The sequence below is a fragment of the Gobius niger genome (genome assembly GCF_951799975.1).
Source record: "Gobius niger genome assembly, chromosome: 8".
Taxonomy (NCBI): Eukaryota; Metazoa; Chordata; class Actinopteri; order Gobiiformes; family Gobiidae; genus Gobius; species Gobius niger.
Genome location: NC_136859.1, coordinates 12,312,900 through 12,434,795, shown reverse-complemented (window position 1 = coordinate 12,434,795; position 121,896 = coordinate 12,312,900). Strand labels below are relative to the sequence as shown.

The following is a 121,896-nucleotide window of genomic DNA, read 5'->3' as shown; positions in this document are numbered from 1 at the left end:
GTGGCCGATGTGATTCTTGGGATAGCCAATCTGGTTCTTGGGCTGGACGATCGGGTTCTTGGGGTGGTCAGTCTAGTTCTTAGGGTGGCCAATCTGATTCTTGGAGTGGCCGATCGGATTCCTGGGCTCGCGGACCTGGTTCGTGGGGTGGCCAACCTCATTCTTGGGGTGGACGATCTGGTTCTTGTAGTGGCCAATTTGCTTGCTTCTTGGCTGTGGAAGATCAGATTCTTGGGGGTAGCCTGTGCCACCACTGGCACATGATGGTGTCCCTTCTCTGAGAGTTAGTGTATTTCGAGTATCCCGGTTATCAGCTGGTTACATATGCTCAGAGAAACATGAACACCACATATCTGTGTACATAAGGAAAGAGAGTCTGCTGGATACTGTGAGAGCATCCCTGTGAGAGTGTCCTGTTTTCTCACAACCTGGATGCTGGCCGCGTATTGAAATCAGGATACTGTGCTTATACGGACACAGACAAAAAGGAACCCTGAAAACAACAGAGATATTCAAGCACACGTAAACTCAACAAAGTCCTACTTATATACAGAATCTCTTTTTCTCACACAGACAGGGGAGTAGCACTCAAAAACCACACACACAGGCCTCACATTAATCAGAACTGGGATGGCAGCCTTTAGCCAGGACAATACTATGTTTTATGTTTATACAACAAACCATTTAGTAAAGGGCCATTGTCCCAAATGTGTCTGTTCATATACAGAACAGCACAAAATCACTGTATTAAAGCCTCTTATGCTTCATTATCATCATCAGGCTTTTTGTTGTATTTTCAGACACACCATCTCACTTGCTGTACATCGTTGGTGTGCAGAATGTAATCAGAGCCCAGTCGCATGTACAGATGAGAAGTAATTGTATGTAATCTTCAAATCTTGCGTCTGAACCCTGTCTGCCTTTGTCTTGCCCTTGGCAGGTCTTGACCTAAATTTCAGCCGCCGAGGGACGTCTGCACCTCAGCTTATCACAACATGAGTGCGCAACGAAACCGATCCACCTTGGCTCAGCGCTGCACCCCATCGAGCGCCATGGAATCATTGGGGAGGGTGAAGAAGTCCCTGCAGAAGCCCGTGAGGAAGCTAACGGGCTGTGTGCTGGGGCAGAAGGAGAAGAGGCTCTGCTCCGGACACAGGTGGGGAGTTTTGTCAGAGTAAGAGTGTCATTCATTCAAAATAAAATCCTCCCCAACCAAGAGGGAAAAGGTTTTTTAATAAATTTACCTTAAAATTAGGAAAAAAACAAGGCTTTGCTTTGCTTCATATTGTTACCAACATCTGAGATTTTGTTATGTAGGTTAATTCATAGAGGGAGGAGCAACACAAGTACACACTGGACTTATTATGTAATGACTGAGTCTTATTTAAATGCTGCCCATCTTTGGCTTTGGACACAGAGCGGCGAGAGGCAGAGGACCAGGATCCCAGGGGAGGAAGGTTCCACTCCCACCCAAAGACTCAGCGGCCGCGTGCTCCTACCAGGCCGACCTTGACAAGGAGAGGTAAAACGCACAGTGAATCTGACCCACATATTAACCAGAGCACTCTGAAGTCGACAACAAGACAGTACCAACAAGACAAGGCAGCACTGGATATGACCTAACAATTAGCAATAAAATATGTCCTAATTGTTCCCTGAAGATATTTGGAGGGTTAAAACATGACACCTGTTCCTGTAGATCACAGACTTGTTTAATGAATTGAGTGCAGTTTGACAGGTGGGTTTGTTTTTGTGCAGGAAACTGCGGGAAGCAATGAACGCACAGAAGAACGCAGAGCGAGCTGCCATGAGAGCACACTTCAGGAGGAAATACCAGCTGTCTGAGGTGGGCCTTTCCCTGTTCTCCTGAGAGTACCTCTGATAAGATTATTTTGGGGGGGAAACCTTGAGGGATTATCAGCGGGTACGTTGAAATGTTTCAGATCAGCTGTAGTATTAATTTTTAGCTTTATTTTGAACACACAACATTGTGTTTTGCAGTTAAGAGTAGATTTAATTGATTCCTACTAAATAATCTGCAACACACTTGAGGTAGAAATGAATTGTAGAAGGCCTAAAATTTAGGTGTAGATTTAAAATTTTAATATAAATTGAGTATCAAAGTGCATGATGAAATAGACATGATCTGAAAACATTCTGAATCAAATGTATCAATGCTGTTGGTCCAAAGCTGACATGCTTGTGCCGTGAATAGGACCCTCAGGACTCGTCCCACCTGCGTTCTGTCCGGGGGAAGGTGGTGCTCCCCTGTGAGCTGTCCAAGATCATTTACCCTGAAGCTCAGACCAAGGATGAGGGCTTCAACCTGCTCAGCGCCTTCCAAGGACTCAACTTCGGACCAGATGTGTTCTCAGCCAAGAGTCGGAACGGCACAGACGTCTGCAAAGTCATGTGACGCTATCACTCATGTCTGTGCTATTCAGAGGCAAGAACAAAGACTGCACGAGCTATGTACAGATTTTATGAATGTGCAAATGTTGATTATTATGCAAATGCTATGATTGTGCTGCTAAGGTCAGTGGGTTTATTGTAGTGAAACTGCCTTTCATGTCATGGTAATTGATGACCCTCCAAACACTGCCAGTAATGAGCGTGAAAGAAGATTTCTCTTACAAGTCTTTTAATTTTCTAAGCTCTGTAATTATGTGTTACTGTACGTACCCCCCCCCCCCCCCCCCCTCTCTCTCTCTCTCTCTCTCTCTCTCTCTCTCTCTCTCTCTCTCTCTCTCTCTCTATATATATATATATATATATATATATATATATATATATATATATATGTATATATATATATATATATATATATATATATATATATATATATATACACACACACATATATACGCTGTCTAATATTTATTCTGTATATTCACAATCATTGCTTGGACTTCTGCCAATATGTCAAAGTCTTTTTCAATGACATTTATAGCTCCATGTGTCAGCACTGAGGACAATATAATAAAACCTTTCATGTCATCCTTGGTGTTGTGTGTTTTGGCTCAGAGCAACATGTGGTGTCTGTTGTGTTTCTCTTGAACTCTTGACTTTGGATCTGTAAATCGTTGGCTCTATCAGTTTAACCCACGATAGGGCAGATTCAAGGATGTGAGGAAAGGAGAGAGGGGTAGTGTGAGAGCGTCCTGATCAGAAACTGTCCCAGACCTGAGACCATGAGGAGCATGAGGGGAGCTCAGGCCTGCAGACAGGTGCTCTGCACAGGCTTCACTCAGAGAGGCCTTAGTTTGGCAGTCACCAGAGCTGTGGAGACAGGGACAGTGGAGCAGACACCAGGTAAGGAGAGTGTGGGGCAGAAGAAGAGGAACGGACACATACGCAACTTTGAGGAGATCCCTCACACGGGGCGCAATGGCTGGGTCAATATGCTTAAGTACTGGAGAGAGGATCGATTCAGAAACCTGCACAAGCACATGGAGAAGACCTTCCAGGAGCTGGGGCCCATCTACAGGTAACCACACTGGGTTTGGATGAATATTCAAATTCACAGACTGTGTTCTTGTACAGGGAGCGCCTGGGCACTCAGAACTCCATCAACATCATGCTGCCAGCTGACATTAGTGAGCTTTTCCGCTCGGAGGGAATGCACCCAGAGAGAATGACCCTTGAGGCCTGGGCCACGCACCGCGAGGCCCGAAAACTCTGCAAAGGAATCTTCCTCAAGTCAGTAGCAAACTGTACTAAACTAAAAAAAAAATGCTATTGTGGGTGTGCTGCACCTGATTTAACATTTAAAAAGGATTTACTTTACAGTTATAGGGCCAAAAATCGAATATATAAACAAGAAATGCTGCAAAAGGAAAAAAAATCACAAATGACTCTCGCTACTTGTTTTGTATGTGAGCAAATGGTAATGGTAAATGGTCTCAACGTATATAGCGCTTTTCTACCTTCATTAGGCACTCAAAGCACTTTATAGCTAGAAACCACTCACCCATTCACACAGACACTAGAGACAAGATGGGTGAGGTGTCTTGCCCAAGGACACAACGGCGAATGTGCACCTGCAGGAGCCAGGATTCGAACCCCTGACCTTCCGTTCATGAGACGAACCGCTCTACCACCTGTCCCACTGTCATGCTCAGTTAAATGACTCCCATACTGTGTAAATGCATGTTAAAATAGACATTGAAATCTCCATAAATTACAAAAGCTTTTAAATCTACTTCCAGCCTGTTTTAACCTGTCTTAAGGTTAAAGGTGAAGACTACTTTATTGTCCCAGTCGGGAAATCTATTCTCATCGCAATCCAAAGGCCGAGGTTAATGCAACTGTCTTCTAGAAATGGCGAGGAGTGGCGAGCTGACCGCCTGCTACTTAACAAGGAGGTGATGATGACTGCGGCCGTCAGACGTTTCTTGCCGCTGCTCAATGAAGTGGCCAAAGACTTCTGTGAAATGGTGTCGGGGCGAGTGGAGCGCAAGGGGAGATTTGACGGGGGCAAGCGCAGCCTCACCATGGACCCCAGCCAAGACCTGTTTCGCTTTGCCCTGGAAGGTCAGAGATAACATCGTTTTGTCTGAACGTTCACCTAATTGTTAATTTCTGTGACTAAAAACTAGGCTGCTTAGAAACAGACCCCCATACAGTGCTCTTGGTGGTGTAGATTATAAGAACAACCTTCTACAAGTTGATATTCAGTGCATGTCCTGGTGTAAGATGTGACGTCAAAGCTCTATTCAGTCTGCAGAAACAGTGTTATAAAGCGGCATCAATAGTCTCCCTTAGTGATGCTGCACTTTTCTTTCAGCCGAGCCTCACCTTTGAAGAACCGCGGCTCATTTCACCCGGGTAAACCTGTCATTACCATTTTTGTAGGCGTCGAGGGTCAAGGAGAACAGGCAGCATTTAAAATAGACACAACAAACACCATCAAAGCAGCTGCATTCTGTCAGCAGCTCTGTATGTGCGTCTGCACCACAGCACTCGCACAAGTGTCAATACTTGAGCACATGTGTGAGTGTGAGAGTGACTTTAAGCCATGCTCCTAATGAACAGCAGCACACGGGTGAAGGAGGGGCAGACAGACAGGAATCTCATTCCAGTCAGACCTATGTTGTCAATGTGTTACAAGGATTAGGAGAGAGATGCTTCTAAATCAGGAATGTGTGCATGAATGCATTGTGAAACCAAACATATGTTACATACATACAGAAGGTCACAAACTGGATGTGTTAAGGGCATTTCTCCTTTATGTTCTCTCCTTGAAAAGTACCCGCCTCCTCTCACATCTCTCTCTCTCACCCCTCCACAACAGCCAGTTGTCATGTCCTCTACGGAGAACGCATTGGCCTCTTCTCATCGTCTCCCTCCATGGAGTCTCTGAAGTTTATTTCGGCTGTAGAGAGAATGCTGTCCACCACTCTCCCTCTCCTCTTCCTGCCCTCTCGCCTGCTCCTCCTCATTGGCGCTCCCCAGTGGAATCAACACGCCATGGCATGGGACCACATCTTTAGCCATGGTAGCTCTATCATCCTGACAATATCTGCAGAGAAAGCATCACTCTCTGACAGTGTCATGTTGTTGCTTGTAGCTGAAAGTAGGATCCAGAAGGGTTACCAGCGCCTGTCCTCTGCCAAGGCTGAGGGGGTGTCCGATGGGGGGCAATACCCGGGAGTTTTGAGTCAACTTCTCCACAAAGGACAGCTATCTTTGGACCTCATCAAAGCCAATTTGACTGAGCTGATGGCTGGAGGCGTGGACACAGTATGTTTGTGTGTCATCATCCCGCCCTCATGTTCTACCTAAATGTCTTTTTGCCTTTGTCCCAGACTGCAGTGCCTCTGCAGTTTGCTCTCTTTGAACTGGGGAGAAACCCCGCCGTGCAGGAGAAGGTGAGGCTGCAGGTGAAGGACTCATGGGCCAAAGCAGAGGGAGATCCTCAGAGAGCCCTTCAGGGGGCGCCACTCCTTAAAGGCACCATCAAAGAGATCCTCAGGTACAAACGCACTGTGGCGAGTGATCAGTTTCCTCAAAACAATGGAAAACATAGATGAAACTGTAATCACTGATTTTGTATAGCAAGTTTGTCTATTTATGGGTGGCACATTTTGAATCGTTGATTGTTATGGAAACGGTCGTAATTTTACATATATTGAAACCCGATGATATGTTGGATGTTCTTCTATAATGTTATTTTAATTTCAAATGGATGGCAGTAGTCAATATTTCTCTATAGACAATTATAGTATATGTTTGCTTGATAATCCACACATTTTTGTTAATTTTTGTCAGAGAACAGGTTTGCAAATTTGCTGTAGTAACCACATGGCTTTAAGTCCATTCATTAGACCATAACCACAATTGTGTGATGGAATATGTCTACCAATTTCAATTAATGTTATGATGTTGTATTAATGCTAAATAAAGAGCAATTTGTAACCATTTATAATAGGAAATAGATATATTAAGTGCATTAACAATAGGTCTGTGTAATCTAACTCTAGCCATTGACTCAAAGTAAGACACTGGCCATAACAGCTCTATTATGAGGAAGAAAAACATGCTCCTGCAGATCGATAAAAGTCTGCGGCGACGGCAGCTGCTTGAGCCTGTTTCCATCACTGGGAACGGAGCATGAAACCACAGGCCAAATGACTATTGATCACTATCAGTACATATACAGTAATGTGTTGGGAGATGAGGGTGAGAGGTGCCACTCTGTGACTGAGGCATGAAGGTGGTTTTCTTATAACAGATAGATTTGTACTTTGATCCCAGCTTCAACTATCGTGTACTATTCCTGACTTCTTGTTTGCATGATTAGCAACACGTGTTTGTCAGATAGCCACAGGGCAGCTGTGGCTTCAGATATAGCTAGTGGCCACTGAGTGTGAGGAATGAATTAATAATAATGATACTGATGATGATGGACATTATGATTATTAATTTTGTTGATGTTTTCCGGTTAGGTTGTATCCAGTGGGGATCACAGTGCAGCGTTATCCAATCAAAGACATCGTACTCCAGAACTACCACATACCTGCAGGAGTGAGTACACGACTGCCACATTCACCATTGCTTCAAGCTTTTACTATATCTGTGACTGAGGTGGGGAGTATTCAAGTATGGTTATTACTTGAATAATCGTACTTTAAGGAATAGTTACTAGGGCTAGTAAGCTACTCACTCACTCACTCACTCACTCACTCACTCACTCACTCACTCACTCACTCACTCACTCACTCACTCACTCACTCACTCACTCACTCACTCACTCACTCACTCACTCACTCACTCACTCACTCACTCACTCACTCACTCACTCACTCACTCACTCACTCAGGCTTCCTGGTGTTTCCAAACGGTCTCCCATCCAGGCCCTGCCCTGCTGAGCTTCAGGCGTTTGCTATAATCTCCTCTGCGTTGTCTCTTTGTACCTCAGACCGCGGTCCAGGCCTGCTTGTACCCGATGGGGCGGAGTCCGGAGGTGTTCCCTGACCCCTTGCGTTTCGATCCGACGCGATGGCTGAGCAGCCGAGAGGACGCGCCTGGGGAGAGGAAAGGTGGAGTGGCAGAGGGCACGGAGGCAGCGGGGTTTCGATTTCTGGCGTTTGGGTTCGGGTCAAGGCAGTGTGTTGGCAGGAGGATCGCAGAAAACGAGATGCAGCTGCTCCTGATGCACGTAAGAGAGATGAGAATAGAAACGTACTTGTAATAAATGTTGTAGTAATTTGTTCTTATCACAGAAACAGTAAAAAACAACTTCCACTTCAGTAGATTATTGCAATTGTTCAATATTCAATACACAATATTGTACATATTACAACATATTATATATACATATGTATTTAAGTATTTTTTCTTATGTAATTGCTACTTCAAACAGAGTAAAGCAAACTAAGTTTTGCTGAAAAATGTATGCTAAAAGAATTTTCAAGAGAACTGTTTTCGAGAGTTATGAGGACTTTTGTGTTTTTGTCTAGATCTTGCTGAATTTCCGCGTGAGCGTTCCTTCCTCAGAGGATGTGGAAACCACATACACGCTGATCCTTCAGCCGCGTGTCCCTCCCAGAATCACCTTTCACAAACTTTGAACATACTGTGCATTATTTTACAGAACTCACACAGAAGAGGTATTTTTATAATATACAATGATAAACTAATGAACAATTGTAAATGAATTGTATTAACTGTAATTGTAAGAATAAACCTTGTTATGTCACAGAGTGGGGAAATTGCATTATTTCAAACAGCCAGAACAACATCAAGAAGCAAAAAAATTATATTTATTATTATATATACAGTGGGAACCAGATGTTTACATACACTATATAAAAAAACACATATGCATTTTTTTTGTCACTGTCTGACATGAAACCAGCATTAACTTTTACCTTTCTTAGGTCAATTACAATTTATTTCTATTTGCTAAATGCCAGAATAATGAGAGATAGAATTTTCTATACGTTTTTATATGACTTTGTAAAAAATAATAATAATAATGGTTTACATACATTGCATTAATATTTAGTAGCATTGCCTTTAAAGTGTCTAACTTGGGTCAAACATTTTGTATTTCCTTCCACAAGCTTCTCACAATAGTTGGCAGGAGTTTTGGTCCATTCCTCCAAACAGAACTGCTGTAACTGAGACAAATGTGACGGCCACCTTGGTGCACATGCCTTTCAGATCTGCCCATACAGTTTCACCTGGACTGAGATCTGGACTTTTGATGACCACTTCAAAACATTGACACATTGTGCTTTGGGAATTGTCCATTGTAAGACCCATCTGCGCCCACTTTTTAATACATTTGCACCTAAACAAGCATCCTTATCAGAAATATATAATCTTGGAATACGAGTTAAGAGAATAACTGTGTAAAAATAAGTGAAATAATATAAGTACAGTACAATCTTTGCAAGAAAAAATAAATAAATTGTGATGTGATTCTGTGCACATTGTGGTATAGCACGTGTTCATTGCTTTACATGCAGTGCCCTTTTTCAAATAAATATATAATTGAAAGACAATATGATCAAATGCAAAGCCAATACCATGACTGTTTCCGTGCACAAGATGGCACTAATCAAAGCCATGTTGAAGTCTGCCCTGGACCCTCCCCTCTGTCTGTCTGGGCACTCGCCAAGATTTCAACTGGTGAGTCTCACTGCCTCGCAAATATTTTATTATGTTTTATAGCCAATGATTGAGCATGCATTGTTTAACAGCCGCAGCAGTAATACTAATAATGAAGTAGTTGTAGTAGTGGAATGTGTAACAAGTTTTGCTTTGACTTTTCGATCAGAGACGTCACACTGTTTTTTTGATTTGTTTTGTTTGCCTTTAGCTAAAAAAAAGTGGTTCACCTCAGAATATTATAACATAATTCACGTAATAATCTGTACATTGCTTTTGTTGGACATATTTTTCTTTAGCAAATTGGTGACTGTAGTTTTACTGTAAAGTATGAGCCACCTATAGGATCTTGATCTTTGCACTGTAATGGATGATAATTGAAACACATGCCATAGGGGCTTACAGCACATTTTCTCGACTGGTCCCGGGGTCGAAGTCCGTTTGTTCTTTGGCTAAACATTTACACCCTCTATCTGTGTCACTCTGAGCTCACGCGTGATCGTAATTTAATCTAATGTAACTATGTGGTCACTAATAACGGGCCTCACAGTGTGGCAAGTCATAAACTGTGTGAGCATAATCAGGTAAACGTTTCAGTGCGTTGCTAAGAGGCACACACACAACTCTGAAGAGGATTTATACAAGTAGTTCATATAAAGTAATGATACAAAACAGAAAGTAAAATAAAGCCTCAAACTACTATTGGTGAAATTATAATAAGATTATACAACCAAAGCAATGTTTGTGTGCTATAATATCATTATTATATTATATGTTTTACCGTCTAAGTGCCATCAGGCCTAGATCAAGATCAAATCAGAACTAAACTTAAAGTGATAGTCTGTAAGTTGTCTTTGGACAGGCGCTATAACACTTTATACAATGCATCTGGTTCATCCAATGTACAGTAATTGCTATGTCCATGAAATTAAATAAATTGAATTGTTTCATAAAGTCTAAAGATTGTGTATAATTGACCGCCTGGTCGTGTAGTAGATTCAGGGTTTCTACAGACAGAAGCAAGTCAGATTTAAAGGTGCATTATGCAACTTTTTATGGGGATAATTTGACCTTTCAGTGACCCAGCAGCTGTTTGTGAAGCAACAATTTTAAAGAAGCAATGTTGCGCAGTTATCTTTATCTGAATCTTTAAGCTAATGTGACATAACATAGGGAAAAACTATGGGAAAAAGTTTTTCCCACTTGGAAAATCCAAATGAACGCTCGCTCATCTGGGGCAAACGATTGGGAAACGAAACGAGTTTCCCGACTTCTGCACCTGACTGTGGACATTTTTTTCTTTTATCGTCTAATGTGAGATTTTTGGTTTAACATTGACACTTTTTTGAGTTTTGTGTGACTGTCGTCCTCGGAGTAACAAAACTGTGAGGGAAATGCCTGACATCAATGCAAGCAAAAAGTACATTTACGTGATTTTTTAAAAACTCACAAACTACTGTTTAGCTTTTGAGATGCTAACTAGCGCTAACCAGTGATAAAAAACAGTTCACCCACTTTCCCAGATAAAAAACTATCTATGTCACTTCCTGTCCAATAAGGAAGTGAAGCTATAAACATCACAAAAATGGTCAAACTAAAGAAAGATGGGTATTTTTCTTTTTTTTAGTGAAATCCTAAATATAATTGAGTTAACTGTGTTTTATCAATTGTGTCATATGCACTTTAATGCTTTGTAATGCCATTTTTTAAAAACCTGAAAATAATACTATGTTGTGATGCCACAAATGCAGAAAACAATCTGCAAATATTTAATTCCTGAAGACTGTCAAACATTTCCTCAGACCACAGCTAAATATGTTTTAGACCATAGTTTTGGTATTTTTGATTAACTTATACAGTAAAGAAATGTTGAACTGTCTCTCCTCATTTTGCAAACGAGGAGTGAGAGAGTTTAGGGGCTTATTTTGTAATCTTACAGAATATCACTTTAAAGGCTTAACTACAAAAAGATGATTTAAATAATCTCTAATTACAATAGTAAGTAAGTCAGTAAGGTCTAAAATTGCAGATGACCCTGAGTCCATCTCAACAAGTCCATTTACATAGACCTCTGCACATATACTTTGCAGAGTTTCCCAACCTGGGGGACGGGGACTTATTTCAGATTGAGAAAAGAAGGCGAAACTGAGAAGTCTTTCAATTATTTTCAAAGGGAAGTTAAATCTAATTATGTTGTTCAGTAGGATGTTTGAAATTGAGTGTATTATAGTTTTCCTTTTGAAGAGAAACATTCTACAATACTGAACGATCTCTATTTAATGGGTCACTTTGTAGAAATATTTACAGGATCCTCGAGGAGGTAAATGAGTCTGTGAGATTGTGTGGTTTAATATTGTACATTGCAATGTTTGCACAAATATTGTTGTGTCATGTAAAAGCAGAGCATGAGTTCACTTATGTCAAGGGTGTGTTCATGTGTGATATGAAGCTCACAGATTGCCTCATACTGTGTATTTCCTGGAACTTTATGGCATGAGCAGAGGTTCATGGAGCAGGCAAACATTTAGGAAGAGTACCTTTATCTCTAAAGTAAGTAAAAAAGTATTTGGGGGAGGGAGGAACAGTTGGTGGCCATAATAGCTACAAGGAAACTGTGTGATTCAGATGTTTGCTTTTGAAATAATGTAATCTAACAGATACAAACAAATCAATAGAGCTGAAGAAGGAATTTCCAAAAGAGTAGTGAGGGGGAAAAGTGTGTCTTGAGGCAAAAGTAACGAGTTCAAACAGTTTTACAAGTAGTTTGTTTCTAGACGTGGGTAGTACTCAGTTATATTTACTCAAGTGCATGTACTTAAAGGGACTATACAGAGTTTAAAAATGTCAGAATTATGTATTTTCCTCCCCCAACATGTTCCAACAATGTCCTAATGTGTAGAATGAGCTCAGACCTGTTCACCACAACTGCCTCTAAAATCCTGCACTGTCACTCACAAAAGGGGTTAATTCGGGGCCGAATTGCCGCCATGCACGAGCTTAATATAGAAGGTACAGTTACACGTATGACCTGAGGTGGCAGTAGTGAGTATAAGATGGCAAACTTGCATCTAGCCCCTTTAAGTCACTTTTTGAAACTTTTGCAAGTAGTTTTTTCATACATGATTTTTATTACTACATAACATTAAAATGAAGTATCTGTATCTCACGCCACTTAGTAAATCTAATTGACAAATCTTCATTTTGACACATCAAAAAGTGTTTTGTTACTTAACTCTTCATAATGATTTATTTTTAAAGGTTTTGATTCTCATGATTTACTGAAACGCTTTTCACACTTCTACACCAAAACAGTTACTCATTACTCACACTCAAGCAAAACTTTCTCCAAGTACTTTTTTACTTACTTGAGTAAATATTGGGTCAGTACTTTTTACTTCTACTTGAGGGGAATTATCTTAAATTAACACTACTCGTACTTGATTATATGTTTTGGCTACTCTACCCACCTCTGTTTGTTACGAGGCTGAAATTGCTCTTCTCTCTTTGCCAGAACCTCCTACTAAAATAAAATAAATCAACAAAAACTTTGTAACCTCAGTGGGACTCTTTCGTAGAATTATTCACCGTAAGTAAACAAATGCTCAACGAGGGCAAGAGTACTCGCCAAAAGATAGCAGCAAAAAAGACTTTCCTCTGAAGCAAAGTATATATTTCAGATGAATGTGAATAATTATTACGACATATATCTACTGGAGGCTGGACAGGGGGAGGTGAGCAGAGCGAAGGTGCAGTGAAACTAAAACTGATTCACTGAGTGTGAGCCTCACAGTGCAACAGGTGAATGACCCGACCACACGCGGGACAGGGGAGCATAGGCCGGCGTGGGGACACTTCTATTTAAAACTTACAGTAACAAAGAAAGCAAGCTCTCTGAAGCAATGGACCCCAAATTGGAATCCCTCAAACAATCGGGTAAGTGGCTTGTTCCTTTTGTATCGCTGAATGAAGTGCCTTATCACACCGGCGCATGATGGGGAATAGCCTGAGATGATTTCATTGATTTATCTGGCTGGAACAAAAGATCATTCAAACAGAGGAGGACAAGAATAGAGCTTTGTGCGCCACTAATTAGCTGAGGTTTAATCCAGGGCTGGCGAGCTCTGAGTGTGGAGTCACGCTGGCCTTCTGAGTTCGTGAGGGTTGTTCATATCACCTGGGTGTTATCTCTGCAGCCCTCTTTTATAACCTCTGCTACTAAGTGCACTTTTACTACGCAGGGGTCAAGCAGGCTCATTCTGAAGAGGCAATAGCTTAATAGTAAGGTGTGGAGTTTTTAAGAATTCAATGATTTCAGTGACATTTTATCGGTCACAGCCCTTCTAACATGTCATCATCGTCAAACTGTGATTTAAGACATCATTTTGCATCAGAGCGCAAACCAAATCACCTACCTTTCATATGGGATCTCGATACAACCATCTGGGCTCTGGGCAGGCAAGGAAAAGCAGGGTCAGATCAATGATTTGTGGCAGCCACATCTGGAAAACCAAGAGAGCAGATGAATGTTAGTAACAAAATATGAAAACAATGAAACATCCTGTTAATTATTTCTGATTGTGGTTTCATTCTAACCAATACACTGTTCGTTTTACTTCACATAAGACTATTTTTGATTTTCAGTAAGTGATCATATATATATGAATTAATATATATATATATATATATATATATATATATATATATTAATTCATGCAGTCTTTATATTTGAAGAGTTTAGTGGAGCTAGGGTAGTGCTGCATGTCTATGGTAACTAGTAGCCCATCCATCCATTTTCTTCTGCTTTATCCGGGGCCGGGTCGCGGGGGCAGCAGTCTCAGCAGAGATGCCCAGACTTCCCGATCCACACACACCTCCTCAATCTGTTCTGGGGGACCCCGAGGCGACACCAGGCCAGCTCGGAGACATAGTTCCACCAGCGTGCCCTGGGCTTTTATGGACAAAGACGCTTTACATTGCACTATTCGTTCACTCCATACTCGATGGTGGTAAGCTACTTTTGTAGCCACAGCTGCCCTGGGGTAGACTGACGGAAACAAGGCAACCAGTCTGTGCCATCGGCCCCTCCGACCACCACCAACCACTCACTCACTACATTCGCTAGGCTTCCTGGTGTATCCCAATCGTTCTCCCATCCAAGTCCTGCCAGGCCCTTCCCTGCTTAGCTTCCCAGGTCTGACGGGATTGGGCATAGCAATGGCGGTATGTAGGCTACTAGTTACCATAGACATGCGCTAGCCTAGCACTAGCCTAGCACCAAAAAAAAATGAGGCCCTATGTCAAAAATCCTGAAATATCCCTTTAAGTTAAACCTCTTAACCCCCACCTGAACCGAGTGCTTTGTCTCCTGTTCAGCTTTACCCACATCTAAAAACTTCTTGACTGGAGTGCAACAGTGTAATGCCGCATTTGAAAGCTATGACTTACAGAACTGATCCGAACATTTTTGTTATATTGTTGCTAGTTTTTTGTCGCTCTTTTGTGTCTTTTTGTTGTTGTTGGCATTCATCCTCGTTGAATCCAATATAATGGCTTTTTAGGCTTTCATTTTAGCACAATTCATTGACTTCTAATGCTTTTAAATGCCCATGGAAACCCTGTTGATACCATGAGCAAGTTCTTTAAAAAAAATAGGAAACAAAACGCACAGCTCGTGCCAACCAGCCTTCTTCCAGACACGGACTCATTTGGACTTTCTAATCCTGACATTTTGCAACAGTGGGTCAGTGACCTCATGGCGACCTCATGGCTGTTATTTATAGTAGCACCTGCCTGTACCTGTGTGGTCTGTGTCTGTGGAGCACAATGAGGTGTGAGAAGCCACTCAGAGGAACACGTAATGATCTGTGCAGCGGAGCAGCACAACTGGGTCACAGCCAGAGAATCTGACTCCCCAGAGAGAGTGAGCTGTTAATTCAGGCACAAAACATTACATCTTTGCATGTCACTTTCGGAGTTCCAACTGGCACGAGGACCGGGGTGTAGACTTTACTGGCAAATACATGGGAGAGGATGCAGAAAAATATTCAAGTACTCGTAAATAATAATACCTACAAGCGTCGCAAAGTGGTGCACAGGCATTTTTCTTTTTCAGTGCAGGGAAGCAACTGACCCAGAAGTTTAAGGATCCATCCGAGCTCCCTGACAGTGTCCTTGAGCAACACACTTAACCCAGACTTCCCACCATTGTCTCTGTGGATGACTTTATTCTTTGCTTCACTTTATTTGTTTATTTTTCGAGGACAGGGCTCATTAATGAACAGCACAGTTGTGTAAATACGGCAGATTTATCCATAGGTAACTTTTCATTCATAGTCCTCATCTGTGTTGATGGTAACGTATTACAAAAGTAACAAAAATATATTACTTTTTTCAGTAACTAAGGACTTTATCGGGGCTAGACGCAAGTTGGCCATTTTATACTCACTACTGCCACCTCAGGTCATACGTGTAACGGCAGCTTCTATATAAAGCTTGTGCATGACGGCACTTCGGACCCAAAGTAACAACTTTTTGAGTGACAGTGCAGGATTTTAGAAGCAGTTAGGACATTAGGACATGGCTGGAACATGTAGGGGGATGAAAATACTTAATTTTAATATTTTTAAACTCTGTATAGTCCCTTTAACTAAGGACTTACACAAAATACAGGAAAAATTAGTCGATTCAAGTGCATTTAAAGAAAAAATACCAAACTCCCTCCAAATAAAATACAGCATGGTAAATCAAGTTGGACACTGGTGTAAAAGATCTGCAGTCTGTAGTTACAGTATGTCCTCAAAACAAAACTCAAGAGCATGGGGAAAGCGAAGGAAAAGAAAATCTTTGACTGCACTTTTGCTAAGTGGTATTATTACTATTTTCAGTTCATATTTTGCCAAAAGTAACTCGAAGTAGCTACATTTTGGAAAAAGTAATATGTAATACCAACATATTACAATTTTAAAGCTGTAATCACTAATACAGAATATATTACAATTTGTAAGTAACACGTTTAGGACAAAAACAATTATTCAAAAATACAAAAATGGCCATAGAATACATTATTTGCACCCACCCCAGCAAGTTTTGATCAATGAAAATTTTGTTTTTTTAATGCTGTGCCCAGTGGAGGCAAGTTTGTGTCGTGAAGGGCTGATTTTTTTTCATTGCCAAAACACCAATGGCCAAAACTAAGCCCATAGTAAAGCACCTTTTTTCAACAGATATTAGTGTTGTGCATGACAGATGGCCCAATGGGGTGTTTTGCTGGGAAATGTGAAAATATTGACAGTTTTTCCACATTTTATCGCATATTTGGTCTCAATCCGTCAATCAATCAATCAAGCTTTACAACAAAAAAAGTTGAACAAAGTGCTGTACATTATAAAAATACAATTTGAAAAAGGCATCATATATAATTAAAAACAGATCATTATCACATTTGCAACAAGCGCAACAGAACTATGTGTCAAATGCAGTTATAAACATATTTCTGCCGAAGGTTTTATGCTAGCGGCCCGGATTTGGCCCATGGGCCTGACGTTGCCTAACCCTGATCTGATATGAGAACAAGTATCATTTACTTTGAACTTTTAGGCATCGGGAGTATGACTAGAATCTGGTGAATGATTCATGTTAATAATTAAGCAATGACAAGTCCATCCATTTCTATAACATTTGGAAACCAACCATAATTTCCAATCGCCATGAGACAAAAACAAGGGCAGTTTAGATAAACATTTGTTCTCACGAGGCGCAGTTCCATATCAAACTATACTCTCAGACTCTGTGGCCTCTGCAGTTCACCTCCCCGCTGCTTTGTTTCGTGCACTCCGCTCTGTTGTGCTTTCACGTCTGACCTTGTCTCACTCTCTCTCGCCTCTGCTCCGACACTGGGCTTTTTACTCTCCTCTGCCTCTCTTGTGGCGGCACAAATTGGAGGGGCTTAACTGGCTGTGACATCTCTTAAAATGGATGGCATTGTAGCGGCTCAAAGCACTCAGCCAGGTGCCGCGCTCTTGCAGGCTTTTAGGGGAAGCCAGAGTTCATTTCTATGCAGAGGTAATGAGAGCTTCTGCGGGACGGCTCACGTGGAAACCTGTGTGTTGTAAATTGATTCAGTCCACGCACCAGGTTAAATTCCAAGTGGGACCTTTCTGTGAGGAGCTAACTGTCCCTCCTCAGGGTGCTCCAGTTTCCCCTACCGCCAAAACGTGTATAAACGGGTCTCCTCTGGGGCCAGGCCTCTCCTGAAAATGAGATTCTGGATCTCAGTGGGACTTTCTTGGTGAAATAAAAGGCTAAGACAATAATCCCTGTGGCAGACGTTATGTGCAACCCCTGACGTGCTGCTCCCTCCCACACTGTCTTTTCCAAATCACTTGCTGCTATTTATATCCAGGTTCTTCCGTTTAGCTCAAGAAAAAAGTGTTGATAATTAGAACCTGACACATCTGCCTGTGTGAGGTTTGGTGCTAAGTAACAGCTGGTCTGAAGTTGAAATGTCTGACTGTGTTTCTGTGTTTCTCCTCAGCCCGTATTCGGCGCTACTCAGACGTCATGGCGCTGCCGGACTCTTTCATCCAACGCCAGCAGCTGGACGCCAGTATGGCCGACACCTTCCTGGAGCATCTCTGCCTCCTTGACATCGACCAGGAGCCGATTATAGCGCGCAACACTAACATCATCTGCACTATAGGTGAGGGAGCAGGGCACGAAAGAGCAGAAATCTTTGAATTACAAAACAAATATGACAAGAAAACCCAACAAGCCTAATCTGTCGTGGAAATATAACATATACTGATTCTCGTTTTCTACTCTCATAATCTCATTATGACCATTGACATAATAAATAATAGACTTCATCTCCTCACTCCTCCCCGTTTGCCATAATGACCACGTTTGAGAGAGAATCTATGGCGGATTTACAGACTCCTCCTACCCTGCTGTGATGGAGCATGTTCCTAAAAAGGGCATAAGGGCGGGATCTTCACTGTAGACTCGGCTCTCGCGTGACGTGTAGTTCGGTCGTAGCCGCACCTACGCCATTAGCGCTCATGCTAACGCCCTGTCAATCAAAGTCCGGCCCTCCTTAGTATACAAGATTATCACAGGACAAAATCTAGCTATAGAAAGTTCCAAAAAATTTGAAACCAGGCTTTACAGTTGCTGAAAACGTATGTAAAGTGCAAGGCTTTCTGCACAAATCGGCACAGTGGTACAGTGATTAGCGTTGGTGCTTCCCACCTGGACGGGACCTTCTGTGTAGAGTGTGCATGTTCTCTTCAGGCCTGCGTAGGTTTCCTCCATGTACCCCACTAAAACATGTACAACAGTGTTAGAGGTTAACATTAAATCACTATTTATCATACTGGGTCAAGCTGTACACTTGCACTATCTCTGCCATAGTCTTGACTGTGGTGTTCAGGCGCCCACTCTCAGCCACTGAATGTTTGCTTGAGTATCAGTATGACGCTCAGAGAGGGTATTTATCCCTTTTCCGTGGAAGCATAGACAGACTTGAATGGTAGGACAAGCGCAATGTCTCGAATTCATGTCTCCGGGTCCCGCACCGATGGTAAACAAACAACCCCTGTATAAGACATCCAGACTGCTGCCTATTTTTCATCTATCCTCTCGAACACCATTGTTATTTCTCTAACAAACAGGCCAGAAGGAATCTAGTGTGTGAGTAAGTGAGTGGTGGTCGGAGGGGCCGATGGCACAGCCTCGCCTCCGTCAGTCTCCACCCCAAGGGGCAGCTGTGGCTACAATACCACCGTCGAGGATGGAGTGAATGAATGATGACTACAGTGTGACACTTTCAGAAACTTGGTAACACAGGCTTGTAAACGGCAAGCCATTATTATTATCATTGATTTCTTTTCTGAGTTTTGTGGCGTTAAAATACAATAGTTCGGCATTAAAAAGCATTACATTTGTCTTGCTTCTGCCTGTAAAAACCCTGTAGAGGCATGGAGGGTGACATGTCTTGCCCAAGGACATACACAGGATTTGGGATCGAACAGTTACCGGTCAGAGAGTTTGTATCGGCAGCATCACAGAAGGCTGGAGGCAGTAGTTTGGAGTTTGTTCTGAGTTTGATATCAGAGAACGGCAGCCTGCAGAGTTGTGAGCCACTGCAGTCTACACGGAGTCAGGCCTGGAAAAAACAAACACAGAGGGGGCTGATTTTAACATTAGCTCACATTATCTGGCTCCAAGAAAAACCTGAAGTGGCAGTAGTGAGTAAAAAAAATGACCAACTTGCATCTAGTCCCTTTAAGCTCAACAACTTTTGGTAACACTTTATTTTACAGTACCCTTGATACATTGTACCTAACTAAATTTAGTACGATGTAACAATGTGTAATAACTTGTACCTATGGGTTAGATACACAATGGAACAATATATATTTGTAGTTTGTAGGTACATGATGTAATAAGACAATTCTAACCCTAACCTTGTGTCCTATTACATTATGTACCTACAAAGTACTACAAAGTTATTCCATTGTGCATCTAACCCATAGGTACAAGTTATTACACATTGTTGCAGAGCACATTACGTTGTACTAAATTTAGCTAGGTAAAATGTATCAAGGTAATGTAAAATAAAGTGATACTCAACACTTTTTGAGGGACAGTGCAGGATATTTTAGAGGCAGTTGTGGTGAACAGGTCTGAGCTCATTCATTGCTGGAACATGTTGGGGGAGGAAAATACTTAGTTTTAACATTTTTAAACTCTGTATAGTCCCTTTAGCCTCTTAACCCCCACCTGAACCGAGCACATTTTCTCCAGTTTGGCTTTACCCAAATTTAAAAGCTTCTTGCTATTTGGAGGCTTTTTTCCAAATAGCAGCAAAAACAAGGCTGAAAACGTACAAAAATGCAACACAAAATTGATAAAAGAGCGACGAAAACGCAACAAAAGAGCGACAAAAACGCAACAAAAGAGCGACAAAAACGTGGCAAAAATATCGCAAAACCAACACAAAAAAAGCAATGGAAAAATAACAATGAAAAGTCAACAAAAACACAAGAAAAAAGCTGCAAATCATGGCAAAAACGTGACGATCACTTTTGTAGGCCTTAGCTTTCAAATGTGCTCTCCAGTCGAGAAGCTTTTAGATTTGGGTAAAGCACTTGGTTAAGGTCGTGGGTTATGAGGTTAAGGCGATCCAACAAAATATGAGAGCATGTGCTGACTTTTTTCTTGTCTGGCAGTATAATATGAATCTTCCACTGATATTCATTTCTTGTCACTTTCTTTCAGGTCCCGCGTCTCGATCGATCCCCAAACTGCAGGAGATGGTGAAAGCGGGCATGAACATCGCTCGGCTAAACTTCTCCCACGGCTCACACGAGGTGGGTGCAGTCTGCGTTTTTGTGCAAGCCTCTAGGTGCTCCGTGCCGCATTGATCTTCTGTCTGTCTGCCTCTGCTGTCTCACAGTACCACGGCGAAACCATCAAGAACATCCGAGAGGCCGTGGACACCATCACCTCTGACCCGCTGTACTATCGACCCGTGGCCATCGCGCTGGATACCAAAGGTCCAGAGATACGCACCGGATTAGTCAAAGGGGTAAACGCCATATGCCTCATCATCTCAGCAGAACTAATTGAGCCGTCACATGAAGTCAAGTGGAGCAGCCCCCGCTGACAGAGGGAAAAACTCAATGTCAGATAGAATTTGTTTCTCTCATCATTATATGGATGAGTTCGCTCTGTTCAAGGTACACTGATAGTTGAGGGATGCAGTCAGTAAATAAAGCTTTCCCTGATATACAAGACGAGGAAAATACAAGGTACAATAAAGTATGTGTGTGATGGATAGTATTAAAGGGATATTTCAGGATTTTTGAAATAGGGACACATTTCCTAGTTGTCCAGAGTGTTGTTGATTTCTGGAGATATATATATATTTTTTAATTCATGCAGTCCTTGTATTTGAAGAGTTTAGTGATGCTAGGCTAGTGCATGTCTATGGTAACTAGTAGCCTGCATTAAAAACAGTCTGACACGAGCACAGTGCACCTGATCACTTATAACACCAGACTATCGATATAAATGTCTGTGTTGACTGAATAATTTTGCATTTAGAATAACTTATATTTGAGCAGCATCAGCTTCCTGGTTGTAAGCTACGCAGCGGCGGAGTGATCTGCTCGGTTACAGGATCTACAGTAGTTTGTTTACCTGCGGCCCGCGTTACAACATGTGGAATTCACAAAGGAGCTTTATACAAATCAGATATGGTAACGTTTGGGGGACTACCCCATGATTTTGAAGAGGTTTTTTAATTCAGGCTACTAGTTACCATAGACATGCGCTAGCCTAGCACTAGCCTTGCACCACTAAGCTCTTCAAATATAAGGACTGCATGAATTTCATTCCTTGGACTGGGCTTAATCCCACAGGGGTTCCGAAACTTTTCAGGCTGTGACCCCCAACAGACAAACAACTCAGGAATCTCCACTGGAAAATGTAATTAGCATTTTTAAGCATTTCAGTTCCAAAACATTTAAAATTGTGTTAGTTATTGTTTAATTGGATACTATATGTGGCTTGATTTCACAACAATATACTGTTTTCAATCAAGAAGTAAATTAAAACCGACAACATCGAGCCATTTGTAGCTGCTCCGTTGTGCACATCATGCTCCACCAAATGAACGACTCACACACCCACAAAATCTCCACTCTACTTAATTCCATCTGCTTTTGAGCCACAGTGTGTTGCTGCTCGTGTGTTGTGCAGAAAGTGGAGGAGGAGGTGGAGCTGAAGAAGGGCGACCGAGTGCGTGTGGTGACCGCGGAGAGTGAGAAAGACAAGACGGACGGCTCAGTGATCTGGGTGGACTATCCCAGTCTGCCCAAAGTCCTGGACAAGAACGGCATCATCTACATCGACGACGGCCTGATCGGACTCAAAGTGCAGGAGATAGGTACAGGGCGGCACAGACAATCACTATTAACAAATCGAAATGATCTCTAAGTATATAAATGATGCAATACCTTAAACATATATACAGTATGTCTGGTTTAGAATGTGCACTGTGGATTAAGTGCATAGCCACATTTCCAACACTCCGCTGTGGGTGATGTGTATAGCCAGTAGTTCCTTCTGACAGATGTCCAAACACAACAAATTAAAAGCTAAATTCATTAAAATGTTGACGCTGTGTCACATGTGCAGTCGGGGTCATTTAGACAGAAGTTTATGTAAATTTGCCAATTAGCTACTTGAATTTCTTTTGTTTTGTTTGCACTGTTTGTCCCCCAGTTTGAAGCATCACACACTGCTTTGCACATTCGTTCCAAAACAACTCCACACTACACGTTTGCTTTTGTGGGGGCAGAAAGCAGCGGTGTGATGCCGTAATTGCAGAGATGATACGGACTGAATAACGAGTGCTGAGAGTCAAGAGTCAGAGTCAGGCGGAGGTGACATTACAGCGAAATAGAGGAGAGGTGAATAACAAACAAGCCAACAGATACTTAAAGCTATCTTCCAGTTCTAAGGCATTGAAAGTTATAATGGAGAAACAAATTGCAATGGCTGCCAATCTGAAATCTTTTGTGGAGAGCAAAATACACTGCCTGACCACACAAAAAAAGGTCACAGGCTCAAATATTTTGTTGGGCCACCTTTAGACTTCATTACAGCAAGCATTCACAGTGGCTTTGTTTCATTATGTGACCTCAGAGCAAAGCCTCCTCCAGCACATCCCAAAGTTTCTCAATAGTGTTAAAATCTTGCCTCTGTGGCCAATCCATGTGTGAAAATGATGTCTCACACTCCCTGACCCACTCTTTTTTACAATGTGAGCCCGATGAATCCTGGCATTTTCATTTTGGAATATGCCTGTGCCATCAGGGAGGAAGAAATACTCTGATGGAACAACCTGGTCATTCAGGATGTTCAGGTCGTCATCTGATCTCATTCTTTGGGCACATAGTGTTGCTGAACCTTGACCAGCTGCAGCAGCCCCAGATTAGAAATAGTTACTAGGGCCCGACCGATATATCAGCTATCGGGCAAAATCGGCCGATAAAAAGGATCATATCTCCGGGACCAAAAGTGATAGAGACTTCCCGTTTTCTGCTCAGTCAGAGCTTTATAATGAGCCCTCCCACAACTTCCTAAGTCTCAGAGGAGCGGAGAAACATTACGGTGAAAAATGATTGTACACCTATTTTACATATTTCAGTTCGGAACCATATAGAGACTTACCGTTTTTTGTTTTGGAATCTACTAATTTTTGTCTTTCAAACAAGACAAAACCTCTGAAGTAACTGCTAGACATAATTATACAGCGCCCCCTGCAGTCACAGTTCAACACTGGGCGGCACGGTAGCGCAGCGGTTAGTGCTCTAGCTTCACAGCTAGAAGGTCCGGGTTCGATTCCCACCTGGACGGGCCTTTCTGTGTGGAGTTTGCATGTTCTCCCTGTGTCTGCGTAGGTTTCCTCCGGGTACTCCGGTTTCCCCTACCACTAAAAACATGCACAATAGGCCAGGATGAATGATGTGTGTGAGTGAATGTATGGTGGTGGTCAGAGGGTCCGTTGGCGCAGACGTGTGTAGTCGCGAAAGCGCTTCTGTCAGTCTCCCCCAGGGGAAACTGAAGCTACAAACGTAGTTTACCACCACCGAGAATGGAGTGAATGAACAATTGTCTCATGTAAAGCGCTTTGTGACTATGTCTGTGAAAGGCGCTATATAAATAAAGATCTTCGTCTTCTGACACATTTAGTCAGGACAGTTCTAAAATTTGGCCAAAAATATCAGTGGTGCATACTGGTATCGCCCAATCAAAATACCAGATTATTGTATAGTAGTTTAGTTTACTGTATCGAAAGGACAATGTGCAGTTACATTAAAAACATGGCTGCACCAGATTTAGCACTATGCTAATTTCTGATAGTTCTATATATTTCTATGATAGAAACCTTTACTTTATAATCAATGCTTAACTTAAGGCGTTTTGAGAGATTTAAAAAAGTAACGTCAAATTAAATTACTTACATCGGCCTTTATATTGGCTATCGGCCATGCCAACCCTCTTCATATCGGTATCGGTATCGGACCCGAAAAATCCATATCGGCCGGGCCCTAGTTACATCCAGGTGGTGACTTTGTTGGAGTCAGGCAGTGTGTCTTGACTCCATTGGGTCTTAATCTTATTAATATAAAATCTGAAATGCATTTGATTATGGTATTATTTACTTACCTCTTAACCCCGCCTTAATCAAGTGCATTTTCTCCAGATCAGCTTTACCCAAATCGAAAAAGTCAGCCTGAGGGGCACCTCATTTGAAAGCTAAGACCTCCAAAACTGATCTAGCGGGATCTTTTTCCCCACATTGTTGCCGCCACTTTTTTTTACATTTTGCTAGATTGCTTTTATGTTGTGTTTTCGCCATACACTTTAGTCACTATTTTGTCACTTCTTCATCACTTTTTTGGATTTGTTTTTTCACTTTTTTGTTGCTTTTCAGTTGCCTTTTGAGCCTTTTTTGTTCCACTTTCGATACATTTATGTCACTTTTTTAATCCCTTTTTCATGGCTTTTTTTTGGTCAGATTTTGTTACTTTGTCATCAGTTTTTTGTTGCTTTTCTGTGGCTTTTTTGTTCCATTTTTGATACTTTTTTGTCACTTTTTAGTTGGATTCTCGCGACTTTTTCCACCTTCGTTTTCGTCTCGTTTTAGGTGCTATATTTTTTCAAGAAGCTTTCAGATTTGGAGAAAAGGCTGGGGTTAAGGCGTAAAAACTCCAAAGCGAATACTCTATACAACTCTCCTTTGACTTTCGCTTCTCTTGTGTCCCAGGTGAGGACTGGGTGGACACAGTGGTGGAGTCGGGGGGCGTGCTGTGCAGCCGTAAAGGCGTGAACCTCCCCGGGTGTGACCTGATCAACCTGAAGGCGGTCAGCGAGCGAGACGAGGCTGACCTGAGGTACGGCGTGTCCCAGGGCATCGACATCGTGTTCGCCAGCTTCATCCGCTCGGCGCAGGACGTTAAGGACGTGCGGAAAGCCCTGGGTCCGTACGGGCAGGCCATCAAAGTCATCAGCAAAGTCGAGAGTCGCCAAGGAGTCCAGAAGTAAGTCCTGAAGGAGAAGAAGGAGAAGAAGACACATGTATTGCATCAGTGAGTTATTCCGAGAGAGCAAGAGGATGTGGTAATGAGGATATAACAGTTTTTATTAATCCCTGTTTGTAGTGACGGTGAGTGACACGCGTCGACTCAGAGTTTTACGCCGCTGTGATGTGCAGACGGTGCCAGACTCAGTGATCTATGTCCGCCACTAAAACATCTGACACCATTTGTACAGCTTTCACAGACACTTTTAACTACGGCTTAGTTTAAATGGGATTTTAAATGGGGTCATAAATATTGCAGTGTACACGATTATCTGGCAGAGACTATGATTAGTTATGCTCGATGGCACTGGAGACAGAAGGCACTGGGACTGTTTGGTTTTTATGCTGTAACATTTGTAAAGCTTTAATCTGCAAGTGGCTTGTAATTGAATATTGTGTAGGATTGCACTAAACGTAATTAGCATGACTGATATAGAATACTGCTGGGGGCCAATATTAAGGCGGTCCAAAATGTTATTAACCATCCATCTAAACCTCAGAACTAGGTTTAGTTTAGTCTGGCCTTAGCCATCCATAAACTCCGGTCTATTATAATTTCCCTACATGTGACGTCTGGGTCTGATCTTAGTGGCCGCGTTACATCGGTTGAATTTCAACCATTCAGCGAGCGGGGGAGGCGGGGCTTGTAGGTGACGTCAAGCATTTGCGCCGCATTTGTAGGTTGTAGTTTGGCAATGGCGGCGGATACGAAAGTAATGGAAGCTCTTCAATCCGTCCTGGCTCGGCTCCCAAATATCCAGAAATTGAACCTGAAGCCTTGGAATGTGCAAGGAATGCCCCGAAGAGTTATGACAGAGTTATGATAGAGTTATGATAGAGTTATGATAGAGTTATAATCAATAATATAGAGATCAATAAAGTATCATCTTATCTTATCTTAATAGAGTTATGATAGAGTTATGATAGAGTTATGATAGAGTTATGATAGAGTTATGATAGAGTTATGATAGAGTTATAATCAATAATATAGAGATCAATAAAGTATCATCTTATCTTATCTTAATAGAGTTATGATAGAGCTATGATAGAGTTATGATAGAGTTATGATAGAGTTATGATAGAGTTATGATAGAGTTATGATAGAGTTATGATAGCTACTTCATTCACTCGGGCGCATTATATACGTCACGACCAAACGTTAGCAAAAATCAGATCCAATTGTTTCAAAGGAGTTCACCCCTCCCACCTGATAACGGAGCTCAATTGTGAAGATCCAGACCCTTGTACAGAAACGCAATGAGTACAAGGGTATGGTAAAATCAGGCTAGGTTTAGTTCAAATGCTTGTACAATGTTAAATGCCAGATGTTGTTTCTCTTCAAATGTAGTCTATTATATATGAAGATCAGACACAAGAGTTATACATATCTATTATTATATTAATCATGCACAATGCAAGCAGAATGCTGTTTGTAGCAGCTGTCAACATTGACAAGGCATAGGTGTCATGACACAGGTAATTTATTGATTTTGTTCATAAATATCATGTTTATGTTTATTCTACATATAAATAATAAACTTCAAGAATCAAACATGTCTAGGTTTCCCATTGGCCATATTGGTAATGTTGTGCATCATTACTCCAGATAGATATAAGTCCATTTGTGTCGTCAGATCTATAGCCTTTCTATACTGACATCATTACAAATACAGGGCGTAGTACAAAGCAAGCCGAGGTTTGCATTTGCAGTAAAACATTCTCATAGTGGATGTTTATGTATGATGCCCCCATTATTTCTACAGCAACGTATAAGACATGACCAGCTGCGCCCCTTCCCATACATTCACCAGTGCATGTCCGCGTCCTCATTTCTCTAATCTTTGTGTGTCAGTTTTGAGGAAGTCTTGGTGGCGAGCGACGGAGTGATGGTTGCCAGGGGCGACCTGGGCATTGAGATTCCAGCCGAGAAGGTGTTCATCGCTCAAAAGATGATGATCGGCCGCTGCAATTCTGCCGGGAAGCCAGTCATATGTGCCACGCAGGTCAGCGGAAAGCACACATGCACTGGACTGACTTTGCAGTGTTTAGAACAGAGACATCTTCAGTTTAACAGTATGTTGAAAAATGTCCAATGAAAGATTCAACGTAAATATAAAATACCCCCAAATCAAAACAGAACACTGAACAACAGGCCAACACGGCCGTATGTTGTAAAGTGACTCATCATTATTACACAAATCATTTCTATTGATCATACAAATTATCATATTGTCATTCCGAGACTCACAACAATTCCAACATCCATTTCAGAAAATTGGCGAGGCTCTGTCTCTCTCAGCACAGTCCATTACTTCACTCAATCGTTTAATCTCTGCAGGCCATTTGTCTGGAGGGATATAACCACACTCCAAAACACTCATCCTCTATTGCTTACAGTAACCACTGGCTTTAGACAAGGTGGTGCTAAATGACAAAGTTGATCGGCTACTCTCCCCAAGATGAAGCCACTTTGTATTATTTATTAAGGACATTTTCAAAGGCTTCTAGAATACTCTATGTTCAAATTACAGTGTTTACACGCATTCATTTGTTGAATATGAATAATTTTAAACCTGTATATAAACCTCCTGCATGTTCTTTTCATTCATAACTTCCTGTTGGCCAGTGTGGGGTAATAACTACTTCCTGTACACATTTTATTGTTAATTAAAGATTTAAAAAACAAAAATGTAAGAACAAAACTTAAATAAGCGTCACGTGTATGTTTCATAATAATTATTTCAGATAATAGCGATATTTTTTGTCAGCGTTAACATTAGCCTCAATGCTAAAACAGCGACAGTTACAAACACAGACGTCTCCTCCAGGGAAGTCTCTACATCCTGAGTAACGTTTTTACCATGCAATAAGTAGCTGCATGTTTTCTGCAATGTACTGGTTAAATATTTATTAATGTTTAAGAAGTGCACTGTAGTCAGTGAATATGTTTGTTAAGTGATGATGTCATCACTATAATGGGATGTAGCTGATTTTAACCTGCTGTAGAGCCGATATAATGCTCTTTTAAAGCATCTGATCACACAGAAATATAACTTTACTCCAGATTTTCCTCAGTAAATCTTTTCTGACATTAATTATCATTTTTTTCCCCCATAAACAATGAATGAATGAGCATTCCAATGAATCTTTGGAACGCTCAACAGTTTGGACCTTGAAGAGGCTTATCATAGTGTGTGATGACAAAGGTCCCATAGAGTTCAGATGGTGATGTCATATCGCTAAGCATCATGGGATTTGCTGCAGGCTTTGACATAATAAACTAATAAATGGTAGTTGTTCCACGGCTTTATCCTCCACTTTTTATACTGTTTTTAGCCAATGTTAGTCTATGGAAAATGTTTGCTAGTACCCACAAACATGGCGGATTTCCATGGTAACAGTGAATCAATCTATAACATTCCTTCCCAAACACTATAGTGCTTTTAATCCATAGATGTTGGAGAGCATGGTGTCACACCCGCGGCCCACTCGAGCAGAGGGCAGTGACGTGGCTAACGCGGTGCTGGACGGAGCCGACTGTGTGATGTTGTCCGGGGAGACCGCCAAAGGACAGTTCCCAGTGGAGGCTGTGGCCATGATGCACTCGGTATGACTATTTTAGTGTGGATATACTGTAAGGAGCCACTGCTATTATTGGCACCCATGATTTAAAAAATGAATGAAATAAAATTGAATAATGAATGAGTAACTAACAGATAAATAATAAAATACTAAATTAATAAAATACGGTGATGGTGATGTGAGGTTATAAAGGCCAGTTTACAAACTACGGCCAGTACGACTGGGAGCTTGTAGTAGACTCTGACCAAGATCCAACTCATTTATGCAATTCTCTAGCAGTGTTTCAAGAACATTTTTAGGCCACAGTCTGCAATCATGTACAGTATTAATCAAGTTTGAGATACGACAAGCATGATACTTTTAAATTATTAAAATTACCCAGGTTTTCTTAATAACAATGCATTTAATCTACACTAACCCCATCTTTTTTACGTAATAATTTGGTAATTCTAAAGCGATGCTGTGTTATAAATAAAGATGTCATTACATATCTGGACTTCTTTGTTCTGTTTGTGCACCTTCCAAGCCCATATTTGTCAAGGTGCCAAACATTAGTGAAGGGTTCTGTATGTGTGTATCTGTTTCATCACATCTGGCTCACTCTGATGACTCTCTCAGATCTGTAGGGAGGCGGAGGGAGCCATCTTCCACCAGCAGCTGTTCGAGGAGCTGCGGCGGCTCACCCCTCTCTCCTCTGATCCCACAGAGGTCACCGCCATCGGGGCAGTGGAATCCTCCTTCAAATGTGGAGCCGGGGCAATCATCGTGCTCACCACCACTGGAAGGTAAACACGCACACATTTACTATTGTTTTACGAATAGGTCGATGTTTAAACAATCAAAACATATTCATGAAGGACACAGGACAAAAGATAAGGGTTCAACAATCCTTGTTTAGTTTTCAAGGTGTTTTCTTCTTTTCTTTCTGGTTTTTAGTTTTTCAAACTATTTAATTTGGTACTCTGAAGAAAGTATAAAACAAGAGCCCTTATTACCCGTGCTCAGAAATATTAAAAAGGTAAAGTAACACATGAAATGGTGCCAGCTGAAAAACAAGTGCTGGTAGCCATAGAAACTGATCCCTCATCCAAAAGTTGAAAATCACAAAAGCTGGTCACACCTCGGCAAAAAGACAAAAAGAAATGTCATGGAAAACAAAAAAGGCTCATCAGCTAGCACGGTACGGCTGATGTACACAAAAACCACCAAGTCCGGAGATGGGCGTGACTGAGAAGAAAGCGCTTCCAAAAGGTGGCACTGCTCAACAAAACCCCCACAAAAATAGCAACCCATATATATATATATAACCAGTTCTCTCACATCCTTTGCATGTAGCCCCTCTGACTAGGGTTACTGGAGTAGTAGCATTCCAGAAAAGTGCAGTTCTAGGAACAGCAAAGTTACTGTGCAGAACCCTCAAGCTCCCAGGCCTCCTGTAGAGAACCCGAGCTTGGAGGAAAAAGAGAGAAAGAGTTTAAAAAATATACATATATATATATATATATATATATATATATATATATATATATATATATATATATATATATATATATATATATATATAATAGCAACAATATATTTTCCCTGCCAAAACGATTAAAAGAAAACAAAACACCAAATTATCTCCAAAGAAAAAGAAAACAAAAAATACTCAAAAATACTAAGGCAAAAAAGTTAATTGCCTTAATCAGAGCTTTACTTGTATAGCGCCTTTCAGAGAAAAAAAATGAGAAAAATAAAAAATAAATAAATCGCCCGCAATCGCCAACATGTATTCTTGTGATTACTAGGCCTGGAGCCTGTAATTGGCCTAACCACTATGGTCAATGCAAATGTAGGTTTTCAGCCCAGAACAAAGATGTTGATTGGACCTTATAGCTGTATTCCTTGAATGTTTTTTGTCATGTTTTTTTCCTCTGCTTAAGAGTGGCCCACTGTGAAATGAGCGCCCCCACTGAGCACAATAAAGACCCCTCTCCTCAATTATAGCACTAGATATAGATATAGTGTACTATGTACATGCAATGACTAGTCCGATCACCGCCTTATTAATCACCAGCTATAGGGAATTTCTTTAATAGGTTGTTGAAAGGTTTTAGAAATGTACATAAATTGTACAGGTTCAATATGTTTGCTTTTATTTTATTTCACTTCATTATTAAGCACAAATAATGCTTATAAACATTCGAGTGTAGCGTAAACATCCCTCTCACAGGCTAAAGAGCCTTTTGGATAGATTGTTACAGCTTCGTGTCAAATGTTTTTTATCAGTTTAATCAGACCTACCCAAGCAAGAAACCTCACACTTTTAGCACTAAGAGCAGCAACGTTTTCACAGGAATTAAGGATAATCAATACTCTAGAATTACAGCTTTTCAGGCAGCAGCTCGAGCCAAACAATCAGCGCATTTTTGCTGTCACTGTTGGCAGCGTTACAACAACAAAAAATGCTCGAACAGAGAATGAAATTAAAATTCTCATTTCACCAAAAGGAATTCACTTCGCACTTACTGACAACTCATAGCTCCCTTTTCTTACATTGTACCATTTTCAATGATTACTTTGAACTGCTCTGACCTTAGCTTTGTGCTGTATCCAACAAGGACTAGACTTAAAATCTGACACTTTCCCAGGAGTCCTGTGCATTCAGCTCGTACCTCCAGCTCATATCAGTGTGTTTCCATTTCTATAAGAAGCCACAGCCAGCTCTAACATGTGCTTCACAGCCAAAGGGTCCCAGGTTCAATCCCTGGACAGGTACTCCAGTTTCCCCTACCACTGAAAAAACATATACAATAGGCCAGGATGAATGATGTGTGTGCGGGAATGACTGATGGTGGTCAGAGGGACAGCTGGTGCAGATGTGTGCAGTCGCAACAGCACTTCTGTCAGTCTCACCCAAGGAAACCTGAAGCTACCACCACAGAGCATGGAGTTAATGTATGGCTGTCCCATGTAAGGCGATTTGTGACCTTGTCTGTGAAAGGCGCTATACAAATAAAGCTGCTCTTCTTCTTCTTCTTCTTCTTCTTCTTCTTCTTCTTCTTCTTCTTCTTCTTCTTCTTCTTCTTCTTCTTCTTCTTCTTCTTCTTCTTCTTCTTCTTCTTCTTCTTCTTCTTCTTCTTCTGGGGCGACCCGTAAGGAGCAGTGGTCGACGGCAGTGCCGCGCCCGGGGACCCATTTCCATGAGGTGGAGCCAGGCTGATGGTCAGAATCGCCTGGCTGGAGGATTCACCTATTGCACATGTTTTTAGTGGTATAGGGAAACCGGAGTACCCGGAGGAAACCTACACAGACACGGGGAGAACATGCAAACTCCACACAGAACTTCTAGCTGTGAAGCGGAGGCGCTAACCGGTAGAGCGGGTCTCATGATCCGAAGGTCGTGGGTTCGAATCCCAGCTCCCACAAATGCACACTATCATTGTGTCCTTGGGCATGACCCTTCACCCTGCTCAGTTTAGTTTAGTTTAGTTTATTTGTTTATTCGAGCAGTTAACAGGTAGAAAAGCGCTATATAAGTTGAGTCCATTTACCATTTACCATCAAATTCATTCTTTCCTTTTTTTCGTTTTGCTGCTGACATTTTATTGTTGTCTTGTATTCAGGATAGCGTGAAGATTTGGGGCCTCATATCACACATCATTGTAGTATGGCAAAAAATTTAATGCATGGCCCCCACAAGGATAATAAAGACAAAGCTTCATATTGTCTGCAGTGTCCGATACTCAATGTGATCTTCTTTAATGACACTGTACTGTATCACAATTTAAGAGATCATGCTGCCAATGGCAAGGCATTTTAGATTGTTTTAAACCGTTGAATTCATTTTCATATCTGCAGTATAACTGACATTTCAACTCTATCCAAACTATACTAACCTTGCTTCCAATTGCAGATCCGCGCACCTGTTGTCACGGTACCGCCCTCGCTGTCCCATCATCGCGGTGACCCGGACCCCTCAGGTAAAGCCCCTAAGAAACAGAAGTCACCATGGTCTATGACATCACCACCAGCCCCAAAGGCCGTTATTTAAAAATGTGTTGCACATAAAGCAAAATGAAACAGTAGTAAAGATGTGTCTTCTGCAGTAAACAAAGAGCTGAAACTCACTGTGTTTCTCTGAATGAGCCAGCAGCTCCAGATGGCTTTGATTGACGCTACTGAGGAGCTTTTTGTTCTGGCGCAGCTGTTTGCAAAATCTTACTATGTGACACACATTGTAGCTACCGGTAATTAATCCAATATTCATTCACACTACTTCACTGCATTGTCACTGATTTCTGTCTTCATCCATGTAGCTTCTTATCAATGCTGTAGTGTAGTGCGTTGTTGCCAAGACAATCTAAAAATAAAGTTTGTTTTAGAAAATGTAATTGAAGAAGATGTGAATAAATGAAAATGTATCTTTCAGAAAATCAATAAGTTTTATCATTGCGAGATAAAGCCACCGAATTACATGAACAGGTGCAATTTAGGAATGTTATAGCTCAGTTTTGCTTAAATATCAGACCTTTTTCTATTATATAGAGACCTGAACGCTTTATAACTTACAGCCTGCATTTGACGGTTGTATATTTTTTTTATCCTCACATTTGCTCCCAGATCTTCTCACATGGAAAACTCGATGTTAGTTCTATAAGAGCGTCATTGCATTATTTATCTTGTGTACAGTGTGAAGCCCATTCAAGCAGGAAAAGCACAAACAGATTCCATGACACAGTAATTATTTAATATAATTTTACTCAATTTACTGAATACTCATCTTGAGGCATAAGTAACATAAATTTACAACGGATTCTTGCATTGTCGTTCGTCTAACCTTTCTATTAAAATGCAACAAAAGCCACATCCTGCTCCAGAGAGAGAATCCCTGCTCATAAAACTTTCATAGCGCAAATGTGTGCAAACGTGCAAAAGACATGTGCAAGGAGAGAATCGTTTCTAAATGTCTAAACATCCTTAGCGCGCGGGCAACCTTTTAAATTTTGACAAAGTCCTTTTCCATCATAAAAATGGAAATGATTTTTTGTATTAGCTCTCAGGCTGTAGATGAAGTTAGTGGAGCCAAGGACATCATTTAACAAGTAATGTGTTCCCTTAAGTGACATAACGTTTGGAAGAGGTGCTATTAGTTGCTTTGAAAACATGCGTTTCCAATGACATCATGCATAGTTCCGGTGGCCATTTTGAATACTGAAGTAGCATTATGCAGTACTGCAACATGTAATAATATCTCTACTCAGGATCAAAATGAAAGTAAAAAACAGTAAAAACATGGCCCCAGAGATGCACGTTTATGTGATATTAGCAGTAAATGTGGCAGCTCTGTCTGTCGAGCTACAGCAGAATTTACTGAAGATCTGCTTCACTCTGAAGACTAAATGGACACATCAAAGAGAGAATACAGAAAATCTTTCTCTGTGATTTTTACAGTTTGTCATGTCAACAGAGCCTCAGTCTGAGCTCAGTGTTTAAGCTGCTCAAGGTGTTAGCATGCTACCGGTTAGCAACTGTCAATCAACTGTCAATGGCTTCAACACGATAAACACATGTGTGGCTCACATCTATGAACACTGATGAAATACTACAGTAACAGCATGTTGTATCCAAGGCTAGATGTTTATGGATAATGCAAGCCCAATACTGGGTTATGGGTTGGTGTTACGCTATTACAGTTATTTTCATGTCTTTTGAAAGCAAGTTAATTCTGTAAAAGCATGAAGTATGGGACAAATAGATACCTCTTCTCTATGTGATAAAGCGCCCATCTTCAGTTCACTGTTCTGTGCCTCAGGTGGCCCGTCAGTCACAGCTGCTGAGAGGGGTGTTCCCTGTGCTCTTCCACCCTCTGCCTGCTCCAGTGTGGGCCGACGATGTGGACAACAGAGTCAACTTTGGCATGGAAATAGGTCAGTGTCGTCTCTGAATTGACTGCAAAATAGCCATATTTATACACAAAGGACTTGAGTTTAGAATGTTTGTCTTGTTTTGACTAGTTTTATTGAGAGAATATACTCAATAATCAGCAAAAATATCCTACACAGTGCTATTTAGGGGTTAAGCCTGCAGCCCATATACTTGCTTTGCTGTTACACTGTCGTACGTTCAAATCCCAGCTACAATTATTGGCTTCATGTCTGTCCAATAACAAAGCCTATAACCAAAAACAAATCATAAAAAGGATAATGTTATTGAGACAATATTACTTTCGTTAAAGAGATATTTCAGGATTTTTGACATAGGGCCTCATTTGCTAGTTATCCAGATTTTTATTGATTTCTTGAGAGAGATATATTTTATTCATGCAATCCTTATATTTGAAGAGTTTAGTGGTGCTAGGCTTGTGCTAGGCTAGCGAATGTCTATGGTTGCTAGTAGCCTGCATTAAAAACCTCTTCAAAATCATCAGGTAGATCTCCAAATGTTGCCATCTGTTTCTTAGAAAGCTCCTTTGTGAATTCCACGTATAGTAACGCCGGCCGCAGGTAAACAAACTACTGTAGATCCGGTAACCTCGCAGATCACTCTGCCGCTGCATAGCTTACAACCAGGAAGCTGATGCTGCTCAACTAAGTTCTTTTAAATGCAAAATGGTTATATTTAAAAAATATTCAGTCAACACAGACATTTATATTGCTAGTCTGGTGTTACAAGTGATTTGCCTCAGATGCACTGTGCTTGGGTCTGTTTTTAATGCAGGCTACTAGTTACCATAGACATGCACTAGCCTAGCACTAGCCTAGCGCCTCTAAACTCTTCAAATATAAGGACTGCATGAATTAGAACAAAATATATATCTCCAGAATCAACAGCACTCTGGACAACTAGGAAATGAGGCCCTATGTCAAAAAATCTGAAATATCCCTTTAAGATGACTTTGTATCCTCTCTGTGTGGAACAGGGAAAGCCAGAGGATTCTTCAAAGTTGGGGACATGGTGATTGTGGTGACAGGCTGGATCCCCGGGAGTGGACACACCAACATCATGCGATCAGTCAATGTCCCTGAATGAGAACCTGTTTGAGGACTTCAACTTTGAACGCTTGTTTTTAGCCGGTGTGTAAACATTGTACAGTTACCTTAATCGGGGGACATCCGCAGTGCTTTTTTTACTTTTACTTTCATGCAGAACAAAAATAAATGTCAAACGATTTAACTGTTGAATGTACCAACACCAATCCATTTTTTGGCCATTGCCTTACTCTACACTGTTCCTTTGTTGGGCAATTTGGATATACTAGTGGTTCTCAAACAGTTTAGTCTCGTAAACCAGGGCAAATACTAGTTAGTTCATTGTTGTGTTCTCAATCTGTACTAATGTTAGTTCACCACAGTAGACCTTTGTTTCATTTTAGTCTGCATGCAAAGTTTGAGAATCACTAGTATACACTAAACACTCCCAAACACTCCAGGCCACTTTCATCATGTTACTTTTCTATCACTTTTAACATATGAGCGTACCGCAAAAGTATTACCATCACAAACAGTTCTGTTAAGTGCTCAGATTATACACTTAACCTTTAACGATACTATACAAAAGAGACTAATTCCCTGATAATTCCTGCATATTGTACAGTGGATACCTCTTAATAAAACCAGTTCGAACAAGAGCATGTATTTTTTTTTTTCCACCAGGTCTTTACTGTTTCAGACGCTAATTGAATATGAATGTCGTCTCTGTGCCATTGTTGGGCCTGATTCTAATTGGTTGCTTTAAGAATCTTGTCTCGTCTGCTCTGGACTTGTCTCCCAGGCACCATAATTAGTCTTCAGCTATTTAGGAGCAGAGCATGTAGATGTCCTGGACTGTTCAACCTTTTTAGAATACTTTTGGACACAAGTGGTGTTTTATGTATGTCTAATGGGTGAGGCACTGCATATGACAGAGTAGGAAAGAGTTCATAAAAGTAGTAATATAGTAATTGATATTATATCATAATAATGTACTGCATGTTTTCTTTAATCTAATATTAGGGAATAAGGCAATTTAAAATAAATAAATAAATTTCATTTTAAGGTTATTAAACAGGATGATGGGATGTATGACAACCACACCATGCTGTATCAACAGTGTGTAAGGCTAAGATTGGCGTCACATGACTTAAATATTCAGTAATCACGAGTCGGCATTTGACCGACTGGATACAAATATCAAGGATCTTGCTGTATGTGATTAAAAAAAAATCAGAATCCATCATGGACATCTATGAGTAAACTAATAATAACAGTAGAATAGGTTAGGGACTGAAGGATTTGCAGTCAGTAAACACACTACACATAAGCATACAATACCAAAAACAGCTATAATTAGGAAGTGCATTACATTGCATTCATGAGACTATAATCATAGCAAGTAAAATAATCTAGAAGTAAAATATGTATCACTGTAAACAAATACATGTTTTAAATTCAAGTCAATCTAGCCCATGTCAAAGATATTTCCTGTTTGCAGTGAGGGCTGACCCAGAGCAGCAGTGTTGTGTATGACTATAAACTAATTACATAGTGCATTGGTCTTTTGCAGTCCATGACATCCTGCAGGCCCGCTCCCCTCTGCATCAGCGCCCTTTACAGTCATGTGCCTCAAAGCCTCTTCTCCCTGGGTCTGGACCTTATGTGAACACATAATAAGACCAAAGGCCAGAGTATATTAAACAATAGGGTCACAGTCCAGCTGCATCTTACAGTCCCTTAGGAACTCAAGACATCTGGAGTCACAAAGGCCATTTCGAGAAATGTAAATATGTAAAACGTGTGTTTGAGTGGGCTGAATATGTGACAATATTTAAAGATGTTTAAGATATGGATTTTAAGGCTATCCTTGAATTCAAGAGACTAAGAAAGTGGGCTGCATCTTTAATTTCAGAAATCCATTGTTATGTTGTGACCACTGTTGTTATCGTTTTTGGGTGCGTAAAAAAAACAGAAATGTCTCAAGTGACGTGTTTGTGTGATGACGCGGCTGCACAGGAGATGCGTGTCTGGCCAGTGTGCACGCGGCCTTTAAGGGAAGGTGATAGGGATGCGGATGCCATGGCAACGAACTGATTAGATCTGGACCTTTTATCCGTATCTTTATTTAACATTTTATTTGCATGCGCCACGCGCATGTGTCCGCGACGCTCGACCTCCACGAGTCATGCCGCCGTCACTGAGCCGCTCTGAGCGCCTCACAGCGGGATCTCCAACTCAGAGAGGGCAGTGCCGAGCCGCCTCCTCTTTTACGCTCAACAAGTAGTTTGATTTAGAGGGAGATTGCCTTCTGCTGAGCGCACTTCAAGGTCTCCACCGACGGACACGCGCGACAGAGCCTGTCATTTGCCTCTGCGCCTGACGTGCAGGAAGGACACGTCCCGAGACCTTGTCATCGAACTGGGCAGAAAAAACAGGGACACATCAGCGCGCGGGAGACGATTCACCAACTTGCTTCTCTCTACACCTGTTCACAAGACACCGCTGTGGATCTTTTCACTGGGTCCCGGGAAGAGCGTCTTTTCCATGGTTTTGACAAACAGCGGCGTGGATCGTTTAAACATGGGATAGATAGACGCTCATCTGTTTCCATTGTGCGTCCGCGGCGCTCTGCTGATCCTCGTGCGTGTTTCGGGTTGTGCGTGCCATTATGAATCAGAACACCGGGTAGTGCGAGCGCTCCAGTGCGCCCATTATGTGCGTCCTGCATGTCCGTTAACAAGCCTCCATCCTGACAGCGGATCAAGAGTCCTTGCCATTGTCTTACATAATGTCAAACCGCGCGGGTGAGTCTGGAGTCTAGACCCGGCTCAACACCAGAGGCACAGTGAGCGCCGAGCTCCGCTCTCTCCCCCAGCCGACTCTGAGTTCACGATGAGCGGAGAAACGAGGAGGGAGGGCCTCGGCTGGAGAGCAGCGTTTCAAGGACGAGGAAGGAGGAACACCACGGGAACATATGTAAGGACAAGCCAAACTCTTTGAGCAACAGAGGGACGTGAAAGCATCACAGCAGCACTAAAGACTTCATGTAGAGGCTAGATCCAAGGGCGAAGAGTAAGGATGTGTGGAGGCTGTGGAGAGAGCTCTGAGGCTCAGAGACACAAAGGTCACATTTCTGTAGCTGCTTCTGTTGGACATTCTGACTGCTCTTCTATGTGGTCTAGCTCTAGACTATAGCATCCCACGGGTTAGGGTCACGCTCAGCCCCATCTGCTTGGCCATGGATGGGGTTGCGGGAGGAGTGGCCACCCCTGTCAGCACAGGTTCCACAGGGGACACCCTCCCACGGAAAAATGGGGGTGACACTAAGCGAAGGAGTAAAGGCAGCCTGCCATCTCCGGGCTATCGTCTGTCTCAGGCCTCTCTGGAAGGGGACAGGGACAGCACCTCCTCAGCAGGGCGCGGACGCCGCCTGTCCATCATGAGCTCCTCCAACAGGGATGGCCTGGCGTTTCGCTCAGCAGGCACCCCAACCACCCCAGCACCCCTGCCCCCTCCGCCCGGCTCCTCCCATCCTCCTCCACGCTCAGTGGGCTTTGCTTCCTCCAGAGCTGCGTTGGCCTCCACCTCCTCTGCTGGGACAGGGGTCATGGTGGTGGCTACTGGCCCCGAGACCACCACGACCACAGCCTGCAACACCACTGTGGGGACCCCAGAGACCGTAGGCCTATCAGGGTTAGGGGGCTTTGGTATGGGCCTGGACGGGGAGGACTACAGTAACTCCAACCAGAGCACTTTCATCCAGAGGCAGTTTGGAGCCATGCTGCAGCCAGGGGTCAACAAGTTCAGCCTGCGCATGTTCGGCTCCCACAAAGCTGTGGCCCTGGAGCAGGAGAGACTGAAGTCTGCAGGGTCCTGGATCATTCATCCCTACAGTGACTTCAGGTACAGAGCGGCGGGATCTTTTATACTGTATGCTGCTTTGAGGGAAAACAAAGACAGGCCACTTGTAGCACATAAAAGACTCATCATATTTGAGGATGAAAGCAGCGAAGAGGTGCTCAATGCACTGGGCTTTACTCAGATGTAATGACAGACACTTAGGGCAGGCCTAAGAGAGAGTCCATCATATAACCGCACACCGAGAGGAAAATGAGGTGGTCCGCAGGTGGAGAAGAGAGAGAGAATTACTATTGTTGAATAGATTTAAGTCAGAGTAAAGGAGGACGGTGGTGAGCTGAGCATATGAAAGGTTAAAATAAGCTGATGGAAAGTCCTATGGGGCATGACAGAGCCAGAGGAGGAGAGTGTATTTAAAGGCCAGTATAGGTGACATGTTGAAATGTTTTTAAATTGTCAGGAGGGAGTTGGGCTGTGGGCCTGATGTTTGCATACGATTAGTGTTTTAAAAATGTGAATGGAGAGCTTAGTCAATCAAACAATGGACTGATCTACTCCTCTTTAGGGCTAGAACCAATTTCCTGGTGTCTCGAATGTGAACTGCTAAAAAGAAATCCTCTTAGCCACTATCAGAAGCACTCAATAAAAAGACCAGATAACAGATTGTGTCATTTTCGCCAGGGTAACAGTGACTCAGTGGTAGAGCATTTGTCCATTGATCCAAAGTCTGGCAGTTTTGTGCATGTTGTCATGATGTCTTTTGGCAAGTCTCTTCACACCTTACCTGTGTGACAGTGGGGATTGAGTGACTGATGGGCGGTGGTTGGATGGAGTTGTTGGCACAGAAAGATCGCCACAGCTCCCTAAATAACCCCAAGGCAGCTGTGGAAGGTACAGAGAGTGAGTGAAGCTACTATGAGTGTCAAGAAAAGCACTACATAAAACTAATGCATAATTACTCACAGTACGCAAGGGGGGTGAAGTGTCTTGCCCGAGGACACAATGGCTGTAAACACTGGTCAGAACTTATATCAAAACTTCAGGTGTCAAGTTGTTCACTCTACCTCCTGTGCCACATAATCTGAATTTAGACATAGGGAGGCACGATTTTTCTGCCATTTTTCTGCACGCATTGCGATTAGATTTGCAGTTTTAAGCATGTGTTACGACTCTGTTCACACATTCCCTTTTGCTGTATATTATGTAATTTATATTTGCTGTCTCATTCTCACTTACTGGCTCTGGGGGAGGTGGCTGTGCAGGTGGACAGGGAGAGACAGGCCTCAGCAACAATGGATGATTTGATCCCCAAGGCTCCTGTCCCACTTTAGTCCCATCAGCCCCACGCTTCACATTGTCTGTCAATCTGATAATCGCTCTCATAGAGTTGCTCATAAATGACTGTGATCACACTGAATCATCTGCTGTGGGGCCAAGGCCACACTGTCAATTGCGCAAGCCAATCCTTATACAGATCACAGAAAAAGTGTCTCTTGTGTAATGCTGTTTGAGACAAATTACAAATGATTATCAATTATGTATAGAGTCTAAATTATGCAAGGTAAGTACCTGCTGTTTGTTACTCAGGAGCCAGCAAGATTTTGGTAAACACTCGTAGTCCTATGTCTGTGGAAGAAAGTTAATAATAAGACACAGAGAAACCCTAGGTTAAGCCTCTAAAAACAAAAACTTACATTGGTTTAATGTAGCTCTTTTCTGAACACTTTACATTCAGGTCAGCCACAATCAAAGTGTCAAAGAATGTGCATGTCGATGAAAAATCAACCCTCATTCAATTTTGATTTTATTCTTGTTTCCTTGATGTTTAGAAAGTGCTGTTTACAGAAATCTAAATTTCATGAAGTATGGAGCCTTACAAAAATGTACCATTGTCCACATAATGTTCACATCACAGGAGAAACTCGTAACATGAGAATATCGTTTAAAAAAGCATTCATTTCTGTTATTCAACTCAAACTGTGAAATATGATTGACTCATTACATGCAAAGCGAGATATGTATAGCCTTTATTTGTTATAATTTTAATTATTATGGCTCAGCTTGTTAAAACCCCCATAATAAAAATGTCAGAAAATTAGAATATTTTGAAAATGAACTGTAAGACTTTACGTACAGTGGGGGAAAAAAGTATTTGGTCAGTTTCACATAGACATTCTATTGGATTTTGGCCAAATACTTTTTTTCCCCACTGTATGTCACTTTGCATGAGATGAGTCTATATCATATATTAGTTTCACACTTTTAGTTGAATTACAGAAATAAATATTTTGAAGGATATTATAATTTTCCGAGTTTCACCTATTATGTGCTGAATAGAGCCTTACGGACACTACATGTTACACATTTGCCTGATTTTGATTATTATTTTTTGTGTGAATAGCCCTAGTCTGAAACAACAGAAAGAAAAAAACCTGAAGTGTATGTGTTATGTGGTGGTCATACCGCCTTTGCGATGCCCAATCCCGTCAGACCTTGGAAGCTAAGCAGGGAAGGGCCTGGTCGGGCCTGATGGGAGACCGTTTAGTAACACCAGGAAGCCTAGCGAATGTAGTGTGTGAGTGAGTGGTTGGTGGTGGTCAGAGGGGCCGATGGCACAGACTGGTTGCCTCGCTTCCGTCAGTCTACCTCAGGGCAGCTGTGGCTACAATAGTAGCTTACCACCACCGGGTATGGAGTGAATGAATAGTGCAATGTAAAGCGTCTTTGAGTGTCCAGAAACGCACTATATAAAACCGATGCATTATTATTATTATTATTATGCCAGTGCTATGGCCCGTAAATATCCCGTTACAGACACTATATGAAACCCCAGACAATTCAAGTTTCAATGATTCGCCATTGGGAAAATACTTTCACTTGTAATATTTTTAACACAGGCCTATTTTGGGGTCACCGCTCTGCCACATATTACACTGAACTAACAAGGTCTGACTCTTTCAAACAGCACAGACACAGTTTTAGAAACAGAAAACCAAAAAATAGCAATGCATGGGAGAAAATGGTAAAACTCCTGTAATAATCATCGGATCTGCTTCACTCGACCTGCAGCTGAAAGCAGAGGAACAAATTCATGATAAATAAGACCTCATTATGAAGATGAAATGGTTTGTTTTCTATTCTCCCCTAATATAAGTTTTTTTTGTGGAATGCAAATTTGTTAGAGAAAAAATGTGGCTCAAGTGACACCAATAAAAGTTACTTGCCCGTATTAACATAGGCACCTGTCATATAATAATCATCTGTTTGGATTTAAACATTTTAAAAAGTAAAATCTTGAATTTGCAGGAGCGTTAGTTAAATCACGAACCCAGTCTTTCTGATGACAAAAGATATCTGCTTCTTATGAGAGGTCACACCCCACTGTGACTGGTTAAACCTGCCTGTCACTCAGTAGGGAGAGGAAAAGGTAGATGCCATGCACCTGCGTCTGAGCACAGAGCTGCATTTTAATGGAAAAGCACTGAATCATGACAGAAAGTTTTCCTCAAAAGGACAGATCATCACAGGGTCACAATTAAATTTTCATCGTCATTATTTCCTACACCTTTTATATGGGGAAAAAAATGTATTTCAAATCAAATCACCTTGCAAAACCTGCCATTAAAGTTCATCTTATTAAAAGCATTCAGCCTTCATTAATATTCAGCTATTCGCATTACCCTGTTCACCATTACTGAGCCTCCGTTGCCCTTCACCTCATTAAGAAAATACGCCGCTCCTAAAACAAAGGACAGGACGGGAGCAGAATGAGGCTTTAGTTCACAGCGGAGACATTATTAGTGTAAAGACGGACAGCTTTCGGATGGGGAGTCGTGCCTGAGTGGAGTTGGTGCCAATATCTATAATAGGAGAGACTGATTGGATGATAGGCTGTTGCTGCTGCGCTTGTTTGTCTGGCAGAATGACGTGTGGGAAAAAAAGAATCACAGCACAGCAGACAATGAACGCCTCGGACAAGTTCATAATATTTGCTCTTATTCTATGTATCTTTGGCGATATTACTGTAGATGTTTAAGCAAGGGTATATGGGAATAAAAACTGTTGTGACAAGCTACAAAAGAGAAAGCTGAAGAGGACTATGCAAAGAGTCTGGAACCCTCTTCTTATCCCCACAAGTTCCAGAGGGCGGGACTGCCAAATGGATTAACCAATCAGAGAGGCGCATGGCCCGCGTTAAAGGAAATGAGGCGTTTTTGAAAAAAGGACAAATCAAAATCACTGAATAGGTCTTTTCATGTCTGCAGAGTGGGAACGAAATTGTCCGAGGGGACCAATCAGGAGACACTTGGCCTCATTTACAGTAGAATTAATGTTTGGTTTGACAACAGCTGAGCAGGTAGATGCAGGTCAGTGCTCTCCCAGCACCTGCGCATGTTCATGATGGAATACTGATGAGGACGCCAAGAGCACCTCTGATTGCATTTGCAAGTCAACGGCAGAAAAGGAGTGACAGTGTGTTGTTAGTGCGTGTTTTTTTTACTCACTGAATGGAAGGTCGATGATGAGGAGAGTGAGCCATGTTCCACTTTCGGCTTAATGGTCAGAGTAAGATGTGCTAGGTTAAGGTATAGGCTTTAAAGGGATATTTCAGGATTTTTGACATTGGGCGTCATTTCCTAGTTATCCAGAGTGTTGATTACTGGAGATATATATATTTTTTTTAATTCATGCAGTCCTTATATCTGAAGAGTTTAGTGGTTCTAGGCTAGTGCTAGGCTAGCGCATGTCTATGGTATCTAGTAGCCTGCATTAAAAACCTCTTCAAAATCATTGGGTAGTCCTCCAAACGTTGCCATATCTGATTTGTAGAAAGCTCCTTCATGAATTCCTCGTGTTGTATTGCCGGCCGCAGGTAAACAAACTACTGTAGATCCGGTAACCGAGTAGATCACTCCGCCGCTACATAGCTTGCAACCAGGAAGCCGATGCTGCTCAAATATAAATTCATTTAAATGCAAAATGGCTATATTTCAAAAATGATTCAGTCAACACAGACATTTATATCGATATTCTGGTGTTATAAGTGATTTACCTCAGGTGCATTGTGCTTCGGTCAGACTGTTTTTAATGCAGGCTACAAGTTACCATTGACATGCGCTAGCCTGGCACAAGCCTAGCACTAGCCTAGCACTAGCCTAGTACCACTTAACTCTTCAAATATAAGGATTGCATGAACAAAAATCCTGAAATATCCCTTGAACTTGGAGATGTGTCCCTGGGTTGGCAGCCTCACTTCTGTCAGCTGTGGCTACAATAACAGTTTACCATCACCTAGTATGGGATGAACAACTACAGTGTAGCACATTGAGAAGCTTGTTTAATTTAAGTGTAATCCATTATTAATATTGTCTCTATCGACTTTTCTGCAAATCCCAAGGACCATCTCCAATCCTTGAGCTACAGGTTCATGATCAAAAGCAGCTGGATTGTTTGCCTGATGAGCATGTTGTTGATGATGGGGTGAGCTGGAGCGCCTGAAGGAAACACACTCAGAAACTAAGAGAAAATACAAACTCCTCATTGACCAACCTGGTTTGAAAATTTAACTCCGCACCTTCTTGCTGTGTTTATGCAACAGTTACTGAGGATGACATTCAATATTACACTGTTTTTCATCATTATCACTCTGTCCCTGAGACAGATGGGCCAAATTAATGGAAAAAGCACACTTCATAACTAATTACTGCTGTAATTTTGAAATTCATCCTGCAGCTATCTTTTTGTCAAGCATTGCCGCGCTAAGCCAGACAAACTGATGTGATAGATTTTAAGGTTTCCAACCCAGACACAAACTGAGAGTGTGTGCTCTGACTGGGCCCGAAATGGCAACCCTCTGATTCCCAGACGGATGCTCAGACCCAGAGGTGTATCATGACATTCTGGGCCCATACCATCTCTGTGAGCTCACTCCACAGGTTCCCCCTGACTTTAGGCAATGCACATGTCATTACAGGATAATTGAGGGCCCCTCTGTGCACTGGTTCTGGAGTAAAACACAGGTTACCCCCCAGTTTGAAGTCTGGGTTTCCATTTATAATTTCTGTTATAATAATATTTGACGTGAATAACCTTTTGAGTCTGTGCACTGCTTCTGAGTTATTCCAGGACCATGGACTGTAGGAACCATGATTAGGCCATATATAGAATGGCTCTACATCAGATACATTTAACAAAAGAAGGCCACAATAATCCCTGGCATTTCTATACGAACATACGCTTGTGCCTTGACATCTTAATCTTGCTTCAATGCTGGCAACAAAAGCCTGCTATTGTGAGTCGGGTGACATCAGTGAGCGGAATCTTACCACCAGCTTTAGTCTTTCTATAAGAGTCTGGGAACGCCTCACTGTGGAAAAACATATTCCCTTCTGTGTTAATTCCCAACAGCAAACATGACATCATCACAGTCATCCAGGAGTTAACTGAGGTCATGCCCTTTACAGTAATTTAAGCCAAGTCGACATTAGTACATTTATTTAATATGGCCTCGTGTGACTTATTTTCATGTACAGTACTTTCAGCATTGCAATGAAATTATCCAGCTTAGTTTACTGTTCATCTTTGTGCTAAGTTAAAAATATCAACACTTGAAATTGTTTTGTGACCACATCTCTTGGCAATATTGTATCGAGCAGAAGCTTCTCAGTGATTATCCATAATACTTTGCTGGAACAGTACTTTTGGAGCGTGCTTCTTTTACCACAGATGGAAGAATTTCTTCTCAATTGATGAGACACTGACTTCACCGACCAACACATTTCTCTAAAACCTTTCTCTTCGGCCAAAAACTTCAGCACAAATTCATGGTCTGCACACAGTCCCAAAACTCTTCCACATGTTTTACAGAATACTAAAAGGCATGATTTTGCTCTTTGATCACATCGCTCATTCACAGCACCCATGATGTAAAAACGTAAGACATCTTTTGTTGCAGATTCATATAGACAAAAAAAGTGTGCGTTTGACCCAAGAGTGCAATGCTTTGTGAATTCATAATGATAATAATGTGCCGTGTTTAGGGAAATGTGTGCTATGAGTCAGGAACAATGTCTTTAATTAATTGAGAAAACTGTGTTACATTCATATTTTGGATTATTTCTCATAATAAAATATGAAACAGAATAGATTAACATTTAAATCCTAGTATTATGTAATTGTGGCTTTCTACTTTGGTTCTCAAACGACAGTATATGTAAGTAGCAGGTCCCAAATGTGTGAAAACTTGTACACAATGGGTGCTCTTCCAAGAAGCCGGCAATACAGGAAAGCAGAAAGGCGACTGGCTGGTGATATAAATGTGTTGAATGCAGTCAAAAAGAATTCCCAAGGCACTCTGTGAGTCTGTGGTATCACAAATAAAAGTCCTTTCCTACAGCATGTCCATTTTTGAGAAATTCTTTTTGACTGCATTCAACACATTTATATTCAACACATTTATATCACCAGCCAGTCGCCGTTCTGCTTTCCTACAGTTTGTGTGTTGGGCTTCTTCAGGGCCCGCTGCAATTTAAGACTCTATTCATTTTAATTAGAGATTATTTAATTTATGCTTATAGGGACTACACAGAGTTTAGAAATGTTAAAAAGTATGTATTTTCCTCCCCCTACATGTTCCAGCCATGTCCCGAGGTGTAGAATGAGCCAAGACCTGGTCACCACAACTGCCTAAAATCCTGCACTGTCTCTCAAAACATTTCTACTCCGGGTCCGAGCTTAAAGGGATATTTCAGGATTTTTGACATAGGGCCTCATTTCCTAGTTATCCAGAGTGTTGATGATTTCTGGAGATATTTTTTTTTGTGTAATTCATGCAGTTTGTGTATTTGAAGAGTTTCATGGTGCTAGTTTGGTGCAAGGCTTGCGCATGTCTATGGTATCAGCGAGCCTGCATTAAAGACAGTCTGACCCGCTCCACAGTGCAGCTGAGGCAAATCACTTATAACGCCAGACTAACCATATAAATGTCTGTGTCGATAGAATCATTTTTGGAATATAACTGACCTTGCATCACATGAATGATCGCATTTTGAGGGTCTATTTTCTAGCAGATCACTCCGCCGCTGCGTAGCTTATACAACCACGAAGCTGATGCTGCTCAAATATAAGTTCTTTTAAATGTAAAATGGTTAAAATTACTCTATCGACACAAACATTTATATGGTTAGTCTGGCGTTATAAGTGATTTACCTCAGGTGCACTGTGGAGCGGGTCAGACTGTTTTTAATGCAGGCTAGCTGACACCATAGAAATGCACTAGCCTAGCACAAGCCTAGCGCCACGAAACTCTTCAAATATAAGAAGTGCATGAATTACCGAAAAATATCTCCAGAAATCAGCAACACTCTGGATAACTAGGAAATGAGGCCCTATGTCAAAAATCCTGAAATATCCCTTTAATATAGAAGGTGCAGTTACACATATGACCTGAGGTGGCAGCATCGAGCCCCTTTAAGTAATGCATTTAATCTGGGTTGTTTTTGCAGCTTAATAATAATAATAACGTGCTATACAAGCCTGTGTTACCAAGTATCTCCCAGCGCCACACTGTCAGTATTCATTCATGTCATACTTGGTGAGGGTAAGCCACTATTGGGGTAGACTGACAGAAGCGAGGCAGTCAATCTGCACCATTGGCCCCTCCAACCACCACCACTCACATCCTCTGCCTTATCGCACATTATACTTCGTACTGCGCCACATGGTTCACACCCCGCTTGGCCTATTTTAAGTCTATTTCAGAGCCTTTTCAGACTCGGTGCAGAACTGATTTGATCTTTATCTATGACTGGTACTTGGAAGGTCAAATACAGTCGTTTATGCGTTGGTACTTGGTGTGAAAACTACTTTCAGTGGGGCTGCAGTGTAATTTCAGAAATACTACCGGTTGATTACAGGTTGTTGTTACCTGATTGAAGGACTCTGAGCATGTAATCCACATGGCATTCAAGGTTTAAAATAATAATTATGCACTAGTCTAACATAGCGCTTTTCCAGAAGTCACTTTACATCTTCATGCATTATTTATTCCCTCTACTCTTAGTGAAGGTAGACGACTCCTGTAGCCACATTGCCCTGGGGCTGGCTGAATACACATTGCATTCTGTTTCATGCAGGCTATTGTTACAGTAATCCTGAAAGAAGGAGGCATGTCTTCAGAGCCAAGTGAATTGCAGCGTGTCATTCGAGTTCGGCGACTGTGTCATGGAGGTGCGTCGCCGATGTGGCCCTCGCTGTGAACAATCTGTGCACTTAGCGTCGCCGATTATGAAGTGATACATCTGCGAGTCTAAGCAACAAATAAAGTGTAAAAGAGAGAGAGAGGGGGGGGGAGAGGGGGGGCATCGTGATGACTCACACTTAATCTTCATCAGCGCGTAGTGTGGCCACACCATCAGCTCCTGTTGCTAAATTAGGACTGAATTGCAATCGAACAGTGAGCTGGAGTGGGGCCTTCTCAGTGCGTAGGAACAAGACAGGAAGTCACGGATACGAGTTAAGGATCCGCCGAGAGACAGACAGCGGATTGAAATGTCTACTACTTGAATCACTCTTAGCTTCCCTGCGAAAATGGAAACAAAAGCGAAAACTGCTTGACTTTAGAGGTGATGAAGGAAGAATGGAAAGAGCATGGAGCCTAATAACATAGTAATACTTGTGGAAACAGGACACAAACCTGTCATTGTACTTTATTAAAGGTTATATAGTGAGTCACATGACCTCAAAAAGACTTTAAATGATCAATTCAGATCATTATCCCTGTCATTTCCTCCTGTTATTACTATGCTGTAATGTAACGTACAACATCTTGTTTTAGGTTGACTAGACATGCAGGATTCATTTTCAGAAAGCGCTATGTATCCAAGAAGGGCAATTAGGTTGGAACCTGTCACTTTCAAGGACTAAAGTCAAACACACAAGGCAATACAACAATGATGAGATCTGTCAGTAAGAACGGGGGATTTACCCTTTGTTCTTTGCTCAAGAGTGACATCTTTCTTTACTGAGGGTCTAAATTATTCAGCTTGTTTTATGGCCTCTTTGACTGCTTTTTGACAATGCCTGTCTTCGCTGTTGTTATGAATTGGTTTGTCTTCGTTTTCATGTATAAAAGATGTCGCCATTGTCGGAGTAAAGACACCGCATGCATCACCGCACCACAGTCTCGGATATGGGAGTTTCAGCCTCTGTATAAATAACACTTCTGAACAACGATGTTATGGGAGCTTGAGGACAGGATTAGTGTCGACTCTCAATGGGCCTATTTTCTGCTGAGTGGAGTTTCAACTGGCAGGGAAATAAAGTGATATAACTTAAATGATTTTACAGTGATTCCTTTAGTTTATGCAGTAAGTGAGACTTTCTTCAATGTAAAGTCGTTGAGCAGTGTCCTCTGGCTCAAATTGACTGTCGAACGAACACTGAAGGACCTACACATTCAAGAGTGGCAAAGTGAGATTAAAGATATGACATCCGGTGACAATAATTTTGAGAAATACCTGCTTTGTGAAAACTCAAAATACCAGCAAGCCATCTGCAATAATTCAAGGATTCCCAAGGTCATTGATAGGTACAAAGGGCTGGAAAGAAAATGTAATTTATATGTCAATAATTGTGTTGGAGATAAATTACATGTCAGAGTGTACAAACAATGAGATATTGGCTTTCAGAGAGACATAATTATCCATCCATGTTCAAGTTGGTGATGCTGTTTCAGTCAAAAATCACAAAGAGCATCCGTGACCTTGGGGCCTTCTTAAAGAGGGCTCTCCCACTGTATCAGTGAAGTGTGTTGCTTTGTTTCGTTTTGTATACTACCTTGTCTGTCAGTAAGACACGTTTGTGCTCCACAACATGTACTGTATATGGTGAAGAGCGACAATAATAATAAATGAAATGAATGAAAAACAAGCAAAACTATTTTATGCCCAAGAGTCAAGAGATTAATGTAGATTAAATTAATTAAATTTAATTTAAAAATGTGTCTCCAATAGCAGACAATTTGTGTGACACAAGAAAGAATATTTTAAATGAGTGGCTTGTTTAGCGTTTAGTGTTTAGTGTTTTTCTCGTAAAGGTTGAAGGTTGGCAGTTTAAACCACTGTCGTGTCCTCGATCAAGATTAGGGCTGGTACCGTTAAATGATCTTCGATACCGCTACTTCAACGATACTTGGTTTCCGATACCTGAGCGATACTTTACACACACACACACACACACACACACACACACACACACACACACACACACACACACACACACACACACACACACACAAATTTTGCCCAATTTTTCCACCAAATTTTTAAAAATGTCTGCCCAATTTTTCCCAAATTTACCCCAATTTTTCCACTTGTTTTTGCCAATTTTTTCCCACTTTTTTTTTAGTGATGACCAACAGCATCAAAACTTGAACATAAAGACTTTATATTTCTCTTCGGTATCTGCTTTCAATACTTTCAATGCCAGTAGTACCTAAACCTTTTTTTTTTTTATCCCAGATTGGTGTTGTTTAACAGTACCCAGCCCTAATCAAGACCCTTCATACTTTGCCTGAGCATGATGAGGGAGGGAGTGGCGTTGGTCGGAGAAGAGGTTTCCGTCACTGTGCTAATTCATCTTTGTGGCTACAGTAGCAGCTCATAACCACTGAGTGTGGAGAAAGAATGAGTAATGCAAAGTAATGAGTCTTTGAGAGTCCAAAGAAGTGCTGTCTCACTAAACTCAAAAACAAATAATCCAGAGATTTTAGTGCAGATTTACATTCTCATATGCCTTGACATTATTCACCACTGCATGTTTTGTGAATGTCTTGGGGCTGCGTATAATCCATTACACCTTTCTCCCTTTTCATCTTAAGGTTTTACTGGGACCTGCTGATGCTGGTGCTGATGATGGGGAACCTCATCGTTCTCCCCGTGGGCATCACTTTCTTTCGAGACGAGAACACGGCATCATGGATTATCTTCAACGTGGTTTCGGACACGCTCTTCATGGTGGACCTGGTTTTGAATTTTAGGACGGGCATTGTGAAGGAGGACAGCACCGAGATACTGCTGGACCCCAGGTTGGTTCCATTGTTATGGGGCTCACGGCTGAATGGATGATGGGAATATTAATTGGCTACGGTGCTGCATTGGAATTTGCTGTTCAAATGAATTCATGGGAAAGATATGAATCCGTATAGCGTGGCACAAGCGGTGAAGCCTTGGTCCAATTTACATTCTCAATGCATACGCAGGAGGGAAAGCAGTGGACTGGTTTCATCATTGATCAAAAAAATGCAGAAATTGATAGGGATTTTTTCCATTTGGTCCACACTCATACCAAGGACACCTTCAGGCTTCTTGGAAAACAGTAAATGCAGTCACAATGACTCACATCTGTGTCTCTCCCTCTACAAATCCCAGGACTCTCCACACTCATTTCCAAACAGTATTATTTAACCTTAGTCATGTGGTTCTGACTGGTTTACCCTGGTTTATTTTTTAGAAACAATTAAAGTCTTTGGAGCCAGGATTTGAAGTAGTTTTTGACACCATAGAAATTCCCCATTTCATATTACAGCAAGCCTTCTGGAGTCGCCACTAGGGGGTGGTATCTGCATCCAGCCATGAGAACAAAAAGAAGTGCTCTCCTCATTCATTGCTCTAGACCAGGGGTGCCCAAAGTGGGGCCCGCGGGCCAAATTTGGCTACTTTTGCGCTGTGTGGTTAATACTAACTCTCTTCCATTTATTCTCAATAGTAAATATGGATGCAGTACACTTTTTGACCACCAGCGTCAAATTGGGAGCGCTGTTTCACTCCTTTCACAAAGTTAAGGAAACACTACAGAGTGTTGTAGCATCAACTTTCACAGTTTTTCAATTTTTTATTGCAAAGGTTGTTGACATCAACAACAAAAACTGACAATTGATGCTGAACTTACACTTTCAAAATACTCTAATGCGGCATTTTCTTTGAGTTAACGAATGAGGTAAAGTCACTGTGCTGTAGATACAGGTGTTTTTTTTTTGCACTAAATTGTTACAATGGTTGAGGCTTTTGCCATAGTTACCATTTGTTTTAATATAGCATGTCATTTGCATATATAGAAACAAATTCAAATGTAAGTTTTCGGAAAAAAATAAAATAAAGTAACTTTATAATTTATAATATGTGTTTTTTTTGTGCTTGTCATCACCGTGTTTGGCCCGCGACTCACAGGCACTTTTTCATTTTGGCCCTCGGAGACAAAAAGTTTGGGCACCCCTGCTCTAGACTCAACTTGAGTCCCCAGAAGATATTGAGTTAAAATGACTTGGACTGGGTTTGTGGATTGTGCTTCAATAAAGAGGCCTTTAAATAATAGCTTTAGTGCATAGGTAGTTTTGTTTAGAGCTATGAGTATCATGGGAGTGTATTTGAGTGAACAGTGTTAGAAAACAACCAAACAAAAGAGAGGGGGAAAGGGGCTGGGCTTTTGTTGAGTTGATCATTATTTGCTCGGACACATGAACTACTTGTTGTTTGTGAGCCAGGCTTTTGGATAAATATTTGCCCCCTCTCTTTCCAGGGAAATCCGTTTGAAGTACCTGAGGACCTGGTTTCTGGTGGACTTCGTTTCCTCCATCCCGGTGGACTATATCTTCCTGATGGTGGACAGTTTGGACTCGGAGGTGTACAGAACAGCCAGGGCGCTGCGAATCGTACGTTTCACCAAGATCCTGAGCCTCCTGCGGCTGCTGCGCCTGTCCAGACTCATCCGCTACATCCACCAGTGGGAGGAGGTGAGAGAACTGTGGACACAAAAAAGCAGTAGCCGTGAGAATGTGTGAAGGAGGGTTTAGCTCAAATCAAAAAGTATTGTTAAAACCTGTGCATCATTGCTGTGAAAAGCATTAGAATACCTAAAAAGTACAGTACCGAGAAAAAGTAAGTACACCGCCTGGAATTTCTCACATTTCTGCCCAAATTGGTCACTAAATAAGGTCTGATCTTCATCAAAATCACAGGAATGATTAAATAGTGTCTGCCTGAACTAATACCACCCAAACATTTACATATTATCATATTTTTATTGGCCACAACAGGTAAATATTCACTGGAGAGCATGGACTAAGTAAGTACACCCCCTGAATCTCACTGAACTACAGCAGTTTTGTAAAGAGGAATAGTCCAAGATTCATCCTGATATTTGTGAGTGTCTAATCTGCAACTACAGAAAAGCAGTTATTGCTGCAAAAGTAAAAATTAATTCAGTTCAGTTTATCACGATATTTTGCAGAAAAACCTGACACATTCACAACATGCATGGAATGAGAAAGTACACCCCCATATTAACACATTGAGTGCCAAAAATGGAAAAACTTGTTTTGCGGAGGGGGTTTATTACAAAACGAGACAGTCTAATACACCTTATGTGTGATTTTGGTAGCTCTGTGATGAACAGAAGTGAAATAAATGACGATCAAAAACTTGTGAAGAGTCACAATCTGGACATTTTATATTATGGTTTATTTTCTTTTTTTCCGCGGGGGCGTGGTGTTGTGCAGTGAACAGCTGTAAACCTGACATTTCCCTCTCGCTCTCTGGAGCGCGTTTGACAAAGCAGAGCAGCTTCCCATGGAATTCCCATGACATTTTAACGTTTGTCTGAGTTTTATAAAGTAAATGGTTAAAATCGGTCCATGGACGGCTGAGAAACATCCGGGTTAAGTCATCAAGCCGAGAACCAGGCTGTTTCGATCGATCTGTCAACGTGTCAACAATGTTGTCACTGAAATTTGAAACTGAGATATATAGGCACTTGCCTCTTCCCATAACGTTAATGTCCGTTCAGAGAGGACAGAGGAGGAGAGAGGAGTTAATCAGAAAGGAGAGTGTTTCATAAAACACTTATTATCTCAGAATCTAGAAAAAAAACAGTGATTTTGATCAAAACTAGCCTCTGTTTAGCTTTGGATTTCTCAGGAACAGAGGCACGTAGAATTAAAGATTCTCGTCTTTCAAACGAGTCACAGCATTTGTCTATAGCTATAACATAGAATATAACATGTAAACATTAAAAATGTAAACATTTGAATGTTTACATGTTGTGGCCAATAAAAGTAAGATCAAATGTAAATGTTTGGGTGGTATTGCTTCAGGCAGACACTGTTTAATCATGATTTTGAAGAAGATTAGATGACAGTGACAAATTTAGGCAGAAATGTGAGAAATACATCAAAATGCATTATAATTCCCATCCTTAAACGCATATTGCTCTTCCTCTGCAGATTTTCCACATGACCTATGACCTGGCCAGTGCCATGGTGCGGATTGTGAACCTGATCGGGATGATGCTGCTGCTGTGTCATTGGGACGGCTGTCTGCAGTTCCTGGTGCCCATGCTGCAGGACTTCCCTCCGGACTGCTGGGTGTCCAAGAACGTCATGGTGGTGAGGGCACAGTGTTCGGTACTGACAGTTATGACCCGGATGAACTTAGACAATAATATTTTCACTTATTACAAAAGACGAAAGAAGGAAATGCCTTGAGTAGTTTGACATGTATGCTGCTCAAAACAACAACATTTGAAAAAGTTCAGTGAAAGATGAGGCAATTTGAGCGCTTAAGTGATCTGCCGGAGAACAGAAAATTAAAACTGTAGGAGCACTTTCTGGAGGGAGGGGAGAAGTGTGTCCTGACAAAAGCCGGATTAATATTACAGTGCTATTATCAATCACACAGCAATATCAATCTGGAAAGGCTCCGGATTAAATATTTTGGGAAGAGGAAGGACTTTTGGGGGATATTTGTTGCTGATTGGATGAAGCTCGTAGTAATTAAGTAATTAAATATGTATTTTTCAAAGATTATTTGCCTTTGTGAGGAGCATTTCTATCAATAAAGGTGCTTGTTGTCAGTAAAACACACCCTGTCGAGGGAATACTGCCACGCGATTGGTCCAAATCACTAGTGGTTCTGAACCTGAACGTAGCAGTTTTATCCTTTCAAGATGGATTTTTTTTGTGAGGCTAAAAATGAATCCAGATCCCTGGACAGTCCAGGTCGAGAAGAGGGGGAAGCACTAAAAAATGTTCAAAGCACAGCCTCAGCTTGCGGCATTACACAAACGGAAGAATACACAACTCCAAGCATGTTAATGATGAGCAGGAATAATATTAAATAAATCACTAGATATGACGTGTGATGCCGTCAATAAGTCGAAAGCTGGGAGGAGGGAATGACTGAAGTGGATGAAGTGATGAAAGCAATTTAAATATGGTCTTTTTTGGCGAGTCTTTTTCTTTGTTTTTTTTGCCACAGGGGAAATGCCTCTCATTAAGCCAGTCTTGTTTGACTGACTTCACCATCCGCATTCATTTTCAGCCATCACGTCATTTTCAATAGGATGTTCTGGACAGTGGTTTACTGCATTGCAACCGAGAAAGGACAGGATATTCAGTTAGGAAGCCATTCCTGGTTATTCAATTTGTATGAGCAGTATTGATAAAAACAGCAGCCAGCTTTCGGATTATCACTGTGTATTCACATGTGACTCTGATCCCACTTTGTTTGCTCCTTATCTCTGGCTCATGCGGCAGCACGTCTGGAAAAAATAATAAAAAAAACAACAACATGATATTCCAATTAATACGCTCAACAGAGACCAGGTGGAGGCGTGAAAGCCCAGGGACAGCTTGGAAATGTTTTATCAAGTGGCATTGACGGTGAGCAAACATTCACAGCTGTATGAAAAGCTGACTCATGTCTCAACGGTTGCCGCGGTGACAGTTGCTAAGATAGTCGATGCTCGGATTTTCCCCCGAGAAAGTCCGACGGACCATTAACATGCAGAATAATTGGACTCACATGCACAGACATTACACGCGTGCACAAAGACTTCAACGTGAATGAGGCCTTTTAACAAAACAGCCAGAGTAAGGTCGCGCTGATATTTGACGGCTTAATTAGCGTTTTGACCCAAGCGTCTTGATAGTTAACATCGTAAATGGCCCAAATTCTGCTGAACTTTTAACCATCTTCTATAGTGACTCCTCTTGTTAAAAAGACACCCAGAGTAGTACACTCTACAGAAAAAAAAGGTCTCATGCTCTAATATTTGGTTGGACGGACCACATATAGCTTTGAAGGGACTAGACGGAGTTTCAAAATGTTTAAATTTTGTATTTTCTGCCCCTACTTGGTCCAGCAATGTCCTTATGTGTAGATGTGTATATTCACCACAACTGCCTCTAAAATCCTGCACTGTCACTCAAAATTCAGGTCTGAAGAGCCTTCATGTTCATGTTCCAACAATGTCCTAAGGTGTAGAATGAGCCCAGACCTGTTCACCACAACTGCCTCTAAAATCCTGCACTGTCACTCAAAAAGGTGTTAATTCGGGTCTGAAGTGCCGTCATGCACAAGCTTAATATAGAAGCTGCAGTTACACGTATGACCTGAGGTGGCAGTAGTGAGTATAAAATGGCTAACTTGCATCTAGCCCCTTTAATATAGAAACTGCAGTTACGCGTTAGACCTGAGGTGGCAGTAGTGAGTTTAAAATGGCTAACTTGCATCTAGCCCCTTTAATATAGAACCTGCTGTTACACGTATGACCTGAGGTGGCAGTAGTGAGTTTAAAATGGCTAACTTGCATCTAGCCCCTTTAATATAGAAACTGCAGTTACATGTATGACCTGAGGTGGCAGTAGTGAGTTTAAAATGGCTAACTTGCATCTAGCCCCTTTAATATAGAAACTGCAGTTACGCGTTAGACCTGAGGTGGCAGTAGTGAGTATAACAATGTAAACCTCCATCTAGTCCCTTTAATTGCAGCTTGTGAAATTGCTTCAATAAGCTTCTGCAATGTGAAAATATCCAGTGTTGCAATACATTTTTAAAGATCCAGCACATCACAAAGATTGTCAGTGGGGTTAAGATGTGGGCTGTGGCCAATCCATGTGTGAGAATGATGTTTCATGCTCCTGAACCACTCTATCACAATGTGAGCCCCATGAATCCTGGCATTGTCATCTTGGAATATGCCTATGATCATTCAGGATGTTCAGCTGATCTCATTCTTTGGGCTCATAGTGTTGCCGAACCTAGACTGGACCAATCGCAGCAGGCCCAGATCATAACAGCTAAAATTAAATCCAGGTGGCAACTATTTTTTTCTTTTAGTCAGGCAGTGTGTGTTAATTGGTGTCTCCTTTTCAATAGTTCAAAATGCTTCACCTGGTCTCCACACTACTCAATGAGTGGTGCTCCTCTCTGTTTTTAAAGTCCTCACATCCTGTCATTCTGAGCATTTATTTAAATTGCCTCTAGAGAGCAATTTAGAGTCTCTTGCAAATTATTTATAACTCAAGTTTTAAGCTTTATTTAAACACCTTTACTCCAGTGTGTCGGTTGGAGGTGGGTCCAGGCGTTTAGGCAGCTCAGAAAATGGGTCTCCTTTGTACCCCGTGAGATACTTTTACACAACAAAATGGAATTCACCTGCAGCTAAGATGATGTTTCAGCACAATGAAAGAAAATGACTGAGTTTTCTCTTTATACTGTGAAGCTAAATGTTTGGAGAGTGTGTTCAACACTTTCAGAACAAAAATAAATGCATCTTAAATTTGATTTATCAAGCGCTTGTAGAAATGTAGAAAGCCTTTGGGGAGCTTCTTGGAAAGGACCGGAGAGCTACCAGATGCTCCCGAGCTATTGCTTGGAGATCCCTGGTTTAGGTTATAAAAGAGGAAACGCTCTGGCTTAGATTTAAAAGTTTAAAATTCCCTAACAAAGGAAAATATTTTTACACACTTTTCCCTGTCCTTTGTGCACAGAATGACACGTGGGGGGTGCAGTACTCCTACGCCCTTTTCAAAGCCATGAGCCACATGTTGTGTATTGGATACGGCGCTCAGGCTCCAGAGGGAATGACTGACGTGTGGCTCACCATGCTCAGTATGATCGTGGGCGCCACCTGCTATGCCATGTTTATCGGCCATGCGACTGCGCTCATACAGTCTCTGGATTCCTCTCGGCGTCAGTACCAGGAGAAGGTACACCGTCCACTAATGTGTGATAGACCTACACGCTGAGCAACACTGAGCAACATGTGTTTTCTTGTGTAATTACAGTATAAGCAGGTGGAGCAGTACATGTCATTTCATAAGCTGCCAGCAGACGTCCGCCAAAAGATCCATGAATACTATGAACACCGATTCCAAGGAAAAATGTTTGATGAGGAGAACATCCTGGGAGAGCTCAGTGAGCCGCTGAAAGAGGTGATGAAGTTTACACAATAAAATGTAAGGTCACACTTGCTTCAGACTTGATCAATGTACTTCTTTCACCTGTAGGAAATCGTGAGCTTTAACTGCCGCAGCTTGGTGGCAAACATGCCCTTGTTTGCCAACGCCGATCCCAACTTTGTGACAGCTGTGCTTACCAAACTCCGCTTCGAAGTGTTTCAGCCAAATGATTTCATTATTCGCGAGGGCACTGTTGGGCGAAAGATGTATTTTATTCAACATGGACGCGTCAGTGTCTTGACCCGTGGCAACAAAGAGACCAAACTGAGCGATGGATCATACTTTGGAGGTGAGTCACACCAGGTCAAGCTTATAGTTTGTGAGACTGAGTTGATAATTGTTTATTTCAGAGATCTGCTTGTTGACTCGTGGGAGGAGAACGGCCAGTGTCCGAGCAGACACCTACTGCCGCCTGTACTCTCTGAGTGTGGACAGCTTTAACGAGGTGCTGGAGGAACATCCCATGATGAGGCGCGCCTTTGAAACAGTCGCAGTCGACCGTCTGGATCGCATCGGTAATCTGTCAATGTTACAGTTTCACAAGAAAGCTAATTCCTCCCACAACTTCATTTTTTGTGGCTGGCATTTTATCTTATCTTTTCATCCATCAATAGTTTTTTGTCACACACCAGCTATTAATCATCAGACTTTTTTGATTTATATGTTGGAGTCTGTCAAATGAAAGGCCACATAAAAACAGAGAATTAAAGGACAGAATTGATGAGGAATGGTTACTCGAGATGGTTGCTGCTGTAATATGCCAATATTTTAGTTCAGTTCTTTTCAAATCAATTTGAGTGTTGATCCACTTTCTCATCCACAGGGAGAAAGAACTCAATGCTCCTGCGCAAGTCCTCCCAGGGCGGATCACTGGGGGGCAGCATGGGTCGTGGTGGAGGTCGTGGTGGGGGCCCGGCTGGAGGGCTGGCAGCAGGTGGACTTGGGTCATCAGACAGTGTCCTGGTGCAGCAGATCGTCAAACATGACAGCATGCCTGCCATGCAGGATGCCATCGCTGCAGCAGCGGCAGGCCGTGGTGGGATGATGGGGGGCAGTGGCAGCGTGTCACCGCGGCCCCGTCCTGTGATTTGGGCCCCTCTGGTTCATGCGCCGCTGCAGACAGCAGCTGCCACCAGTAACGTGGCCATCGCCCTCATGCACCAGCAGCAACAGCAGCAGCAGCTGCAGCAGCTCCAGCAGCAACATGCACTAAGTGCAGGCTTCTTTCTGCCCTCACCACTCATCTCTCCCTCCCCTTCAGGTTCCTTCCCACTGTCCCCTCCACGTGGCCCCGTCCTGCAGACTCTGCGGCCCTCAGTCAGCTCTTTAATTGGTATGATGGCAATGAGTGGAATGGGTGGTATACCCCCACGAGGCTTTCCTCTCTCCCCACCCACCATGGTACCACCTGGTGGAGTGACATCACCACCTATCACTAAAACACCAACAACGTCCACTGCTCCTCTGCCAACTCCAGTGCAGCAGGGACGCCCTCTTCATTACAGCATCCGCCTGCCAGCCGATCCCTCTCTGATTGGTGGAGCACCAGGAACCCCTTCAGCGACAGGGCCTCCAACTCCACCAATCCCTAAAACACCATCGACCAGCTCTAATGTTGCTCCTGCTGCTGCACATCCAGAAACACAGACCGCAGTTAGCCAGCAGGGGGCGAAAAAAGCCCTCTTACGACATGGAGGAAACAACTGTCAGGGTCTTCCAGCACTGGGTCGGCTCACCCAGGAGGCCAGGCTGCTCTCGGCTTCACAGCCCACTCTGCCTCATCGCTCCTGGGTCGGTGTGCAGCCCCACCCCCCTCTGCACCGAAAGGCGTCTGGAGGAAACCTGCTGTCTGCACAGTTCCTGGCAGGACAGTTAAACAGAGGGAGCAGTGCTGGCATACTGACATCTAATGCTCCAGTTCAGCTGGCTGCAAGTGTGCCACTTACTTCACAAGTACAAGCACAGGCTCCTGCTCAGGCCACAGCTGCACACACTGCCACTGTCATCAATGCCCCAAACACAGCACAATGTGGTCCTCATGCTGCCACACCTCCTGCCGCCCTACTCTGCACCACAGCTTCTCTGCCCACCACATCGTCCCCAAAGCAGCACACCCCTCTGCCCTCTTCCAACCCCTCACCCACCCCCACTCCTTCCTCTCCCATCCTAGTCCAAATGGTGCGCCCAAAGCCCATGTCCATGCCCTCCTCTGGCTCTCCCTCACCTTGTTCCACACCGCCCTCTGCTGGCAGCAGTCCGTTGTCCCTCAGCTCGACTCCACGTCCCAAACCTCTGTCTTCATCCTCTCCGTGCTCCTCATCGCCCTCTCCCTGCTCCACACCCCCTCCATTCAGCTCCACTCCTGTCCCACTCCCTCAAACATACTCCCCCAAAGCATCCTTAACTTCCTCCTCTCCCCCGTCGTTGTCCTCTTCTCCGCCTCACCCGCAGAGCCCCAGACCCAAAGCTTCCAACACCCCTCCCTCTGCCTCTCCACTGTCCGGCCTCAGCCCAGTCCTGTCACCAATGTCTTCCCCCAGCCCAACTCCAACCTCCCGGACTCGCTCGTCAATACCCTTCCAAGCACAGACACTCTCCGCAGTGGTTTCCCAAAGCTTTGCTGCTACTTCATTTGTTTCATCAATCACAACCACAGCACCAGTGACTAAGCCCCAAAGTCCATCCTCCTCATGCCTGCAACCTGCTGCAAGGGGCCATAGCTCAAGCCCAAAACAGAGTCTCACCCCTTCTCAGGCGTTACCCCCCAGCACCACCTCTCCCACTAGAGTAACCTTCTCGGTCCACCCTGTCATACAAACATCACCTGTGTCCGTTTCCAAACCCGCCCTGAGCTCAAATTCGTCCCCATCTCCTCCAAGCATCACGAAGCACATCGCCTCAACGCATCCCCCAAAACTCAACGCCCCCGCCGCTTCAACCCAGACGCCCACGGCCATCGCTCATTCGGGACACGCGACCGCCTCGGCCAATAGCACCTCTCCGAAAGGGGCGAAAAAGGACCACCCTGACCTGGCCCTTAGCAGGAGAGACTCGGAGGGGCTTAGGCATAAACTCCCGGCCAATATGTGAGGCGGAAAACAGTGCAGACAAAGACGAGCCATCAATGCATTCTCTCTAGGATGTGATTGTCTTTTAGTGCATCAGGTGTCGCTGGACTCAAACAACCGACTGGATACTTGCTGAAGGACATTTGGTTTGTTACTGCCAGTGTTTCCTGTCAATAGAGGAGACTATGGTGGCCACGCGTAGTCTCATTTTCTCCCTCTGAGTAAACAAACGCGCTGAGCAACAAATTGGGATTAAAAAGAATCCTACATTTGCACCATGTACCATCAAAAACACAAAAAGAAGCCCAAATACTGTATACTTGTACCTGAGAGAAATTTGTCTTCCGCATTTGACCCAGAAAATCCACCCAGACTCGGGGGGGAAACATGCAAACTCCACACGGTTCGGTCCCAAGAAAATAAACGCCTCTGCCACCATAGTCTCCGTCAGTTCTGTGGGAAACGATGTAAGGTTGGGTTTGAGTCTGGTAAAAAAAAAAACCACGACATCCTAATGTACACGTGCATATCTGTGTTAGTGATTGTCGGGGTAAGCAGGGGAGCTGAAGTGGAAATAAGCCAATCACTCAATATGAGCAATGAGCCGAGCAATAGACGTCCATGGAAGCCAATATTGCAATTTTGACATAATGATCCTTGTTTCTGCCTCTTTGGGCGGAGATTCACGAGTCAGGACCACAGCAGAATGTAAAACATGAAGGAGCAATATAAGTCAAACGTTTGAATCTTATGAGAAGATGTTTAAAAGCAGGGTAAACATCTACCGGGGAGATCCATATGCAGACCACAGAAAAGGCACTTTGTTGTTTCCAGCTCCATCTCCCTCTTGCTTCCCATTTATCACCAAAGTATAATATTTTATCATATAAACAATGACAATAGAGTATAGAGAAAAAAAAAGAAGACGCTGTACAAATCAATATGCATATAAATTTGAATAATTAGGCGTGTGGTGTTTAGTTTTCGATCAACAAAACTTTTAACCTGTACATGTTCACTCTGACTCCTTAATCTTCTGTGGATTGTGTTTAATGTGGCACACTGTTATGATACTCCTCTGCTGTGGTTCACCTAATTTTGTCCCTCACTGCTCCCTGTAAATATGTGCCTATGCGTCTGTGTAGCTTCCTTTAATCTGCCCGTCTGTGTTGGCGCCTTTCATCTCGTTTTCACAGCCTTGGACGCAAACGGTTTGTTCTCGGTTTTCGCCACACTTTTTCTTTTCCCGCTTCTGCAGGGCCTAGTGCTCATTCGCCGGCGCTCCCTCCTTTTTCAGTGCCATTTCCCCCCCCCAGTGCTGTTTGATGTTTTGTGTGGGTAGCAACAAAGCATTTGTCTTAACCCCTGATACCATGATGCCTAGACAATATATCTAAGGACCAAAATGTTTTATTTTTAATCTATCACAGCTTTAGCAGAAAAAAAATAAAAAATGAAAATACTAAAACGCAGTCAAAAGACTTTCTCATGGTCAGTGTGGTTTGAAGGTTATGAAGATGAAGAATCGTCGTGACTCCAGTGAGGAAGAAAAGGTTGTGTATATCTGGATGTAAGAATAAAATGGATTTATATATCACAAAGCGTACAGTGAGCTTATTTTATTGTATGATTATAAAAGAAAACTCTCCAAATTAGGGGAGACCAGGGTCAGTTGTAACATTTTTTGCTGTAACTCCCTGATATTTTGAGCTGTGACTCTCAAACTTTTGCACAACATACCTTCATGTGTTGTCTACAGACTGAACCAAATATAATTCCTGAAATATTAGACGCCATGAGAAGGAGTCAAAGCAAAAAATGTCTGCGTTACGACTGACCCAACACAGACAGGGTCAGTTGTAACAGCATGTTTTAAAGGAAGAAAAAACAGAGACACACATTAGAATAGTCTCAAAACTATTGTATTGAAAAAAGAACAACAAAAAATAAGAAATTCATGGCATTCTGTGTCTCTGTGTGTATTTTGTGTCTCAATGTGAACAAAGGGCAAATTCAAGATTGAAAAAGGGCAGTGTGTACATTGGTGAATGAATGAAACTAAAAAAAGAAAAAGAAATATCAAAGAAAACTTATTATTTTCTTTTTTCATTCTTTTCTGCTCTCTGGACATGCTATAAATGATTAAAATGAAGCATTAAGCATGTGTTTTAAAATGGTTAAAAACAACATTGTTCTTAATGTAATCTGATGTGCTACAACCGACCCCGACCCAGTTGGGAGACACTACAGGCAAAACTCAGTTTTTTCAGTTTTCAGGTTTTGGGCCAAATTGGTCTCTGAACATATAAGCTTTCACCCGGAAACAGAAAATATACCTAATCTTCACAATAACATGTTTAAATATTGCACTGATTCAATGTTTGCCCATAGACTTATATGGGACAATGCAATTTCAAGGGCCTTTTTCTCAAAACACATTTTTCTGTCATTGTGGCGACACTATGTCCACGTCAGTAGGAAATAAAGACTTCAAATTTTCCAGCCTTGGACTGAACAATATTTGGAAGATTTTTTCAGAGGGATTTTTTATTATTTAATCCCCGGCCCCATTTATTGAGTTTTGAATGTCAAAAAATAAGGCGAGAATTAAATTTTTCCAAATTTTTCCACTAAAAAACAGCTTATTTTAAAACTAAACAAGAAATCCTAAATCCCCTCTGAAAAAGTCTTGTTAACTCATTCATCAATAAAATGAAACCATAAATTTGAATGTAGCTCTATCCATTATTCAGATTTTGTCGCGAAAAGAAGGGAAATTTGGGGCATTTTTAGGCAAAAAACAACTTGTTCTTATATGAAAAGATAAAATGACAGAAAACTTGCAATGTATTTTTTTCTCACATTTATGCCAGTAATCTACAGCAAACGTTTCAAATTGATATCTGTAAATATATATTTTTTTCCTTATTCAGCTGCAGTGTCTCGCCTTGTATTAGTGCGAGTATGAAAATAGAAACAGGAAAATGCATCACACTTCGTCTGAGAAGCTGTATTTCAATATTGTATAAGTCTGGTGACCTTATCAGCTCATTTAAAAGCCTTAAACTCAGACTTGAAATTTGCTGTGTGTGATCAGAAAGAGACGGGCTACAGACTGACAGAATCATGTGAAACATCTGGTCTAGTAATTGAAATAGTGCTGATACAACCAAACCCCGTGTTACAACCAACCCTGGTCTCCTCTACTTGGTATAGGCTATATATTTAAGCGTTTACTGTGCAAATCTTAAACAGTATATGTGTGTATGATTATGGGTCACCATTTTTGCATTTACTTTTTAATCTTTTAATGCAATTCTTGTCAGTTTTAGTGTCATTAAAGTTCAACTTCTTAACCCCCACCAGAACTGAGCACATTGTCTCCAGTTTGGCTTTACCCAAATCTAAAGGTTTCTTGAATAATGCGTCAGAATTGCAACGAAAACAGGGATGAAAATACAACAAAAAAGACAACAAAAGAGTGACAAAATCACAATAAACAAGTGACAAGCACACGATTAAAAAGTGATGAAAGGGAACACAATTTAAGAGAAAAAGAGTAAGACTAAAAGGTGATGAAAACGTGACAAAAAAAGCGCCAAAAAGGAAGGAAAAAAAGTGTTAAAAAAGCAACATAAAATGACCCAAAAAGAAAAACCTATGAAAACAAGACAAAAAAAAGAAAAAACAACAAAAATGTGACAGAAGTACATCGATAACGCAACAATAATAGCTACGATCAGTTTTGCGGGTCTTAGCTTTGAGGCATTTCTCTCACCTATAGTCTGTAAACTCCAGTTGAGAAGCTTTTAGATTTGGGTAAAGCCTGGAGAAAAGGTGATGGGGTAAGAGGTTCATTGAACACTATAAGGACAGATATTTGAAGAGTACATTTACAAAGACAGAAAACACCAGATCTGCTTCAGAGCCATAGAAATATATAGTGACTTTTTCTTAATCAAACTTACACAACCTTAGTTTCAAAAGTGTCTGTGAAGTAGTAACAAACGTCCAAAACAAATACAAAAAATTCAAATCAGAGGTATCGGCTTTTGCAAATGAACTCTTCATTTGCATATTGGCAATATTTGATAACGATGACTTCGGGATGACAGATTCTCTTTATCTTAAAGGGGGGGTATTATGCAAAATCGACTTTTTCAAGCTTTATATCATGTTATTATGTCATTCCCTCATTAAAAACATGCCTGAAGTGTTGCCTTGGCACATTCACGAATTTTTGAGTAATCTGTAAAAACTCTGATGGCGGCCATTTTAGGGATAAGTTTACCTGAGTCCTCCAAAGAACGCCCCCACCTCCTGGAGACGCCTTCGAGCTTTCGTCACCAGCCGAGTAACCAACCACTGCTCCTCAGCAGAACCCCCTCCCCACTGATGCCACAGACAGTGTGTGGAGGGGGCGTGTCGGAAAGGGTCAGAGGTTCTTAAAGAGACAGAGGCCTATTTCAAGACATTCGCTACAGCCATTTTGAGAGAGCAATTTTATACAAGGCAGTTATTCTAATTTACTGCAGTTACAGACCAACAGAAGGTTTCATCATCATTGTAGTGTGATATAGACTGGTGCTATTTGACTGAAAAAAGCATAATACCCCCTCTTTAAAGGGTTTCACTTGTTATGGGCTGGAGTCAATATCCACAGCTTAGGCTTTATAAGCAGAGGCAAAAAATAATCATCAAAATTACAGAAGAGACTTAACCTCTTAACTCCCACCTGAACTGAATGCATTTTCTACAGTTTTACCCAAATCTAAAAGCTTCCCGACTGGAGAGCTTGGCCAGTGTAACGCCTCATTCGAAAGCTAAGACCTTCAAAACTGATTTGCTGCGTAGTCGCCGTGTTAATGCACATTTTTGAAGCGTTTTTGTCATGTTTTCACAGTTGTTTTTTGTCATAGTTTTTGTTGTTACTTTGCCATTGCTTTTTCTCGTCATATTTTCATCTCTTTTTAGTTATGTTTATGCCACTTTTTTATTATGTTATTGTTGCTTTTCCGGCACTTTTTTGTCACGTCACTGTTTCAAGAAGCTTTTAGATTTGGGTAATGAGTGTCCAGGTGGAGGTTAAGAGGTTAATTCTTCGTAATTAATCCACATTAAGCAGTATGGAGTTACCTGCATGTGCGTGCAGTGGCCACTAGATGGCAGAAACGTTGTGAGGAAAATGTTCTTCTCACACAAGTATTTCAATTCTCTGTGCATTTGGGAGAGGATTGGTGTGACGGGTTGAGGTTCATTGTGACCCAGAGTCTGGACAATTAGGAACAAAGGCAATGCGTAAAGTAGTGGGTGCCTTTTATTGCACAATCCAGGGATAGCATTGATTTGAAATTGAAATGTAAAACTTTCCAGACTGTCCTGAGAAGGAGAGAGAGTCAGAGAGGCGTTGCACCCGCTCCTCTGACTGCCCTATTGAAGCAACACTGTGGCAATGCTTAGTTTAATAACTGGATTGATGTAATCCTCGTTTCATTCATCCACTGACAGCAGACACAAGCCGGCACGTCAGACTCTGCTTTCTAAAAAAGGGAGCGCGGAAATGAGTAGCATTTACAGTAGTGGAATTTGGTGAATGTAACTATGTGTAGTTGGAGAAACCGCAGCGCAGACACAGATTTAAGGTTAAAATGGTGGTAACGGGTGGGCTGCCTGCGCTCACCACAGAATTATATATAGACTTCCTGCACTTTTACTTCAAAACCTACCAACATTACAGCAGCTGCAGCGAGACGGGAGCAGGCTGTCAGTGAACTGCAGGTGATTCCCAACACTAACCACATCAACCTAACACAGAGTTGCAGTCTTTTCAAAACAGAGACGCTCTTTTGTCTTTGCAGAATAATAAATAAATATATTATAGGCTACATCTTGTTTTAGAAATAAACGCGCAACAAGTTTTTCTCTTCAGTGAGTCATTGCTTCTCATAAAGCAGCCACTTCACATAAAGACGAGAAGTCATTTCAAAATCCCCCTGGAGTCGGACATTGTATGGGTTATGCTATATCATATCCTGTGCTAGTTTCATGTGGGGCTTGATTCACGACTGAAACCTCTTTGGTCTGTTTGTGTCCTCCATCGCTTCCGAATACCGCTGAGTCATGAAGAAGAAGGGGCACGGTGTCTCTGAAATGCTTTAGTTTTGACAGATAAGCACTCCTTCAATCCGCTTTCACTAGTCTGCCCACCTGCCCCCATGATGCCCGGTGCGGGACAGTGCGGGGAGGCGGGGGTCTATTAGGCTCCTGTCCCACCAGCAGCCTCCTCCCGGCGACGGACACGTCCCGTGGCCTATGGCGCTGTCCGCGGACCCCCTCCGTCCCTCCCCCGTGCCCTGCCCTGCCCACCCGGCGGACTCCTCTCCAGCCCCAGCGCTGCCAGAGCCAATCCGCGGTTGGGCGTAAGTAGGGCAAGCCGCTTCCTGGTTCTCAGAAAGGAGGAGCTGGGAGTCAGAGTGGGCCAGCGGAGGCAGGCGGGGGGTCATACAGCCGAGAAGAGCCGCGGTCCACGGAGAGGACGGAGGCGAGCGAGAGGCGTGCGTAAACCGAGGGACAGGTCTGCAGCTTTCGAGACTGTGATCCGCGCGAACTGCCAGCCTCCCACCACGCGCAGGAAGACGGGGGACCGCGCGCGGACACATCAAGTGCAAGGTGGGACGGCGTATCCAGGAAGTGTGACACCGCGGCGGGGAAGCGACGGGGCCCGGACAGGTGACACACCGGGACCGCTCAGGTAAGCGCGCGGCGGAGCGGACTCGCACGCTTGCATTGGGGATAATTGAGCGGCTATTTACGGCTGTTTGTCCTGACAGCACCGGCTACCTCAAGCTCAGCCGCCCTCCCTCACCCCCCCCCCCCCTCCTCCTCCTCCTCCTCCTCCCCCCTCCCGGTATTGAGCGGGGTCATGGGAGGACTACCGCGTCACGGGAGCGCAGTCAGGCCCGTGGCGCCTTTGACGCTTATTACACTGGCATTAAGTCGTGTTTTTTAAAGTGAGCAGAGACTAAAGAAGCGCGCAGCCTCTCATCCCCGACACTCAGAGCAGGTGCCTCAGGTGAAAGCCTCGGGTCGGCGGGTGCATTTCTGGAGACTGGCTGCTAATTATAGCCGAGGACATGGGCTGACATCCAAAACCCCAACCTGCGCCCGCTCACGCACATCACCTGCCTCTCTGTGCGCGCTGCATCTTGCTCTCCTATAGTTCCAGCAGTCTGTGTGCCCAGTGGTCTCTCCATCACTCCCTCCTTGTCCTCCTCCTCCCCCCTCATCTCCCGGGCGCACCCACCGTTTTATGTGCGCTCTGCCCTGTCCTGTTTGGCGACAATGGGACGTGCTCTCACCCTTTAGTGTTTGGCTGAGTTTTTTTGCCCTGTGCTGGGTGGGGAGGGCTGTCATGCCAGTGGGCTTTTTTAATGCGTGTGTTTGTGTGTCATTACTGAGAGGCGCTGCTGCTGACTCGCCCCTCTGACAGACCGGCTTAACTAGCTCAACTGGCCTGGGTTTGGTTTCCATCTTGTTTGGTTAAATCCCCGGCAGCCCTCTGTGAATGCATTTAGTGTCAAGGCCTCGGAGCCACTACTGTACAATAACTCCCACATTAAAGCCCCAGTGCAGAACAAACCAGGGTGTCCAGGTGTTTCTGCACCACAAGAACAAGTTGCCATAAAAGTAAAACACATAGGCCCCTCATGATACAGACAATTCTGTTTTTGCAACTTGTTACCAAAGTGTAGCATTTTGGAAGTGGACATAATGTAAGAAACCTCATGTTAGTCCATGTCCCACTCCCTGTTATGAGTTACAGGTGAAGAGAGGTGAGCACTACATACAGTTCTTTTTTTTTTTAGGCACCACCAATGAAAGCTTGTATTTTATTTTAAAGGGTGAAACCTGGAAAGCGTTGCAGCCGAGCAGGAAACGGCAGCAACATCACTGCGAGCGCATACGTTTTAATATCGGAGCCGAGGTGTCATCCCCGTTTTGAATTGCCATCTTCCAAGGCAGCTTTGTTTGATCAATTGTAGTGTGGAAACTAATTAGACATCTGCGCCTCATGGCTTTCTCTGCTGTCCTGACTTGACCTACTCCTCCTCTGCTGTACAGACTATAGCTCATTGCTCCGTTACACTGCCTCCGAGTCGGCTCACATTGTCAGCGCCGCGCTCATCCGCACCGTCTGGCAGTTGTTTATTCTTTCTTAGCCTTTCGATGTGGGAAGTAGCCAGTTTCTATTTCATCTTATTTTCTGTCCATTTACAAGAACACACCCCCACACCCCCACACACACTTTGAATGTGTCATATGATTGCTGCTGCTGGTGATGGGTGTATTACTCTCATCGTGCCGTACACTTATTCTACGGGATAAACGTAGCACTGTGGCGAGTGTGGGGTCACGATGTGTGAAAAATTGCTCGCTTTTCTTACAGGTTTGTGACCTCAGGTGACCTCGGACGGGCAGGAATCACAAAGGACAGTCTGCTTCTGTTTATGGACTGGAGGTAAGGTTCTTTAAGTTGTCACGTAGCTACAATCGAAGAGCTCATGGTTAACTGGTTATTGATCGTATGGAGGCGATCGATGAGGGGATTTTTGTTGTGCTGTTCAGTAAAAGCATAGGGACAGTGAAAGCACCTTATACAATTCTTAGGTCGGTCTATGTTTATTTACTTTGCTGGACTCAATTTTATAATGACACGTGTTTTTTGTTCTCCCCAACATTTCTGAACTGAACATTTGTGTGAAGAAATGTCCAGCTGCATTGATTCCCCTGCTCTGATTGACTTTGAATGTTGGGTGGCTGTTCCTTGGGACGATCTGCTTAGTTTGGCGCAATCGTGATTCTGTAGTTTTTCTGTGCAAATACAGACACTTTCCCTTCAGTTTTGTGAGCGACAGGAGGCTTAAACCGATCACAGTGAAAGTGTGAGCGATAAGAAACAACAAAGGCAAAGTAAAGATGCTAAGCGTGTGCATAAATCGTGATCAAATCTGGGGATAAGCCGGTTCTGATATCGATTTATTGCCTTATCGTTCACTCTAGATAAAGGGAACAAGAATGAGGTCTTTAGGCTTTTGATAATCTTATTAAAAAGCAGAGAAGATGGAAGTTCAATGGTAAAGCATTTGACTGTTCCTGGTTGGAGCAAATACTGTCCTTTCGAAAAACAATTAACCTTCTTTGGCCTTCAGTGTTTTGCGCAATGAAACACGGAGCAGCGAAATACATGCAAGCAAAAGCAGGGAGTGGGGAAGGCAAGGATTTCTTTGGTCATGAACTAATTGATTCCTGTGATCGGCTTTATCGCAAAAGGAATACAATGTCCGTCCACTCCTGAAAGCTTGTTCAGCGTTGTCTCACGGCGCGGAGATGCTTTAGATGGGGGCTCTATCAAAACGTCCTTGGAAAAAATATGAGCCGAATAAAGTGGTCAAGTAGTTAAATATTTTATAGGCGAACTGGAAGTTAACTCCTCTGCGGTTTGTCGGCTGCAGCCACTCTATAACGGCAATCAGCTTTTAGAGACGGCTTAGTTTGTAATAAGGCTAAAAATAATGCCGCTATTTTTAGTTAGCTTTCGGATGAGCCTAAAAAAAGAGACATCGAAACAGAGGGGTCGATGTGTGAGACGTCGGGGGCACACAAAAAAATGCAGAGACAGGATAACATTGAGTTACACTTGCCCTTCTGGCTGAATATAGATGCTGTGTTGTTACAAACTGCCTGTTACACACGAGGATTTGTTTTGAAGGAGCTCGTAATTAGTTTTGAATGAAGAAAGAAAGGTATGATGTCGCTGGGGCACATCACATGAAAAGGAAACGACACTGACCACAATTCCGAGCTTGATTTGATACAATTCGTTAAAAAGATTAGGCTCATATTTCATCCATTGAACAGTGAACACTTTAACATGTCCAGGAGCACTGCGAGCTGAATCTTGAATTTACAAACCAAATGGCAGGTCTAATTGCTCCAAATTTGTCAAACAAATTTATGCAACTCGATTATTTTTTGATTCATGCAACCTCACATGACAATATGAACGCCACATGACAATATAAACTGTGCTTAAAGGCGCTATCCTTGATTTTTTAATTTTCTGTTATTGGAATAAAATTGGTTTTGTCCTTTAGTATATGGTAAAAGCAGACATTTCTCCAAAGCAATGGTTTTAAAGCCTTTTAAACAGTCATAAAATGTCAGGCCAGTAGGCATGTTTTACAGTGAAGTGACAGTTTTCCTCGATGAAAGTTGTGAAACCTGGTTTAAACTCAGTCCCTGTGATGAATTTTGATGTTGTAAATGCATTAGGAAAGTTTGAGATGAGTTTGGACCAGAAAATATTGAAATTTGACTGACCCTGTTTCTTCAGTCAGGTATAGCTCCTTTAAGGTTAGTCAGAGCATTTCTATTATAGCTTAAGCCTCGTCACAAAAGTGCAGAAAATAGTCAAACATGTGGTGGATACAGAGATGATATTGTGCTGTGAGGTTTGTCACATCCTACAACGGCGTACTTTGTTTTGGAATGATTATTAACTTGGTTGATCGAGAGCTGTATGTCTCTAATTAGGAAAAGAATAATGCAAAGCAAAACCAGGCAGCTTCATCAGGGCTGATTCGTGTCAAAACGTTTGTGTCTATTCATGCAAGTCCAGTAGGTTCGCCTAGGTAGGTAGGTACGTCTCTATCACCTTGTTTAAAATACATATATGAAGGATTTTTAGTGGGAAAGTCCGGGGGGATGAGCTCCGTCTGAATGCTGATGCTGGCTCAGAGTCTGCCTGTTTGTTTGCGGTGGGCTGTGGTGTGACATATCATGTGATAATGGTTTAGTGTGACTGGTGACTCCCATGTGTCTGCGCACTGTGGTGGGTTTGAGGAACTGATCTGGGCCGCGTCTCATTTCTACATTAAAAAAAAAGGAGGAAAAAAAGCCAATTCTGAGCTCCCCAATTCCTAACATTTTATACTCCGCTCCCCACACGACCCACCCCGAGAGGAGAGAGAGACTGTGCGTTTTTCTTCGCTTGTGCATTGCTCCTGTGAGAACTGGAGTACACCACATGACTGAAAGGTAGATGACAAAAAAAAACAAAAAATCGCAATTTGAGTGGGTCCAATTAACAATACTCTGCAGAAACCACAACATCCTGTTCCCGTGGGGTTTGATAGTGAATAAAGCGTGCCACACTGTAGTTTAGATCTCTTCAAACATGTGTGATTTTCTTAGCTTGCTGTGAATGTTTTAAATGTGCACAAAAGCTTTAAAATAAATCCAATCACAATATTACTTGTCAAAAAAACAAAAAAACAATTACAAACTTGTTCTGCCCTGGAGTGTTTGTGCATAAGCAGCTGCAGAACAACGAGGCCATGCGAGCCCAGATAAATTCCCCCAAATCTGACCCGCTATTTCAGTTTCATGAGAAGAACAGGGCGAGTGGGAGGCAGAGGGGGGAGAGGCCGGGGGAGAGAGGGAGTGCACAGAAGTTGAACTTGTTCATCTGCTTTACATAAACCGCCGCATAGTAGCTTTCTAGTGCTGCTGCTGCTGTGCGTGTCACTTGTGGTGTGTTTTGTACTGTTCTCTTTTTGTCGTTTTGTCTTGCATAATTGTAAGAGAACTGGCAAGAGCACAGGCCGAAGAAGATCTGAAAAAATACATAAATGTGTTCCAATGTGAGGGCTGTGCAATTAAACCATACACGTGTTCAGGGCAGTTTCAAAGTACAATATGTTCAGAAATGTCTCTGGCATACTTGGTACGTCTCCAAAACCGACAATCGTTCTTCCCTGTGTCGTAGTTTCTTGCTACTTCTGGTTCAGCAGGTGTTTAACCTTAACTGAGAGCATTTTCTGCAGCACTTTACCCAAATCAAAAAGCTTCTCGAGAGCAACAGTGCAATAATGCCTAAATTGAAAGCTAAGAGCTACTAAAGTGATCATAACTTTATGGTCACGTTTGTCGCCACGCTTTGGTCACATTTCTGAAACGTTTTTTTCTTGTTTTATTTTGTTTTTTTCTAACTTGTTTTTGTTGCTTTTATATTGTTTTTTTGTGACTTTCTTTGTTGCATTGACGTTGTGTTTTTGTCGATATTTTTAATGCTTTTTTCCAATAAGCTTTTAGATTTGGGTAACGCCAAACTGGAGAAACTGTGCTCAAGAAGTTAAACAGGGTAACTGCACCTTCTATATTAAAGGGATATTTCAGGATTTTTGACATAGGGCCTCATTTCCTAGTTATCCAGAGTGTTGCTGATTTCTGGAGATATTTTTTTTGTAATTCATGCACTTCTTATGTTTGAAGAGTTCCGTGGCGCTAGGCTAGTGCAAGGCTAATGCATTTGGCCTGCATTAAAAACAGTCTGACCCGCTCCACAGTGCATCTGAGGCAAATCACTTATAACGCCAGACTAACCATATAAATGTCCGTGTCCATAGAATAATTTTACCCATTATGCATTTAAATGAACTTATATTTGAGCAGCATCAGCTTCGTGGCTGTATAAGCTACGCAGTGGAGTAATCTGCTAGAAAATAGTCCCTCAAAATGCGATCATTCATGTGATGCAGTCAGTTATATTCCAAAAAATATTCTATCGACACAAACATTTATATGGTTAGTCTGGTGTTATAAGTGAGTTCCCTCAGGTGCACTGTGGAGCGGGTCAGACTGTTTGTAATGTAGGGTAGCTGTTAATGTAGAAATGCACTAGCCTTGCACTACACACTCTGGATGACTAGGAAATGAGGCCCTATGTCAAAAATCCTGAAAAATCCCTTTAAGCTCGTGCATGACGGAGCTTTGGATTCGAATTAACAACTTTTTGAGCGACAGTGCAGGATTTTAGAGGCAGTTGTGTTGAACAGGTCTGAGCTCATTCTACACATTAAACATTAAACTCTGCATAACGACTTGTGGAGATAGGTTCGGTTCTGAGAAAAACAAGTCAATTGAGGCTGAAGTACTGCTGTGGCTTGTGCATAGTGTCTGTTCGGTCTGATCATCTGGTGACAAAGCGGTGATGACAGAGTGGTCCTATCCAGTCTGCTGATTCTCTCCCCCACTCATCTGTGTCAATAGAGGAAGTCGTGTTTCGTCCACTTCTCCTTTTTAGTCATGAGTTTCGTCCTGCGACCACCACGTCCGCACCCCCCATCGCGCTGGGCTGACCAACTGTCAGCTGTGCCACTTCTTGTAAAAGTTTTCTTAGTAAATATGATTCAGCGTTTTGGTAAATCGGCCAAATTTGTGTATGTTGGTACTTAAAGACCTTCTGTTTCGTCTTTTTATGTCAGCTGGATTAGAGATTATGTATGACCACGCTCTGCATTAGGCCTATTATTCTCGGTTTACACCCAGTTTAGCCGTCAAACAAACCCACTTTAAGACAATGACAATGACTTTAAGATGCTGAAAGTCTTGTTCATCCACAAAGGTGAGAGAAATATTTAATCACAATACATATCTGTTTGCTTTCTCAGAAGAGGTGGGCGTCAATAGCATTACTCAAACGCACCACAAGTCACTCCCAGTATCTATCCCGGACTCCGCGAGTGAGTTTGTTTTTAGTAATCGCCTCCTCCCTTGTCTTGTTTCACCCGAGAAATGGAAAATTCTACTGATATTTCTTGTGTTGCTCACGAAAGTAGTAACTGTGTCTTAAACTATCTGTACATCTGTAGTGGGCGACCATTTCTTTACTGCGAACAGGAAGAGGAAATTGATGAGCATCAGTGAATTTTGCAACATTTTTGTCTGTGAATGTACTTCTGCAATCATGTGGTACTAATACTCCAGTAATGCAGCCTCTCTGGCGTAGACCACTGCATTAACATCTGGCTACAGACGACACGTGTCACCCACAGTGAGACATTGTTGCCATGAAAATAAAGAGCTTATTGCATTGAAATACTGGAGGAATGTTTTTACGTGTCAATGGATTTCATGCGACTAGGAGATACAGTGTGTTGTTAATTATCGGTCAAAACAATCTGTACTTTGTATTTTAATGATTCACAACCGTATTTTCTTTGTATGTTCGATCAGAATTATCAACAGGCCTTTAATAATAAGAAAACAAACTTAAGATGTTAATTAGAAGTGGCGTAATACAGTGTGATAGATTGTGATGCAAAAATATGTCCCAACCCGCTCCAATTTGGGTAATTATATTTGGGTGTTCGGGAAAAGCCGCATCTCTCTCCTTTTTGCAGTACATGGTGGCAGCTCTGTGCAGTTTGGGGACCAGTGTGAAAGCTCTTCCACATCTGAGGTTCATGGTGCTAATGTTAGCGGTGTGCGTGACACCTGCAGGAGGAGTGGGGCTACTTCCTGTGCTGCCTCCGCCTCTCTCTTAGTGCCCCCTCTCTCTCTCTCTCTCTCTCTCTCTCCTCTGTCGTCTGTAACTTAACTCTTCGACTCTTGTTTCATGTGGCTCTAACACAGATTGTTTGAGTCTCGGACTAGATTTTCCTGTCTTCCCCACCCTCCATCACAGCTACGCAGCAGAACCTGAACATCTATGAGTTAAATTATCTGTTAATCTTATTATTTATGTTTAGATTCATGTACTTACTGGAACTGGATTAGTTGACTTGTTTCAAGATATTTTTTCTGATTTCAAATCTGCCCTGGAATCGGTCTCAGTATTGAAGACAACATTATTCTATTGGCAGATTAGACAAGCCTTTCTGACCTCTTAGTACATTTGTACGAACAGGTCAGAAAGGCTGAAACGTATGCGCCTTCTTATTTCATCCTAAATGACCGTAAAATTGTGAATATACTGAAATACCTAAGTTAAATACCAGGACTGTCACGATCCCATACGTAACATGATACTCGGGGGGGGGGGCGATTGTGATACAGTAAGTAATTATGATAAGTTATAAGTTTACCATAAAATGTGTATAGAGCAGGTATCTCCAACCAGTAGCTCACCAAGCCTCTTCAGGTAGCTCGCCCAAGACTTTCTACATCTCTACACACTTGATAACTCAAATTTTACATGCATTTTCTGTTTGTTCTCAACATGCTGAACACAATCTGTGAGCAGTTGGTTCAATATAGTAAAGTGTAAGGACCAGGGGCGGATCTGGATGGGTGGCACGGGATGGCAGCTGCCACCCCTAGTGGAGGTCTTGCCACCCCATTGGTGTCATGTAATGTCTCACATCTGCTCTAAAAGCTACTAGGGTGCTTTATAGGCTCACTCTCAGTTCGTACTTTTTTGACAGGACAAAGAATTATAACAACTTTATTGCTAAATAAGGAGCCAGGTGCCAACTCCTGTGGCTCCCAAGAAGATGATTTATTTTTACAAAAGTTTACATTTTATCTGAGTTAGAAACCCCTACTTATATTATGGACAATGCTACTATTTTTATATAATTTCAGGAGGCTCAGGCGGCATCTAAACGGAAAAATTGCCTTGCGATCAAGGAACATTGCGTACCCCCGCTATTAACATTTGACATTGTAAAATGTGTTGCCACCCCAGAAATTATCTCTGACCCTGCTTGCCACCCCGTGATTTTTTTTCTCTTTTGGGTGAACTCCACCTAAGTCGCATAGTGTTTAAGTATCTCTCCGATGTTCATATTGTGTAAAAGTAGCTCGCCGGGTAAAAAAGGTTGGAGGCCCCTGGTGTAGAGGAAACCGTCATGTGTCCAAAGATCCGGTATTTGTTTTTCTTCTTCGCACTCTCTATCAGGCAAAATATTTGTGTTGATTGTATTTGTATTTGTGTTTGTGTGTATTTTTAAAATATAATATGCCTGAAATAAATTAATGAAAAAAACATTTTATCCCAGCCCTTTTGAATACCAAGTTTAATAACTGTGATCTTAATTTGTAAATACAGAAATATATACAATTATAATATATTTTTATGTTCCAGTTGTACTTTCCAGGCCTTTCACAGACCTTGAAAATTAGGTTAAAAAATTGAGGCATTTTCTAGGATTTCACCCACCTGTTGCACATCCTGTGTTCATATTTATGCAGTGATTTTGAGTTGTATGTGAACACCCACCTCTTCATTCACTCGTGCTCCCACTCCCCACAAAACTGTTTCTAAGAACGTGTGTGTTTTTAGACATCTCACCTCGCTCCTGTCTCTTTGTTGTTGCCTCATGTCAAATCTGTGACACTTTTTTGTTTCTTTTTCCAACCTCAGATTCATTCACTTTTTGAGGTTTTTCTCCTCCTGCCTCTGCTTTCTGTGACATAAGAAATGGTGAGAATCATCACACTCATATACTGTACAGCAAAGTGGAATTAGCGTTCAGAATTCTCAGAAAACAAAATATTACGCCACTTTCGGGTTCCCAATTTAAGCGGCCACGATGAGCAAATCCCAAAGGCTGCAATTACTGGAACTGGTGCAGGATAACTTTAACAGGAACTACTGGCCTTCATCACTTTAGTAATCGGAACTAGCGTAGTCACATGGTGCACCAGTGTTTCCTAACCAGGGGTGCAGGGAATACTAAATACTGAATAATCTATGTTTAGGTGATCACTTTGTTAAAATATTGACAGGATCCTTGAGGTAGGGGGTACTCGGAGTATAAATGAACAACTCAAGTGAGGGGAAAAAGGTTGGGAACCACTGACTTAGACTATATACTATGTCCCCTGCAAAAATGTAAATATCTTGTAGAAATAGGGGCGGACTGGGACTGGAAAACGGCCCTGGACTCGGGACCAGCCTGGCCCAAACTAGCGTAAATGCGACACTTCCACAAAGTCATATTTAACCCTTAACCGAGTGGATTTTCTCCAGTTCGGCTTTAACCAAATCTAAAAGCTTCTTGACCGAAGAGCAACAGTGTAATGCCTGATGTGAAAGCTAAGACCTACAAAAGTGATTGAAACATTTTGTCACGTTGTCGCCACATTTTTGCCAAATTTTTGTCTCTTTTGTGTCACTTTTGTATTGTGTTTTTGTGGGTTTTTTGTTGCTTTTTTTCATTGCTTTGTTGTGTTTTTTCGTCTCTTTTTTGTCATGTTTTTGTGGGTTTTTCATTGCTTTCGACGTGTTTTTGTCACGTTCTTTTGTCACATTTTTGTTGCTTTTCTTTCCGTTTCCATCCTCATCTTCGTCACTATTTTGATTCTTTTCTTTTAAGCTTTTAGATTTAGGTAAAGCTCGGTTAAGGCGGGGGATAAGAGGAGAAAATGGAGAGGCCAGACCGGTGGCCCGAGAGCCAGTGGCCCCTCTGTGCTCTTCCTGAATGGACAGATGGCCAGTCCGCCCCGTGTAGAAAACCTTGCCTTGTTTGTCCTCTGCTTTTTAAATAAGTTCTGATATTCTTAAGCCTCTATTAGTTTGAAGAAAAATTGCAAAACATTATTATCTCAAAATCGTCCCCTGCTGAATGGTGTGCTATTCACAGTCCAAAGAGCCTAATGTCGTACTTGAGGTGGACTAAAATGTGCATCGAGTGCTTTGATAAGCTGCTAATCCTGCGGCGGGTTGTCTCGGCCTCGCATGCAAACTGCAACTGAAGTCCAGAGCAGCAGCAGCAGCAGCAGTAGAGGCAGTAGAGGCAGTAGCGGTTGGAGTGGAGGGGATATAAGGGCCTCCACTCTGCCAGCCAAATGAATAATGCAATGTGCTCTAAGAACTAAGAACACATTGAGCGCATGCGTCTGGTCAGTGGCAGCACAATGGCCCAGTTACAGTAAGGACAGAGGAAGCTGGTCTCGAAACTCTGAAAAACAAACTTTTTAGTAACTTTCCTCCTGAGCGCGGAGCGGCGCGGTCATTCTCATTAAGCTACGATGCATGTCTCGCCTCATGGGAAGAAGGATTCGATTCCTCGCCTTGCATGTTCTCCCTGTGCCATCCGTGCTCTCAGTTTGGCCTTGACTCTCACGTAAGTAAGTGTTAAGTCAAGCCCTCATGTTCTCGCACCGTCTTTGACAAATTCAAATCCTGATTCAAATGGGCCGGTGGTGTCGCTTTTAATGTACCGGATGCAAATGTCCAGTCGTCCATAGGAGGGGGGGGGGGGGGGGGGGGGCAGATGAGGGCAAGGTCTTTGGGAGAGACTTCTCGAGTATGAGGCATCGACTGTTGTTCTTGCGAGGTTGGCGAATGTGGTTAACGTCTTCCTCTCACTTCCTGCGCCCCCTCCCACTCTCCCTCAGTGAAGGTGTCCCAGAAACGCACTCCACTGTTACGCCAAAAGGAGTCGATCTGTTAAAAGTTTGGCACATGGGCATGAGAAACAGGAGGATGGGCAGACAAACGGTATGAGATTTTTTTGAGCATTTTCCCTTTTTTATATTCATTTACTTGTGTATTAGAGTTACTAGTGTTGACAAAGGTGGGGGTGAAAAAGCAAAGTTGCTGCCATTTTCTTTTTAAGAATTTTTCCATTATTATTTTGTCACACATTTGTTTTTATTTTCTATTTTGGTTTTCCTTCCAAAGATGCCAAGTGGGAGAGAAAAGTGTTGAGTCGAAACCCAGCAAAAATACATGATAGAATGAAAGCTCTAGCCCAAATAAACTGTCTTTAATGCAGTTTATGAACATTATATTATGTTATAGTTTTAGAAATGGTTAAAAACTAATGTGATTTAAGCTATTCCTTTAAAAACGTGATATAAAAGCTATCGTTTAGAGAGAAAAGGAGACTATGACTGTCCATTAGCCAAATTTCCATCATCTCTTCAATCAGAAAAAAACGTCACATATTAAAAGCGAAACTTGCACTCTCCAAAAGCTGTTTGTATCAGGCGAATCGACCCGCGGCGACGGCTGGAACAAGAGCTGCTGTTACTATTATTTTAATGGCGCTTACTTTCCGTTTAAGTTTGTAAAGTTTTCCCAGTCCACCTCAATTATATCGGGCTCCGGCGCTAAGGGGGAAAATATGACTTTATACTGTTTTGCAGCAAACCACGGCCTGAAAGGAAGGAGAAACGCTTTTATGAATTCTGATGTCACATGTTTTCCAAAGTACCCCACTGCATCTGTGACGCTGCTCTGTGCGAAAAACAGCATTCGCTACAAGGGGTTGTGTACTCTGTTTTATTCCCCCCGGAGCCTGGACTTGTTACAGCTACAGGACTAATCACAATATGAGCAAAGACTATGACTGTTTATGCACATTATCCTCTAATATCCTCCAAATATACTGTCTTCATGAGGTCTTATGAGGATTTAGTCAGATAATCCTATAGTTTTGACCTTTTCAAACATGTTCATAGTTCATATGTCAATCTTCTTTCAAATAATAAGGCTTATCCTGATTAGCCTTAACCGAGTGCATTTTCTCCAGTTCGGTTTTACCCAGTAAAAGCTTCTTAACCTGAGAGCTTACAGCCTATAGGCCAGAGTAATGCCTCATTTGAAAGCTAAGACCTGCTGGACTCATTGTAAACTCATTCTTTGACATTTTTGAAGCATTTTTGTTATATTTCTGTCACTTTTTTGTAATGTTTTTGTCATTTTTTGTCGCTTTTTTTGTAGTGTTTTTGTCATTTTTTTGTAGTGTTTTTGTAATTTTTTTGTAGTGTTTTTTCTTTTCTTTTTTTTTGCACTTTTTTGTCATGTTTTTGCACTTTTTTGTAGTGTTTTTGTCACTTTTTAGTAGTGTTTTTGTCGCTTTTCCATTGTGTTATTGTTGTTTTTCTGGCCCGTTTTTGTCTCTTTTTTGTTGTTTTCATCCTAGTTTTCGTTGCTGTTTTGACACTTTTTTTCAAGAAGCTTTTAGATTTGGGTAATTCCAAACTGGAGAAAACGTGCTCGGTTGAAGTATCGTGAATTAAGAGGTTAATTCACAATACTAGAATTTTACAACTGGATATTATCCTCGAATTGTGCAGGTCAATCTTTTATCTTTATCCGGATGCTCTTAGGGAATCAGCACACACTGAAACTTACTATCCGCCTGTGCATGTTGCATACGTTGACAAAAGTGTGGGCGGTGAATCCCCTCACTCTTTCAGTTTTCAAAGGACAAATCTCATGATCTTATTAATTCACACAAACTACGCATCGGTGTAGAGTTCAGCTGTCTGCTTTGTGAGTTCACACACACACACACACACTTTTGTTTCGCGAAATATGGAGAAGTGCTTTGTGGCATCGGCCTGTTGCAACGTTTAGCAACTCGCACATGTAGCAACGGCCAATAGAAAACAATGACAAGAGCTGAAGAGTCACCAGGCACCGGCGACAGTGACTCAGAGACACGGTAAACTTATGGGAAATAGTTGTTGACAAACAGCTGAACCATTCGGGAAAATATCTCAATGCTGTTTTATTGATACGTTGTGCAATTGTAATCGGATTTGTGGTTTATGTCTTAAAATCAAAGTTTACAGTGCACTTACGAAATTTGAGAGAAGATTGAAATATGAACTGATAAACAAAATACTGTTTGTAGAGATCTAGACTATGAGGGTCAGGGGGATTCATAATAAGACCCTGAGGAGAAGGGATATCTTGTTTTTGAAAGCTAAGGCCTGCAAGACTGCAATTTTTAAAGCGTTTTTGTCATGTTTTTGTAGTTTATTGTTCATTTAATATCACTTTTATTGTAGTGTTTTTGTCTTTTTTTGTTGTATTTTTGTCACTTTTTTGTAGTGTTTTTGTCTTTTTTTGGTAGTATTTTTGTCACTTTTTTGTAACTTTTTTGTAGTGTTTTGTCATTTTTTTTAGTGTTTTTGTCACTTCTTTGTAATTTTTTTGTTGTATTTTTGTCACTTTTTTGTCAATATTTGTAGTGTTTTTGTCATTTTTTTCCTAGTGTTTTTGTCACTTTTTTGTAGTGTTTTTGTCATTTTTTTGTAGTGTTTTTGTCATTTTTTTTAGTGTTTTGTCATTTTTTTGTAGTATTTTTGTCACTTTTTTGTCAATATTTGTAGTGTTTTTGTCATTTTTTTCCTAGTGTTTTTGTCTTTTTTTTTTTAAGTGTTTTTGTCACTTTTTTGTAGTGTTTTTGTCATTTTTTGCAGTTTTTTTTTGTCATTTTTTGGTTCATTCGGGTCATAGTAAGACCCTGAGGAGCAGGGATATCTTGTTTTCTTCATTGCACTTCACTAAATCATCACAGACTTTTACTCATTTCGATTAAATTAATCTCAAATCAAACATCTTGACTTCAACATATTCCTATCCTAAATATGTAGCAAAGAATAGTTGGAAATAATGATTTCACCTATAACCCACTCATCTTTTTCTTTTTTTTTCTTTTCTTGTACCGGATATTTAACACCCAACCCTTGATGTCTGCACTCAGAGACAAACGGCAGAGACTGAGATACATAGCCTGTACAAACTGGTGCAATGATGTTCCTATTGCGTTGACTTTGAGTTGAAATAGTAATTTTAAATCACATTCATTTGCTTCTCTTTGCTCTGAAGATCCGCTTTGTTTCTGTGGTGCATGAACTCTCGTTTAGCAGTACTTCAATGTCTGTTCTTGGTCGAAAATGACTCATTATATACGATATGATTTTAGGTCTTGTTTAAGTGGTGAGGAGATGGCGTTTTTTATTTGCATCCGTCCTCGTTTCCTGCTTGCCAATATATAGTTTCGTATAGGAAGATTTCACTCCTGACCTCTTCCTCTGAAATGACCCCCTGCTCGTTGAAACGAAAGTATCGAAGTTGGTATTTACCGGAAAGTATTCGGAAAGTGGGCCGTTGGGTTTTTGGAGAAAGGGGTGCGTAGGCGACGAGGGGAGGGTTATCTCTTTCACCCTGCACCCTCTTTTCACAAAACAGGAAGAGTTCATCAAAGCGCGTACAAAACCTGCACGAGGGGCGAGATCATCCCCCACGGATCTCGGCTTCTGATCGGCAGGTTTGGATGTTTGACACTGGAGAACTTTGGGAGCTTTTACCGCTTTTGAAAGAGAGTGACGCGGAGCTTTGTGAAGGAGCCCAAAAAAAATGGACGGCACAATGCGAATACCGCCTCACCTCAAGCTCACGGTGCCAATGCCAATTAAAACCGGAAAGGTAGGGTTGTTCTAGACATTTGGGAACAACGCGGTTTCCTGCTTTCAATGGTTGCTCTAATCCTACACTGCTTAAAGCGGCCATTGCTAAACTGACTTATTTGAGCTTTTAAGCATGTTATATAATGTCTGTGTTGATTCATTAATACACATTTGAACCCTGTAGATTCAGTCTGTCTTCTTCTCAACAGTTTGAAACGCTTGCTCCCCATCTATGCTCTAGACCAGTGTTTCCCAACGAACAACAATATTTTTTACATTTCCGACATTGAATTTGATGTATTCTTGATTGAAAACAGCATATCTTAGTGAAATGAAGTCAATACAGTCCTCAAACTAACATCATTAAACCAGATTTTAAATGTTCTGTGCCTTATAAATGTACATTTTAAAGAAGGGCGGCCCCGAGTTGGTGATTGAGCTACACCAGACTGAAATTGCCACTACACTGCAAAAAGTAATTTACTAGATTAGTCTCAATTTGAGCATAACAATCCAAATAGAGATGTAGTTGGGCATTTGACCTTGATTATTTCACTTGTTCTGAGATGTTTCTGACTCGTGTCAATATATTTCGCCGTAATTTCAAGTAAGTTTCTCTGCCAATGGGGTAAGAAAAATGGTCTTTTCTCCCATTGGCAGTTTTACTTTCTTATTTCAAGCGAGGTTTACCATAGAACCAGCCTGAAATGTCATCAAACTAGCAAAATAATCTTGGTCAGACCAGGAAAAGGGTCTAAATGAGTGAAAACCCATCAAAGCAAGATATATTTCCTCAATTCAAGTCATTTAAGCCAATGCTTGATATTTACTTTTTGTAGTGTACTGTCTTTCTTAGTAGATGGCACCTGTTATTCATAGCAGTGGTCCTCAACTGCTGGGCCGGGACCCAAAAGCGGACCATGGAATCATTTTCAGTGGGTTGCGAGCCTTTCCCAGAAAACATTTCAGATTTCTCTTTAAATATTTAAGTCTGAGTCTATTAAGAGGATGTCTGTATCATGATTTCTGCTATTTTGGCTTGCTTAATGCTTACTTGTGAAGGGGGAAAAAACGTATTGTGCATTATATATGACCAATTCAAGTCCTATTTGGGTCGTGGCTTGTCATCCCTGAGTGATGGTGGTGTCCCCAGGCCTTACTAGTTGAAAAACACAGATTTATGTAGTGCTGAATTACTTGTTGTGTAAACGGTGTACAGAGGTATTTTGAAAAGGCTGAATAAAGCATGATATAAGACGTTAGATTAGATTCGAAACATTGTCATAAAGTGTCCCTGAACTTCTTTTTATCAAATGGGCGTAACATTTTTTATCAGGGCACAGTCATTATTACGGGCAGGCGTTTAAATTGTCATATAACAGGTTAAATTAACAATAGAGGGTGGGGGGAGCCTCAGACTGGCACGCGATGTGAGAGTGTGTGCTTAATAGGGTGTGTTCGGAGCAGGTTATTCAGGTGGATGTACCGTCGTCGCGTTAAACCCTCTGGGCACGGTCTGAAAAGAGCTGAGGGAGGACGGCCAGGGGGCTGCCAGTTGCTAAGGGAGGGACATGAGGCTCACAAAGGGGGGAGGCACGAGGGGGGGAGTTGTTTGTGGAAAATCTGCGCCGCTCAGGTGTGGGACTGTGGAGCAGGTACAGCGCGGACAGGGCGAGGCGAGAGCACAGGGAGCCCAGGCGCGAAGCAGGCACAGCGCTTTTCCCGACAAGTGAGCCGACACGATTTGATTTGCGTTTTTTTGTGTTTTGGAGACTCGGTTCAAAGTGCGCATTGACGTTTAAAGCATGTCCAGGAGAATTTGAGAGATGGGCAGAGTTGAGGGCCGTACATGTCGGCTGGTTTTAAGAGCCCGTTGTTGTTTTGCTGAGGACTTTATAACGCCTGAATAATTGCAGCCCAGTCCATGTTAATTCCCCAAATGAACAATGCATTTAAGCAAAGAGGCTTGCCATTCAATGCACTGAAAAAGTTGATATTGTTGTGAGACTTTGAGATTGCTATATCAGTAACAGATGGCCTTGTCGTCATGGCGATCCAGACAAACTAAACGTCCAGTTCTGCTGAAATAATAGGAAACTCTCTTGACATTTCTTTTAATTTGAAGCCTCCGTTGGATTTATATGTGTACCATCCAATTTTGACCATATTGTTGTGAAAATATCATGATTTTTTTCCCCCCATAAAAGTCAGCATTATATGAATTGGTGTAAAATAAAATGACTATTGAATAATGGTCATCCTTCATATTTTTTAGGGTATCTCTTTATTTTATACTACCTTGATACATTGTACCTAACTAAATTTAGTACAATGTAATGGGCTCTGTAACAATCTGTAATAACTTGTACCTACGTAGTACATACACAATGGAATAACTTGTATTAGTACTTTGTAAGTATATAATGTATTAGGACACGAGACCCTTAGGGTTAGGGCTTAAGGTTATGGTTAGAGTTAGAATGATGTCTTATTACATTAGTACCTACAAACTACTAATACATATTAATCCATTGTGTATCTAACCCATAGGTACAACTTATTACATATTGTTACAGAGCACATTACATTGTACTGAACTGAGTTAGGCACAATGTATCAAGGGTAGTGTAAAATAAAGTGTTACCAGTTTTTGTGTAAACACGTTCTGACAATGGAAGAATGGACTTCCTGTGATGTCAGGGCTGGAAAACTATACCTACATCTGCATTTTTTTACTTTCACCTCTTGATTTTTGAGGGTAAAGGATTAAGGAGATGTTTTGAAGGACCCAGAAAGATTAGCAAGGATTGTAAATGTCCATCACATCAGCCCAAATGTGCTCCCAAATACATCAGGCGCTGTTTGTAACTAAGCAACAGCTCTTTCTTTTCTTTTTTTTTCTTCTTAACAATCAAGTATTACCTGTTACCATTTTACTTTCTGTTGTGAGACAAGTGGGAAGTAAATGACAATGTGTGGAGCCACCTGTCTTCTCCTTGTAAAAAACACTGCTGAGATTCTTTGCCAGCGGATCTCTTCTGTTTTACAAAGAAAAGTTACTGTCACCGACGACACAATGACATAAGAGTTAATCCTTCTCCACTGTGTAAAAAGGGATGCGACTCGCCCTCATTCTGTGACGTGCTCATACCGAGAAATAGAAATCTTATCTAGATTATTTTTTATCTTCCTCATTCTATCGCTGTGCTCTCCCCCTCACCGCACTCCCCGACACAGCCTCGTCACTTCCTCAAAAGCTTTGCTCTCGAGTCTCTGTCCTCCATCAGTGTCTGTGCCAGGGATTGTACCAGGAGGCTAAAAGTGCTCCCCTGGAATTAACCTACGGCCTGTCCCTGACAACACACACTCTACCTTACATAATACAAACCAAGTTTTTGTTAAGATGACCACAATGACCCTACTTTCATTGGGTAAAATCTCTTTTTTTTATGTTGATTGGCTTTAGAATCACTGGTCCTTTTGAGAGAAGAAATATTATATCAAACAATTTGCTTAGTATGTATCCCCACTCTGTCCTGTCCTGTCTCATAATGCATATACACCAAATACATATATAGATGGTAAGAATACATCAAACGTTTTTGGATAGTTTGATGTATCTGGGGTGTACATTCTTGTATTCAAAATATTCACTTTCTTTTGCCACCATAGGCTTGCATTCTATAGATGCAGAAATGTGTGAATAAATAAATCAATAAAATGAGCTGTCAGTAGGGCGGGCAATATGGCCAAAAACCTACATCACGATATAAAAAAAGAAATATAGCGACAACGATATATTTGACTTATATAATTGACAATGAACAAATTACTTCAAAATCCCAAACTTATGCCTATTGGGAAGATTAATTCAATGATATTTTATTCTTTTTTTAATGGCATACAAATTTACTCACAAATATCATCTACTCGAGCAGTTTACATCCTTCATTTAATTTTACTTTTTAAGCACCTGTCCCCCTGTTGTGCAGTCAGTGTTTAGGCTGCTCTGATGGAGCTGAGCGTAACATCAATTATATCGTGTCCACAACGATATCAAAAAATGATATTGCGATATTGATACAACATGGACCACCCCCAGCTGTCAGTATCTAAATATAGCACATTTGTTTTGATTTGATTGCTGATTTGATTTGATTGATTCTGTGGCGGTCCGCCCTGATTCTCTCCACTGTCTGACAAAGCTGTATCCAAAAATAATGAATCCCCGTGAAGAACTGGGATGTGCTGGAGGTTTTGTCAGAGTCTAAACTATCTCTGATTCTCAACACTTTAAAACTAGAGGAATTGTGCAGCTTTAAGCATTGACTTAAAGAAACTGATCATCTGGAATGTCTCTCTCTGTCCTGCAGGTGGCGATGTCTCCAGGAGAGGACGGTCTGATTGGGATCCCCTTCCCGGAGCACAGCAGTGAGCTCTTGTCCCACCTCAATGACCAGAGAAGGACGGGGCTCCTATGCGACCTCACGCTGACTTCCCGCGGGGCGCGTTACCCGACCCACCGCTCCGTCATGGCTGCAGTTAGTCTGTACTTCCGGCATCTGTTCGGGACAGAGGAGGGGGGCGGGGAGGGAGGGGGAGGCTTCAGCGTGTGCCAGTTGGACTGTGTTGCTCCGGACGCCCTGGACGCTCTGCTGGAGTTTGCCTACACTGCCACCCTCACCATACCCAGCTCCGCGATGCGGGACGTGCTGCGAGGCGCTCAGCTGCTGGGCATCCAGTGTGTGGCTGACGCGTGTAGAGACATTCTGGGGGAGACAGAGGAAACAGAAAGTGAGGAGTTCAAAGTCCAGCAAACACCTCCCAAGAAGACACTAGTGGATGAGCGGGTCCAGAAAGTGTCACGGAGAAAAACGGACAAAAAGAAGGTAAAGAAAATTGGCTTACACCAGACCTCTATTTTCAACACTCCATCGCCCCTGCCTCAGTTGTCTCCTGCGTCAGACAGTCTGCGCTCCCTGCCCTCCACTCAGCCTTCTAGCCCGGAGAAGGATGAGTTCCACCAGAAATTTGGCATGAATGGTGACTACAGAACCACCCATGATCGGGAGGCTACGGTAAACGGCGGGCTGGTTCACTGGCTGCAGGATCCTCCGGAGAGCCGCCCGTCTTCTGTCCCGCGCTCGATTGAAAAGCTCTCAGAAGAAGAGGACATGGAGGGTTTCGTGGAGGATCGGGTCCTGATGACAAACACCGCTGTACCCATGTCTCTTGGGAACCACGCAGCCGTAGTATCAGCCGCGGGTGGAGGGAGAAAGAGGAAGTCTCAGACCCCACAGCAATGTCCCGTGTGTCAGAAGATTATCCACGGAGCGGGGAAACTGCCCCGGCACATGCGCACGCACACCGGAGAAAAGCCTTTCCAGTGCTCGGCCTGTGGAGTCCGCTTCACAAGGTACAAACATCTGCACAACATTCCACTTTAGAATCACTAATACAGGGGTGCCCAAACTTTTTGTCTCAGAGGGCCAAAATGAAATAGTGCCTGTGGGTCCCAAATACAATTTTTTTTCGGTATACATTTGCATTTGATTCTATCTATGCAAATAACATGCTATATTAAAACAAATGTTAACTATGGCAAAATCCTAGTTTTAGTTCTAAAACCTTCGTTCTAAAACGTTCTGTAACTACAGGACCTTTTCATTTGTTAACTGAAAGAAAATGCCACATTTGATCATTTTGAAAGGCCTCTGTTGAGGTGAACAACCTTTGCAATGAAAGTTGGGAAAGTGGGAATTTTGACACTACAACACTGTGTGATTGTAAACACCAAGACACCACAACAGTGTTTCCTTAACTTATCGAAAGGAGTGAAACAGCGCCCCCAATTTGACAATGGTGGCCAAAGAGTGTACTGCATCCATATTTACCATTGAGAATGAATGGGAGAGTTAGTATTAACCACACTCAGTGCCCTCTGGCGGGCCAACAGAATTGTTTCGGTGGGCCAAATTTGGCCCACGGGCCCCACTTTGGGCACCCCTGCACTAATATATTAAATGCATTTAAGGTGTGTTTATAGGTGAAAAATACCTCAAAACATGTTGTTTGGACAACCCATTACAAAGTATTGTCTGTGTCTGAGCATTTGGAGCACGCTTAGTTGTTTCCAGTTTTACGATAGTTTAGATTAAATCATGTGTGTTTCAAATGTTTTCTTATGTTTTCTCCTCTGTTTGTAGAAATGACAAGCTGAAGATCCACATGAGGAAGCACACAGGAGAGAGGCCGTACCCCTGCCCCCACTGCTCCGCTCGGTTCCTCCATTCATACGACCTCAAGAACCACCTGTCCCTGCACAGCGGGGCACGGCCTTTCGAGTGCCCGCTGTGCCACAAGGCGTTCGCCCGAGAGGACCACCTCCAGCGGCACCGGAAAGGCCACAGCTGCTTAGAGGTGCGCACGAGACGGCCCAGACGTGCTCCGGAGCTGGGAGAGGAGCCCGGAGAGGAGGGGAACGAACCCCTCGCCTCTCTCCAGTCTCTGCCGGGACAGTCCTCTGGGTTCCTGGCCAATGCGCTCCGAGAGGGCAGTAAGAGTGGGAACGGCTCCAGCCCTGCCCCTCCACTCATGTTCCAGGATGACACTGAAAGGGAGAGGTCTATCGCGCTGCAGGCTTTGGCACAATTTGCACCCCATCGGCTCGCGGCGTACCCAGCCCTCTTCCTGCGCAGCCTGGAGCTCCACAGCAGACAGGCTGAAGACTCAGGGAGACTCCACTCTTTGGCCACTCAGCGCGGACCATGGCCTGACCACATGGAGCAAGATGTAGCAGATGAAGATGCAGAAGAAGAAGAATGAAGTGTACCTAGGGGCGAGTGGTAAAACATCCACGCTAAAAAAAAAATCTCAGGTGGCTGGACATCTACTTTGCTGCTTCTAAACGGCTTTAAAAGAGATGTAAAAAGAGAATTATGGAAAACGGGTTTCTGAGATCTTTTCAACGTTTGTCTTCTAGCTTTTTCTTTTCTTTTCTTTCCTTTTCTTGTTTGTTGGTTTATTTGTAATAATTATTATTTTTAAGGTGGGCATGTGTGTGAAGAATGTATATTGAGAATTTCTTTACTATGCAATATAATCTTTTGTGCTGCATTATAGGAGAATAACTAATTATCATGTAGTTACATAACCTTGATTCAGGTGCATTTTCTCACCACTACTGTCCTCTGTGGTGATCAGAGCAAATGTAGTTTAATTCCTGAAACAAACAAGCAATAATGTCCTGTTTGTCTTTCTGATTAGAGACAAAAATGCTATTGGTGCTTGTACCAAAGAATTAAGTTTTATTATCCTCAAGTCTCTTAATGAATACAAGAGAATAGCTGGAGAAGCCAAAGTTGGGTCTTCCCAAGTGTGAAAGCCATGAGAAAGAATTGCTTGTTATGTTGCAGAGCTGAAAGGCTCTGTGTCAAATGCCTGACCGAAAATGACAAAGTCTAGGTCATCAAAATGAAGACAAATGGTTAATTTTGTAGCGAACTCATAGGGATCTTATTGGTGATTGAGGATGGAAAACAACAACCATTCCCTTTTGCTATATTTATTTTTTTAATTTATTGTTATTTATTAACTTTTCTTCTGCTGAATTTCTTCCTGTCCTGGGCAAAGAAAACCCATACTGCCTTGACTGTTGCCGATGCTTGGCTCTAAAAGTTGAATTTCACTGACATTTTTTTCCCATCACCATCTTACTCTCAACCAAATGTTTTTTCCTCAGTAGCATCTTTGCACGTTGAGCTGCATCAGGGTTCAGGTTGATCACACTCCACACAGCAGGGGGCAGTCACTGTTACATTCTTCTCATTAATCTGTTGTACTGTATCTTGTCTAACTGCTTATCAGCCATTATGGAGCTCCACAGTCCCGCCCACCTTTAGACATGCTCTGGTTCCTCAATTTAATGTCTTACTTTTTCCCTCATGGCTTTAAAAGAGGGATGCAAGTTCAGCTTTGTGGACTCACTACAATGCTCACCATGCTCTCAAGTGTTCGCTATCTTACTTAAAATAATTGTGCTACGGCAAAGTCGTTAGTTAATTACAGGATGCAAACGGTGCTAACAGGATTACAATTGAAGACTGGTTATTAGTTTTTATATCATGGTCTGGCTGGAGGGTGTGCGTTACAAAGTGATAATGTACACCTAGTCCGGCAATAGAAAAATCTAAACTTTCTCTAATAATTCAAAAACTACTTTAACAATGGCAGAATTATGATTATAGTTTTCTACTAAATAAAGATACAAAGAAACTGACGGGAGCAAAGGGGTCAACAGACAATAAATACATAAATAATGGAGAATGCTAACATGATGCTACATGTTAGCGACGTGCTACTGCTAACGCTAGCTACGGCTGCCGTTTTTTTGCTTCTACTGAACAGTCTGCTGTGAATAAACATCCATATGGACCCGATTTTAGACATGACTTCATTTGTATGTGATAAATAAGTCAATTCTTCACCAGAAAACGGCTAAAAAGTGTGAAAAAGAAGAATCAATTTTCCTCCTCGGCGAAGCCACGCCCCCTGCCTGTCTGTAGCCGTTTCCATAGTAACAATAAACAATTGAGCTGGAACTAGCTTCAGGTAAAACAGATTAAAAAGTGCCCAGGACTTCAGAAAATAAGCAAACAGAACCCAATGAACAGTTTCAGTTCGATGGACCATGGTATAAGCGGGATAATGCACTCCGAGGCGTCCATTATCAGAATAACTGGACCTCGTCGTGCATTATCCCTTACATAATGACTTTATCAAGTAACTATGTATTGATTATTCTGACATCTGAAAACGTCTTATTACTCATTAAAATATTGGACATTTAACATCTGCCTGAAAATTCGGACATTGTTTTGAGTTCATCTCTTTCAAAGCTACATTGTGGTCTCTTATTTGTTCTCAATCTGTGAAAAACTAAGTGGAGCAAACCTACACAAACTGGCTTAAACCTTTATATTGCTTTTATGAAGTAATCCCAACAACACTGCAGCTGATGAGCTTCTGAACTATGTGTTTGAATTTTCAGAAAGTTTAAAAGGAAGAAAGAAAGGGTGTTTTCTTTCTTGAACCAGAGTGGGTTTCAAAGTGACGGACTGTTGACCTCCATCGAAGGGGCCATTCTCGAAGTCTTCCTTTCATGACCAAAAACTATTTTGTTGCTCCAAACAGGGGTGGGTGATGAGGCCCAACGTATAACGTGTATATTGCTCACCCCAGCATCAGAAGATTTAATACAAATAATTTAACATTTTTTTCAATAATGCAATAATGGGTTGGGAAGATGTCTTTTTTTTTAAATTTCCACCGTGAGTGTAAACGCGTAACTGGTTGGTCTTATCTGCTTTGTACCTTCTAAATTCTGTTTATTTGCACTATGAGATTTGAGAGCTTTCTGCCTTTTATAGCATCTATTTTATAAACCTACCATTTAAGACTGTGATTAGACAAAAGCTAAAATATATAAATAAACAGAGAATATCAAAGTCCACATTTTAGTACAGAGAAATATGTATATTGGAATAAAAATGCCTTAGATTTTTTTTTTTTTTCGTTGTGCTGTAACTATTCTCAGGAATTCTGGAGCATTGCACTAAATGAGAGAAATACAAGATATTGTTGGGTGCTGTGTAAGACACTTTGGGGCAAATATAAGGTTAGCTTTATTGACGTGTGGCATAAAGTGAATGAAAGTGAATTGGGCTGGGTGCTGGGTTAATGATGGGTACTGTTAAGGATTCTGGTTTGGTACAACTTTCGAAAAAATAAATAAATAAATAAACAAACAAACAAACAAATAAAAATCTATGAGTTTTAACAGCTTTAGAAAATGACTTGCCAGCCCCAGCACAAGAAAATCAAAGAGGCTGCAATTATTAAGATAAAGAGTCCAGTCTGATGAATTTAGTTCCTTTTTTTTACAAACCGCATGTGATTCCTGTGTCAGTCCAGAAACATTTACTGTCTCACATGTTAATGTTCCTGAACACATGTACACAGTGAATTAAAACGTGATTATAAAACGAAAAGCACAAAACTGATTGTAGAAAATTGCCAGATCAGGCAATTTTCCAAAGTGGCGCCACAAGAAAAAATGGTTTAGGTTTGGGTATTATTGTACCTAAAACATTAAACGGTGCCCAGCCCTAGTGAAGATATAGCCATGATTGTAAGTTACTAGCCTTATGGGAATCTGTCCTACTGACAAGGATCCTGTGCATGAATGATGCTGATGTCTCGTGTTTATTAAACGAATGGGAGGGTAAATCTGTGAAGTGCGTGTCTTTTATGTGAGCTGTTCTTTTCCTTGGCTTTGGTGAAGGGACACGGGTCTGCTTCTGTGGACAGACTCCACTATCAGGGATGCAATTTTGCTTTTTAGTTTTTAGTTAGTGGGCCTTCTCAAAGATGTCAAGTTCCCATCATTTGTTTCAATCATTGTAAAATAATAAAGACATGTAAGCTTTCACTGTCCTGTCTTCATATATAAAATATGCAATATATACAAAATACATCATTTCCTAATTAGATTTAAAGAATGAATTTATGATATTTTATGGAGTACAGGGGTGGGCAAAGCGTGGCACAGGTGTCACTGTTGATGGGAGTTCGATTGGCACTTGGAGCTGTCAATAAATACCTGTCACATCTGATAACTAGTTTCCTTTTACAAAACAAAACAAAATATATTTTACTCAACATAGATGTCAAATGGAAGGTTTTGAGTGGGAGGACCCCCCACTCAGCTGCAAAAATGTAAGACATTAAATATGAGTGCGACGTGAACAAAGCTTATTCTACAACACATTTCAAAATCTTTTAAAAACAAAAGGTAAATGTAATGCTGTTTGTTTCTAGTGACCACAAACACCCATTAGTGAAACAAAGGCCAAAAAATGTTTACCGACCCCAATAATTAAATCGATTAAATCAAAGATATTTTAAAAATAGCGTTTTTGTTTAAAATTATAGGGTATTTTTTATTAATTTTGACATTGACTTGAGCTACTTGTTATTTGATTTGTTATTTTGATTGTAATCCAAGTTCACTGGGTGCGGTACTGTAGATTTCTTTTGCCGGTGTAAACTGGCTTCTTCTATCTTCTTCCACTTACCTGCTAGTTTAGTTTTACTTAAATTCATGGTTGTCTTGGTTGGTGCAGTCATGATCTATATAAATAATAAATAAAACAAAAAACACAGATTTTTCTGACTTTCCAGAACAGGTCTCACCTCCGAATACATTTCAGGTTCAAGTTCAGACAGGTACGCATCAACTCGTCTAAGCTCAGGTAAGAACATATCACAGTGTGGGAAAATGGTGGCCTGTTCCTTTAAATATAATAATATTCTCCCAGATTAACTAAAACAGAAAGACCACCTAATGTCACTCTTTAGCCCCATTTCGACAGGACCAGACCGGAACGGACCGGAGCGGTTTGAAGGTGTTTCCACAGCCAAAAGTGAACTGCTCCACTCCAAAAGGGGGCTCCAAACCGCTCCAGTCCCAGACCACTTTAGCCATGGGGTCTGGAGCGGTTTGCAAACTAGACCGGTTTGGGGGGGGGGCTTGTCACCACTCTGATTGGTCAGGCCAATAGTCAGCTTGCATATTCAAAGTTTCTTTCTCTTCAAAAGGCTTTATCATGACTGGCATTTTTTGCCATCTCTATTCACAACCTATGCCTGTTTTTGATGTGAAATCATTCAATTCAATTATATATTTTCCCTCATATTTATGACAGTATCTACTGCTCAAGTTTTCAAGTTTGATTTGCAGTTTGCCCATACATTGTTTCTTATTGCCCAAATGAGAGGAGCAAGGCCTCGTATCTCCCTCTTTTATTGTAGAATTCACTAAAGCAGTGAAATCAAGCTGTGGTTGTTGTTGCCACATGCATATGAATGTCCTTGGCCACTCCCATAACGACCCAGACCACTTTAGATGCAAGTTAGCCATTTTGTGCTCACTACTGCCACCTCAGGTCATACGTGTAACTGCACCTTCTATATTAAGCTCGTGCATGACGGCACTTTGGACCGAAGTAACACCTTTTTGAGTGACAGTGCAGGATTTTAGAGGCAGTTGTGGTGAATATGTCTGGACTCATTCTACACATTAGGACATGGCTGGAACATAAAGGGGGAGGAAAATACTTAAGTTAAACATTTTTAAACTCCTTATAGTCCCTTTAAAGACACCTGAAACACAAACTTGCGGGCGCTGCCCCTCCCTAAATGAACCGGTCTCAAGTGAACCGAACTGGTCTAGTGCTGTCGAAATGGGGCTTTTGTTTTGAGTTGTTGTATGTGCCTCACAGCTCAATTGTAGCCAATACCGCCATGCACAACAACCACATCGGCAGGTTTGGCCCATGCTGATTGACTAATGTAACTTCCCAATATTGAAAGTGCAAAAGTGTGAGACTGGTGCGTCTGTCCTCACCGCAAACGCAGCGTCATGAAGCCCAGTCCTTCTTTGGTCCCAGCTGAACCTGTCCGTGCAGTTACTGGTTCCGTGTTGTTCGACTGACACAGGAGAAGATCACTATAATGTTGAATTAGCAATCAAAATGTCACTACTTGCTCAGAAAAGTATCGGAAGTCCTTGTTAATTTCATTTCCTTTCAAGCGTGGCATGTAGGCCCACTTGATTTGACATCAATTAAGCTTCATCAGATTGTGGATGCTGTAAAACTGTCTTGCAGACGGGACATTTTCAGTGGCTGTTGGAGCCTCGGCAGATGGGACTTTAATGAGGATTTGTGTCACTCCGCTCCTGTTGTGTCCTGGGTGGGAAGGCTATGGTGGGTTATACTCCGCTATAAATAGTCCCTCAGTAGCCTTGTATAACCCTCATAAAATGAACAGTAAATGCTATGTTTTAGTACATGTTATGACGTTCTGACATATATTTTGTTCCCTACAGAAGACAGGCCTGCTTTTAGAGAAAGTGTTTTTGAACAAATTGTCAAGGCGTTTGGACACAACTGAGTGAAAGAGACAGGGAGGGCAAATAATATATTGTATCATTCTTCCCAGCCTCCTAAGACGGCCATGAAACATTATTACACAAATCAAAGAGTACTTTTAACATTATTAGAGTTAAATGGGAGAAAAAAAGGTAGAAATAGCCTAATGTCAATGCACCCAGTTAGGTCATATAGGTCAGTGTTTTTCAACCACTGTGCCGTGGCACACTAGTGTGCCGTGAGATATTGTCTGGTGTGCCTTGGGAAATTATCCAATTTCACCTAGTTGTTTTTTTGAAAACAAATGCATTATTATCCACAAATAATGTACTGTTTTCGAGTGTCTGTGCTGTCTAGTGATCGGCAGAGTAACCATATATTACTCTTCCATATCAGGTAGTTAATTTCTTTGAGACAAGAGAATTAGTGATGCATTGAGACACTGTGGCGAGCGAGACTATATGGTGTTCCTATTCAAGACACTTTGATGAGAACGACTGAATATAGGCTACAGAGTTCAAATTTTTAACATTTTCTGCTGGTGGTGTGCCTCGTGATTTTTTCAATGAAAAAAATGTGCCTTGGCTCAAAAAAGGTTGAAAAACACTGATATAGGTAATATGTAGCTACAACACTAGCATTTGAAAGAAGTGCACTGGAAAAAGAATAATCGTTTTAAGGAAGAAATGACATAAATTACTACTTGAATGAACAGATTAAATCAAAGGTTTGAGTAGATTTGGTCTGGTCTTAAATGAGATAAAACCTTAGTAGTAGTTATTCTCTTAATTCAGATAATTTTGTGTAATTTCAAGTGAAAAACAATTATTTGTCTGATTTCAAGTGGGTTTTATTCTTGTTCCATTGGCGCATTTGTATCTCGGATTAGTTCAAACCGACTCAAATTCAACACAGAAGAACTTTAATTCAAGCAATTTTAAGTCATTTATCTCATTTTAAATGGTCATTTTTCTAGTGTTGTGCTTTACTTTGGGCTAATAATCAGCGGCTTCGGCCCTTGGTCTATTTACAATAAAGAAAATAATCGGCCCTCCGCCAACAAAACTTGCCTAACCCTGGCCTACATTCAATAATCAATTAATCTGCTGATTTTTTTACACATAACGCTAAAGAGGCATCACTTGAGGACATGTTGAGTAAACTTAGTTAATGTTTGTTGGCGGCTCGTGGCGCTAATTCTGCTTCTGATTGGATGAGACACAGACTGACATTTATGAAATTTTCAATGTACAAAACACTACAGACCCTAACCTATTTTAAGTAAAAGATCCTAACAAAGTAGGTTTTCATAAAAAATACACAACTTTCATGTCATTTTTACTCTATTTATTTGTTTTCTAGAAAACGATTAATCGATTACTAAAATAGCCGACTATTTCAATAATCGATTTCTTTTCTCTAAGAAAATAAAGACAGACGCTTAAATGTTGATAAATAATTTTTAATTTACAAAAAGCTTGACTCTCCATGAACAATCTTAACTCCACATTCATGTAGCCTAATTGTTTTGAAAACCAATGGTAGATCATCGGTGACAAAGGACAAAAGCCTTGTTTTTTGGGGGGTTTTGTTCATCATTGTTGCCTGGTTTTTTATTCAGTATTAAAAAAGTTTAATTTATAGAAGCTTACAAAGTTTTTTTAAAATGAGAGTTAAACTATATAAAGTGGACACAGGAAAGAAAGAATTCTGATGATGTTTTTTATTTACATGTTCTCTGGGGAAAGTGGCTCACATTAGTGTTCAGAAATAAGAAGTGTAGAGGTAGGAACACCTTAGGGAGCCATCCAAAAAGGCATAGAAGGTTGCTGTGCCTGTGTTTTGGGACGAGGCGGGGGTGGAGGGAGCGGACTGCGGAAGCTCTGAGAGGTGGATGAGACCGCCCCGACACTCCCTGGACCTGGAGCTCTGGCGGTGGAGTGGTCTTCCTCTTCATCGGACGAATCTCCTGTGTATGCTACCAAACCTGTTTTTATTCTTTTGACTGTGGGCTCTGAGAAAAGAAAAGCAACAAAGAGAGAAACGGGGAGCGGAAGCAAGAGAGAAACGACAAACACCGATTTTCAATTGTAAAACATAGATAAAAGAGAATCAAATGGTTAATAGTTAGTTGAATCGCAGTTGTGATGGAGGGGGCCCATTAAAAAGGACATCAAATCGTGCGCGCGGCAGCACCGTGTCAGTGGCGCCCCCCAGTGGCAGCGTCCAGAATCCCACAGAGACACATGAAAGAGAAGAGAACACAGAGAGAAGAGAGAAAACACAAAAACAGGAGAAGTTTTCATTAGTCCTGAAGGATTTCAAACAGAAAGAGTCACCTGAAAGGGAAACAAGGGCGATTTTACTTTAAACAATATCAACGGACAGAAAACAAAGACGTCCATCTCACTATCGGACGGTTTCTAGTCACAGCAGCAGAGTCCTGGAAGAATCATAAGAAGCGTAAAGGCCTGTTTGTAATTGTCTAATCTCTTAAATGAAAGGAAAAAATACTGGCGAAATAAAATAAATAAATACAAATCAGGTCTAAAGCCTCGTAAGTAAATAGATCGCCTGCCCCGTCCTTGTTGAGACCTCAAACTAAAGTCAGGAAGGCTGAATTCAGTTTTTTCCTAGTATGTGTGAAATGAATGATCTCCTACCCATTGGTCCTTGGGGCATTGTTCTCTCGTCCATCCTCGGTCTAACCACGTTCACAGGCAACAGTGGTGGAGGCATTAGCTGCCGACTGAAAAGCATAAGCATAAAATGTAAATTAAGTGGAGGAAGTAAATATGGAATGGCCTCAGGGGTGGGCGATATGACAAAAAAGAATATTACAAATTTTACGATTGTGATTTGAGGGAGATAGGCCACCGTTTTTCCATACTGAGATATGTTCTTACCTGAGCTTAGACGAGTTGATGCTTACCCGTCTGGTCTTTGTGCGTGCGCTCAGTCGCTCAAAAAGACCAAAGATGTTGTTAGCATTTAGCCTCCCCTCCTCTCCTTTTTGGGGTAAAACGGGGTGACGGTAGAAGCGACCAAGCTCTTCCACGTTTTCCCTATTTGAATACGGTTACATACAAAGTTACACGATCCAAGTACAGCGCAGAGGATTATATAGGAGTGAAGATATTACTGCGCGGATGTCGAAGTGCTTCTAAGGTGTTATTACGCCTTACAATATAGTACCCTTTTTATCCGCTTAGAAAATCGACATGTTTAATTTTGTGTCTTGGATCGTGTAACTACTCATGTAACCGTATTCAAATAGGGAAAACGTGGAAGAGCTTGGTCGCTTCTACCTTCACCCCGTTTGACCCCAAAAAGGAGAGGAGAAGTGGCTAAAACTTTGATATTTTTGCGTGACTGAGCACACACGCAGAGACCAGACAGGTACACATCAACGCGTCTAAGCTCAGGTAAGAACGTATCTCAATATGGAAAAATGATGGCCTATTCCTTTCAATTTGAGTGTTCTCTGCCCCTTCGCAGTCATATTTGATGATCTTTAACCATTTAGTTTGCTCAAATACTATCAATTATGACCTGATACTCTGACCAGACAAAGCTCTGGGCCCCCCTTGCAATCCCAGGCGCCCCCCGCCCCCCCAGGCTGGGAACCACTGCTTTAGATTATAAAACAATTTCACAAAAATGACAGATTGTTAGTCCTGGAGGTCATAAGGCAGTCTAATATTGTCATATCGCCCACCCCTCACTTCTGCAAAAGATTGTTTATATAAAATGCATTCACCTGTCCCTCTCACTCGCCGGGCCAGAGGAACTCTGAGGTTGGGGTCCCATGGTCTCTGAAGTGCCCACTGGGAAGCCTGCACCTAAATTAGTCATATGAATGGGTCCATGCTATGAGCAGAAAAACACACAAGTGCCATTAGCAGACAACCTCAACTAAGCCCTGTCCTTTCAGTAGACCCGTCACTATTGTCAGTGTATGGAGGTTTCCAAACTTTTCTCAAGAAGCACCACTAAAGAAAAATGTCCCTCCGAACACAATCAGGCCTAAACCAGGACTACAGCAGGGATAAAACTGGAGTGAATCAGGTCTAAGCTAGGGCTGAATCAGGACCAATAGTTCCAAACAAGAGACCCAACAGTGAAGAAGAACCTAAATACCCACCAGAGGTACCTAAACCACCCTTTGAGAACCATCAGATCAAAAACCTCTTCTTTTCCCAAGTTATTATTAGCTCCAAACATTGCCTTAATCATGAAGAAATTATCTGTCACCGTTTCATGCCCTTAATCTCAGTGTGCTACATTTCTGTTTTAGTAAATGGTATCAATACAGGAGTTATTAAAAAAGGGTATGACCTAGGAGTAATTAATTAGTAGTGAAAAGTAATGATCTGTTCAAAAACAAGAGGGTAATCAATCAAATATTCACCTGATATCCCAGCAGTCCAGTGTCCCTCTCGTCCGGCACCTCTTCTCTGAAACGTCTTTTCTGCGGTGGGTTCACTGGGGCTGAGGAGGCTGTGGATTTAGGTATCGTGGAGGCTGTTGGTGGAAAAATTACAGAGGGAAGGGTCTGCAAAATAAAAGGGAAAAACATTTTTGTTAGTGTGACACAAGGTTCATAAAACACCAATAGTCGGATCAGAGCATGTGTGTGAATGGTTAAAGGAGGGGTAAGCAGGATTTTTTTTATCATTATTGTGTGTACATTACACCTGTCCGAGTTCACAGATCTATGATGTGATTAACATGTTCAAATCAAATACTGATTACTGGTTAAAAAAAAGTTGATTTATTCACAGAAACATGTTACTTCGCAATACTGTCGCAGTAATGGGAACAACTGACCTGCTAATTCATGATCGATAGAAAGGCTTTATACTTGGATGCACAACGGTCTTCTGTTCTTTTACAACATATTGGAGGAGAAATCAAATATATCAGGCATGAGGCCAATGGCCATAAATGTTGTCGGAGCATTAAAGGGGGGTATTATGCAAAGCCGACTCTTTCAGGGCATTTTACCATGTTATAGTGTTGTCCCCTCATCGTTGTGACTATGCTTTGTGCCGAAAGTTCATACAATGGCAACAGGAGGTTAGCGCTCTTGTCTCACTGGGTTCGATTCCCGGACCATACGGGCCTTTATGTTTCTCTCCCTGTGTCCCCATCAACAGAAAACATGCACAATCTGTTAATCCTCCAGCCAGGTGATTCTGACCATTAGTCTGGCTGTGAAGCCCACGGCTCCTGACGAGTCGCCCCGGCGGCATCGAAGGATGGGCCAAATGCAGGGGAAAAATTTCCCTACAGGGACAATAAAGTACACCTTAACTTTAACGCTCCTATTTTCTCATTGACAGCACCAAGGAGAAGGTCAGCGAGGGGAGAAGAAGGGGCTTAGTGAGTTAGTGTAGTTTAGTTTATTTGACACACATACATATACATACAGTAGCATCTTATGCAGTGAAATTTTCCTTTGTACCGTCCAGCTGCCACATCAACAAAAATACACAATACATACTACTACAGCAGGAGGGGGGAGTCAGGTTTATTATTCTCAGTTGTATTCCCTGAATCCAGCAGGGAGATCAGGCTGTTATCCGGGTTCAGGGACAGAGCTCTCGTAGAACCAGGAAGTATAAGTGCAGGAGAATGTGTGTAAGCCGCTCCAGATCAATATCGCATTTTGGAATCAACAAAGTGGAAGATAGTGATCAAGATGTGTTTGAGATTATAACCAGATACCTGTAAAAAGCATAATACCCCCTCTTAAAGGCATCGGTATAGGGACAGCACACACAAATGAAAATAATCAGGCTGAAACACTGGATTTCTGTTTGTTTGGAAAATAGTGCAACATAAAATAAAGCCACTGGTGATTTAGAATTTAAATTTTGAGAAAGTGAACCCAACTCATCTGTAGTCATATCCATAATGTGTTAAAAAGTAGCTGTTTGGCCTGACCTGAGGTATTGTTCCTGGGGGTGCCAGAGGAGCAGACACAGAATTGGGCGTCGGAGCGTGAGCTGCGGGCTGTGGATACGGAGGAGTTACGGCCGGAGCAGGGTTTATGTGTGGGGGCACAGTGTACGGGGCGGGCACAGGCTGGGGCTGAGGGGCAGCAGCAGGCACAGGGTAACCAGGCGAATACCCAGCAGCAGGGTATGGGTACGGAGGGTGAGGCGGCATCCCGTTCACCAACGAAGGCGGAGTGAAGCCTGTGAGAGCACGTACAGAGCGGAGAGTCAAAACAGGGTGCAGTACACATCAAAGGAAAGTCTATGATGAGCTGTGTAAATATTAGAGCGTACAGGGGTGAACTTACAGTATCTTAGGTTACTGCTTCATTAAAAATATGTATAACATTAACGTGTTATTAGGGATATACTGTACCTTGTACTGGCATTATGGTGTTCATTTGACTGAGAAACCGGGAATATTCTGTATGGACCTAGAAAAATAGCAAGACCGAGTTTAAAGTCATGTCAAAATGATAAAAACACAGAAACATGTGTGGTTATATTTTACGTGAGAAAATAGTTTAAAAAGTTCTTACTGTGTGGAGTAGATTCTCACAGAGAGTTTTTGCTGCTGCCAGTCCTTCTGGTTTAGAATGACTAAAGACAAACACAAAGATCAGATCTATTTAATAAAAATTGTGCAAGAATGACACAAACTAATGGAAGGATGTTGCAATAATATTTTGTGTATGTTGCAATTCAATATTTTTGGTAAACTTAAAGGGGCTAGATGCAAGTTAGCCATTTTATACTCACTACTGCCACCTCAGGTCATACGAGTAACTGCACCTGCTATATTACGCTCGTGCATGAGGCACTTTGGACCCGAATTAACACCTTCCTGAGTGACAGTGCAGGATTTTAGAGGCAGTTGTGGTGAACAGGTCTGGGCTCATTCTACACATTAGGACATTGTTGGAACATGAAGGGGGAGGAAATTACATCATTTTGACATTTTTAAACTCTGTACAGTCCCTTGAAAATCAAACAGACACACAGTCCATTTTTCCCAACTTACTGATCCTATTGGTCGGCTCAGAGACAGACAGGTTTGTCAAAGTTAAGTGTGAACTCTCAGAAGAAGTAGAGTTTATATTACTCCTTAGAGGTAAACAAATAAATAGATGAGTTGTGATCAGATTAAAAATAGTAAATCGATAAAGTCAGACTAATCACTAGCTGTGGGCTGAGGAACAAATTCCACGAGACAATACATAAGATCCGGTTGACAAAACATTTGGCAAGGCTCTTCATTGTTGCTTGAGGCTGTAACTAGTTGTAATGGTAAACACTCCCAAGGTGCTGAACTAACAAGACATCTTCCTGTGTTTGCTAAAGTAGTTTGGTGAAATGTTATGCCAGATTACACAATTCAAGGCACAAACAGGATCATGAAACCTGCTGCTTCCAACTCGGCGTCTCTGCTACCTCGCCCTGCCAGCAGACGCACGTGTCCGGAGAACAGCGAAGCCACTACCTCACCTACAGCTGATTCTTTTATGCACAAGGTTGAAACTGGCTTGAGCATAAGGTACAGGAGTGAGTGAAGTCTAAAACATATGTATCTGATTTACAATAATTCATGATTAAGATTAAGATTCTGACCTAATTTTAACTATCATTTAACCACGACCGGCAAGAATGCTCACCTGATATAGATATACATGGGCTCAAAAGCCTCTCTCCCTGAAGCTGGCTCCAAACACCCAGAGCCCTTTCCTCTGAGGAAGACTTTGGCCCCGGTCTCTGCCTGAATGTGCTGCAGGTACGAACAGCCCGGGCCTTCAACGCGCTCTTTCACAACAAACCCTGGGACAGCCTGGTCAAGCCCAACAAACACTTTATCCTGGACAAAATGCAACTGAAAACAAAAGACAGCAAATAATAGTAGTGCCATGTAAATCAGGGGATGTTGATGGTATGTACTACACAGTCACCCTTACCCCAGTTTGAGGATTTGGTTTGTGAGGGATGGGCAGATGGGTAGATGGAGCATTGGGCTGGTGGTAAACCGTTACTGAGGCTCCACTTTGTGAAAAAGATGAAGCTGGTGAAGCCGTCGCAGCCTTTACAACTCCATTTGTGATAATCTCTTTGATTCTATTCACAGCCCCTAAAAGAATGAGTTTTTCACCAATGAAACAGTTTAAACTAAAACAACCATTTTTATGAAAAAAAAAAAAAAAAGATGTAACTTACTGTCAACGAGCTCTCGAGTCTGAGCTTGAACATGTAGATACAGGGGTCTGTCCCTGGTGGGTTGACAAACCATTTGATAAGCAAACTACTGCATCAATTATTAACTACTAATAAATAATAATATTTACCCCGGAGGTGCTTTGGATTTCTCTTCCGCCGCCATGTAACGTCCCCGAGTTGAAACGGCTGCACCGCTGACTTTACTGATCTACAGTCAGAAATAGACTTTAGACACCTTGCAGACGGTCCAAAGTAAAAATGAAGTGTTGATACACTAACCTCATCCTGTGTTTGGCCTCGGGTCAGAAGATTTCTGCAGGTGATTGGCACATCATTGATCTCCACTTCTGCAACTATCAGGTCATCCTTGGCTTTTGAGAGTAATGGGGATTTTCCAGCTACCATGATCTAAATGAACAAAAATAATTATGCTGTGCATTGTGGGTCAGTGGGTCATTGTGGCTGTGAAGGTCAGCAAAAAAAAAAGTGTTGTAGTGTTTTACTTTGTGTATTAGTATATAACCTTATCAAGCGGGCCTGGGGTGCTGATCTGGGACGGTTTAAGCTTGCCCTTAGCCACTAGCATGGCATTGATCTTTGCTGCCACAGCTGCAGCAGCGTCCAGTGCTCCAGACGGGGCAGTCTCACTCTCCCCCGTCCCACCAGAACCAGGGCCAGGCTGGTCCCATTTGCTCCGGCGACTGTGGCAGTAAACAGGGGATTAAGAACAACTTATTGCACAACATTTTAAGAGGTGGATACGTTACCAAACATGCAATAACATCATCTTTTATCTATGACAAACAGTGCACTGAACTAACTTAAGTGTGCACTGGTGCTTTGTGCTGTGCGGCGAAAAGCCACAAATAACTAAATTAACAAATTCAGCTTTCTACTAGCTAGCATACAGGCGATACAAAATATAAAGAAAACAAGGAAAACGCGATTCCCCTAATGCTCACCCACTGTTTTGGGAACCGAATGACATAAATAATGTGTCTAGTGAATTTCCGATGCAGAAAAGTCAATGCGTAGGTTTTTTGGTAGGTTTTTTGGTTGTAGCTCTGATGTTGTGTTTCTGTACCAAACAAAGCTGCACTTCCGTTTCCGGGCGCGCGCAGGTGTTTCCGCTCGTTCTCCGCTAGAGGCCGCCAAATCTCTGCGTATAACTGGTTAAACTCGGCAGGTTTGCACGGGTTTAGACTGTATACACGGGTTTGCACCGTAGACTGTAAAAATACACCTTTGAAAAGACCATACCTGAGCCTGAGCCCACCGAAGTTTTACTTTCAACTGTCTCCACCTTGCACCGATCTGCTCCTACCGAGGTCAGTGATATACAACAATCGGTCTTAGTTCGCTGTTGCAAAGGTTAGTAAATAAATAAATAAATAAGTAAGTAAATATTACTAATTGTAAAGTAACCTGTTACCTCTGTGTTCTTATTTTGTTGCAAGCATTTTAGCCGAAAAAATAGCCAAACACTGATCTATGCTTTTTGATTGTTGTTTGAACCAGGTTTAAACGCTTCCCATGTGACCACAGGCTGAGGTAAGTTACTGTGAACAACACTGTCATAATTTTAGTAGTGATGAGAATTCAACCCTGTACTAAATGTTTTGGCCATAGAAAACCTTTGAACATAGTGGGTCAAGGAGCCTATAGATGCATGTTCTATACTGTTCAGATGCTGGTGTTGAGTTACTGCTTCACAGACATACCCCTCACAAGGTACAGGTTACTGGGAAGTTGAGAACTCGGCCCCAGACTCAACAACCAGAGACCCGAGTTAAATTTCTCCTGTCTGCCTTTCAGAACTGTTTCAAACAGCACTTGAGCTTCCACCATTCATCATGCAAGAGCCACATGACACACACTTATGGAACAATGAACCAAAATAGGATTTGCTCTTTAATCATTCACAAATATCACCCTGTGGTCTATTTAGCTACTGCGCACAAAACCAAATAGACAAATGTGCCTGTTTCCCTGTGCCTCATATTGACGTCTTCTATTTGCCTATATTGATCCTGGCATGAGATCTGTGGTAGCAGCTCCTCCAGTCAGATTGCCCAGCAACAGTTGTTGAAGAATGTGTCAAATAAGATGAGATAAGATAAGACAAGAAAGCCTTTATTGATCTCACAATGGAGAAATGTACTAGTTACATACAGCTCTTAGAGACACTCAGGGTGTGCACTGTGCAAATAGGCAGAAAATGTGAGAAAATAAACAAAAAATAGTGAAATAGTGGTTTCTCGTGTACAATGACTACCAAGGACTTTGTGGGGACAAAAGTATAAACAGTAAATATTGAAGTAAACAGACTATAACAAAAATGTTAAAGTCAGTAATAGCAGTGCAGGTTAACATCATAGTGGAAGTGGTTGATAAAGTGACACAGATACACAGTAGAGCACAATATAATCTAAAAATACAAATGATAAAGAATGTCATGTGTTAAAAGGCACTTACAGCCTTTTTACATTGCCAAGTCTCTAGTGTTTTTTTTTCCTATGTTACCAGCAGAGGGCATCCAATGACCCCAGTGAATCTTTTTATTCTTCTTTAATCTTCACCATAAGTTTTCTCTCTTTTTGAGGATTCCACCATCTATAAGGCGGAAAACCTTTGTCCCACCAAACTGATTAATTAAAGTTACATTTAGCCACTTGTAACATATGGCTATTTTCTTGTATTTTTAACTACAATTCATAAAGTACATTTCATATGTGTGTAATGTGCCATTTGCTGTTTATTCTCAGGATCCACAAAAGTGGCAGAAGGTCAGAGGTCAGTGCTTCTGACGCCTAAGCTGACGAAGACGTCTGCTTCTGTGCTGAGTCGTGCCGCAGCATAGTCAGAAAACGTGAAACTGGGTGAGACATGCCATATTTACTGTCGTCTCTAGTAAGAGCCTAAGTGTGAACCATAATGTGTTTGTCGGTTGATATAACCTCCGGCCTGGGGCCCTCATGCCGCTGTGCCGTGGCCTGTGCTGGCAGCTGACACCGTGGTGTGAACTCAGCGAACGTGATGGACAGCAGAGCGCCCACTGCTAGAGCCGCCATGGGCTCAACAAAGGAACACTGTGAGCCTGTAGCTTCACAGTTTGCCGTCAAACCAGAAATTACAACCAGTTTTGATAGTAGCGTGTTAGAACATGCGTGACGGTCATAAAGTTGAACTTTTTATTTTGTAATAGTCTAAATTAAAAGCTTTACTGCTTCCGATCAAGGTCTGGTGCTGCATAAGGGCAGTCTAGACTGTAGGAGTGCGATTGTAGAGGGAAAACAGATGTAAAGAGTGAGTTTTAGAGGGAGTAGGCAGAGGGAATCTTTTTGTGTATATCTGGATGAGAACGGGAGCCTCTTCTGCAGCTCACAGCTTGATTCTGGCCTGGACGGTGCCTCGTCTCGCCTTAGCAGCAGGGTGCTTTCCTGAGTGGGCTGCCCAGGGGAGGGGCACCTGCACCAGCCTCAACACTGGTCAATCACAAGGCTGGGCAGGAGGGGCCAGTGGAGCAGGATGGAAAGATGCTTGGTGGTTCCAGGAAATGGACATGTGCTGGATTTATGAATTCCTCAGGTACAACAGATGACTTTGCGAAACCAAAATGTTTGTCCTGCTGCTTCCCCTCGTTACAAAGCCTGAATTGCAATAAGTGTACTTAATACAATTCAAGTTTTCATTAAGCTAAGTTTACAGATTGGCCTGGCTGTAAAATAAGAATCGTAGGGTGGACTAAACCTTTGAAGTTTATGAAACAATCCATCATCTGTGACGACCTTTAGACACCCCAAACTGACAAAGTCCTAAAAATTGAGCAAGCCTTCTATGTTTTAATATGCCCACTGCTGCTTGGTGTCTTTTTTGGAAGTGTTTCATCAACTGTGCTCTCCATCTTCTGTCACTTTGGAATGGCCCTTAGGTCCAAAATCACCAAGGGATCACATTTTCAGACGTATTGAAAGTCAACTCTTCGGTCACACAAATACTATAAAAATGTACAAATGTACAGCGAGGGCTTCAAGTGTCTGAAAGGTGGATGGATTTTGCATTAAGTCCACAGAAGAAGTGCCCCCCGCGGTGTGGCTGTGCTGGGCCTTGGATAATAACTGCAAAGGGAACGTTCTCCTTCAGAGGTATAGCCAGGCCAGGTAAATGGAAACACATGCTACTTTAAAGCATTGTGCAGCTTAGAAATAATGGCGTTTCAGTCGAGTGTGCGCCTCTCCCTTGACGAATGCTTTCGGTATGTGTATTGTGTTTCTTTCTCTCCGAAACCGTTTATATAATAACTACACACTATTATTAAAAGCAATTTATTATTTACAAGCATTTACAAACCACTCATCATTTGTTAATCATGTTTAATATAAAAGTCTTGTAAATGTTTAGCAAATATATAAGAATCTACCAAAAACTTGTTTACTCACTTCACTTCGTTTTTATAAAGTCACACCAAATGTAGACCCACTGTTTCTTGGATTTTCAAATGTCTTTTTTCAATATTGTTGTTCCCCCTTTAAATGTATAGTACAAATAAATGCAGAAGTTAATGCTCACTATTTAACTGGATAATTAGAGCACATTTAATTTGAAATCCATCACTGGTGTAATCAGCCTGGAGACCACAGTCAAACAATATACTGAAGTACTTCTTACCAAAGCTCCCACTGTTTTATGGACCTCTATGTGTTTTGGTTGCCCTCATAACTATTTGAGAAATAATTTAATAACATTTACAGCCTGAGGACTGGAAATGAATACGGCTGAGTCATTTTGCAGGCAACATTACATGTAATTTAAGCGTTTAAAGAGTGGATCTGTTACTTCATTAAGTAATAGGTTTGTTTGCTTTTTTATTGTATCTGTCACTTACTATTGCACTTATACAGAGCTCATCTGGAATGTGTTTGAAGCAGTGGGCAGATGTGGACAAAGTATAAGGATTTTAGTTCCAAAATATAATATTTGAGCTGGATCTTAAAAGGCTCCTATTACTATGAACATTTCTGCTGTTAACATATCAACGATTTATATATCTTACTTGACAAGACAATCATGATTATGTTCAGAAATCAGTGTTCAGTTAACTGTGCACATCTTGTAGATATCCAGGGGAATTTGAAAGAAGACTGAAATAGTATTAATTGCTCCTCTAAACTATGGTTATAGCAGGTTTTAGACATTAAAGACCCCATGGAGACTGGACATCTTGCTGTTTGCAATGGATACAGTTAGTCACGATAACAAATTTGAAGTTCGATATATTGAGGCATGAAAGTATCGCGATAAACGATATTATTGACTCTAACGATACTAGATACTGTGACAATGTTTTGTTCTAAAAGTTCATAATCATATCCTAAAATACCAGACAAGCTGCAATAAGCATGAACTCAATTTTCTTCAGTTAAAAATCAAAGTTTTACAAATAAAGAGTAGGGGGAATGCTAAAAAATGTACAGACGATAAATATCAAGCCTATCTGTTTTTTATTGAACGATATGTCGATATAGTATTTATTGTAACAGCCCTAGATACAGTACTGACCAGATAACTGCAGCCACTAAAATTATATTTTTGATTCCATTGCAAGTCATTTTGGCGTGAAACATCTAGTTACATGGAAGTGGCGATTATGTCCCGGACTCCTGACTCTTCTTACCCCTCTCCCTCAGTCAGTTTTGTCCCCTGATCCCTAGTGTTTACACTTCTCTGTCAAACAACAATATTTGCTCATGTGCGTCACAGAGCTGAAGGCCTGGCACAGTGCAGTCTTTGAGGCGGTTGCAGGAGACCGAGAGACACCAGCGAATGGCCACCAACACAAATAAATAGAAGAACGCACCAACCAGTGCGTCAGTGGTTAAAGCGTGCATCCAGGGGTCACTGGCACTAATCAGAACTTGAGGGACTGACTTTGACAGCCAGCACTTGGATCAGAGAGGCCCTTTATAACATTACATGACTGAAATGTTTCTATGGCTTTTACATCATATGTCAAATGTGTTTGTAATTGTGAATAAAACAAACATCACAATATCAGCAAAATCAATACACGATTATTAAAGCAAATCTGAGGTCAAAACCTAGTCCTATAAGATTTCCTCTAGATTTGTGATTTCACAAACTCACAAAAATACATCTTGAAAGAGTCCGATATCCAACATTTGGCTCGAGTACCCTGATGTTTTGGGCGAATCCTGTGGCCGTAGGCGAGTTTTATCCATATTAACATCACGGCATGACAGAAAACAAGGTGCTGCTCCAGACTTACAAACACAAGAACCATTTTAAAAACTAAATATTGAATTGCTTTAGTGTTTTTTTTTAGCTAGACTCGCTGTGATTTGCTAATATGAGATTTGCTGATCCAGTCAGCTGGAAATATTCCCCCAAAAGTCTGTCCTCACGAACATTTTAAACCGGGGCCTTTCCAGATTTACTACTGTGCCAATTAAATTTGCACTGTAATATGCCTGGATTTTGCCCGGTTATACAAATAGACCACGTTATGCAATATGTTGGGAAAATTCCAACATGCCCCACCTTTTATTTTTTGTATATTTATATTTTACAGTGGAAAATTTCTTCTGTTAAGGCAGCTCCGATTACTAATCCGCACACCTGTCTGTGAGCTCTGACTTATTGTTGTCAGACATGTTGCATAGTTTCTCAATATGTAACAACACAATTATTGAAGGCTTCATAAAATACAGATTTATTAACAGATTTAATCATTATAAAACCTTACTCAACAACACCTGCTTCCTATGACATTATAGACAATATACAACATGCAAAAGTATATTCTCGACAAGGTGTTTAAATGTATGATAAACTTAGCCCTATATTTGGCCTTTTTAAGTGCTTCAGCTTTTTACTGGCAATGGCCTGTCTTGCATAATATAATTTAATTTGATAATATTAACAAATGTATCTTAAAATGTCTAAAACAAGTATTCAATTTTGTTTAATGTAACTAAGGTGTGCAAGAGACGCAGCAAACCTGGTTCTTACAAAAGAAAAAAAAGACTCACATTATACAGTGATTGTCTTATCTCCAAAACACATCGATCAAAAGTGTACATTTAGGATTGATAATAAAAAGTGCTCTCATTTGTTTTGGATTTTCTGACGCTGTAGGTGCATAAGTACTGTCCACATTGCTGTGAGAGGCAGGGCCACATTACTGCGGCGGGCTGCTCTTGCGGCAGAGAGTATTGACTGTATTTAGTGTTTGTCTGGCGCGTTTTCGTTTGCCAGTGAGCAGTGTGTAGAAAAACGGGTTCACGCAGGAGTTTCCGTAGGTAAGGCTCGTCAGGATGCGGTTGACAGTCACCTGAGTTCCCACTGGGACAGTCCTCAACATGTCGGGCTGGTAAAGAGGCAGCAGCTGCCACACCCAGAAGGGTAGGAAACAGGCCCAGAAGGCCAGGACAATGCCCAGGATGAGAAGAAGGACTTTGGGCTTTGGAGCCCTTGGGGAGCAAGCACTGCTCCCACTGGCCCAGGATGGTTTGGTCTGAGACACCCAGTACAGCCGTCCTAGAGTGGCGTACAGAGCGCCGATGGCCAGTCCGGGGCCCAGGATGCTGGTGCAGAAGAGGACGCTGAGATAGGCCTTAGAACTCTGCTCGTCCCACGCAGGCACACACAGCTGGCCCTCCTGCTCGCCGCCCTGCTCCAGGTGCAGAGTGATCATCATGGGCAGACTGAGGGCCACTGCCAGGCCCCAGGCCAGAGCTACGCGCAACAGTCCAGAGGAGTTTGTGGACGAGGTGTGCAGGGGGTGGGCCACTGCGCGGTAACGGTCCAGACTCATGGCTGTGAGTGTGAAGATGGAGGCATGCATTGTCAGCAGATCCAAACTCAGAAGCAGACGGCAGCCCACCTCCCCAAACGCCCAGCCAGACGCCAAGCTGTCGTACACTATGAAGGGAGCAGTGAACAGGTACAGCAGGTCAGCACAGGCCAGGCTCAGCACCTGCAGATACAGAGAGGACGTCCCGGTGGACGAGGACACGGGAGATGACGTGGGGGATGTGGAGCTGGACAGACACCATGGTAATGAAGTCCTGATGAAGCAACATGAAGCTCTGTGTCTCCTCCTGCCCCGTCTGCGCCTCAGGAGCAGCACCAGAGTGTAGAGGTTTCCTAAGATGCCCAGAAGAGACAACAGCGACAGGATAGAGCAGAAGAGGGCAGTGGAGGCTAGGCTGGGGGACGGAGACACGGAGGGAGAGGAGGACGGCGTGGACATGTTGGGGGAGAAAGAAAGAGTGTCTGGGGACGGCGGTATGGAGCCAGTGAGATCCATAGTGAAGTAGTTAAGGCTGAAGGAAATGCAGGCTGCCTGTCCATAAACACAGTGGATAGTTTTAACAGATAGAGATGGGGCCGAGGGATCAGGTCACAAGAGAGAAAGTGGGATGGAAACACAAAATACATTATTAGCGTCAACCACGTAATACCTGGCATAATTTTGGTTACAGTAGATTTTGTTTGTTTGACAGAGGTTTTAGGATAACAAGCATTTAAAAACCAGGTTGGCTTTCAGGCCTCAGCAAATGGTGACAGCAGATAAAGTAAATAACGTCATATAAACATGTGGGAAAATGAAATGTCAGCAAACCTCTCTGCTAGTTTATGTCTGGCATGAGCCTGTTCTGGTTGGCACGTTTTTTATGTTTTATATGGTCTCTGGGAGCTGTTGAGGCCGTCTTAGTTTAAAGAAGACATCCTTACATTTTCAAAGTCAGAGGATTCACACTTTTTTCTTTCTTTCTATGGTCTTTATCTGAACAATAATACATTTTGTCTAAATTACATGAAATTAAAGTGACTTAACCAACTTTTGACAGTGTAATGTCAACTGGCTCCAGACTGACTGCATCTAAAATGTAATGATTGCATTTAAACATAGTCCCCTAGTTGGATCCTTGACATATAAGTCATAGAGCAGTTCTTATAATCATATTGTTTGTCTCTCTATGGGATCCTAAAATAAAAATGCAGCCTATATCCTTCTGTTTTCAATTAAGTGCATTGTTAAATTGTTTTAAATTTCAAGTAAATTGTATGGTAATAGAACATTCATTGAAATATTTCGAAAGGGGTGCGAATATATTATGTACTGGGGCAGGGAAATGAAAACCTTGGGTCTAAATGTCAGTACGCGACTCACATATTTTGACTTTTTTAATAAATGATCATTGTGTTGCTGCAGTAGAGCTTATGATCTTAGTGGCTGATATATACACATAAATATATTAGATCTTGTCCTTCTTTCAGACCAAGCGAGGTGTGTCTGGCGACCACAGATCTAGAGTCTCTTAACAGAGTCTAAAGTCTGATAGAGGCGTTTGTGGGGAAACCTAGCCCTGGGGGACTTCAAAGTGCCCGTGGGGAGTCCCGAGTGAGACACATGGTGACCCAAGTGTTCAGGGTTAAGAGCCGCAGTCGAACTGTGGACCCGCGGCCCAAACCCCTGTGGTGCACTGCGCCACTGTATATTTGGCACGCCACAAATAACTACTACATCATATTCTCAGTAGGAGATTACCGTCTTTAAGTCCATCTTTGTGGTTTCTAAAGAACACATATGCAACACTAAAACAGTGTACTGTACGTCAAGTATAGATATATTTATTGTTATTATTACTAGTTAAATAGAGAAAGCTTGGATTTGTCCCTGCCTTTGTTATTACCCCATAAAGACCATTTCTAATTTGTCTCATAAATGCCGCTTGTGAGTCTGTGGTCTGTGTAGAAAATGTCTTACCTTAAACAAGCGTAGTCCCAGAAAATACGTTCAGATGTGAAATGTTTTTTTCCATGGTTAAAAAGTGGCAGAGATTAGGCTCATAGTTTTGGTGTCTCCTTCAGTGAGAGCTGGAGCGACGGGAGCGTCCCAACTGGAGGATGTGGTAGTTGTCTTGTCCAGTTCTGCTTCAGTCTTTGATGTGCTTGGGTCCTCGGTCAGAGTGAGAGTGAGTGAAGGGGGTGGGATGATAACTAGAGAGGCTCAGCCTGCAACGCGCTGAATATTAAGCCAATTTATGTTGACCTGAGCGTCGGTAACTAATGACTGACAATTTCCCGCTCATCCTGCCTTTTTATGACGGTAAATGCAGAAAACAGGAGCCTGTCCAGTGAATCATGCGAGAGAAAAAGGAGATACAGCATTAGTGAGTGTAATGCGTGGAAAAAGCTTCAATGTGACTTTAATGTGAGGACGCTTGCATTTTAATATCAGTTTTTTAATTATCAGTTTTCAAAAAGTACTACTTTTTAGAATGCTTACTTCAGTGAACATTCCTGGATGACTGAGAGCTGACACTACATTCTTTCTTCAGCAGTATTTAATGGCTTTCACATGGATTGAATTGTAGACATATTTTATGGGAATGATTGTGGTGTTTGCTGCATCATATTTTGGCAAATCCCAATGTTACTTGCATTTTATTAAACAGAAAAATGTTCATGATTTTAATGGTCGTAATGGATTTATCATGTTTCAAAATGTCCTGAAATTATTCTCGCATTAGTTCATCAGTTTGTTTCATTCATTTGCAAAGTGTTAATGCTTCTACATTTGTTTAAAAGAACTATAACTAACTGGGTCTAGATTTTAAAACATAATCTTTCAGTCTAATCACTACAGAACTGTCCAGCACTTCATTTTTAATCTCATCATTACAGTTTGCTGATATTAAAAAGTTCCTCCCAGTGTTACTAAGGCGGTCTCTAACATGTGATAGAGTTTGATGCCGACAGCGAGACAGTACAGTTCATGCGGGGGACTGCAGACGGCTGGAGTGGCCCTCCTTTGGTGTCCTTGCTTGACGCACGACAATAACTTATCCTCCTGAGCTCTGCCCCAAAGTCAATAGTAGCTCACGTTGAAACTCCCCCGCAAGGCATTTCGACAATGATTTGGTGCCTAAATCCTGAAGAAAATTAATAACCCAGCTGAGCCTGGGCCTACATCAACATTTTCATGTCAGAGAAATCTTTTATTAGTGGCTCTAATAAGATTCTGGCACACGGACGGCCTTTCAGAAGTTATCAGGAACAGCTTACAGTTGCGTGTTATCCACAAGTTGTTTTTGGCTGCCGTGGCGGAGCCCGCACTTGTGGTTTGCCAGTTTCGAGAGGCAGAACAACTTGGAAAAGAGTTAGTGGTGCCGTTCCAATAAAATGTGTGTGTGCGCCTCATGTTGGTGGCGGGGAGTCCGGCCTGGCTGCTGTACATGTGCGGGCATACATAAGATAGACAGAGACAGCAGTAACGACGAGGGCCCAGGGGAGGGGACATACCTATCCCCATGGGGTGTGAGGAATTTGAACAAATACCTGGCACAGGCATGCCAAAAGAGGAGAGCCGACCAGGAGCTCCAAGGGCCCTGGCTCCTGTGGACTGGACAGGTACAAGGCTTTGAAGAACGCAGACACAATATGAGCCGCCATGTTTCACTTAAATCACTCTTTTAAACAGACATGAACTAATAGAAATTATTATCTTGTGTGGGGATAAACATTTGGACATGTATATTTGAAGTTGGGCACAAAGATATGATGGAAATTTGGGGGGGGGGGCAGTCATGTGAAATTTATTTAACTCTGTCAGGACACATCCATCAAACGTGTGCAGGCATTGTTTTTCATCATTTAACCTACAAAGGATAACTCAACTATCTACCTTCAGCCTCTGTTAACACTACATGAGCTGTGTTCATCGGGAAGTGCTGAATAAGAGGATACTGTGTACAGCTCTGGCATTCAGTCCATGACAAAGAGAGTTTATAGTGTTGGTGGCACTGTGACGTAGTTCATTATACTAATTGTCTGCTTGTCACATTCAAATGTTTGGTGCTGCATATTTTATTCAGTGGCTGTGTCTGATATGAAAAAAAGAAGGTCTGGTCCCTGAAGTGTTTTAAGAGTGCCATGAATGCAGAAGCGCTTGCAGACAGATAGAAACATTGCAGCTTAGGAAAACAGATGTTGTTTCTTGTAACGTCATTTTTATGCAGTGCATTCAAATGAAGAGGCTGTAACTGCTTCAAGTATGATAAACAATCTGCATAAAAACACCCACCGCTCCCTAACCTCCCTGGCTGTCCTTGCTTTCTTCTCTCATTTCATTAATTAGCTTTCCCATTTTTGTTGCAATGAGTCTGACGAATTGCCCGCTCGGTGTAGTACGCTTGATTAAATGGGTGGACGTTTTTGTGTGTGACAAACGATTGTTGGACGACACTGATTCACAACTTGTGATGAGTTATTGATTTGCCCTTCTCGACCCCCGTCCTGCTGCGTTTACAGTTGCCCCTCTTATTATCTCCTGTGTTGTTATTGTTTGCTGTATCATAATCAGTCGATATTATTATGGTGTAAACTATGGACGCAGGATTAATCGCGCTCAAAGTTACAGTTTGAACGGTTTCATTGACAATAAAGCTAATAATAATATAGTCCTGTGAACTCCTGTGACTCCTAGAAGTCCACTTTCTACCGAGTGTGTTTAAGAGACATTTAAACCGTTCTCCACATCTTTATTTAGGCTTGGAAGTTGGAACCTTAATGTGGCTCTGTTTCACAATAAAATGTTTTAAACAAGTGAAATTATTAAACATGCAGTAAAAAATGGCGTCACCAGTGATATGTGCCAAATCAATAAGAAGCCTGAGGGCCACCAAAACCTGGTCTGAGGGCCGCATTTGGATTTTTTTTTTTAATAGTAGAGCAACACCTTAACGTCCTTCTGCTCCTACAGAACCCTACAAAAGTATATTTTGATATTTTATGCTATTATACTATAAGACCTCTATTTGCAAACCCTGAATTTTCTTGAGAGCTAATGTAACAAGTGAATGTCTCCATTGTGTAAAATAATAATGAAGTCTTATCTTATCTGATAGAAAACCAAGCCACTGGCACACATTTCTGATGGATTAGAATGCAGAATTGTTAGCAAAGGAACAAAATATGTATTTTTGTTAATATCCCTATTGAATTATGACTACAAACATTTTCAAACCCACAAGTGAATTGTTTACAGACATGACCAGAAATTTGTTTCGGTAACTCATTTGCCATAAAACATTTAAATAAGTCCAAAAATGGGCTGGATTGACAAATTATTACAAGGTATTGCTGGGTTGCAGGTTCTACAATGTGATGATGTCACAGGGCCCAGTGGGGCAGGAGCCAGTTTTTCCTATTAACTGCATTACACTTTCACAAGTTGTATCTAAAAAGAAAATGTATGAATTCCAAAAATGATCATTAATATCAGTCACTGGATCCATGATATCTCGGTACAAGACCAACAATTTCCTCAAAAACAAAATGATTTTACCTCTATATAATAATTTCAGAATGCTGTGATGTCACCTGAAACCCAGCAATAGTATTATCACCTTGTTTCCTGAGTTTGTCTCTCGCTCCAGTGACTTCCATTAACAAAGTCTCCTTTCTAATGATTTGTAAACACTAATTGCAGTGTCTGTTAAAGCACCTCGAGGTGTGAAGTTTAGCACCTGTAATTCTCAGAGCAGCTGCCGGTTCTCTCTCAGTCTGTAATTATGGCCTTTGAACCAGATGTGCTGCCCCTGGTCACTGCTGCCCGGTCAATTACTCAATTACTGCTTCAGGTTCTGAGTGAGGGGCTGTATGGTGTAAAGGCAAAGCTACAGAAGCAAACACTGTTTTAAACTGCCCACTGGTGGCTCTCTATTGGAACTGCAGCATTTATTTGATTTGCCTTTGTGTTAAATTACCTTCAACTAGGCAATCTTTGTGTTGTCAAAAATACTGACCTAAACATTGCAAATTTAAAACCTTTCTAAAGACCTCAATCTAATACATCCGTGAGTGATATTGTGAGGATTTTAGCCTGTAATGATGCCTCTGAAGTGGAACACTTGGCTCCTTAGCTGCTACATCTGCGCTGCTGGTGATTTTACGGTTCATTAGGAGTCAAACAAAGTCAAAGGAAACTTTTGTCCCAGATGTGCATGTGCCTGCCACAATCCAAAGCTTAGACATCGGTCTCACGAGGCGGCCTTTGTCCTCAGATCTGTCTGTTTGACAATAGCCGAGTGTCAGTTTGACATTTTTCTGTGTTTTTGTGTTATTGCAGTTCCCATCACGTCATTCTCATTCGTCTGTTCAGAACCATTCTCTCTGTAGCCCCCTCCCGGACAGATTTCCACTGGTCAATTCTGTGTGTTTTCAGTCGCAATCAGTTTAGTGACAAAAGTGCAATAAGCCACCCGCATTCCAACATACGACAGGCATCATGTCACTGCGCGCGCGGTGCAGTTTTGGATATTAACGTCGCCAAAGCCTTTGTCACTGTTCTCTGACTTGTGCGCTGTCGTGTTGTCTTTTGTTGTTGTTTTGGCAGTGCACATGCGCCCGCTGATAACTCCATACTTTTTCGACATTTGACGTGACCCGGCTCTGTTGAGACAAGGTCAGCGTCAGTGCGTCTCTCGCGCGCTAGAGGACACAGCGTGAGCGCGCGCAGCTTCAGCATGGCGCTCATGTGGAGCATCGCACTCCACATGAGGTGCGCTAAACTGTAATTCTTGACTTTATTAAACAGTAATGACGCCGTGTGGTCGGACCAAAGAGGCCTTTTCAACTTTCGGTGAGTGGATGCAACTCGTCCTAGGATTAGCTAGTGCTCTTAAAACATTGCGCAGTTTTTATTGTTATTATTATTATTTTAGTCTAGACCTAAACTCTTCTGGCTATTGAACAGGAAAACTGAATGTGATGAATATGGTTGAAATTATGTAGATCTGTGAGGACTATTTGCAGACTTAGACTAACAAATTAAAACTGGATTAGTCTTAGTCCAGTCCAGTGTTTAGTCTGTATTAGTCTGGACTAGTCTAGTAATTAAAAAATGAATAATTGAATAACTCGTTTCTCAATAACCACCTTATAAAGTGACCCGTAATCATTAGATTCATGAAAGATGATATGTATTTTTTACTCGAACAGACTGAAATGTAGCAGCTGTACTTTTGTTATTTGCATGACCAAGTTATATAATTAACTTATTTAAAGGTAACATTTACGGGTTGTGCTATTGGATCATTGCTACAAGGGACTTTTTGGCAGCTCAAATGTTCCAAAAGAATTGTATTGATCAGCTAATGTCATCGTCTCTTTGCTTTTGTAATGTGCTCTAGTTTTCACTGTTACAAAACATTTTAACCGACAAAAGTGGCTCATTCAAACTGAGAAAACAACATTTGGATGAAAGTGATCACTAGTCTTTGACGAGGCCGTGGTGGGAGCTAATGAGTGCTCTTGTTTCTAACCCAGATCATCAATGTATTCTATTGATGTCTGCTTAATACACTGTCATCACTGCAGTTTAGATCCTGGAGGTTCAGGAAGTATAGCCGTTTATATATATATATATATATATATATATATATATATATATATATATATATATATATATATTCAGTTATGTTGATGTCTGATCTTGTTGAAGCTTGTAAGAAGGCTGCACATTTCAGTATCACGGCCAATAAATGGATTTTCAGCAAATGGAGAAAGACACGCGACATTCAGAAGTATAACTTAGTGAACAAAACTTAGTGAACAAATGTAAAAATACAACAAGTCCCCATAGCAATTGGAGCTCCTTGATTTTTCCTACTGTTAAATCACACAGCAAATTTCTGCGAGCTCCAAGCTTTATATGTTTTTACAATGAATGAAAATCACCACAAACTTTGATTGTATGTTATGCATTTCTGTTTTTTTCAAAACTATTTTTACTTTTCCATTTATAATATATTGTTGGCACTATATAGGCTAGTCAGTGTTGATATTTGTGTTGTTTGCTTTAGGCTACTATAGATTATATGTAGTTGTTGGCTTAGATAATGAAAAGAGGTCTGAAACAGTCTGAAGCCACGTGTACAGAGTGATAACTAAAGGCTCCACAGACACAGGGCGACCCTCTGGCTTTAAGAGTTTTCATCAGCATGCAGAGTCATTATTGACATCATGACCCTGAGAGTGCAAGAGTGCACATGGGGTGGGGAAATCATTTTCTCTGCTAAACTAATCTGCACACACAGTGACTTAATATGGGCACATAATCTGTAGCGAAGGAGGTCACAGCAGCTGAGTGGAACTCTGCTAAAAGAAGAACATAAATAATTAAAATTTCTGGATTTGCTATTCATGATATATTTTAGATTAATAACATCCTTGCATTGTGTTCCAAATTATTACGCAAATTGTATTTCAGTGTCATAAAGGTAAGAAAAACTCATGGATGGTGTTGTGTCTCAATCTCGGACGCCTGGGATGAGTAGTTGTCAGGTTAAGCCCAGTTAAGGGAAAAACTACTGAAAAAGGATGTTCTACATTATTAAGCAGACCATAATTTTCAAGCAATATGGGAAAGAAAAAGGATCTCTCTGCTGATGAAAAGCGTGAAATACTTGAATGCCTTGGTCTAGGTATGAAAACTTAAGCTATTTCATGAAAGATTAAGCTTAATCATCGTACTGATAGGAGATTTGTGACTGATTCAGAGACACACAGGTTTGTGCAGATAAAGGCACAACGAGGACGGTTTCCAAATACATGAGATTAAGAGAACAGCTGCTACAAAGCTG

The 121,896-nt window shown here is 41.8% G+C and overlaps 6 protein-coding genes across 7 annotated transcripts; 4 read left to right on the top strand and 2 right to left on the bottom strand.

Annotated features, from left to right (window-relative positions):
• Positions 1–947: 947 nt before the first annotated feature.
• On the top strand, positions 948–8,089 carry cyp11c1 (cytochrome P450, family 11, subfamily C, polypeptide 1). Its single transcript, XM_079561650.1, has 14 exons — positions 948–1,156; positions 1,418–1,522; positions 1,759–1,846; positions 2,216–2,407; positions 3,192–3,269; positions 3,303–3,487; positions 3,544–3,699; positions 4,319–4,533; positions 5,294–5,497; positions 5,570–5,742; positions 5,808–5,974; positions 6,948–7,026; positions 7,421–7,660; positions 7,962–8,089. The coding sequence occupies exons 1-14, from the start codon at positions 996–998 to the stop codon at positions 8,070–8,072; spliced, it is 2,154 nt and encodes a 717-aa protein (XP_079417776.1). The 5' UTR covers positions 948–995; the 3' UTR covers positions 8,073–8,089.
• A 9,566-nt stretch (positions 8,090–17,655) lies between these two features.
• Positions 17,656–36,020, top strand: pklr (pyruvate kinase L/R). The gene is made up of 11 exons (XM_079562303.1): positions 17,656–17,815; positions 20,395–20,486; positions 20,573–20,704; positions 21,880–22,066; positions 24,956–25,229; positions 27,123–27,273; positions 28,725–28,877; positions 29,471–29,637; positions 32,751–32,817; positions 34,650–34,764; positions 35,757–36,020. Exons 1-11 carry the CDS (start codon positions 17,677–17,679, stop codon positions 35,864–35,866), a joined length of 1,587 nt encoding a protein of 528 aa, XP_079418429.1. The 5' UTR covers positions 17,656–17,676; the 3' UTR covers positions 35,867–36,020.
• A 1,800-nt stretch (positions 36,021–37,820) lies between these two features.
• LOC306967306 (uncharacterized protein) lies at positions 37,821–62,319 on the top strand. The gene is made up of 9 exons (XM_079562283.1): positions 37,821–39,711; positions 51,545–51,751; positions 53,242–53,455; positions 54,944–55,105; positions 58,493–58,711; positions 58,790–58,936; positions 59,012–59,252; positions 59,314–59,478; positions 59,787–62,319. The coding sequence occupies exons 1-9, from the start codon at positions 39,047–39,049 to the stop codon at positions 62,051–62,053; spliced, it is 4,287 nt and encodes a 1,428-aa protein (XP_079418409.1). The 5' UTR covers positions 37,821–39,046; the 3' UTR covers positions 62,054–62,319.
• Positions 62,320–70,472: 8,153 nt separating this feature from the next.
• On the top strand, positions 70,473–92,006 carry zbtb7b (zinc finger and BTB domain containing 7B). Of its 2 annotated transcripts, none has more exons than XM_079562294.1 (3): positions 70,473–70,549; positions 88,401–89,443; positions 90,234–92,006. In XM_079562294.1, the coding sequence occupies exons 2-3, from the start codon at positions 88,407–88,409 to the stop codon at positions 90,850–90,852; spliced, it is 1,656 nt and encodes a 551-aa protein (XP_079418420.1). In that variant the 5' UTR covers positions 70,473–70,549; positions 88,401–88,406; the 3' UTR covers positions 90,853–92,006. The 2 variants fall into 2 exon arrangements, with proteins under 2 accessions (XP_079418420.1, XP_079418419.1); XM_079562293.1 differs by lacking the exon at positions 70,473–70,549 and adding an exon at positions 83,977–84,046.
• A 6,803-nt stretch (positions 92,007–98,809) lies between these two features.
• Positions 98,810–106,329, bottom strand: khdc4 (KH domain containing 4, pre-mRNA splicing factor). Its single transcript, XM_079561668.1, has 14 exons — positions 106,186–106,329; positions 105,747–105,924; positions 105,503–105,631; positions 105,352–105,431; positions 105,224–105,276; positions 104,968–105,137; positions 104,674–104,885; positions 103,561–103,621; positions 103,398–103,455; positions 102,969–103,222; positions 101,431–101,574; positions 100,780–100,889; positions 99,683–99,768; positions 98,810–99,033 (listed from the first exon to the last, which is right to left on the bottom strand). Exons 1-14 carry the CDS (start codon positions 106,209–106,211, stop codon positions 98,816–98,818), a joined length of 1,779 nt encoding a protein of 592 aa, XP_079417794.1. The 5' UTR covers positions 106,212–106,329; the 3' UTR covers positions 98,810–98,815.
• Positions 106,330–112,321: 5,992 nt separating this feature from the next.
• Positions 112,322–115,038, bottom strand: uts2r3 (urotensin-2 receptor 3). Its single transcript, XM_079560915.1, has 2 exons — positions 115,017–115,038; positions 112,322–113,588 (listed from the first exon to the last, which is right to left on the bottom strand). The coding sequence occupies exon 2, from the start codon at positions 113,550–113,552 to the stop codon at positions 112,422–112,424; it is 1,131 nt and encodes a 376-aa protein (XP_079417041.1). The 5' UTR covers positions 113,553–113,588; positions 115,017–115,038; the 3' UTR covers positions 112,322–112,421.
• Between the last annotated feature and the right edge of the window lie 6,858 nt (positions 115,039–121,896).

What these genes read in the sequence shown, in the direction of transcription:
- cyp11c1 (XM_079561650.1), top strand. Translation starts at nt 996, where the DNA reads ATGAGTGCGCAACGAAACCGATCCACCTTGGCTCAGCGCTGCACCCCA. An exon ending in ACGGCACAGACGTCTGCAAA is followed by an intron (nt 2,408 to 3,191) that starts GTCATGTGACGC and finishes AGACCTGAGACC; the next exon opens with ATGAGGAGCATGAGGGGAGC. An exon ending in GGACCACATCTTTAGCCATG is followed by an intron (nt 5,498 to 5,569) that starts GTAGCTCTATCA and finishes TGTTGCTTGTAG; the next exon opens with CTGAAAGTAGGATCCAGAAG.
- pklr (XM_079562303.1), top strand. Translation starts at nt 17,677, where the DNA reads ATGGCGCTGCCGGACTCTTTCATCCAACGCCAGCAGCTGGACGCCAGT. An exon ending in TCTCCCACGGCTCACACGAG is followed by an intron (nt 20,487 to 20,572) that starts GTGGGTGCAGTC and finishes GCTGTCTCACAG; the next exon opens with TACCACGGCGAAACCATCAA. An exon ending in ACTCAAAGTGCAGGAGATAG is followed by an intron (nt 22,067 to 24,955) that starts GTACAGGGCGGC and finishes CTTGTGTCCCAG; the next exon opens with GTGAGGACTGGGTGGACACA.
- LOC306967306 (XM_079562283.1), top strand. Translation starts at nt 39,047, where the DNA reads ATGGATGGGGTTGCGGGAGGAGTGGCCACCCCTGTCAGCACAGGTTCC. An exon ending in GAGATACTGCTGGACCCCAG is followed by an intron (nt 51,752 to 53,241) that starts GTTGGTTCCATT and finishes CTCTCTTTCCAG; the next exon opens with GGAAATCCGTTTGAAGTACC. An exon ending in TGTCCAAGAACGTCATGGTG is followed by an intron (nt 55,106 to 58,492) that starts GTGAGGGCACAG and finishes CTTTGTGCACAG; the next exon opens with AATGACACGTGGGGGGTGCA.
- zbtb7b (XM_079562293.1), top strand. Translation starts at nt 83,978, where the DNA reads ATGGACGGCACAATGCGAATACCGCCTCACCTCAAGCTCACGGTGCCA. An exon ending in TGCCAATTAAAACCGGAAAG is followed by an intron (nt 84,047 to 88,400) that starts GTAGGGTTGTTC and finishes TCTGTCCTGCAG; the next exon opens with GTGGCGATGTCTCCAGGAGA. An exon ending in TGTGGAGTCCGCTTCACAAG is followed by an intron (nt 89,444 to 90,233) that starts GTACAAACATCT and finishes CTCTGTTTGTAG; the next exon opens with AAATGACAAGCTGAAGATCC.
- khdc4 (XM_079561668.1), bottom strand. Translation starts at nt 106,211, where the DNA reads ATGTCATTCGGTTCCCAAAACAGTGG. An exon ending in CCCCAGGCCCGCTTGATAAG is followed by an intron (nt 105,632 to 105,746) that starts GTTATATACTAA and finishes TTGTTCATTTAG; the next exon opens with ATCATGGTAGCTGGAAAATC. An exon ending in AATGCCCCAAGGACCAATGG is followed by an intron (nt 99,034 to 99,682) that starts GTAGGAGATCAT and finishes TTCTTTTCTCAG; the next exon opens with AGCCCACAGTCAAAAGAATA.
- uts2r3 (XM_079560915.1), bottom strand. Translation starts at nt 113,552, where the DNA reads ATGGATCTCACTGGCTCCATACCGCCGTCCCCAGACACTCTTTCTTTC.